The sequence below is a fragment of the Budorcas taxicolor genome, chromosome 4 (assembly GCF_023091745.1).
Source record: "Budorcas taxicolor isolate Tak-1 chromosome 4, Takin1.1, whole genome shotgun sequence".
NCBI classification, from domain to species: Eukaryota; Metazoa; Chordata; class Mammalia; order Artiodactyla; family Bovidae; genus Budorcas; species Budorcas taxicolor.
Window position 1 is genome coordinate 102213300 of NC_068913.1, and position 144179 is coordinate 102357478.

Below are 144179 nucleotides of genomic sequence, written 5' to 3' on the forward strand. Positions count from 1 at the left end.
ATTTGAAGACAGAATTACCAAATTTGGAGAATGCCATTGAACATGAAGACAATGTTTTACAAGCCAAAGAGAGAAGCCTGGAACAGATCCTTTTCTTGAAACTCCCAGAACAAACTAACCCTGCCAACACCTTGACTTCAGATTTCTGTCCACCCGAATTTTGAGACAATATTACTTCATTTCTTAAGACACAGTTTGTATTATTTTGTAATGGTGGTCCTAGCAAACTCACTAGCAGTCTAAAAGCAGAAAGTACTAATATACTATTAGCTAATGCATTGATTAGAACATGCATATGTATTTATAGCTCACATCAAAATAGATTTATTTTCAAAATGACTTATTTATTTCTTATTTTGAAAAGATTTATTTTAAAAATGACTAAAATTTACTCCATTCTTTTCAAAATGACACGTCAAAATAGATTTATTCTCAAAATGACTAAAGCTTACTCCAAGTGTCATTATTTGTTTTTCTTTATAGAGATTAATCTTCAATGTGTACAAATTTTTCTGTCCTTCTAAGGAATAGAGTTAACATAATTCAAGATCACCAGGATGACTTAAAAGTATTTAGCCAATTTATAATACAGCAAAGGTTGTACAGGCAATTGTGGTAAGAAAGGTTGTGTGTTCTTACTATAGCCCCAAAGAGCTCTATTTCTTGAGATCTCGGAAAGATCTTCTCTTGATTTTCCTTTTTTTTTTTTTTTTTCCCACTTTTGCCTCGTTTCTAGTCATTCATTCTTTTTAGTGTCTATATGCCCATTCTTTAATTTTTATAATTGGATGCAATTAACCTTCTATGGGTTAAGAAATCAGATAGCAGAGTCTATTAAAGCTCTGTGACTGAGAAATTCCCCTACAAACATATATTGTGGTCTTTTTTTAAACATCTATCTTTAAAGCAAAGGAGATAACTGTTTGTTTGCTTGGAACATGTAGATACATTCTAAGTACTGCATCTGATGGAAGTCTGTCTTCTAAGTGAGTTATTGCTTTATTTCAGTCCTAAAACATAAGGCTACATGGTCTTCTGTTCCCATAGGTATGTTAATCACCTGCATGTCCCTAAGTGCACTGTAAGACAGTGGTTATGTTCTTAGAATTAGTTCAGTTCAGTTCAGTTCAGTTCAGTCGCTCAGTCGTGTCCAACTCTTTGCGACCCCATGAATCACAGCACACCAGGCCTCCCTGTCCATCACCAACTCCCGGAGTTTAACCAAACCCATGTCATCGAGTTTCCAACCATCTCATCCTCTGTCTTCCCCTTCTCCTCCTGCCCCCAATTCCTCCCAAGGGAGGGACTGACTTTTCCAATGAGTCAACCCTTCACATGAGGTGGCCAAAGTATTGGAGTTTCAGCTTCAGCATCAGTCCTTCCAATGAACACCCAGGACTGATCTCCTTTAGAATGGACTGGTTGGATCTCCTTGCAGTCCAAGGGACTCTCAAGAGTCTTCTCCAACACCCCAGTTCAAAAGCATCAATTCTGCGCTCAGCTTTCTCTATAGTCCCAACTCTCACATCCATACATGGCCACTGGAAAAACCATAGCCTTGACTAGACGGACCTTTGTTGACAAAGTAATGTCTCTGCTTTTCAATATGCTATCTAGGTTGGTCATCAGAGAAGACAGTGGCACCCCACTCCAGTACTCTTGCCTGGAAACACCCATGGATGGAGGAGCCTGGTGGGCTGCAGTCTATGGGGTCACTAAGAGTCGGACATGACTGAGCGACTTCACTTTCACTTTTCACTTTCATGCATTGGAGAAGGAAATGGCAGCCCACTCCGGTGTTCTTGCCTGAAGAATCCCAGGGATGGGGGAGCCTGATGGGCTGCTTCTATGGGGTCACACAGAGTCGGACACGACTGAAGCAACTTAGCAGCAGCAGGTTGGTCATAACTTTCCTTCCAAGGAGTAAGAGTCTTTTAATTTCATGGCTGCAATCACCATCTGCAGTGATTTTGGAGCCCCCCAAAATAAAGTCAGACACTATTTCCACTGTTTCCCCATCTATTTCCTATGAAGTGATGGGACCAGATGCCATGATCTTAGTTTCCTGAATGTTGAGCTTTAAGCCAACTTTTTCACTCTCCTCTTTCACTTTCATCAAGAAGCTTTTTAGTTCCTCTTCATTTTCTGCCATAAGGGTGGTGTCATCTGCATATCTGAGGTTATAGATATTTCTCCCACTGATCTTGATTCCAGCTTGTGCTTCTTCCAGCCCAGCGTTTCTCAAGATGTACTCTGCATATAAGTTAGTCTGTGGTATATAAAAGCTCAGCTTTCAGACAACATGTGGGAAAAAACAATAGCAAACTTTGGAAAAGGGAACTGTCCTTCATTCTTGAATTCAGATCATCTAAATAATGAATTTGTTAAGTAAATTATCTTACTAAGAACTTATGTGCTGCAACACGAACCTTCTAAAACCTTCATCATAGACCATGGTGGATAGAATCCAGATTTCCTGGTACTTGTCCTGATCCAGCTCTAGTTTCAATCCTGCCCCTTCTGCTTCTTCTCTACTTGCTCTGTTAATCTTCCATTAGTGGCCCTTGCTTCCCACCCTTTCTCCTCCTCTTTCTAAGATCTCTCCCTAGGCATCTCAGCTTGCTTTGGCTTCAGTTACCACCTAGGAGCAAATGACTCACAAAGTTATATATATATTTCCATCCACTCTTCAGCTGACTAATTCTTCCTTATCTATGAGATGTAAGCCCAGTCTTCACTTTCTCAGGCAAATCTCTGCCCTTCCTGGCAGATTCAGATCCCCTTATTATGTACTCTCAGAACAATAAGATCTTTATCCATTGCAATTGTCCATTGCATTTATCATTGTTGTTTTCCATGTAATTTGTGTGATTATGTGCTTAATATTTGTCTCCTCACTACACTGAAATTTCTATTTTTTTATACTATTTTATCCCATGTGGTTTGCCCAGAATCTGGCATATTGTAGTTTTTAAATAAATATTTATATATAAATAAACATTAAAAATTAAAAATTATAGCATTGCAGTGACTCAGAGGTTGCATGAGTTCCTAGGCATTGCCCCAAGGTTACAAAGAAAATAATGAGAAGAACTTCGGCTAGGGTATAAAGATAGTGGCAAAAGTAGTCACTGCACCTGATTAACATAATTGTATAGATAAGAAAGATGTTAGATTCTAAGATATATTTCTAGGCTGGATTTCTAAGACTTAAAGATATTGGTTTAAATATCTACCATTTTTTGAAAATAAATACTAGCATATAAAGAAATAAAATTTATTATGCATGAGGAAAAAAAAAGCTGGCACTTGCCAGATTTATGACCCATGTCCAAACTTGGTTCAGAATTGTGCAGCACTTTCTTTAGCCTGGCTTGTGCCTATCTCAAAGCCTTTTTACACTGGATATTTCCTCTGTCTGAATGTCAGATTATATTGTGGAAGGAAAGACAAATATTTGTGGCATAAAAAAACATAAAAAAACAAAGTTTTATTTTACAGCCCACTATATATATCCACAGTAGTTAGTGGAAATCATCCAAGGACCCAGACTATGGAGCTTCTGCCATCGTGAAAATTGCAGTTGCTATACTAGAGAGAAGGAGAGCCCTGGTGGTTCTCACACTGATAATTAAATGCTCAGATTTGAGTTGTATCAGTTCCACTCAGATCTTATAACTAGACAGCCAAGTTCCATCTAGTCAAAGCTATGGTTTTTCCAGTAGTCATGTATGGATGTGAGAGTTGGACTATAAAGAAAGCTGAGTGCTGAAGAATTGATGCTTTTAAACTATGGTGTTGGAGAAAGCTCTTGAGAGTCCCTTGGACTGCAAGGAGATCCAACCAGTCAATCCTAAAGGAAATCAGTCCTGAATATTTATTGGAAGGACTGATGCTGAAGCTGAAACTCCAATCCTTTGGCCACCTGATGCAAAGAACTGACTCACTAGACAAGACCCTGATGCTGGGAAATATTGAAGATGGTAGGAGAAGGGGATGACAGAGGAGGAGATGGTTGGATGGCATCACTGACTTGATGGACGTGAGTTTGAGTAGGCTCCAGGAGTTGGTGATGGACAGGGAAGCCTGGCATGCTGCAGTCCATAGGGTTGCAAAGAGTCGGACATGAACTGAACTGAACTGAATCATGGGACCCTGTTCCCTAACCACTGCAGTCTGGACTTGTTCTTATGTGGAGGAAGAACAATAAGTATTTGACAAATAGCATACTATCTAATCTAGACTAGTCTCTTTACTTGCTTCTGCATTTCATAATGATATTATATCTAGTTATCTGTTTATTGCTTATTCTTATGAAAAGTTACCCATGAAAGCAAAATTTTGTCTTAGTCATCCTCATTTATCTTCAGCACATAGAACCATTCATGGCTTATGATAGACAATATATAAATGGTGTTTATTAAATAAGTGAATGAGTGAATGAATGACACACACTGGATTTTTTTTAACCCATATCATCTTCTATCCAAGCCACCTAGCAGTGAGCTCAGTTTACCTTTATTCTAAAGCAAGGGGATTTCTGGACTGTGAAGATGGATTATAAACAAGGACTATGATGTTCAAGTCAGATATTGACATTAGTCCATGGGAAGATGTAGGAAGGAAATTCAGACTGAGAAAGTTCCCAAAAGCTTCATGTGGTATAGGGCTTCCCTGGTGGCCTAGAGGTTAAAGCGTCTGCCTGCACGCAGGAGACCTGGGTTTGATCCCTCGGTTGGGAAGATCTGCTGGAGAAGGAAGTGGCAACCCATTCCAGTATTCTTGCCTGGAGAATCCCATGGACGGAGGAGCCTGGTGTGCTATGCTGCGTTAGATCAGAGAAAATCTGACATTTTGGCTCCAATTGGCTTTGCTAAAACTCAGGTGTGGGCATTTGATGATGAGAGGCTGGCCCCACAGAATGATCATTTGGGTCTCAATAATCTATTATGAAAGAATGCATCCTGTTCTCTCTCCAAGGTACTGATTCAAAACTGGTAAATATGGCTGAACTGTCCTAAGTGCTGAACATTAAGCAGCAATAAAATGCTTCTTCAAAACTTTTGCAGCCCCCACTTCACTTCTACTATGGGAAAGTTACTGTAGCCAGTATATTTGGCTGAGACTTTGGGGCACAATAGTCTGCACAGATAAATTACCACCCACATAAGAACTCACCTGAAATTTTGGACACCTTAAATTCATGTTAAGCATGCAATACCTTTATCACTTTCCACACAAGTGGCAACTTGGTACATAGTTTCTCTATGGATGCTGTATCAAAATATCATAAACTTTGTGGCTTAAAACAAACAATGTAAGTTTACTATCTCATAATTCAGTGGTTCATAAGTTCAATACAGCTCTCACTGGACTAAAATAAACATGTCAGCAGGGCTGCATTCCTGTTGAAGACTCTAGGAGACAATCTTTTTTCTTTTTTTTTGGCGGTACTTGTTGTCTGTTTGTTTTAATTTTCCAGCTTCTACAGACTGTCTGCATCCCTTGGCTCATGGTTCTTTCCATCTTCGAAGTTAGTAATGGCCAGTGAAACTCTTTTCATATCACATTATTCAGATACTGCATCTTCTGTCTTGGTTCCCTACTTTTAAGAAGGCTTGTACGGTGCTGAACCAAACAGAACAATTCAGGATACTCTCCCCTTAAGGTCAACTTTATGAGCAGCTTTAATCCTTTCACCATCTGAATTCTCTCTTTTTTGCCATTTATGGTAATATAATCAGATGTTTCAGAGATGTGGACATCTTTGGAAGGAGAGGCATTATTCTGCCTAATAAACTTAGTACATATTAAAACACAGAAGATTATAAAAATCATCTTAAAATCAGCCAAAGGAGTATTATAAATAACTGGTTTCTCAAAATATAATAAATCTTGAGGTACTAAACTATTTTAAAAATAATCTGGAATTACTTAGGATGAACATGCTGCCATTTTGCAGATGAAGACAGTAAAAAATGAATGAGATAAATTACTTATCCAAGGCCATATAATTTGAAAGAGTTGAGATTAGGATTCAGGGCACTTTCTACTAAGCCATCACTTTTGCTTTACTGTTGGAAGCCAGGTTATATTGAAATACTTTCCAGAACAAATCTATCACATAGCTAACATTTGTTTTTAAATTTATGAAGCCTAAAATTAAAAATTTACAATTCAGCAATGTAGAATGTGTTAATCCTTTGATGTTGGCCACATGATCCTTCCCTTATGTGCATGATACATGAGGCTTTCCAGTGCTCGAAGGACCTAGTTATGAGAAGCTGATTGGTGCTCCCAGATGTGGCCATGTGCATTTTCGCCAAATTCATCCCATTGTAATAGGGCAATACTGTGTACAAGGAACATTCTTTATATGAGAATCTGAAGCTTGCCGTTTGTTGATCTTATGACACAACAGTGTGCACATAAATAAGTGCTTAACAAGTTATTTTTAAGCTAATCAAGATGGTCACTATTAAAGAAAAATGTAGGCATTTGCAATGATGGGAGCAGACTTAGGAGAGGGTGAATGGAGACCCTAGACTTATTCCAAAGTAACCACCCATACATCTACAAATTCATGTTCTTTGGAATTGTGTTATGAAGTATTATCTGTACTAGACAGTCACTTTTATTCTTCAGGGCTAAATGAATGCCAAATAAATGCTCTGCGTGTTTATACACACATGGAAATGCTTAAAATGCTGTCTCCCTAGTGCTGCTGTGCTTTGTAAAACTGGCAGCGAAGATGCTATTTATATCTTTAAGAAAACATTTAGATTAATTTTTCTGGTTCACAACGGATCTATTTTGAGAAACAGAATGGCAAGCCAGTTTGGGGTACTATATTCTGACCCTTATCCTTAGCAATTTGATTGCTATATATTCCAAATTTCTCCTCGACCCTGTCAACATACCTCCAGGCTCTTTTGAGTAAGTTCTCTTTGTGCCACCAAGTTTTTAAAGCAGTTTACAGGGAAAAATGTCACCACAGAAGGGAGAAAGCAAGCAAAAAGAAATAGAAGCTTTTGCAAGACTATTTTTATTTCTGCTACTTGTTTACCATTAGAGTTCAATGGAATGGATTTTAAGACACATTGGAGGTCCATCTGGTCAGAGCTATGGTTTTTCCAGTAGTCATGTATGGATGTGAAAGTTGGAATATAAAGAACGCTGAGCACCAAAGAATTGATGCTTCTGAACTGTGGTGTTGGAGAAGACTCCTGAGAGTCCCTTGGACTGCCAGGAAATCCCACCAGTCCATCCTAAAGGAAATCAGTTCTGAATATTAATTGGAAGGACTGATGCTGAAGCTGAAACTTGAATACTTTGGCCACCTAATGCAAAGAACTGACTCACTGGAAAAGACCCTGATGCTGGGAAAATTGAAGGCAGAAGGAGAAGGGGACAACAGAGGATGAGATGGTTGGATGGCATCCCCGACTCTATGGAAATGAGTCTGGGAGTTCTGGGAGTTGGTGATGGATAGGGAATCCTGGAGTGCTGCAGTCTATGGGGTGGCAAAGAGTTGGACACGACTGAGCGACTGTACTGAACTGGAGGAGCTGAGAACTTTCAGCTTATATAGGAGCCATGCTGTAGTTTCTAGCAGTTTAACAAAGGAGCACAAAACAGACAATGGTGCATTGCCTTTTCAGGGCTAATTTTAGTTTTACATCTTCCCACGGATGCATTTGGTGTTAGACAAATCCCAATACATTAGACATTATGTGGTATATTATCAGCCTACTAATGTTCTGGCTAAAGGTAATAAGCCAGTGCCAAAGATAAGTCATATTTTAATACAAGTTTTAAAATTTTTTCCATGAGAATTATCATCCTGCTCATATAAAATCATAGAATAGTATACTGAGAAATGTTCCCTTTAGGTGTTCAAGTTCTAAACAATTAACCACTTCAAAATAAATTTGAGATTGAATATACTTAAAGAAAACTGACTTGGTGATTGGGGGAAGATTTACCATGCTTACAGCACCGTTGCAGGGAGTACATCCTGACTTGTAAGAGATGTTGTTGGAGTTCCTTCTAGTTGTCTTTTTTAGATCATGAATAATGACTCCAGTAGGACATCTAATTTTGTTACCAAACTGAATTTGGTTCTGCTCACTTGCCAACAGCAAAGCCAATGGACTGACACTGGGTTGTGGTAAAGGAAATTACAGTGTTAATTTCAGGTTGCCAAGCAAGGAGAATGGGCTGCTCATGCTCAAAAGACCTTTCAGGGAAGGATTGTCAAAGACAACATTCAGGGTGAGGGTTGCAGATCATAAACTTTCTTCTGATTGGCTGATGGGGAGGTGACAGGGTGATGGTTTAGGAATCTTAATCATCACCCTTCTGGTTCCAACCAGTCTGGGATCTACTGTGCGGGTCAGCATGTAGACATCTCCACTTGGGTGACGGTCTCATTTTCTGCAGAACAACTTAAAGATATGTGTGTTAGATATACTTGTGATTATGTATGTCCCTTGAGGAGGGATGAGGACTGCTTTTTATGGAGCTGTTGTTTAAACTATCATTACTTTTCTTGCCTGACTGTTTTTCCTTTGCTTCTGTGCTCTCTCACTTCCCTAATTGGTGACAGCTTGAGTCTGCTCTTTGGGGTGTAGTGAAGGCCTGGGAGACTAAAGCCTTTTTTTCTACAAACAGAAATGAGGGACAGGAAAGGGTTTGTACTTGTGATGGCCATGCAGGGTCCTGCTTAGTTTCAATTCCCCCTTTTCTTTGATTGCCTCAATCCCATGGGTAATAGGAGCGGGACAAGAAACGGAGTAATGTTTCAGGTAAAGACTTAACCATTAAGCGTTCAGCAAGGAACTCAGATTTATACAGGCTGGGTTTCAATTTCACTTGGTAAGTGCCTTTTTCACAATGTCTTCCCACATTCCCTCTCCCACCCTAATCTCTTCCCATCTACTGCCATCATTTTTTAATTTATTCCTAATTTTATGTCTTAATTACTTTGTTAATTCAATGATTTTCTCTTAGTTTACAACTTAACTTGACCAGTAATGTCTCCAGATTCAGTTCAGTTCAGTCGCTCAGTCGTGTCCGACTCTTTGCGACCCCATGAATCGCAGCACGCCAGGCCTCCCTGTCCATCACCAACTCCCGGAGTTCACTCAGACTCACGTCCATCGAGTCAGTGACGCCATCCAGCCATCTCATCCTCGGTCGTCCCTTTCTCCTCCTGCCCCCAATCCCCCCCAGCATCAGAGTCTTTTCCAATGAGTCAACTCTTTGCATGAGGTGGCCAAAGTACTGGAGTTTCAGCTTTAGCATCATTCCTTCCAAAGAAATCCCAGGGCTGATCTCCTTCAGAATGGACTGGTTGGATCTCCTTGCAGTCCAGGGACTCTTCAAGAGTCTGCTCCAACACCACAGTTCAAAAGCATCAATTCTTCGGCACTCAGCCTTCTTCACAGTCCAACTCTCACATCCATACATGACTACTGGAAAAACCATAGCCTTGACTAGACGGACCTTAATCGGCAAAGTAATGTCTCTGCTTTTGAATATGCTATCTAGGTTAGTCATAACTTTTCTTCCAAGGAGTAAACGTCTTTTAATTTCATGATTGCAATCACCATCTGCAGTGATTTTGGAGCCCCCCAAAATAAAGTCTGACACTGTTTCCACCGTTTCCCCATCTATTTCCCATGAAGTGATGGGACCGGATGCCATGATCTTCGTTTTCTGAATGTTGAGCTTTAAGCCAACTTTTTCACTCTCCTCTTTCACTTTCATCAAGAGGCTTTTGAGTTCCTCTTCACTTTCTGCCATAAGAGTGGTGTCATCTGCATATCTGAGGAACAGTTAAAACAATTAGAAGTTCTAGAAAGGAGAGAAAATAAAATAAGAAACTGCCAATTCTAACGTTGCAGAATAAGTCGTTGTCACTAAGCAGTCATAGTAAAAAATGTCTAATGTTTTGGGATTGTTTTTAACGATATAGAAATAATGTGTTTATGTTGTCAGCCTATTAATGTTCTGGCTAAAGGTAATAAGCCAGTGCCAAAGATAACTCATATTTTAATACAAGTTTTAACATTTTTCCATGAGAATTATCATCCTGCTCATATAAAATCATAGAATAGTATACTGAGAAATGTTAGGTGTTTAAGTTCTAAACAATTAACCACTTCAAAATAAATTTGAGATTGAATATACTTAAAGAAAACTGACTTGGTGATTGGGGGAAGATTTACCATGCTTAACAGCCCAGTTGCAGGGAGTACATCCTGACTTGTAAGAGATGTTGTTAAGTTTAGAAGAGACAGCAGAAACATGGTTCACACTAGTTTTTTTTTTTTTTTTTTTAAAGAACAAAGAGTTCAAATCTAAACTTACACAGAATCTCTAGGAAGTAGAAAATTGGGGTTAAAATTATCTAGTGAATCCCAAGCCAATCAGTAGGATGCATAAGAACAGGGTAGCGACTGAGAAAATATTCAAGGGCAAAAAGATATATGAGATATAAGAGAAGATCTGTGAATTTAGGTGGTCAGAAAAAAAGCCCTTGAATGAAACCTTAGATTTAAAGGGAGTCGTTATTTAGTCGCTAGATTGTGGCTGACTGTTTTGCGACCCTATGGACTGGAGCCCACCAGACTCCTCTACCCATGGGATTTCCCAGGCAAGATTGCTGGAGCGAGTTTCCTTTTCCTTCTCCAGGGAATCTTCCCAACCCAGGAATCAAACACACATCTCCTGCAGATTCTCTACTGCTGAGCCACCAGGGAAGCCCCATAAAGAGTTAGTTTACAATCTTTTGGCTGTCAGAAGATACTTATGGCCCAAAGAATTAGAAACTAGTTCCTATAGCCAACAAATATGACTACTCATGGTTTTAGAAGCTAGAGCAAAGCAACTGTGGGAAGTTCTGTGTTTGAAACAGGGTGGACAAGCAGCTTTGTTTTGGAGCATAAATTTCATTTCTTCATTAGGATATATATAAGGACAGGGGTTTCTTGATTTGACATTCCATACTAGGAGTTGATTAGTAATATCATTAATATAAATAAGTAAAGGAAAGGAGAAACCAGTGATTGTTTCACCTTTCTAGTAAGATTACACATGGATTCTTTCCTCGTATAACATGAGTGAGTAACACCCTGCCCCAAACCTTCCCTGTCCGCCAGCCACATAATAAGTAATATTCTCCTAAGTAGACATTATTTTTCATTAAGAAGGAAACACCTGCCTGGGAGAACTTAGAATGGGCAGGGATAAAAGAGCAGTCATTCACATCGCAGTTTAATTACATGTGCGTGCTCAGTCACTTCAGTCGTTTCCCTCTCTTTGTGACCCTATAGACTTTAGCCCACCAGGCTCCTCTGTCCATGGGAGTCTCATCCCAACCTAGGAATTGAACCCACACCTCTTACATCTCCTGCACTGACAGGCAGATTCTTTACCACTAGCACCACCATAGTCAGTAATAGTTTACATTTTACAAAATACTTTTCACATATACAATTTCATATAATCAGCATGATGACTCTGGGGCAGATTCTACACATTACTTACATGTGAGAGAACTGAGGTATGTCGAATAATAATCAGTATTGAGATTACAAGGGACAAAGAGCTTTATTTGAGAGTCTTAAAAACTGCAATTCAGGAAACACAGATTTGGGTAAAACCAGAGAAGAAATGTGTCAGGGGGCTTATTAAGACAAAAGCCATTAGGTTCATAAGTTATCTGGTGGAAGCTGGGATTGCCTATGATGTAGGATAGCAAATACTTGTCTTTGAAGAATAGGCTATCATGAGTTATATTAGGGTAAGGGTTTGATAAGTAGATAGACTATCATGAGTTATTTTAGGGTAAGGGTCTGATAAGTATCTTGAGTTTCTGGCAGACATTCTAGATGCCTGCTAAGACAATAAGCAGTCTAAAGGTCAGGTTCTATCCGGGTTGAGATATGCACTAGTCACACTTCCGCAGTGGCCTTCTGGCTCCTTTTTAGAGAGTTCTCTTCATGTTATCAGCTCCACTGTGACTTTCTTTCATAAGTGTAAAGGATTTAAGCATTTTGTCCCAGGTCACATCTAATAAGTAGTGAAGATCCCCGCTTTGTTCTGTGGAGAGTTTTGGATCCCATCTTTCCCATGTTTTGGCCTTAAAAGCAAGTCTTCTGTTTATAATTTAGTGATTTTTCATCTTCATTTTCCTAGTATTGTTCAGGTAATCCCAACTTTTGAGATGATGAAAAAAAAATTTCTACATACCATTGCTTTTCTTAGATTGTTATTGTTTAGTCACTAGGTTGTGTCAAACTCTTTTGTGACCACATGGACTGTAGACTGCCAGGCTCCTCAGTCTATGGGATTTCCAGGCAAGAATACTGGAGCGGGTTGCCATTTTCATCTCTAGGGGATCTTCCCCACCCAGAGATCAAACCTGTGTCTCCTGCATTGTCAGGTGGATGCTTTACCACTGAGCCACCAGGGAAGCCCCACTCTTCTTAGATACTGGGTGGCATATTCCCACTTTCACCTTGAAAATTTATCTTTGTGCCTCATTTTAATTCTCTCCCTCATTACTCTGCGCCAGCACTAGGGCAAGACATACAGAAACTGAAGAGAACATTCCCGGGGATAAGCCTAGTATTATTCTGCAAACTGAAAGTATAAACTATGACTCAAAAATATTTCCATTGCTTTAGGTTTATTCCATAAACAAGGACTGCATCCAGCTCTTAGTAACATTACCCTCATCCCCAATGCCATTATATAATTAGAATAAGCTTAAGAGCCGTGCCCAAGAGTTTTCTTCTCAAGAAATTATACAAATGTCCATGTGCCAGAGACACTCACTGCTAAGTAACTTCACACTCACGTTATGACTTCCAAAACACAGAACAAGACAGAATTAGCATAATGAAAGATACAATGAACCTCTACCCTAGAGCATAGTGCCCTGGACCAAAAGTATGTAGGGGTGCCCCTGTCTTTCTCTGGTCTTCTCCATTAACTTACTGTGCAAATTAGATATTAGTTACATTTGTCTACCCTGGATACTACAAAAGCAAAGCCCAAGTTTTGGTAAGTGATGTTGGGGAGGAAAAATAATTTCCCCTCTGTCCTTCTAGGTTCTGAGCTGAGATCCCTTTAAAATAAAAGATTAATATGAGAATAACAAAATTTTAATAACATGTATGTGTTGTGTGTGTGTTCAGTCACTCATTCGTGTCTGATTCTTTGTGACCCTGTCGACTGTGGCCCACCAAGCTACTCTGTCCGTGGAATTTTTCAGGCAAGAATACTGGAGTGGGCTGCCATTTACTTCTCCAGGACACCTTTCTGATCCAGGGATTGAACCCAGGTCTCCTGTGTCTGCTTGCATTGCAGGCAAATTCTTTACCGCTGAGCCACTGATACATTCAGTACACAGAAGAGAGACCCAGGAAAACTGGGTAAGTCTCTGAACTGGCCTAAGCCACCATCTTAAATAACATCTCCAGGTAAAGGCAAAAGAAGGTGTTGTGTGTGGTGAGGGAAGAGGCCAGTTGTGGGAGGTTACCAGAAAAAAAAGCACAGTAAATAATGATAAGGTTGTTATTCCAATTTAAGCTTTCATTTCACCTTTGATGGGCTTCCCTGGTGGATCAATTGGTAAAGAATCTGCTTGCAGGGCAGGAGACTGCCTGCAATACAGGAGACCTGGGTTTGATTCCTGGGTCAGGAAGATCCCCTTTAGAAGAAACCCACTCCAGTATTCTTGCCTAGGAAACCCCATGGACTAAGGAGCCTAGTAGGCTGCAGTGCATGGCTTGCAAAGAACTGGATATGACTGAGTACAACGTCCTTCTTCTGTCTTTCACCTTAGGTGAGACTTATTTCTGGAGCTTTAAGTCATCCTTCTCTTGGAGAGGGAGATACCCTTACAAATGGAGATTCCCCTCACAAATGTAAAAAGGTCTCTTACAAAAGAGTAACTTCTACTCAGTTTTCAGAACTTCTCCCATGTCTGCCTTTTCTCAAAAATAACCAGCTCAAAATAGTCAAAGAGGCATATTTTGGGGTGGAATATAAATGGCAACCCACTCCAGTATTCTTGCCTGGAAAATCCCATGGACAGAGGAGCCTGGTGGGCTACAGTCCACAGGGTCACAAAGAATCAGACACCGCTGAGTGACTGAACAAAAATTCTGTTTATTAATAATGCTCATTAATATACATCTTCAGTTTTAACAGTATCTTCCAGGTAATGGCTTTAAGTATATTACGTATTGTTCTATCATCCATCATCTCTTCCGAGATCTATCTTGTCATAGCTTCCCAATCCCAGGTAGAGTATACCTTATGTAAAGTCCACCTCTGGAATCACTCTCTGATAGGAAAATGTCAGGCCCTTTCCCAAATCCCCCATGGATTATGGCATCAAAAGGTTTATCACAAGTGTCTAAGAGCAGTATCTCTGCTTCTGTTGTTCTTTCCAAATGAGTTAACTTTCAGAAGGGCAGGAATCTTTTCTTAATTATTTTTGTTGCCCTAATATTTAAGAGAATATTGCATGATATACTAATTTTTTGAGCCAATTTCAATACTTCATGTGTAGTTTATGATGGGCTTCTGAGAAACACTTGACTCTGGAAGTGTCTTGTGTGATTCATAATGCTGTAGAAGGAAGGAAAGCAGTGGCAGCTTGTTTACAGGGGACTTGCTCAGAAACATTGCCATGGGATTACAGTCATGCAAGGAAATCTGTCTGCTCCATATCCTGGCATCAATAACAGGAGAGCACATTGTGTCAGCTGTGGAGCTTTACGGGTAGGTTTTGAGTGGTTGTTATTGAAAATGTTCAGGGATTACCAGCGCATGTTTATTGGGCATCCTTTTAAAGTGAGCTTGCTTTCTAAGAAAATGTTTGTCAATAAAAGACATTGACTTCGTCTGAAGCCTTGCCTCATTCCTTTTTGCGGGGATGTATAAAATACAGTTCATGAGATTTTCTAAATGAGGCCCTTAAACTGGAAACCAGTCACCTTGCTGAGTAAATGAAGAAGAAAGGATGAAGTGTTCAGGGTCTGTCTTATTAGGCACAGTAAATCAGGGAATGCTTTAGGAAACTCTTCTTTGGGAACACTAGTAGGAGAAGGCTTGTTTTTAAAGTGAAAAGTCTATATCGGGGGATATTATCAGATACATTCAGCTGAGTCTTGCTTGCTACAAGGCAACCTTATGCATCACAACTATCTCAGTCACTCTCAAGAAACAGAGAGTAAGTCAGATTTAGTGAAGATGCTGTCCTCTGTGATGCTGCCTCCGAGGATATCTTTGAAAGGTTTTCAATTCAACCTGTCCCTTGAAGGTGAAGGTGAAGGTGAAGTCACTCAGTCGTGTCTGACTCTTTGCGACCCGTGGACTGTAGCCCACCAAGCTCCTCTGTCCATGGGATTCTCCAGGCAAGAATACTGGAGTGGGTTGCCATTTCCTTCTCCAGGGGATCTTCCTGACCCAGGGATCAAACCCAGGTCTCCCACATTGCAGGCAGACGCTTTAACCTCTGTACCACCAGGGAAGCCCAAGGACCATTTTATTTAGCTTAAGAACCAATTGACTATGTAACCTGAGAAATTATGTGAATTCCCATGAGTATGTGATTTTTGCTGTTGTTCAGTCACTGAGTTGTGTCTGACTCTTTGTGACCCTATGGACCTCAGCACACCAGGCTTCCCGTCCTTCACCATCTCCCAGAGTTTGCTCAGACTCATGTCCATTGAGTCCATGATGCCATCCAACCATCTCATCCTCTGTCACCCCCTTCTCCTCTGTCACCCCCTTCTCTTCTTGTCCTGAATCTTTCCCAGCATCAGGGTCTTTTCCAGTGAGTTGGCTCTTCAAATTAGGTGGCCAAAGTATTGGAGCTTCAGCATCAGTCCTTCCAATGAATATTCAGGGATGATTTCCTTTAGGATTGAATGGTTTGATCAGTGGGGCCGGAGAAGACTCTGGAGAATACCTTGGAGAGCCCCACAATTCTAAAGTATTAGTTCTTTGGCGCTCAGACTTCTTTATGGTCCAACTCTTACATTGGTACATTACTACTGGAAAAATCATAGCTTTGACAATACGGACCTTTGTCTCTGCTATTTAATATACTGTCTAGGTTTGCCATAGCTTTTCTTCCAAGTAGCAAGCATCTTTTAATTTTGTGGCTGCAGTCACTGTCCACAGTGATGTGATTGGTTGATTCTAAATTTTAAGAAATTAAGTTTCCCTACAGACTAGAAAGATTTTGAGAATTCCTAGCCTACTCTTTGGACTTCCTTTGTGGCTCAGCTGGTCAAGAATCCGCCTGCAATGTGGGAGACCTGGATTCAATCCCTGGATTGAGAAGATCCCCTGGAGAAAAGGGAAAGGCTACCCACTCCAGTATTCTGCCCTAGAGAATTCCATGGACTGTATGGACCACGGGGTTGCAAAGAGCTGGACACGACTGAGCGACTTTCACACACACACAGCCTACTCTCTACCATGCAGTCATTGATTCGAGTAACTCAGGACTCCCCACAGAGAGAAGAGTCTGATAAGACTTTCACTTTGAACTTACTATCTTATCTCCATCTGAGATTCTGGCATCTCACTCAGGCTGTGGAAAGGGGAAATTTAAGCTATTTGTCACAGTCTCCCATGAGCTTGATGTGGTTGGAATGTTTCCGTTCTCCATCTTAGAGGTTTACCTCCAAAGTGGGAGTGGGCACTGCATCTTGGAAGGAGGAATGCCCAGATACTAATAGCTCCTCTAGGAAACACATGTCCCATGTGGCCTTTTCCTCTTGCATTCCTAATACTGATTTATTGCCATTGCAACTGCTTAACATCTTGCAAGGTAGTGTTTCATTTTGTCCCCCTTGTTCATGTTCCCTGTTTGAAATGAGCTCTGTGTTTCAAATATTTTAGACTCAGCAGCAGTAAATGTTTTCAGGCTTTGGATAGCACCAACACTGCTAGGAAAGGAAGAGTTTAAAACAGCTGTAACACCAAACTTCAAGAAAAAGAAGAAGGAGAAAATAGCAAAGCATTGTTTGTTAAACCGTCACCAAGCATCGTCACTCAGAATCAGTCTCGTTTGTATATGGAAACTCCTATTGCAGGGACTGAAAAAGAAAAGCTTAGGATTTTCTAGGAGAGAAAGAGATAATCTTTTCTAGCTAAAGAATAGGAGCATTTAAAATTACTCTCTAAGATTTGTAGGGACAATAACTACAAATAACAAATAACTCTAAGAAGAATAGTGTGTCTATTATCGGACTGTTATTAAGATTTCAAAACAGTGAGGGCAATTGTAGCACCCGTTTTAAGCGATTGTCGTCTAGTGGAGGTTCACTTTTAACCCAGGATTGTTATATTTCAAACTGAGGTCAAGGAGAAGATAGGTTTCTTTGGCAAACATCAGAAAAATCAGCTTGCCTTTCCCAAACCTCCTGCTGATAAATGCTGTACTTTCCTAGTTCAAATCCTGAACAGTTTGTGTGAGTGGGAGATGAAGACTTGGCAAGCTCTCCTTGCTCTTCCCCGTATAGTCAAAGCTCTCACCTTCCTTTTCTTGGTTCTTTGAAAGCAGAGAATCAAGAAAATGTTATGGCCACTATACCTGGTGGGAAACCACTTGAGCTGAACTCGTCACCCTCTTAATGTACTTATGATGACAAAGTGCTGATTTGTGCATCTAATTACTGAAGCCTAATTATTGCCACACTGAAATCAGCACAGCACAATAAAATATGCACCACATTCCCAGGCATGAGATTCTTCATCCCCCTTTTCCTCATGTTGGTGGTAATCTTATTTACAGTCATATTCAGAAAGGAGCTTTGTCAAATATTCTAAGTCATCTCTTTTGAGCACATGCCTGAAAGTAAGTTTTTGAGGTCACAGGTAATAAGGTTGGCCTCACAAGTGGAAATTACTAATTTATTAGTGTTCTTTGAGGTGGAAAATAGGTATGTAGATAAGGGAAACCCATAGATATGTCTTCTATAAAGTCTGTAGAAAGCACTTTTGAAAGTGTCCCACACTGTGGGTTACTAATAAATGTAAAAGCTGTATTCCTGGGAGGGGGGAGTACTCTTTTATCTCAGAAAGTGAACTGGCTTATGAAATAAAAATAAAATGCTCTGAGTACACTTAATCTTTTCATGTATAGAAAGAGAAACTAGAAAGGGGAAAATGGTATTTCTTCTGGTCCATGTTTTGATGGATTATGTTTAACATGCTTGTTGCATGAAATTGAGGAACAGTATTGTTTCTAATGACAAGACTCACTCCTAAATATTCTGATTTAGTAGGTCAGAGGAATAACCCAAGAATCTGTTTTTAAATCCCTACTGACAGTCTTATAGCTAATTTGCTGTATGTGAGACCTTCTTCTGAAAACTTTACCTGAAGGCACTCATTATTCTATATAAAACTCATTATTCCTTATAAAAATGGGAATGTTACTATTACTATATCCCTTTTACAGATTAAGAAAATGAAGCACATAAGGGTTAAATAATTCTTCAGAAACGCACAATTACTGGCACAGGTACAAGTATATGTTTTTTAAAAAGTGTTTTCAGTTATGACCTAAAAGAAAAAAAATGGACATTTTTGATGATTGTTTGATAAAAATGCTGTTTCCATTTGCAGCTCTTCTCCAAAAGGCCATGACTATCAGGACTTCTATTAAACATGACTGTTCAGTGATTCATGGACTCTGTTTTATTCAAGTCTAAGAAAATATTCATTAGATTTCATTGGCTTTTTGCTTTATTGCTCTGTTTGGAATGTGTAGCCCTAATTGTGGGCTTCCCTGGTGGCTCAACAGTAAAGAATCTGCCTGCTATTGGAGAAGACGCGGGTTCAATCCTTTGTTGGGAAGATCCCCTGGAGAAGAAAATAGCAACCTATTCCAGTACTCTTGCCTGTGAAATCCCATGGACAGAGGAGCCTGGTGGGCTACAGTTCATAGGGTTACAAGAGTCTTGACTTAGTGATTAAATAACAACAAAACCCCATTTGTAAGAAGGCATTAATGATTTGAAAGAACAGAATAACAGATCACTGGGTTTTCTTCTTCTCTTTTGCTGGCTAGGGATTCTTTCCCCTTTACTTTTCTGCTTTGGTATGTGTATGTGTATGTGGTTTTGTTTTGTTTTAAACATCCAAGCCAACTCCCTGTGCTTATGGAAGCTTAATAGTCAGAAATAATGAAGAGAAAAAGGAAAATGTGAATTCATTTTCAAAAGATACCCTAAAAGAGGAAAAAACGACAAAATCAGATGTTTAATGTAATGGGTCAAATGCTGGGGGAGGCTGAGGTCAAGACTGGACAGAACTGTCTTGATTTTCTAACAAGTATCTTGTTCTCTTCCAGTGATGATGGGCTGTGAGGGTATGGAGGCCGAAGGTAGAGCATTATTTCAGGATGACTTATATCAAACCACAATAGTTTGTGCCATATCCTATTTGGTGATGGCTATGAGTTAACAGAAAGGGCAGACCTTCTCATATACACAATTTTTATTTATCGATGAATTTATGTTGCTGCATTTTTATTCATCTTGATTGTCATCTGAATGTCTTTCCCTACCAATAAGATGCATGCATGCATGCTAAGTTGCTTTAGTCCTGTCCAACTCTTTGTGACACCATGGACTGTAATCCATCAGGCTCTTCTGTCCATGGGATTCTCCAGGCAAGAATACTGGAGGGGGTTACCATTTCCTGCTCAGGGGATCTTCCCAACACAGGAATCGAACCCACATCTCCTGTGGCTCCTGCATTGCAAGCAAATTCTTTACCACTGAGCCACCAGGGAAGCCAATAAAATGGGGAGCTTATAGAAGACAGGGGCAGCGACTATTGCTATTCTGTATTCCCTTTGACAACTAGCAGAGGCCTAGGCATCAAGATTTGAACTGAACTTAATTGGATACATCAATTAAGGTTTCAAGCTGTTTTCATTTGATTGCCAAAGGTAGATAAAAGAAAATGCAGCCTTATAGCATATAATACACTGATGCTATGTTTATATACATATACTTTCACAAAAGCAAGTCTTGTCCTCAACTATACTTTAGAATCATATTGTTTTATATCATTTTATCTTTATCAATTGGGACTACAGCCTAAAAATAATGAATATTCTTCTTGGAATGGATTTCTCATTAAAGTGAAAAAATAAAAAGCTAAGTTTTTTAACAGAAAAAAATTATATACTGATTTTTTTTTTCATGGAGATCCCAAATTTCATAAAGGACCATAAATACTTTGTAATCTGATGCCTATTAGTCAAAGAAAACATAGGCATTGACCCTAGTGTAAAAGAAGAAACAAAACAGTTACCTCTTCCTCTTATACATTTGCCAGTGTCCCAAAGAAATAAACAATCTGTGAATAGTTCAGCACGATTATATGTTTACAAAGCATAGAGGATTATTCTAATATTTTCCCACCTGGAAAAACTGGTCTTAAGCGTCTTCGGCAATCAGAAAGCAACACCGAGTTCTTCCCAATATGTCATGTCACTTTGATAGCAATCATACTTGCAGGAATGGGACTGGGCAATGGTGGTAACTGTAAACGTTCTGATGTAGAAATTGCAGATGGAGAGCTTGGCTCTGGGGATGGACGTGGAAAGGAGCAGAAAGGAGCCTGGAGAAAAGGCTGTCATATTTGCTCAGAAGAACCACCAAATCAGAGAGCAGAGAAGATTTCATTGGAGGAGCGCCTTCAACAGCAACTAATCCCGTCATATTGAAAGAAAATTGTAAATGTTTTCTCCAGAAATTGTCTGCCCATCGCAGCTAATCGAACACACACTGACGAATACATACACACTCTCTTTTTATACCAAAGGTGCCCAGACGCAGAGACCCGCTCCAGCGAGTGCGCGTGACACACACGGACAGGCATACACACACGAACGCACACACGCCAGCCTGCGGCTTGGCCAGAGCCTTGAAACTGCAGATTCCACTCGGAGATCGCCAGAAGCACCGAACTAATTAGTAATTAGTTGCCCCTACACTAATAACTACTTCCCCAATCACTTTGGTGAAGAAATGAATCCCGCCCAGCTCGTCAGTCCAGCCAGGTCTCGGTTCTATCTTGCTCTCCAGACACCTCTTCTTCGTAAAAGCCAGGTTTGAAAGTCCTTTTTGCTTCTTCGCCTTTGGTGTTTTGGTGTGGCGGGCGGGGGGCAGTGTCACTTTAACTCCAGTCTACACCGCCAAGGGCCTCCAGACTCGTAAAGTGCCTGGGACGCGTGTGGGGTGCGCGACTCTGCTAGCGCGCGCCCGAGCCCCGCGGCTCTTGCCGGAGCTTTTAGGTCCGCTCTCTCCCCGCCTTCCCCCGCCCCACCCCTCCGAGTGTCGCGGCACCAACTAATCTTTTCCTTTTCGTTTGCAAGATCAAGGGAGAGCGCAAGCCGGCGCCCGGCCTCGGACTCTGAGCCGCGCGCGGCTAGCTCCGCGGCGGGTCAGCCCCGAACCCGTGAAGGGCTCCACGCTCCTGCCAGCCAGCCCACGCCAGGGATACTGCAGCCCGGGGAGGCAACTGGAGCTAATCCGGCGGCAGGTAAGGACAGCCAGCTGCTCAGCCCTCCGCTGGCCAGCGCCAGGGACCCTGGCACCTCCCGATTCTCCGGAACGGGCGCCGAGGGGTCTGGGGTGAGGGAATTGGAGAATTCTTCCACAAGTCCAGATCCTCAAACGGAAACTTTGATTTCTGGGGCTTGGAGAACTGAGGGCAGCGATGGCGGGTATGGAAAGCAGGGGCAGAAGAGGCAGAGCGCGGGAAGGGATGCCATTCCGCGGGTCACGGAGTCTGGAGGAATGTGGCAAAGGCAGCCTGGGGGCCCGAGCCCGCCCGGGCGTCGCTCCCTCTTCCAGCCCGCGCCCCCCCCCCCCCCTCCCGGCCCTGCACTGTCACCAGCTCCCCCCTCCTTGCGGTGTCCGCAAGACCGGGGAGCTTCGCCCGCTCCTGCCCCTCACGTTTCTTCCAGCCTGGGGTCTGGCCACGTCTCCCAGGCGTTTGGGGTGCAGGCCCGGCTCCTCGGCCCCACACGATCCGCGGGTTCCGCTCTGTGAGCGCCCGCGCCAGGTGGCCGGAGGGAGGCTTCGCGCGGTACTCCGAGGAGCGTGGCCAAGGGCGGGGGGGATACGGATGGGGAGAGGGTCCCAGGACAGAGCAGGCGGATACCTGCTGCTACCTCGTCCCGTTTCGGCCCTAACACGCGGTCGGCGGTCCGCCTCGGCTAGAGGACAGGGGCTCAGCCCCAAGCCCGCGGGGTCCCGGACCGTGCCAGGGCTGCGCCGACAGCCACCTCACAATGAGATCTGAGCCACCCCTGCGGGCTTCGGGGTTGTAGATTGGGAATGACCGGACCCACAATATCCCTTTGCCGTTCGCACCTGCGGACTCGGGCGATCGCAGATAACTTGTAGCTCTCGGAACCTGCGAGGTACGGACGGTCCAGTCCCGCTCTGGGAGGTCGCGCAGCAATTCCACCTGTGCGCTCTGCCCGGCGCCCCCGGGGCGCCCCCGGCGGGACAGGACGCTGCTTGCCTGGGAGAGCTCTGAAGAGGTCAAGACTTCAGATTCCTCGGAATCACTGACTCAGAAAGCAGCGCACACCCACTGCCTCAGCCTCCCGCCAGCGTCCCCATCCCTCTGTAGCCTCCTGCTCGTCGCGGTCCTCCAGGCTGCTCTAAGCCACAACATCGTAAAAAGGAGGGTCCGCTGGGCTCGCCAGACCCACGCCTTGAGACTAGGGTTGCCTGTAAGGAAATATCTCTGGGGAGTCCCTCGGGATGGAGGGGAGGGAGGAAAGAGGAGAAACGGAGGTAAACGCCTAAGGCAAGCAGAGCTGTCGACCGACATCTCACCCGAGCCGCCCTCCCGTGTCCTTAGTCGGTTCACGGCCACGGCCCGCCTGTGACGGAGGCCACCAAAGGCTCCAAGTCGGCCCGCCCAATCGCGGGGAGCCCAGCAAGAGCACGGAGCCTTCAAGTCCTCAAGCTCCGGAATCCCCCGGACTGACTTTCTATTTCCCTTTCATCTTGCCGTTTTCTGGTTTGTGTTGCTTTTCTTGCTCTTTTTTCTTAGCGCTGGGTGGCAGTGGGTTCGTGTAGTTTGCCCATCCCCTAGTACACGCAGCAAGCGACACAACACGCATCTCCCTGCTGGACCGCACACCCGCCGCGCTCCCGCACGCAGCCTCCGCCCCCCAATTCCACAACCCCAGCGCCTGCGGCAAGGACCACCTCCTTGACCAGGATCACAGTCAGGGCGGCGGTGGCCTTGTCTCCGCGGAGGGCTGAGCCGGCCCAGATTCCAGAGAGAAACAGTGGGGCAATGGGAAAGGCCTGGGAAAAACTTGAATTGGGGTTGAGGGTGGAGTAGGGGGAGACTCTTGAGGGCAGAGCCCCTCAGCACTGTAGCTCGGGTGCAGCTGCTCTGAGGGGACCCCGAGGCTCTGGCCCCCTCAGCGCCTGCGTGGAGAAGAGCCCACCCTTAGGGGAGCAACCTTTCTCTGGGGAAGTTCAGATAGCTAGGTCCTGGAGTGGACCAGCAGCTCTCTTTGCTCCAGGCCTTTCTGGTTTACCTGCCTTGAGAGGGCTCTGACATGTGGCACCTTGCACACTACAGCTATTCACCCAACCTTGGGCCACAAGGTCCTCCTGCTGTATTTTGTTGGCAATCAAATATAATATATGCATTATATTGAAAATATATAGAAGGATATATAGAGAGAGTACACTTTCATTGATAACCAAATAATAAGGATGATGACACAGTTAAGAAACTGCAATTAGGTATGTGTATATGGGGTCTTTGGGGTGGTAACCACAAGGGGATAATCATAGAATTAAATCAGTAGATCACACTAAGAACTATATTAGGCTACAATTCAGAAAGTGGACTTTTTGAGACTCTTGGCAAATGGATGGAAGAATTTTGTGCCAACAATGTAGCAGCTTTGCAGGATTTGACAGCTAAGGATTCAAGAAGTAATAAGTTATTATCAGATGAATTTTTATTATTACTATTATTAGTAAATGTGTCTAGCTGTGGCAGTACTATAAACAACTTCTATTGACTCTACATGCTTTATTAGGCTAAACAATTATGCCAATTAAAGCTGAAAAGTAAAACTTGACCCTAAAAAGACATGGAAATACCAACCAACTCAGCTTACTGTTTTAAAACTCTGTGAATGAGATGGGGCAGGAGTAGGGTAAAGTCCTTGGATCCAAAAATTCAGGGTGGCCTTCCTGAAAGATGCTTGGTCTTCCTATAAAAGAAAAGTGTATTTGTTTATGTAAGTGTGTTTGAGGTTGTCGGGGGGTGGGGGTGGGGGATTGCAGGGAGAAAATAGGTTGGTTTGAATATCCCTATCCTAGTTTAAGTTCAAGAGAACCCGCGGAATGTGTTTGTAACTCAGCTGACTTCAGAGATAAGTGTAGGAGAGTGTGCTTGTGTGCTCATTCACTCAGTCGTGTCCGACTCTTTGCGGCCACGCATACTGTCGCCTGCCAGGCTCCTCTGTTCATGGGATTTCCTGGCAAGAATACTAGATGGATTGCCATTTCCTACTCCAGGGAATTTTTCCAACCCAGGGATCGAACCCATGTCTCCTGAGTCTCCTGCATTGGCAGGTGGATTCTTCACCACTGAGCCACCTGGGAAGCCAAATGTAGGAAAGCCAGCAGTCAAATGTAGATAAAAGTCTCTTTGGAATGAGCCCCCACAGTCTGTCAATATGGGGGGACATCTTCACATTAAAAAACCCACATTGCTCCAAACACTATCCTATCCCCTTCTTTGCCCAGATAACCCCTAACATATGGGGTTATCTGAACTTGTATGTACGTTCAGTGGCAGTTTTACAATTTTAATTTCAGAGTAGCCAACCCTCTGAGCACAGGAGGAGGGAAGGGAAGTCTCAGAGTTTTGGGGGAAACAGCAGATGGCTCACAGAGACGGGAGGGCAGGCAGGGGACCCGCTTTACTGGAGAAGGACCCACAGGAGACACGCCACTCTAACCCACAACAGTGAACAAAGGTGAAGCCAGCGTAAGAGAGGAAGAAGAAGAGGCCATTTATTCCAATAAAGGAATTGAAGAGAGAATGGGAGGGAAAAAATGAGGACAAGAATCTGTGAGCATGCTATTATGAGCCCCATCTCCATCACTGATGGCAGTCCTTGGGGCATGCCTGTGAGAGAATGCCCATGAGTAACTGCCTAAATATGACCACTCAAACCCCACGCTTACTCTTATCTTAATCTTTCTTTGGTTTACTCAGTAGGATCAAGAGACTGACAGAAACACTTTGTCTCAGTCTCCTTGAGGGACCTGGTTTTCTTCTTTTAGCTTTGTATTGGAGTTGAGTTGGCATTTTACAATGTGAGCCTATGTTCTGTTCCTCAGTGGACTTTTCTATATCAAAACCGTCAATATTCTCCTGGTGACCAGCTGGTTTATTCCCTGTCTCCTGTTCCCATTTTGTCTACCTTTGGTTCACTCAGCAGGTGTGGGGACTGCTTTCCTTAAAAGATATCAGAGCAGGGATACTGACTGCACACCCCAAAGCTCAGCAGGGCCACATGGTGACCACAGGGATGGTAGAGTGTGTTTTGTGTGGAACAAAACACATTTCCATTTTCCCTTGGAAATGCATTTTCATATAGTTTTCTAAGTCTCTGAAGCTGTCCTAAGCACTTCACGTGTATTATATCATCTTTCTGTCAGGGCTTTATCCCCAGTGTTTAAAATAGTGTCTGTCACCTTCTAGGAGTTTATTAACTATTTGTTGAATGAGTGAATTGGTGAATCAGTTTCTTATTGTATCACGGACACAATCCTGTGAAGTAGATGTTATTGTCCTCATTTTACCAATGAGGAAACTGGCTTTCAGAGGGGTCAGGTAATGGCCCAAGGTCACACAGCTAGTAAGTTGCAGTCCCTGGATTCAAACAAGGGCTGTTGGACTCTAGTCTTTGGACTCCTGTTGGACTTCAGGCTTTGTCTTACACCGTGGAGATACAGTGTACATTTTCCCCTATGTCTGAGGAAATCACAACTCTGGTGTTTTGAGGCCAACAGTGTTCTCTCCACTCCTTTAGTTAAACTGTGTATTCTGGTTATATTCCCTAAAGCCTAAGCAAGAAAGATTCATTGCCAACTAGATTCTTCTGTTGGCATAACCTGCTTGACCCAGTGATTGCCTCTGGCAGAGGAAAGTAAGGGCACAGAAATTACCTGGTATTTTGGCAGATGCTATTTTCACCTGTAGCAACACCAAGATTTTCTGTTGTCTGGTGCAGGAGGATGAAAGAGAGTTTTGATAGTACCGAATTTAACTCACCTTAAGTGTTGAAGTGGGTAAAGAGGTTTTCCATTGTGATGCAGGTAACCAAGAACTGCCTCAGAGTATACACATTCCAACTTCCCTCTAGTTGTCTCTCCACAGGAGTTCCTCTTTCTTTATATTAAGATTGTTTGTGCTTAAAGTTCTGAGTTTGAATGGCAGCTTTTGATTTTAGTTAAAACATCATCCACCTTTGCTTTGAAAAGCATGGTGTGACTTTGTGAACATACGATCAGCAAAGTGTGTGAGGCTTGTTCTGACTGGTTTGCCTCCTTCTACCCTTGATATATTCTTGTCTTTATTTCATTTCCCTTTTTCTGCACACATGTTCAAGCTCCTTCTTTTATACTGTGACCTAAATATACAGTCATTTTAACTGGTGCTGTTACCATGGTAATGTTTCATGGTAGATAAGGGTACACACTGAAAAATCAGTCTCTTTCATTAGCAATGGAATTCCTTCTTTTGTTTTTCGCCCCCCTCTCCCCAATCCAAGCTTTCACTGAATGGCGCCCTCTGGTGTCCAGTAACAGGAAGCACACTACTGTGGATTGGGCAAGAACATTTTTTAAAATTGAGAGAATTTTCGTTTCAATGATAATTTGAGGTGGACAAAAGCAAGAAAGACTCTTAATTAGTATGTTTTTAAGTAAACAGATTAGTAGAAAACATTCATTGCCTGAACATATTAAGTACTGTTTGCTGTGTAGAATTCTACGAAGTTATGGGAAATGGATATTTATGACCCTTGTGTGTTTAACAATATTGTGAAAATTTTTCTGTGGGATTTACAAAGAGAGTTTTGTTATGGGAGATATTGAGATATATCTGGCTGAGATATGTAAGCTAGTGGATTGTTTCATATGTTTAAGTCTTTAAAATTTCAAAATGGAAGAGTTCTGTCTTTAGAATGAGAACATTGTTCTTGCTGGATAGGATATATAATAGCGTTGATGATGATGATGATAAAATAATTTGCATGTATAATTTGTTGTTTTGTTATGTGAGAAACTTGAAAGTTGCTCTATATTATTGTATGAATATATAATATGCATATTATTATTATTCACAGATTACATGACAAATTAGAAGTAAGGTTGATATGCTAGAAATATCTTCTTTCTTCCTCACTCCAGCCCCACTGTCCCCATCTAACTGAGTCATCAAATCAAACATCTCTTAGGTTTGTCCGGACTTCCTCCTCTCTTCTCCATCCACACATCTTTTTTAGATCTTTAGCGTCTCTTACTTGACCTATCACCAGAGCCTTGTGTTTCTATGGTCAGTCTTTCTCTAGTATAATCTATGCCTCACATTGCTGGAATAACCTTTCTCAAATGCAAATCTGAACATGTCATTCTCTTGTTAAAAATTCTTCACTGTCTCAACTGTCTAGGATAAACTTAAAAATCAAATCCACGAGATCTTCCGTAGATGATCAAAGCCTTTATTCCAAGCTCTGTTAGCCACTTCTCCATTCCCCTTCTACACAAGGAAATAATATATATATAAATAGCTTAGTGTAATGACTGACAAAGAGTCAATGCAAAGTAAATATTGGTCAAATTTGTTTTCTCTTCATTCTTCTCTTTTTCCTCCTTCTCTTCATTTAATTTACTATTAGTATAAAACTAATAAGCAGTAATAAATATAATACTTATACTAGTCATTCCCCAAACTAATAATAATAGGTAAGAAAAGCTATGGTGTGGCAGATATTTTGCCAAATATTTAGCATACTATAATTTCATTGAATTTCTCACAATCAGGTACATTGCTCTATGGGGTTGGCAGAATTGTTTTCTTAGATATTAAAATGAACTGTTCACAAAATGGTTAGCCTGCACGAGTTCTAGGCAAGTTGAATTTTTACCTGGTATTGGTAATGGGGCACTAACCAGAATTTGTTAGGGAGGCTGATAATGTCTGTATTGAGAACAGAGGCCATATTTGCATACATGACAGGGATATACCATTCAAATGTGTTAGAATCAGAGCTTTATTTTTCCCCAATGTTTTGAGTAGATAATAGGTAGCCCTATTAATATGCATAGTCCCCCATTCCATTTTATTGTATCAAGGAAATTATAGGCACCTCCATAGGTCAAATAACTATTTTAAAGTCAAATTTCCAACCCGTGGCTAATGTGCAGCAAAAACAAAACTGAAGATCTATGTTTTTAAGATGAGTGAAAATAAATAGCAAATGGTGTGGTAGCAGAGCATTATGTTGAGGTCATCTAGATTTACAGGATTCAGTAGAGCAGGACTTCTTTCTGAAGTTGAGGCTCCTAGATCCCCTTGAATGTTGATCTCATGGAAGACATGGATCTTTTTCAGCAGTCAACATTCATCATCAACCAGATTCTGAATTATTTGAATTGAATCACCTCTGTCTTCTAAGAAGTCTTTCAAAGAGGTTCATTCACTGGTTGAGTCCTTGAAATACTCTGTTCTTCTTGAAGAGATTCTGGGTCAGCAGATTTGGGGCCAGACCCAAGAATCTGTGTGTTTAGCACCTCGTGTGATACTGAGGTGGGTAAGAGGTGGGTAAACACAGGACTACATTTTAAAATAAGATCAGATTGAAGAATTGGCAGTACGAAGATTGGATAATCAACCCAAATGCTGCTACCAGTATCATCAAGAGTCTTCCTTGTATGAGTCATTGAGACTGAGAGTTTGGTTGTGGTCAGAGACTATCTGATCTTTCAGTTACATGTGATGAGTAACAATTCTGGAGAATATCCAAAGATGAAGATGATTCTCTTCTATGTCATATGACTCTGATACTTATTTGTCTAGATGGAGTGTAATACTTACGTATACCTTATGTCCATACAGTTAAATCAGTCCTAGTTATTGAAGAAATAAGCACTTGATGTCTTTCCATTTTCTCTGTCCAGAATTACTCGTTCTCTGCGATACTTCCTTGGGAAGATGTCTTCCTGGTTCCAGAGCTCCTCTGTGCACGCTCCTATCTGGGGTTCTGTCTAGATTTCCATTACTGATCTAGCAGACCAAGCACCCGGCCCTCTTCCCCTTCCTCTCTCAGAGCTCTAATGGAGGAGTTCTGGTGGAGGAGAGTGGAGAAATTGTCACAAATGTTAATGGGGGATGCATTTCACTATTCCTGTTACAAAATGTTGGTGCACTGTGATGAAGCCCAGTAGCAGACTGATATAAAACCTCCTCCAGGAAAGGAATATTATGGTGGTTTTTCCTGATGTTATTGCTCACCCTCGGTACTGAAGCTGTGTTCCACTTTAATAAAGCAAAGAAGCACCTTCCCCTACCTCACCAACTATGCCAAGTCAGTAAACAAGATGAAATAATACAGGAAGAAAAGCCTATAATTTCTTGATTATTTAATTAACTACTAAGGAACTCTTTAGAAGGAGTGACATGGGAAGCTAAAGAATTACCTAAAGGCTAATTTTTCCTACTCTCTATAAAAGCTAAGAATGGAATAATTTGATTGGCAAGGGAGGAACATAAATTTCATACAATTTCCTATTGTTGAACATGATGAAGATTTTTTAATACTCTGCTCTGCTACCATATAGCCAGCATAAAAATAGGAAATGGTAGGGAAACTCTACTTAATTGTATTCTTTGGAGAGCATCAGGACACTTGGTTTCATTTTAGGAAGAAAATAAAGAGCAGCCGCAAAGGCAAAGTGTTTCCCAAATCTGCCTGCTGTTTTCTTGCTTCATCCTCAAAATTACTTTGCTACCAGATTTTATCAGTGGAGTGGGCCGTTTTGTCTTCACATGTAAGCTTAAATATTATAGACCTTTTCCCCCCTCCGTATTGTGTCCTGGGAGTCCTGAAGGCAGGGAGAACAGTGGCTGATGTAGAGTTAGCTTCTATTGTCTCTGGCTAATGGGTGCCATTCAAGGGGTCACACTTTTGCATTTACTTTAAAGTGAGCATGACTGGGTATTTTTCACGACTGAATGTTTCCATGTTAGGGAAAATTTCAGAATTTTGAATGAGATACTCTTCTGTGACAACAATAAAGACAATAAAAGCAGTGAAATCATAGCCACTCTTTCTTGAGTGTCTACCACGGTTTAGACCCCGTGCCATTTTCTTTATGTATGCTATTCCTATAGTTTACACCAATCTGATGTGATAGAGGGTTGTTTTTTCTTTCTAAGTAAGTGCAGAAATTCTTGCCAGTGGACACAAAACAACTTGTTAAGACCTAAGAGTAAGTTAATTGCTTTGGGCCTCAGTCTCACATCTAAAATCAAAGACAAGTATTAATTTTTTTTGTTGTTTATTTTGTTTTACTACCATAAGGAGTTTCTTTAAAGGAATATCCAATTGTATTATTTGCCATCTGATTCTGATAAAATCAAGGAAAAAGAGGGAAGAAAAGGGGGCACATCACACTGAGTTAAGAATATGGAAGCATGAAAACAGAGTTTATATTTGAGGAACCAGTCTTAGATATATTTAGAATCCACCTTGGCCACTCACCTCCTGGTTTAGTCTGATAGTAGGCTTCATGTTTGAAGATGCTTTATCCTTCTTAGCCCCCTGGGAGCTCTCTCTAGGTACAGAGGGGACAAGAGTCTTAATATAGCTTCTAGGTATGGAATTGCCAAGGCGTAAAATACAACTCCGTGAGTATTTATAAAACATATATATGTATATATAGGAACATTTTTGTTGACTATGAAAACACTATGTGTTGTTAAAATATTATTTGACCTTCTGTTTCCTATTGTGCTACCTATTCCTTTTCTCTGCAAGACAATTGCTATGACTTAACATTAACCTCCTCATTGCATATGTAAAAGGCCAAAGGAGCTAATTATTCTGAGGGATGAAGCATCAGTGGGTTAATTCTATTCCTGTTTACATGCCCACTGTCAACTCTTAACTATTTGTTTGTATGTCCTAAGTCTCCAGGAATCATTAGTGTCTATTGGTAAATGATAATACCAGCTAATTTTTTTACAAGTAATTGAAATTTCACACTCTTACATTTCAATATCAGTCAATATTTTTACATACTGACACTTTTAATCAAAGAGTATCTTTCACAAGGGAGCAACAGCAAGGCCCTCATTAATTAAAGTGATAATTATTCTTCTCCCTTGCAGTTAGTTAGTTACATAACACATTCTTCAAGAAATTCACATCCTTAGCATTCCTCTTTAAACCTCTCCCATTTAAAAGAAGATTCCTTGGCTTCTATCTCTGTAAGAATTTACTAAAAATTCACATTACTTTTATTTTCAAGAAGTGATATAGAAAGGAGGTCATATTTATTTTCCAGCATCTCCATATTCAAACAAAATAAAATGACATCTTTTCTATCATTTAAGTGTTCAGATTGAATCTCAGGAGTCATTTTCAAGGGAGAACGATGTTGTCAAATGTCTCCCCTTTGATGTTCACTGGCTTATTTTAGCTTCTGTATCGCAGTGCAAGTTCCCATGATTCGTTTCTCTTGGATCATTCTTTGGTGTCTCAATCCTCAGCTACTTAATCGCTCCTGCCTCTCTGCAGCTTTTTCAGTACACAAAGTTTGTGACTTTCCCCCCTCTGATTTAGTCCCATGATTTTAGAAGATATTGAATCTAGAGTGTAGGCTCTAATTGGCAGCCCTGCTCTCTTCTCCTTTATTAGGTATTGCTCCAGTTCTTATATTTTGGCACCTTGTGTTGTGAGATGCACTTTTAGAAATGTTCGATGGTGACTGTTAGCTGATTTTCCTAATACTTAGGAACTGCAGATCATTGAAATCACTGTGACATATACTGGTCAGAGTTTCTAAAGGTCATTTTCTGCATTTGCTTCTTTTAATTAAATTACAGTGGGTTATTCATCCCAGTCGCTGCAAATATTTGACTACTTTTAAAAATTATTTTTTCTCCCAAACTCTTATTTTAATTTCCTAATATAATTGAATATGAAATGATATCAATAGATCAGTTATCTAAAATTCAAAATGATTTTTCATTACTCTGTATAATTACTGAAAGATAACTTCCTTGCTGCTCATCTTTGTGTATGTGTGTGTGTGTTAAAGAAGTTTTAGGTTCACAGCAAAACTGACTAGAAAGTACAATGAATTCTCATATGCTTCCTACCCCCATAAAAGGGGACGGATGGAAGAAGACGGACGGCTTCTTCCATAGTCAACATCAGCCACTAGAGAGGTGCACTGGTCACAACGGATGAACTTACAGTTCCTAGTTTACAATAGGGTTCACTCTTGGTGTTGTATTTTCCAAGAGTTTTGACAAATGTAAAGATAATGACATGTATCCACCAATATAGTATCTTAAAGGGTAATTTCATTGCCCTACAAAATCCTCTGTCCTCCCCCTATGTACACCTCTTTCCCTCCTAACCGTGCACAACCACTGATCCTTTTACTGTCTCCAGAGTTTTGCATTTTCCAGAATGTTATACAGTTGGCATCATATAGTATGTAGACTCTTCAGATTGGCTTCTTAAACTTAGTAATATGCATTTACGTTTCCTTCATGTTTTTTTCTTAGCTTGATGGCTCATTCAATACTTGCCATCTTGTGGTTTTTATTTAACTATTTTTATTTCTCATTATTATATTTTGCACTGTATATATTGCAATCTCACTATTTATATAGATAAATAGTTATATATCTATATCTGTCTATCTATATATAATAATTCAGACAACAAAAATATTTTGCCTCTCTGCTGAAAGACTTAGACAGTGTGTTTATCCAGTGTGGGCAACTCTTCAGCTCCTTTGAGTCTGTAATTATGAGAAGAGGAAGAATGGACATCACAAATTTGTTTTGTTTTTTTTTCTGTTTCTCTTTTCTAAGATCTTCCAAGTCTCAGCAGATCACTTATAATGAAGCTAATAATAAAACCTGAGAACTTACCTAAGATACTTTTACTGACCTTTAAATGGAGCATAAACTTAACTTGTTTTATCAGTAGCAGACAGAGTATTCTTATTTGAAAAGTGAGACAAATCCTAAGAGGCTTTTAAAGTTTGACTTCTCGTATCTCTGCTTGGGCTCACTCTTTGGCTTAAACATGTACCTTCTATTCAAGTCCTTTACACACTGAATGAAGTTGTCATTGATATTCTCTGATTTCATAAGAAGAGACACACTGCATAAAGGGAAGATTTGCATTTTTGTGGTTTTTAAAGTTTTTCTCAGCATCTTATGCCTAGCTCTATGCTTGGCACATAGTGGAAGTCAATAACTATTTTTAATGATGATTTTATGCCCTTAGTCTGCTTTCTGTTGTTCAGTCACTAAGTCGTGTGCAACTCTTTGCAACCGCATGGACTGTAGCACACTAGGCTTCCCTGTCCTTCACTGTCTCCTGGAGTTTGCCCCAACATCATTGAGTCAATGATGCTATACAACCATCTTTTCCTCTGTTGATTCTGCTGAACATCCAAAATTTCTTTCTACCCTAATCTTCTATTGCTTTCAAAGCAAGAAGTCACTATTTTCTGAAATAGCTCAAAGAAATTCTCTTTCTGGGTAAAATTTTCCTTTCAAAATAACCCTTTTCTTCTGATAAGTTTTCCCACTTTTGAAACCAACACTTCATCTAAGCTTGAGCAAAATTTTCTGTGGGGTACCTTTGTAGGTATATGGTATTATTATTAGTTTGTTTTAGCTGAATGTAATTAATAACTATCACATGAACTTTTAAAATAACTCACCTTGATTGTTATTATATGTGTGTGGTATGAAGTCGCTCAGTCGTGTCCAACTCTTTGCAACCCCATGGACTGTAGCCTACCAGGCTCCTCCCTCCATGGGATTCTCCAGGCAAGAGTCCTGGAGTGGGTTGCCATTTCCTTTTTCAGGGGATCTTCCTGACCCAGGGATCGAACCTGGGTCTCCCACATTCCAGGCAGATGCTTTAACCTTTGAGCCACCAAGGAAGCCCTCTGAGCCACCAGAGAAGTTATTATATGTAGGGTATGTTGAAACAAATTTAGTTAGCACAGATCACATAGGATTTAAGTGTACCACTTTTTTTTTTTTCATACTAGGATGGATTTTCAATACATCAGAAAGAATGGATTCTCTTTGTTTCATTCCATCTACAAGATAATATGGAGAATTATCTAAAAAGATGGAGAATGATTTACATCATGAGATGGAGTACCATTCTGCATACCTTGCCATACTATGTAGCCTTAGTCTTATGCATAGAATTGGAATAAGAATGTATTTGTTCTTTTATTCATTAATTCAACAAATATTTACTTAGCACTTACTTTACACAAATCACATTGCTTTGCTATCTCTAGCTATCCCTCCTACCTGATCCCTCTCTATCGTCCTGCAGAAATATTGCTGGGAAAGTGGAGATACTATACTCACATGCCCAGTTTCACCCCCTTCTTTACTCAGGCTTGGCATTCTGTCGTAATAGCACTCTGCAGCCTTGGTAGTTATAGTGGAGCTGTGCTCTTCAGCAGCCAGAAACTTCCACTGGCCTTCCGTATTGACTAGAGAGCTTAGAAAGAAAAGGTTTTAACCTTTTCCCCTGACTTGAGGTTCCAGTATCTCACAAAAGGTATACTCCACTCTCAGGCAGTATAAAATAGTGGTTAAGAATTTTCATTTTGGATATCATTGTACTGTTGCCAGTTTGTCTTTAGTTCCTTTGACTTCACAGAGTCAAGTCTTTAGTGAAGTGTTCAAAATTATTTACTCTTATGCATTTATTTTACAGCTAAGGAAACTGAGCAAGAAATGGAAGTGAGTTGCCCTGTAGGTGACAATGATTTAAGGTGACAGAGCCAGGACTTGGGGCCTGAACATCTTGATACCCAATCCATTTTCAATTGCATTACCCCATCATGTCTACCCCTATGAAATGTTCTATACGATTATTTTAATTCTTGAGTTTCTTTCTAAAAAAAAAATCTCGAGCTATACAAACCCCCTTGCTAGTCTTTTTCACTTCTGTGGGACTTCTGATTCTTTTTTCCATCTCCTCTCTTCTGTTTCCCTGATGTTTTCAAAGTGGAGCTTCCCTGGTGGCTCAGATTGTAAAGAGTCTGCCTACAGTGCAGGAGACATGGGTTTAATCCCTGGGTAGGGAAGATCTCCTGGAGAAGGGAAGGGCTACCCACTTCAGTATTCTTGCCTAGAGAATTCCACGGACAGAGGATCCTGGCAGGCTACAGTCCATGGGGTCACAAAGAGCTGGACATGACTTCATGACTAACACTTTCTCATGATTTAGTGGTAACATTTTGTTGGAAATGCTGAGGTTTAAGTAAGAGTGAAAATCAAAACTTTAATGACAGGTATGATACAGGGGTCAACCTATCATAATACAGATTGATCATTATGTCATTCTTCTGAGTTCTTGCTGCAAATCAACCCTGATTCAGTGAGATACTATAATCTTGCAAGAATCAACTATTCTGCTTTCCAGAAGCTTTGGAAATCTCATCTATTCATTTTTGCTACTGATACAGCATATAAATAGAGTTTTCATTAATCCTTTCAGTTATCTATTTGGACCAGTATTTTTTAAAAATAATGTTGATGCTCATCAGAATATATCAACTCAACCTTTTAACCTGACATAATAAAAGATAATTGAAAACAAGTTCTGCAGTGTTTTTGTTCCCTGGAGATATATGACAAATGCTAAAAGCAGAGAGAAATATGATGGATGAAGCCTTTTATAAACGTCACCAATGGTAGTGGTTTAGTCACTAAGTTGTGTCCGACTCTTGTGACCCCGTGGGCTGAAGCCTGCCAGGCTCCTCTGTCCATGGGATTCTCCAGGCAAGAATACTGGAGTGGGTTGCCATTTCCTTGTCCAAAATGACACCAAAATCTACCTCTTTATTCTGTTTCTCCACTTCATGAGGTCATTAGGAAACTCTGTTGTCATATCTACTTCCAAATTGGCAAAAATTGTTCATCTTTACCAGAAAGAAAGAGACAAATTGGAAAGCTGTAGTTTGATGTCATCTTTCCTAATTTTGTCCATGTACTTTTCTTCCAAATAGCAGATTACTTCATCCTGAAGTCTTGATAAGCATAAATGTAATCAACTTGGCCACAAATATTTTCAAAATGAAATGCCCATTTTTTGGTTGTCTTTTTGCTTTGTTTTATATCAGAGTAGAATGGAGAGGAGAAGCAGTTAGCGATAAGTTGAAAATTGGTGTTTTCTGGGACACTGGATATTTCATGGTCCAGAGAAATTCACAACAAGGTGACAGAATGCTCTCTCAGACCACTGTCACTTACACCGGAACATGATGTGCTCCTGGGGAATGTTGGGAAGGCACTTGCAAAGCTATTTTAAGAGGCGTTTGAAACTGTGAAAGGACAGGAAAGTTATAGGAGAACATGTCAGAGCCTTGTTTGTAAATACTGTATTCTCTTCATGGGTTACTGAGTGGCAAAAATCAAAAGAGTGTTTTTGCCAAGAAATAAAGCTGCCTATCTTGCCTCACTAGCAGAGAATTCCACATAAATGATGACCTTAAATTAAATGGAACATCTTAACAAAAACCTCAGGAAGTCATTTTGTGTTTTATCAATATGTTTCTCCAATGTGAACTCCCAAGTAGTTGGTACTAGTGAGATTAATCACATCAGAAGACAGATGAGACTTTGTTTTCAGAGAAATTGTATTTGAGGAGACTGAAAGCTAATTTGCCTCCAGTTTTAGAAAATGTTTCATTTGTCTTCATATAGATTCAAAGAAAAAGATTTAGATAGGAATGGAAACCCTTCCTTGGCAGATTGCACCTCCTTAATGATGGAGGAAAGGGAGAATCAGATTGGACTCCAGTGCTTTCTGCCTTTGTCTGTGGATCCTCTGTGGATTTCAGAGAGGGCTGGAATACAGCTTGCTCAAAAAGTGAACGTGACTAGGAATTCCCTTTGACTCCATCCTTCTCAGAAAAAAAAAAAAGCCCAAATCCAAAGATTTTATATATATATATGCTTAGTCACTCAGTTGTGTCCTACTTTTTGTGACCCCAAGCACTGTAGCCCACCAGGTTCCTCTGTCCATGGGATTCTGCAGGTAAGAATACTGGAGTGGGTTGTCCTACCCTCCACCAGAGGATCTTCCCAAACCAGGGATTGAACCCAGGTCTTCCACATTGCAGGTGGATTCTTTACAGTCTGAGCCACCAGGGAAGCCTGTGTGTGTGTGTGTGTGTGTGTGTGTGTGTATGTGTGTGTGTGTACATATGTATATATTCATATACAGGGAACATTATTCATATTTAAAACGAGGAAAAAAATCCATTACTCATGTCAGTGTCACTTTCATTCTGTATTTAGAGCTTACTTTTCTATCTTCCTTCCATATTATCAGTTATTTTGTGGAAGGTACGTGTAAGTGCTGTGTAAGGGACAGATACTGATAGAGCGGTGAGCACTGTGTACTTAGTCATGTCCAGTGTTTTGCAACCAGTGGACTGTAGCTCACCAGGCTCCTCTCAAGAATACTGGAGTGGGTTGCCATTTCCTCCTGCAGGGGATCTTCCCAGTGCAGTGATCGAACTCATGTCTCTTGCATCCCCTGTATTGGCAGGCAGATTCTTTTACCACTGCGCCACCTGGGAAGCCCCTGATACAGTGGTAATACGTGTTTATTCATTTCTTCTTCAACATTACTGTAAAATTAGGTACAACCAGGTACTCTGTTGGCCATCTAGGATACGAAGATGAATAACCATAATCCTAACCCTGACAAATTTTCCTTGGACATGTGGTGAAGAACACATGATATATGGGTGCTATAATAGAGGTGTTAAGACTCCTGCAACAATAGAGGAGCAGGGTGGGACTAACTCAACTAAAGCTTGGGTTAACAGGGCATTTACAAAGTAAGTGGTTTTTTCTGGATTGATGGGGCATGTCTTTGTCAGCTCGGACTCCTGGAACAAATATATGTCATAGACTAGATGGCTTCAATGGCAATCATTATAATTGAGCATTTATTGCATATAAAGTATTTTGAATACATATATTTATATAAAATGATTCTAAATATGTGTATGTAAGGTATGAAGAGAATAACTATACTTTAGCTTATCAAGCAATGACTATCAGAACAGAATAAAAAAAAGTATCAAAATATGTGAAGTACACATTGGGAGGTCAGAAAAAAAAATAGTGTGGATTTGAGCAAATGATCCCTTTTATTTGTGTGTTGCTTTAGAGTTCCCAAAGCTCGTCACTGCATTGTTTTAGAGCATGGGTTTGGTGCCAAGTACAGCCTCTGTCTGTTTCTGTATGGCCTCTAGCCAAGAATGATTTTTGAATTGTTAAAGAGTTGTTTAAAAAAGCAGAAACATGAGCAACAGAAACCAAATGTGGCTTTCCATGTCTCTAATACTTAGTGTCTGGCACTTTACAAAAAAGTCCCTTCTTTTAGAAGAAGCTTCACAGACACTTATATTGCTTCTCAAAGTGTAACTACTATACTTCCACTTAGTTGGAACTAAGGCAAAATGGCTGAAGCCGAAGAACCTAACATCATGTAGTTTGCGTTAAAGGAACTCGATTTGTTGTAGTGGTTCTGACTGATAAATTCTGTATTCCATTGTCCCGTGTATATACGCCTAGTGGATCAGATCTCTCAGCTTGTCTTTCAGAACTCATTCCATCTCTTCATCTTTGTGCTTGACTCCTACTCTCTTAAAGTCATATTTGTGGGTTATTTAATGATAATCTAAAATAAACAATACTGTTTAAAAAAAAAACACTTTTCAATTTACAATGAACTAAATCCATCACCTCATTCATTTTCCTTAAAACACTAAAAGGGGGATACTTACAAATTGAGAAGCTTCAGAATTAGCCATCTCAGATGGTTTGTCTAGGGCGATACAGCTTGGATGAGAGTTCAGAAAGCCCAGCTGTTTTCGGGTTGTATTTTCCATCCTTCCTCACAGAAAACCCACTGCATCATTGCCTGCAATGCCCTTGAGTGTACAAAAGTCAACTGGGAACTTGGTTGTGGTAAATCCTCTAGACGGATTATGTGATAAATCCTACAGAAATATAAATTAAGAATGATGGGTCCATCCTTTTCTCTTGAATTACCTCACCCTCAAAAAACAGAGAATTTGTTACAGAATTCAGAACCCCCCTAACCCTGCCTCACAGGAAGAATTCTGTCTCCCTCCTGAGGAAACCAAGTGTCCACTCAGGGAAGATGAGGAAGAAGTCTCTGATGCTTGATCTCTGTGAAGCTCCTCTTTGTGAGATACTTTGGAATATAGCTTTTAAATTTTACCCGGAAACATCTCATTATGACTGTCTCTATGATACATTAGAAGAAATAGATGTAGAGAAAAGTTCTGTGTCCTGAGAGGCACCTGGATGGCCTTTCTTCATTCACAGAGACAACCTTAGCTGGAGAGTTTATGGAAAGGCAATCTGAGGTAAAGATACCTATAGGATTTTTGAATTCTCTGGGGGGAACATAAGGTTTCCCCTGGGAGTCCTAAGGAGCACTCCGGATGTACGACAGTTACCTCAGGGACAGATTAAGAAGATGAACAGTTCTAGGTCTCTCTTCCTTGGGCTTCCCAGGTGGGGCTAGTGGTAAGGAACCCCCCGGCCAGTGCAGGAGGTGCAATAGACTTGGGTTCAACCCCTGGGTCAGGAAGACCCCGGGAGTGGGGAATGGCAACCTACTCCAGCATTCTTGCCTGGAAAACCCCATGGACAAAGGAGCCCGGCAGGGCTACAGTCCCTGCCAGGGCAAAAGAATCAGAAGGCTGAGCACTTACTGTTCTTCCTTCCTCTGGCTCTGCTGGTTGTGTTGCTTTGCCTTGCTGCATTTAAACCCCCTTCCCATGATGTCTGATAAATGTACACATTCCTGCACTGGGGAAAGGAGAGATGTGAGAACCTCTGAGAACCTTCCTGGTTTAATCCTTGCTTCAGCCTAAAGCGAACAGTGGACCTCTGGTGTTGGAAGCTATGGGAATTCAGTGAGAAGTATTTTAGCAGGTTTTCAGAAAGAAATTACATAGATGAGTAAGAACAACATTTTTCAAGTCACACCAATCATTGGCCTTCAATCCTCAGGGCAAAAGCTTTCTCTACTAGGGATGCATTTTGAGAAATGAAAGATTAGCATTTCCTGCTCAGAGTGTTTGTTGATGAGCCGCTTGCCTCACAGTTTTCCTTAGTTTAACTTGGGGCTAGGATCTGTTTTATTTCCTCCAATGGGAAAATCATAAGAATAGTTATTCCTGTTAATAAAGTGACTTGGGAGCTTCAAAGAAATTTTAGTGTGATTATTCCAATTTAAAGTGATGACCTGTTCAAAAAAGAACTTTTTTGTCTCATGGCCCAGTTTGTCTGCCCTCATTTCCTTCAGAAGTATTGATCTTGAATAGTGTTACAATATTCAGTGCTGGTGGCTGGATGTGTTCTAAGGAGACTAGCTGAGGGTGTGAGATTGGATGCCCAGCCATCATCGAGAGCTAGCCCTTTGCAGGTGACTTTGAGTGCACAGGGGAACCCCTCCCTTTTATGCAGAGATGATGACTTTGGAGCATGTCCAGCTCTTCTAGCGCTAAGGAAGAGAATAGGCTTTACATGCCTTTTTCACATGCACTGCCTTCACATTTATTTTTGCTTCTGTTGTTACATTTATAATCCTGTGTGTATGCTATGTGCTCAGTCACTCGTTCATGTCCTATCTTTGTGACCCCTTGTATTGTAGCCCACCAGGCTCCCCTGTCCATGGGATTTTCCTAGCAAGAATGCTGGAGTGGGTTGCCGTTTCCTCCTCCAGGGGATCTTTCCAACTCAGGGATCAAACCTGAATCTCCTGGATTGGTAGGCACATTACCACTGAGCCACCTGATCCTGTGAGGTAGTGTTATCATTGATTTCCAGGTGAGGAATATGAGTATTTAAGAGTTTTGTCAATCTCAACTGTAAGTAATGATGGAACCGGGAAATAAAGCAGTTTTTCCAACTCAAGTACAATTTATCTTTTTCTTCCAAAATGTGACTCTCAGGACATCATCCAATTCTGCAGCTTCTTCATTTCTATAATGGATATTGTTAATACCTATAGTTCTGACTTCATAATATTATTCAAGAATCAAAATAAATGCATTTGGAATTCTTTTATGATCACTTAAAATGCTATACAACTGAAGTATACTAAAATTATTATTGTTATCTCCAACTGTATTTAGTTTATCTGTATAGTACTGTTTCCGGGATGTTTTTATTTTTTTAAGTTGAACATATTTTTAAATTATGTGTCTGGTATTTTTAGACTGATTCACTCCTTTTGGAATCAGAGATGTCTCACAAACATAAGGCAGACATGAGACCTTCGATATTTTCTCAATTGACTAGGATTACCCAGTGAAGAATATGGAAAGAATATAAAGAATTCTCTCTGCCCTAGCATACCTTATGCATACTCGGCTGTTCCACATTGTTTTCCACCAAAGTTCAGCGTGGACCTCACAATTAATTGTTCTGTAGGCCTTTTTTTTTTTTTTTAAACTGGAAGTCACAGGTTAAAGTTGCCAAATTTTTAAAGAAATTCCCCGCTAACTAAAATAATATATTTCTAACCTTGAGGAGAGTTATGAAGTGTCTGGTTTGCACTTAAGTAAAATTTCTGGAAGTGCTGACTTGTATCCTGCTAAGATAGGTTGGGAAGGAAGTAAATGAATTTTAATCTAAGGAAAGGTGTGGTCACATGTAATCAGAACCATGATATCAGCTCAGTGGCCTTTTATGTCACTGCCTCTAGTACAAGGCAGTGTACTGCTGTGACTGCATAGCTAAGACTCACCAGTGATATTGATCATATATTCTGAGAAAAAATATAGGTTCTGAACTGAGTATTTTTTATGATCATTGGCTTCCTTTCAAATTCAATAATTTTTTTTTCTTTTGCAGAATCCCAAAAGGATGTCAGTACTCAGTAGAAAATTGCCATGTTCTGCAGTAGTGAGAACTTGTGACTCAGAGGCAGAAAGATCATGAATAGAAACAGTCTGTTTATCAGCGTTGTTCTAGGGAGAAGCCTCAGAGGACTTGCCTTCATTCTGATAGCCAGAAACCATGGGTTCTCCTCTAGTGAGTAATCTTTCCAGCCTGAAGAGAGTACAGGGTTTGCCACTCTGGCTGTGTCCACTTGAAGTAGACTACAACAGATGTCTCTCTTCAAATATGCTGTCTGTGTTAAAGCTGTCGTTTGTTGGTACATCTTAAGATCCAATTGCTCTGTGTGTGTGTGTGTGTGTGTGTGTGTATCATTGCTGTAGTTGTTTAGTTGCTAAGTTGTTTCTGACTCTTTTGAGACCTGCCCTGGACTGTAGTCTCCCAGGTTCCTCTGTCCATGAAATTTCCCAGGCAAGAATACTGGAGAGGGTTGTCATTGCCTCTTCCAGGGGATCTTTCCTGGCCCAGGAATTGAACCCTGTATATATATGTATGCCACCTGACCTGCCTCTTGAGAAATCTGTATGCAGGTCAGGAAGCAACAGTTAGAACTGGACATGGAACAACAGACTGGTTCCAAATAGGAAAAGGAGTACGTCAAGGCTGTCTATTGTCACCCTGCTTATTTAACTTATATGCAGAGCACATCATGAGAAACGCTGGACTGGAAGAAACACAAGCTGGAGTCAAGATTGCTGGGAGAAATATCAATCACCTCAGAAATGCAGATGACACCACTCTTATGGCAGAAAGTGAAGAGGAACTAAAAAGCCTCTTGATGAAAGTGAAAGTGGAGAGTGAAAAAGTTGGCTTAAAGCTCAACATTCAGAAAATGAAGATCATGGCATCTGGTCCCATCACTTCACGGGAAATAGATGGGGAAACAGTGGAAACAGTGTCAGACTTTATTTTTGGGGGCTCCAAAATCACTGCAGATGGTGATTGCAGCCATGAAATTAAAAGGCGCTTACTCCTTGGAAGAAAAGTTATGACCAACCTAGATAGCATATTCAAAAGCAGAGACATTACTTTGCCGACTAAGGTCCGTCTAGTCAAGGCTATGGTTTTTCCTGTGGTCATGTATGGATGTGAGAGTTGGACTGTGAAGAAGGCTGAGCGCCGAAGAATTGATGCTTTTGAACTGTGGTGTTGGAGAAGACTCTTGAGAGTCCCTTGGACTGCAAGGAGATCCAACCAGTCCATTCTGAAGGAGATCAGCCCTGGGATTTCTTTGGAAGGAATGATGCTAAAGCTGAAGCTCCAGTACTTTGGCCACCTCATGCGAAGAGTTGACTCATTGGAAAAAACTCTGATGCTGGGAGGGATTAGGGGCAGGAGGAGAAGGGGACGACAGAGGATGAGATGGCTGGATGGCATCACTGACCCAATGGACGTGAGTCTGAGTGAACTCCGGGAGTTGGTGATGGACAGGGAGGCCTGGCGTGCTGCGATTCGTGGGGTCTCAAAGAGTCGGACATGACTGAGCAACTGAACTGAACTGAACTGATATACACACACTCAGTCTCCACCAAACTTCAGATAAATTTTATCTCCATTTTACAGATAAGGAAATAGAGGTTTAGAAAGGTTGAATAACATAAACAAGGCCATAGTGCCAGTAGGAGCTGGAGCTAGGATTCAAATGCAAACCAGTATCTTTGTCTCTAGGTAACGCTATCATCCTTAGAAGTGGTCCTAAAGGGGCAACAGTGTTTAAAGAAAGGAGGTTCTTGAAAGGACACATGGAAAAAGATGAAGTGACTGAAAGTTATCCCTTCAGAGACACTCTCCTTGACCTTCTACCTAGAATAGATTTTCCTCTCAAAATTCATCCTGAATTAAAGCACTTTTAGTGTGTAGTTCAGAGAAGGCAATGGCACCCACTCCAGTACTCTTGCCTGGAGAATCCCATGGATGGAGGAGTCTGGTGGGCTGCAGTCCATGGGGTCGCGAAGAGTCGGACACGACTGAGCAACTTCACTTTCACTTTTCACTTTCATGCATTGGAGAAGGAAATGGCAACCCACTCCAGTGTTCTTGCCTGGAGAATCCCAGGGATGGGGGAGCCTGGTGGGCTTCCGTCTCTGGGGTCGCACAGATGTGGACATGACTGAAGCGACTTAGCAGCAGCAGTGTGTAGTTTGGTGTTCTTTATTAAATTTGTAATGTAGAAAGGGATAATGAAATAAGTCCTTATATTCCTGCCACCCAGAGTAGTTTTATTTTTTTAATTGTGAGAAAGTATACATTATAAGACTTACCATTTTAATCATTTTAAGGTGTACAGTTCAATGGCATAAAGTATATTCTCATTGTTATACAATCATTACCATTATCCATCTCTAGAGATTTTTTGCCATCCTGGACTGAAACTCTGTACCCATTTTTCTATACCTTCAACAAGCTCCTGGCAACCAATGTTCTGCATTCTCGTTTCTTTTTTAGGTATCATCTATATATCCCTTCTCACCTGCCAGCATCTCTCTTTGGATGTTTCACTAACATCTCCAAATAAAATGTTGCTACCTCCTAAATAGGAGGTATTTTAGCAACCTTCTTCCTGCATTTATCCACTTGTCTCCTTGTCTTTTTTACTTCAGGAAATGGCACTACCATCAGCTAACTAGATAAATCTAGAAACTCAGTACTCATTGTTTTTAAAATAAACTTCTAAAAATTTAGTATCGTTTCAGAGCTAATAGAAAAGTTACAAAAATTGGACGCAGAGTTCTCATATTCCCCCTCCACCCAGTCTTCCCTGTTGTTAAGATTTTACATTGTTGTTCAGTCACTAAGTCATGTAAAAGTGGATTCATTACCACTAAACCATCTGGGAAGCCCTGAGATGCTCCCAGGTAATGCCAAGGCTGGTGGCCTATGCACCAAGCTCTGAGTAACAAGATCACGAAAGGCCAAGGGTCTCTGCTGTCAATGTGACTTCTTATTGATAATATGAAGACTTACCATCCGCACGAGGGAATGTCTGTGATGCCTCATTTTCCCTCCCTCCCTCCCCTCTTTATACTCCCTATTACGATCTTCAATGGATGATCTAGAGCTGATCCGATATTGGCCACACTGGTTTGTCTTTCAGTTTCTTGAACATGACGTGCCCATTTCAGCTTGAAAGGTTCTGTCTCGAGTACACACCATTTACTGCTTCCTTCATGTAGGGCTTTCTCATAAGCTTGGGAAGCATCTTCTCATGTTCAGTCTGATTGTCTGCTGCTCCTTAGAAAGCCTTTCCCTGTGAGTCAGGCTAAAGTAATGGCTTGATTTCTAAGCCGTCTTAGTACTCAGTCTATTTTCTTCCTAGAATTTGATGCGGTTGTTTATGTAACTTTTATGTCTTTAATATCTTACTAGACGGCAGGAGCAAGAACTCTCTAGTTTGCCACTGAATCATCAGGGCCTAAAACGTTATCTGCTATATAGTTGATATTAATGTTTGTTAGATAAATGCCAAGCTTGACTTTGAAAGATGAGGGGAAAGGCACATACATTGGATAATTCTCTTTTATTGCTTATTCCTGTGGGAGGATTTATTGTAATTTCTGTTGGTTTTTTTTTTTATGATTGCTAGTTATGTCATCTTTTCATTCCTGTATCTTTGGACATCCCAGAGTCGTATAGGTTCAGGGGGAAACTTGTTCATCCAGGTTTTTCTGAGGAAGGAATTCTTCATGGAGAAAAGCTTGCTGGGCTCAACAACACAGAGTTGTTGAGAGTTGTTGGAAAGGTCCTTAGCACCTCAGCCTGAGGCTTAGGTGGGAGCCTACAGCTAGGTGAGTAACAGCAGTTCTTACTCTGATGTGTATTTCTTTAAGACACATGATGTAAGTTAAAAAAGAGACAGACTTCAGGAAGGAACTTATGGTCGCCAGGGAGAAGGGATAGTAAGGAGTTTGGGATGAGCATGTACACACTGCTGTGTTTAAAATGGATAACCAGCAAGGACCTACAGTATAGCGCATGGAACTCTACTCAGTGTTAACCTAGATGGGAGGGGAGTTTGGGGGAGAATGGATACATGTATATGTATGGCTGAGTCTCTTCTCTATGCACCTGAATCTATCACGATATTGTTAATCGGTTATACCCCGATATCAAAAATAAAGGTTCAGATTCAGACTCACCAAACTCAGATTGGGCCGTGACACATATCATTAATGGAAGATGCCAATTAATACAATGTAATAATATTCTAATGGCAAAACACTGCCTTTAGTGTGCCACATGGTTTTTTACAATTTATTTATTTATTTTAATTGGAGGATAATTACTTTACAATATTGTGATGGTTTTTGCCAGACATCAATTGCATTGGGTAATTCTGATGATAATTTATATTTAAAGAATTTTAAATTACTGTTTTCTTAAATTTCTGATAGTTGGTACATTGTGCTTCATTAAATTTATCCAGTGTCAGTTATCTTTCTTGCCTTGATACATAAATTGAGAATATACTTTAAGAAGATTGGAAGAACAAGATTTACTTTCTGTGCCAAATAAAGGAAAATTATTGTCTAGCTCTTCAGTGATAATGATATTGGTGTTGTAAGACCCTAGAAGCATTCTCATGCTTAATGGTCCCTGAATATTAAGAATGTACAAACCAGTAGGGGAAGATCAAGGGCAGGGGGAATATTCATGGCATGAGCAGAATGGAGAATTAAGGCCTACGCTTAAAAACAAATAAGAAAACAGACAAATCAGTATCAATGAGTTCATTTGTGTGTAAGTTGGATAAGGTTTAAGCACTAAGATGGAGAAAAGTTGTATGTATTTGAAGGTATCTAAGAGTGATTCCAAGGAAGGAGAAATAATAAGGAATTTTTACTAAAGTTTTTTTTTTTTAATATTGAAATTAGTTTAAGGATTTCTATCTCTTCTATCTCCCATCCTATGAAACAAATAAAAGTCCATCGTTTGCTCTTCTCTCTTCTTAAAGATGCCATTCCATTAACCTCCTTGAAAATTATCATCAGACTTCTGGGAAAGGTCTGCTCACCACCATCTTATAATCTGCCCTCTATCCTCCTCCACTTTACTGACAGTTGCACCCACATTTTCCTTAACCCTGTCATCTTTCTAGCGCTGATCCTTTTAGACTGGGGAGAGGTGTTGAAAATAATTGCCCCAAAGACCTTTCTGAGAAGGGAGGAAGCAAAATTCCATTATGTCCTAGGGCTTCTGAAACAAACAATTATCTTAATTAAAACAATACTGTTGGTTGTTATAATGGCATTGAGTCAAAATAATGGTGTAGTTCTCTCTTTCCTTCTACCAGTGGGGCACCATTTAGGGCTATGGACTTATCAGGTAGGACAAGGTTATCAGGGCTAACTTCCTCCTTCCTGGGTTGCTCCCTGATATGGTTTTAGCTTCTTTGAGAGGTTGAGCCTCACAGTCAAGCTCCTTGAAACCACTGAAAGTCATAGTTTCTACATCCAACCTTGAAGCCAGGTGGGTGGATCTCTCCTGTCTGCAGTTTTTCATAGAATGAAGTATGGGCATTTCAAAGAAGCCTTTTACTTGCCAATAAGACCACCTCAGCTTAATTTCCAAACTGTACTCATGCAGATAGACTATATTTTTCCCTAAGGGAAATAGGGAATGGGCTAAGGAGTTGTGTTGCCCTGGAAGCTTCATCCTTCCTAAAATGAAGGAAGATGGTAGATAGGGAGGTAAGGAACTCTTGGTAGTACAATGAAGTGATTGTAATTAATGACTGGTCTGGAGCACTCTTCTCCATACTGCTGCTGCCAAGTCGCTTCAGTCGTGTCCGACTCTGTGCGACCTCATAGATGGCAGCCTACCAGGCTCCCCCGTCCCTGGGATTCTCCAGGCAAGAACACTGGAGTGGGTTGCCATTTCCTTCTCCAATGCATGAAAGTGAAAAGTGAAAGTGAAGTCGCTCAGTTGTGTCCAACCCTCAGCGACCCCATGGACTGCAGCCTTCCAGGCTCCTCCATCCATTGGATTTTCCAGGCAAGAGTACTGGAGTGGGGTGCCATTGCCTTCTCTCTAGATACTCCTATTTTATTCTTCACTTCTATTGCATTTCTAGTCTTTGTTTCTGGCTGTATGCTCCCTGTTCTTGAGTCTTGATTAATTTATTCTCTATTTTCTCTTAGCCTAAAGCTATAGTCTTCCCCATGAAAAAGCGCTCTTGGCCCTTCTTGGTTCTAGGATCATTGAACTATGCTCAGTTTGGGGGTGCCATTCCTTCTTGAGAATCTTTATACAAAATCATTCAGTTCAGTTCAGTTCAGTAGCTCAGTGGTGTCTGACTCTTTGCAACCCCATGAATCACAGCCTGCCAGGTCTCCTTCTCCATCACCAACTCCCGGAGTTCACCAAACTCATGTTCATCAAGTTGGTGATGCCATACTGCCATCTCATCCTCTGTCGTCCCCTTCTCCTCCTGCCCCCAATTGCTCCCAGCATCATGGTCTTTTCCAATGAGTCAGCTCTTCACATGAGGTGGCCAAAACATTGGAGTTTCAGCTTCAGCATCAGTCCTTCCAAAGAACACCCAGGACTGATCTCCTTTAGGATGGACTGGTTGGATCTCCTTGCAGTCCAAGGGACTCTCAAGAGTCTTCTCCAACACCACAGTTCAAAAGCATCAATTCTTCAGTGCTAAGCTTTCTTCATAGTCCAACTCTCATATCCATACATGACCACTGGAAAAACCATAGCCTTGACTAGATGGACCTTTGTTGGCAAAGTAACATCTCTGCTTTTTAATATGCATCTAGGTTGGTCATAACTTTCCTTCCAAGGAGTAAGCGTCTTTTAATTTCATGGCTGCAATTACCATTTGCAGTGATTTTGGAGCCCAAAAAAATAAAGTCTGACACTGTTTCCCCATCTATTTCCCATGAAGTGATGGGACCGGATGCCATGATCTTCATTTTCTGAATGTTGAGCTTTAAGCCAACTTTTTCACTCTCCACTTTCGCTTTCATCAAGAGGCTTTTTAGTTCCTCTTCACTTTCTGCCATAAGAGTGGTGTCATCTGTATATCTGAGGTTATTGATATTTCTCCCGGCAATCTTGATTCCAGCTTGTGCTTCCTCCAGCCCAGCGTTTCTCATGATGTATTCTGCATATAAGTTAAATAAGCAGAGTGACAATATACAGCCTTGACGTACTTCTTTTCCTATTTGGAACCAGTCTGTTGTTCCATGTCCAGTTCTAACTGTTACTTCCTGACCTGCATATAGGTGTCTCAAGAGGCAGGTCAGGTGGTCTGGTATTCCCATCTCTTTCAGAACTTTCCACAGTTTATTGTGACCCACACAGTCAAAGGCTTTGGTATAGTCAATAAAGCAGAAATAGATGTTTTTCTGAAACTCTCTTGTTTTTTTGATGATCCAGCGGATGTTGGCGATTTGATCTCTGGTTCGTCTGCCTTTTCTAAAACCAGCTTGAACATCAGGAAGTTCACCGTTCACATATTGCTGATGCCTGGCTTGGAGAATTTTGAGCATTACTTTACTAGTGTGTGAGATGAGTGCAATTGTGTGGTAGTTTGAGCATTCTTTGGCATTGCCTTTCTTTGGGACTGGAATGAAAACTGGAAAACAAAAAATTGGAATACAAAACCATAGGAGATTACAAATTATTTTTTAATGATAAAAACAAAAGTATCTGATCTCAAAATACCCTCTCTGTTTACTCTTTATACAGGATACTAATGATAACATCATGATCATCATAATATATAATAATCCCAAAGGGTATACAGAAAATATAATGTTGGTTATCTCTCAGGAAAAAAACATAGTGGACTTTCACCTTATATAGTTTTGGAATTCTATTTTATCTTGTACAGTGTGTATGCATTTATTTTCAATTGGAAAAATGTTCTTAATGTTTTTAGATTATAAACAATGTATAAGCTATTATATATTCCATAGTCGTGCAACACTTAGCTGTGACCTTCAACCAACCCCCAAGAATTCTTCAGAAAGGACAAGTATTTCTTCACTAGGGCCCGATGGTCATTGTTATAGGGACAGAACGAAGCTAACAAATGAAGGCTGTTGAATGGGCTTTACATTTACACTTCAGCTTATTTTAAATGTTTTTTTCTCCTGAGTTAGTATTCCATAACTCACAGTGTTTTGGAATATCTAGGTATCTCTTCTTATCCTAGATTGGTAAATTTTTTCTAGGCTAAGCCAAGAAAATTAGGGCAGAATATTTTACTATTATGGATTCAAATATTCCTGGGAACAATATTTTCACAATGTTGTAAAATTATACCAAATGTTTTCACAATGTTGTTCTCATTTGATCTTCACAATGTGCCTGTGAGTAGAAATATAAAGCTGAGTGCTTAGGATAGATCTCATTTTTCCAGTTTGATATAGTTTGTATGTGTCCTGTGGAGAAGGCAATGGCACCTCACTCCAGTACCCCTGCCTGGAAAATCCCATGGATGGAGGAGCCTGGTGGGCTGCAGTCCATGGGGTCGCTAAGAGTCGGCACGATTGAGCAGCTTCACTTTCACTTTTCACTTTCATGCATTGGAGAAGGACATGGCAACCCACTCCAGCGTTCTTGCCTGGAGAATCCCAGGGACGGGGGAGCCTGGTGGGCTGCCATCTATGGAGTTGCACAGATTCGGACACGACTGAAGTGACTTAGCAGCAGCAGCAGCAGTATGTGTCCTGTAATACGTACTTACAAATATGTAAACAAGAATCTAAGCCCTAACAACTTTTCAGAACCCTCTTAAAATAAAATACAGTCTCACAGCTTTCATTTTTTAGCAATTCAGTCCCCCAGTTTTTCTTCCTGGTATACACTTGGAACTACAGCCTTTTGCCTCTCATTCCATTCCCATCTCTCCATTCGTCAAGAGTTATATATAAAATGCAGCATTGATAGGAAAGTTCCATGAACATTTTCTGATGTTTCTGCTCTTCTAGCTATACAGTTTCTATCTATGATTCAGTTTGCATTTCTTAGTATGTATTCTCTGAAATTAAAATTAATAACTCTCTTAGTAATCAATTGGAGTTTTTGTCTTAATTTGCTGATTCCCCTCTATCTCTCTGCGTTGCAATAGCAAGAGTCACCCAGTTTAAACTTCACTACTACAATATCCTCCTCATTCTGCCCCAGTCCCCAAAATGGCATTCCTTTGATAAATCATTTTTTCCTTTTTTATGACAAAGGACTCAAATGCCAAGTTGTGTTTGATGGATTAATATTCCCTTTCATTAATGCATATTATTACTGCAGTGATTCTGTCTTGTCACATCTTTGCTGTGTTTAATGCAACACACTTGAAAACCTCATTCACACCTTTAAAAAGGAAAGAATCCAGTGAGATATTCAAGCACATGTAAACAATTTATTCAGTATATTTGATGTTCAAATAAAGATTTTAATGGGAAGAAGAACATAGCTTCTCTCATATAAACCATGGATTGGGTTCTAGTTGTCTTAGGAATATAAAACTCTGCTTCTGACCATGCAAATCATGAGGCTGTAGACCATCAGTGAGATCAGTTAATTTGATACACCTGTCAGGGAATTGCGGGGGAATGTGTGATTTGTGACTAGTTGAAGGGACTTCTCGGGTAGACTGTCCTGAATACAAAATTTCTGTTACTTGTTTCATTTTTCATATAGTCTAGGGCTTCAACAGTATAATAAAGACTCATCTTTCTGTTTCTTCACAGAGAATGCAGGAGGGAAATGAAAATGTATGAGCAGTGGGAAAATTACCTCTAAGTCTTTCTAAAAGAAAAAAAATCATCAGTAATAGTGTAACTGTTGAGAGAGAGGGTCACATTCATCTGGGCTTCAGTCTTTTCATTTGAAAGCAAGAGGGCTGAACTAGGTGACCTTGGAAGATCTGAGATAATATTCTTCAGAAAATCAGTTTCAGTTTTCTGTTATAAAGAAAAGCCCTGCCCCACAATTCTCTGAAACATGGGACATGATTTCTCAGTGGTTGTGAGAGGCTAAAGCAAGTGTTGCTGTTCTCAAGTCTCATGACTTCTCTGAATTCCCTAATCTTGTCTAGCATCATAATGAAATCTTCCAGTGTATCTAAAGCAACATTAATTTTCTCACTAGGAGGAATTATTTTTCCAGTTGATAGAGTGGTAGAGTGGTACTCTCCAGGCTGAAATATTATTCACTCAGTGGTAAGCGCACATAACCCAGAGAGATAAGGCTCCAGTGCTTTTAGAGTTTGTAATTCTGCCTTGTGTGTGTGCGTTCATGTGTACACTCATATTTATGTATCCATAGTGGTTCTAGCTAAAAATGAAAAGTACACAAGAACATCTGTAGGGTTGTGAAACCTCAAATGAAGTTGAAGAATCATCAGAGGATAGAAGATGATGTATTTAGTAAAGTAGTCCAGAACAACTAGACTAAAGAGTGATGGAGGGTGAGTGGCGGAAATGGGGCTATACAGATTGGCAATGACACTGCCAAGAGCCTTTACTATTCCCTTACCAAGGCTGAGTTCAGGGAAGTGAGGCATTATTAAATGGTTAATCAAGGAAGAGAAATGCTTGATAGTTAAGAAAAATGACTGTGATTGAAGTATGCAAAGTAATTTAAACAGAAGAAAGATTGAAAATTTGGAGGACAGATAAGTAACCAAGGTTAAAATTAAATCAATACAAAGAGGTGATGGATTGGAAAAATGCTAAAGAGAAAGGGTAGGTTGGCCTGGGTGATTGGGTAAGTGGGGTGGTGGTGGTGGTAGATTGGACAAAAAAAATAATAAAGCCTGAAGAGCAGTTATGTAAGGTAGGCAATGAGACTGATAGAACTGGGGCCAGTTTTAGTAAGAAGAATGATTTTTTAGTTTGTGGAAAGCAATACATACAGGAGTGTTAGGATAAGCTATTGGATATACAAGCCATAGTAGAGAGATCTGAAAACCAAAGGTACATGTTTAGGAATTACTGGCATATTCATGGCAGATGGCTATTATGTATATGTACCCATATATACAGGGTTTTTTTAGCTTATGTTTGTTCCCAATCAAAAATTCTCACCCTATATCTCTTTAGGAAGTAAACTTGCCAAGTAGTGATGAACAGAAGCAGATTTATAATAAATGAGCTCCTGAACTGGAAAGCTGTTTTAGGTCATTTTTCTTAATTGAAAGCAGTTTATCTTTTATTCGTTTCTGTCGTTTCGTTTTCTTTGTTTGCCTTTGATATCTAGGTGTTACTCAGAGTATAATTAAAGGATCATGGCCACACGACTGTTAGAGCAATTTAGAGCGAACATTAATAGCTGTCATCAAAAGTAAAACCAGACATGGCTTTTGTGGCATTTCACAGGAAAGAGCTCGTATTTGTATATCTGCCTGTCTTCATTTTTATTTTTGTGTAAATGTAATCACTATCTCCCCACTTTTATCTTTCATTTTTATCTCCCCTCAATGTGTTTTTTCTGTTTTCTTTTCTAATAAGAATGCTGACTAAAAGAAAATAAAATTCTAAATGTCATCTCTAAAATCAACATCCTAATTTTTGTGCCCATTTCTGTAGTAGAATCACAAAATGTGGCTTATGCTAGGATATACATTCCTCTCTTAAATACTTCTTTCTGGATGCTACTGATGTCAGCAATGGCCACATTGCAAAGGCTATTTGAAAATTCTATATGATCTTATTTCTGGTCAATAGATACTTCACCTGAAAACTTGAAAATGAATTTAATAGAAGAACAGAATGAATTAACATTGAATTAATATAGAAGATTATGAAATTTTTTTTCAAAGATTATATATTTCGCATAGTCCAAACAAATGCTTTTTGGAATACTTGTCTGATAAGCTCATGTTAGCATCATATGTTTATAGACAAAAATTTATCAGTTAAATGTTTTCAGTTCAGTGTTTAATCTAGAAAATAATCTTAACTTGATGACAAGCTATCTCCAATGACAAACATTAAACACAAATAGTAGAAGAGATTGTTAGGTCGTAAGTGAAGTGAAAGTTGCTCAGTTGTATCCAACTCTGTGCGACCCCATGGACCATACTGTTCATGGAATTCTCCAGGCCAGACTACTGGAGTAGGTAGCCGTTCCCTTCTCCAGCAGATCTTCCCGACCCATGAATCAAACTGGGGTCTCCTGCATTGCAGGCCAATTCTTTACCAGCTGAGCTATTAGGGAAGCCCTGTTAGATCACATCAATAACCAAGTCTCTGGTACATTGATTTTATCATTCATGCAGCTAATTCTTTCACATTGTTAAATCTATAAGACTATTATTGAGTATTCAGTTGTGTGTTAATTATTAGAGATTAATAGATTATGTAGAGGCTTACCTGTGACCCAGTTAGAGAAAGGATGAGACTGTTCCAGTGACTAATTCACTCTTAAGGTTAGAGAAAGAAGTAGTTGATCAGAAAGGATGAAACATATTTTGACATATATAAATCAAAAGAAGGTTAAGGATTTACTCAATATTTATTGAGTGAAGTAGACCCAAAGGTAGAGAAATTGATGCTGTGACATGTCTATACAGAGTGGTAAATTAAAAGGCTAAAATGAGCACTGTTTTTATTTGTTAAAGAAAGCTAATACTATTAATTATAAGGGCTTCTCTGGTAGCTCAGCTGGTAAAGAATCTGCCTGCAATGCCAGAGACCTAGGTTCGATCCCTGGGTTGGGAAGATCCCCTGGAGAAGGGAACAGCTACCCACTCCAGTATTCTGGCCTAGAGAATTCCACAGACTGTATAGTCCATGGGATTGCAAAGAGTCAGACACGACTGACTGTCCATAATTATAAAGATGGACAAAGCAGTGAAGTATTTCAAAGAACTTCAAATATATTTGCTAATATGAGAACAGAAATAAAATATTTACAGAAGAATAGAAAATTCTAAGAAACTAATAATGAAGTGATAATTTATATGTTGAGCATATCTTATGCGCTAAAGTGGAGTTGGCTGATTTATGGTTCACGGTGAGTTTTTTGCGCTATTTCAAAATATCACAGTTTTTATTCTCAGGAAGCTTACCACCAGGGAATAGTATGCAATTCTGAATTTCAATATCTTGAATATATTTCTAGTAATTTCTCAAATTTTATAATCTGTGTAATTTTAACATTAGGCTAGTAAGCATAGACTATTGCTCTCAAAAATGAACAATTTTATTTTAGGGAGTTCTTATGCACATGTTGCTCTTATTCATTATTTAAAAAGAAAAGCTGCTTCTGTATTGAAATTTCATCATTTGGCAAACTGAAATGACCCCACAATTGGGCATCTGAGAGAACATTTTGTTATAGCATAGACCACAAATGACTACTCATTAACGTTTTTATGCCAACAATTGGCTTCACCCCAAGAAGAACCTAAGCTACTGATTTTAAACACAGTGGGGGGGGTTCATGTTTGGGAACACATGTAAGAATTAAAGATTTTAAAATTAAAAAAAAAAATAAATAAATAAAAATAAAATAAAAAGTAAAAAAAAAAAAAAAAAAAATAAACACAGTGGGTTTTTGTAGTGAGTTAATCAGTCATTAACCTGCCTGACCTCCATCTACTACTCAATAAAATAAACAATATGAGCACGTTTTCTAAAATATGTCACCTCTTGTGTATCTGTTGGCTAAGAAATGTGACATTTAAGCATCTAATTCCATGTCCCTCAATCAAATCAAGGAATTAAGGCAGCATTTATATAAGAAGCTTGTGAAATATTCCACTACTCCCGTTAGAAACAAAGCAGTAAATGTATATCAGTTCAGTTCAGTTCAGTCGCTCATTCGTGTCCAGCTCTTTGCAACCCCATGGACCGCAGCACGCCAGGCCTCCCTGTCCATCACCAACTCCCAGAGCTTACTCAGACTCATGTCCATTGAGTCGATGATGCCATCCAACAATCTCATCCTCTGTCATACCCTTCTCCTCCCACCTTCGATCTTTTCCTAGAATCAGGGTCTTTTCCAATAAGTCAGTGCTTCACATCAGGTGGCCAAAGTATTGGAATGTCAGCTTCAGCATCAGTCCTTCCAATGAATTTTCAGGACTGATTTCCTTTGGGATTGACTGGTTGGATCTCCTTGCAGTCCAAGGGACTCTCAAGAGTCTTCTCCAACACCACAGTATTTGCAGAATATTAAATTCTGCAAATTCCTCTCTAATGTGCTTATGTGCATTGTAAAATAGAAAATGTAGTAATCCACTCTTGTTTTACAGTTCCTTGACCTCAAAGAGCTGTTTTCGAGAACTTCAAAATCTCCAGAGTTAAAATTTGGAAGGAAAGATGCAAAGAGAGTATTATGGATTAGGTGAGAAACAGTAGATATGGGTACAATTCATAGCTTACTAAAGAATATTTTCATGCAAATAACTAGCAAACTCCTGAGGGAAGATAAGTACTGAAAAATATTTGATCAAGAAAAATAACCTTTAAACAGGAGTGGTTAGTTTTCATTGTTGTCATTATTTTTCCTTTTGTTTTCCAGGAGGTATTAAAAGCTGTTTAAATAAATAAAAACAAATACAGAAACCTAATGATCCATGATTTCATTTGAGTTTTCCCAGAAACAAGACCCTACTTTCGGTTGTGAAGTAAGTGCAAGGAGCTATGGAGGGAAGAGGGAACATGAAACAGGGAAGGAGAGGCAACCAACAAAAAGTCTTCCATTATATTGGGCACCCCAGAGGGTGACTTGAGCTTGAACACATGGAAAATTATACGAAATGGTGCCTAATCACTAGCCTTATCTTGCCTGAGGATTGAGGGAACTGATATATTTATATACCAATGGCTGAAATAACCATTAGTTCAAGTCTATACCTAGAAGGGATGAATTTCTGAGGCATTTTCAGCTCAGCACAAGGGTTGAGTAATACAGACATCCTAGGCTCCTGAAAGAGCTGTGGGACAAAGAGAAGCAGATACAGGTATATGGAAGTCAGCAGGAGGAAACTGAAAGACGTGATGACTGTTTATTTATGAATTATAGATAAAGATGGGCTATCATTTGCTTATGTATGTCTGCATGTGTGTGTTAGTCACTCAGTCATGTCCAACTCTTTGTGACTCCATGGACTGTAGCCTGCCAGGCTCCTCTGTCCATGGAATTCTCCAGGCAAGTATACTGGAGTGGGTTGTCATTCCCTTCTCCAGGGTATCTTCCCAGCCAAGGGATTAAACCTGGGTCTCCTGCACTGCAGGCAGATTCTTTACTATCTGAGCCACCAGGGAAGCCTCTGAGTATTATTGTATACATGCACAGGTTTTTAAAAGGCTGAGATAAAAATGATCTTTACTGGCTTCTTCCTGCAAGCCAGTGGATTATCTTGTACAACTCCTGAAATGTAGGTACCCCTATATGGAGACCACTGCACTGGGAGAGAAAAACATCCTTTCAGGATCCAAACACCTGTGAATCACACAAAATTAAGGACACAGAGTGGTAACCCCGGTTCTTGGAAAAATAGAAAGGTACAGTGGGTTTGCATCTGTAGTTAAGATGGGAATAGATTTAGGCAATTCAAACACACGGGCTCTTGAGAGGCAAGTTTCGTGTCACTGTGGTTTTGCCACCTAGATAGATTTGAAACAGACATACTAAATGTGATCAAAAGGGGGAAAAAAACACATGTATTTCTTCATCCAACAGATATTTATGTAGTATTTGTTAGGCACTACGCTAAATAGTGGAGAAGGCAATGGCACCCCACTCCAGTACTCTTGCCTGGAGAGTCCCATGGATGGAGGAGCCTGGCAGGCTGCAGTCCATGGGGTCGCTGAGGGTCGGACATGACTGAGCCACTTCACTTTCATTTTTCACTTTCATGCATTGGAGAAGGAAATGGCAATCCACTCCAGTGTTCCTGCCTGGAGAATCCCAGGGACAGCGGAACCTGGTGGGCTGCCGTCTATGGGGCGCACAGAGTCGGACACGACTGAAGCGACTTAGCAGCAGCAGCAGGCTAAATGGTGGTAGAGTGAATGAAACAGACCAGCAACTGTTCATAGGAGCCTGTAATGTTTACCTTCTTGATCAGTTGCAGTTAGTAAAATACCAATATTAAATATTTCTTAAATGTGCAAGCTTTACAACTTACAAAGAACTTGCACACATATTATCTTATTCACATCTCACAAAAACTCATGTTCAAATTTACAAATTCCACAGAGAGCATGGAATCAAGATTAAGTGGCTTGCTAAGATGTTGCTGGTTACAAATTGTTAGAGTCCTGAGATGAGACACAAATTCAGGTTTGTTTGGTTTTTTCCACAATATTATCCTGCTGCCTGTATTTATTTATTTTATTTTATTTTTTATTTATTTTTATTTTTTAAATTTTTATTTTTACTTTATTTTACTTTACAATACTGTGTTGGTTTTGCCATACATTGACATGAATCCACCACAGGTGTACATGCGATATGTTTATTTATTTTAACTGGAGGCTTTATGACAGAAGAGTGTGTATATATGTCTGATTTTATTAATCCATTACATACCTAGATAGGAGGAATTGTCAGTAGGTTAGATCATTCTCTCATCCTGTAATGAAATGATATTCTTGTTAAACATTATTAGATAAATGAAGAAGTGTCTATAATACATCAGCTTCCCCTTGCCAGATGATGGCTCTTTTCATGGCTTTCAACAAGCTCTATATCATCAAACCCTACTCTTAGATCAAAATATGAAAACCATTTATTACTGACATTCACACTGTCATCTTTCTTTACAATTCAGTTCAGTCGCTCAGTCATGTCTGACTCTTTGTGACCCCATGGACTGCAGCACGCCAGGTACCCCGTCCATCACCAACACCTGGGGCTTACTCAAACTTATGTCAATCGAGTCAGTGATGCCATCCAACTATCTCATCCTCTTTCGTCCCCGTCTCCTGCCTCAGTCTTTCCCAGCATCGGGGTCTTTTCTAATGAGTCAGTTCTTCAACTCAGGTGGCCAAAATATTGGAGCTTCAGCTTCAGCATCAGTCCTTCCAATGAATTTTCAGGATTGATTTCTTTTAGAATTGACTGGTTTGATCTCTTTGCAGTCCAAGGGACTCTCAAGAGTCTCCAACACCACAGTTCAAAAGCATCAATTTTTCTGTGCTCAGCTTTCTTTATGGTCCAACTCTCACGTCCATATGTGACTACTGGAAAACACATAGCTTTGACTATGCAGACCTTTGTCAGTAAAGTAATGTCTCTGCTTTTTACTATGCTGTCTAGGTTGGTCATAGCTTTTCTTCCAAGGAGCAAGCATCTTTTAATTTCATAGCAGCAGTGACCATCTGCAATCATTTTGGAGCCCAAGAAAATAAAGTCTGTCACTGTTTTCATTGTTTCCCCATCTAATTGCCATGAAGTGATGGGACTGGATGCCATGATCTTCGTTTATTGAATGTTAAGTTTTAAGCCAGCTTTTTCCACTCTCCTCTTTTTCACTTTCATGAAGAGGCTCTTTAGTTCCTCTTTGCTTTCTGCCATAACAGTGGTGCCATCTGCACATCTGAGGTTATTGATATTTCTCCCGGCAATCTTGATTCCAGCTTGTGCTTCATTCAGCCCAGCATTTTGCATGATGTACTCTGCATATAAGTTAAATAAGCAGGGTGACAATATACAGCCTTGATGTACTCCTTGCCTAATTTGGAACCAGTCCGTTGTTCCATGTCCAGTTCTAATTGTTGCTTCTTGACCTGCATACAGATTTCTCAGGAGGCAGGTCAGGTGGTCTGGTGTTCTCATCTCCTGAAGAATTTTCCACAGTTTGTTGTGATCCACACAGTGTCTTTTAACCTCAGCTATCTATCTATCCACCTATCTTTCAATCCATCTATTTTGCAATCAGTTGCCAGTAGTTAGAATCATTTTCAGAATTAATGATGCTGATAAATTTCAGAAGACTTTGGATTTATGTACAACTTCATAAGAAGTTAGAGTTAACTTATAGTGTCTTCAAAGGATATGAGTGTTTTGATTTTTAACTTCATAATTGAAATATAAAGGACATAACCTCAGTTAAATACTTCTAATTATTGGAAGCAGATGGCATACATTATTTAAACACAATCCTTCCCTGGTCTAATGAACTCTCGTCACATATGCAGGCACTTTCTTTCCCTACACCTTACTCCAGCCTAGTGAAAACTAAAAGTGAAAGTATTAGTTGCTCAGTCATGTCCGACTCTTTGGGACCCCATGGACTATAGCCCACCAGGCTCCTCTGTCCATGGAATTTTCCAGGTAAGAATACAGAGTGGGTAGCTATTCCCTTCTCCAGGGTATCTTCCCAACCCAGGGATTCCCAGTCCAGCCTGGGGAGAGTGGCTGTGTTTGCAGAAGATGCTTGTGGCTACGTTTGGAGAGGGCCTCTGGAGCATCTGGTATGCCCATCTTTGAGGAGCACAGAAGTAAGCAAGGCAGAAAAGGAAAACGTCAAGGCTCCCGTGAAATGCAGCTCCGGGTGCACTAGAAGCAAATTACAGGGATAATGGAGCATCTTAGACTGAGGGGAATGCAGGACAACACTGAGTGTGAAATGGCACATCATAAACAATCAGGTTCTTAAAAGCCAGTTGCAGGTCCAACCGTGTGTCAGGCTTTAGGCATGACTATTCACTGGACATCCCTCCTCCACTATATTATATGCTGAACATAGCTGACAACTACAGTCAGAAACTCAGCATTGAACTTTGAAATTCCATGGCAAGATGCATGTATATATTTTGCCACCAAATACACTGTAATATATTTGTTACATGGAAACTACTATTTTGTATTCTCCAGACCTTTTGATAAGGTAGATACATTTTCTTATTTATTTTTATTGATTAAAGGCAAATGTCCAAGCCCAGGAGTAATTTGGAGTCTGGAAGGTATACATCATGGCCAGGAGCTTTAAAATGGGGCCAGAAATGGAAAATGGATGGAGCAAATTCTGATACATATAAGACAAAGACGGAAACTAAACTGGGCTAGTGTAGGTGTAGTTCTGTGCTCTGCAACCAACGGTGGTGAAGAGGAGCTCCCCTCACTCTTTGGAGACCTTGCTGGTTTGGAAAGTTCATTGTTCGACACCATGGATCTCCAGGTGGGTCACGTTTAGAGATACACCAACCTGGAGGACTCCATGCTGTTGAGCTGTTCACAAGCAGCGGACACTTCTAAACCCATCTTCTCAGGAATTAAATTGATGTCTTCCATAAGGTACATGCATACCTTCTTTGCTTACTCTTCCCCTTTTCACAAATGGGAACAAGTCTCCCATCTCTGCATAAAAAAAAATGTTACTTTTGTGGATATTATAAAGCTATGGTGTCAGAATGTACTCTATTAAGATGGAAATAATCATAAAGATACAATTCTTATAAAACCTAGTTAAACTGGTATATAATGCATTTTTTCTAAAGTTTGCATTTATTGAGCTTAATTGATATTTAAATATGTCATTCATAAATAATGAAAAGTGTTCCTTTTTTGCAAGTTTATATCTTCTTTTTATTTTTAATTGGGGAGATATTTTATATTAATGTTATAAAACTGCCAGTATATCTATGCTATTGTTACAACACAAAATCCATATTGAAATATTCATTCTTGTCTTATTTTAATAAGAATTCTATTAGTCTTTTACCAGTGACAGGATATTGGGGTTTGATTTAAACAATATATTAAAGATAAAGGAATTAGCTTTATCAAATGTTTTGTTTATATGCATTGGTATTATTGTTATACATATATAAATATATTCTTATTGGGACTACTATATGATGTATCAAATTTTAGTTTTCCAAATATTAATGCATTTCTAAATTCAGTGGCTTTGTCATGATATATTGCTCTTTTAATGTACTGTCGAATTATACTTGCTACTATTTTACTAAAGATTTATGCATTTACTGTTAAAAATGAGATTGACAAAGTTTTAAAAACCCTATTTTAGTTATATTTGGCTCATATTTATATTAAAGTCACACTGATTATTGAAATTAATTAGTGGAGCATGAAGATTATAAACTCTTCATATGTTCAAATGGCCCACTTGTAAACTTTTAGTAAAAAGTTCAGATTATTTTTTACAAAAAATTAAAGTTTAATTATAACATTTTCAAAGATATTTGCCTATTTAAATTTCATATATCTTATTAATTTTGATAAATTATGGATTCACTATTGAATACATATTTAATGAAAATACATATAATTTTTATCAAATAATTGTACATATGAATCTGTTAAACTTTGCCACTCTAAAATCTGTTAGGAGTTTTCATTTTCTTTTCATAATTTTAGTTATATTTTTCTCAGCTTTTTTGTTATGGTTTTCTAGAGATTTGTGAACTTTAGTTTTCTTAATTCTATTGGTTTTGATTTTATGATTTATTTATTTAGTTCTAATTCCATGAGGATTTCTATTTCCTTTCTTTTTATAACTTTTTGACTTTGAACACTTAGGTTCTTTCCTTTAAAATATCCTTCTAATTTAGTATAGAGATCAATTATAATTTATGGATTTGTCTCTAATAATTGCTTTGGTCTCATCTAAAAGTTTAAAATATAGTCTAGTTAATAAGAACATAATCCTGGAATGAGACAGACTTAGGTTTTATTTATGCACATATTGTGAAAGGAATAGTGAAAATGCATTATAGGGCTTAGATTAAATAAGATTAAATAAGATAAAATAAGATAATACATTTGTAAGTGTATAGTACAATGACAGCAAAATCAAATGTTCAACACAGATAGTAGTATGTGTTGAAACTGTACTTTGTTTTTTCTTTTAACGCAATAATTACTTTAATTTTTAATATCTAAAGTGTTGAGTATTTTTACTTTTGTTGTTCTTAATTAAAACTTTCTTATACATTTCTAATTTTAATGAATTTTGGTCAGACATGTGGCCTTATAATATCTATTTTCTGAAATTATTCTTGGTTTTTCAGTTTTCAGTTATTTGAATAATTGAAAAGAAGATTGTATTCTTTATAGACAAGGGCCAGTTACACATACACACATACATGTTTTATATTCTTCCCCACATTCATCATATTTTCATTTTCTTTCGTTTTTGCTTAGAAATTCTTACCTGATCTATATTTGTATTTGCATTTCTAATACCTACTGTATTTAGACTATATTCCAATAGATTTTATTTTATTTTTACATATTTGGAACTTTATTCATAATTATTATTATTTTCTCTTTTGTTTAAAACATTTTTGCTTATAATTCTAATTTATATGAAACTAATATTGCCACCCATTTTTTCTACTTTGTCTGAGACACACTTGTCATAATTTATCTTTGAATTCTCTGTACCATTTTGTTCAGGTCAGTTTTTTAAGTGGCATATAATTAGACGTTATTTATTTTTTGATCCTTTAGTATTTGCTTTTAAATTGGTAGTTTAATTCTTTCATTTTTTCTCCTCTCTCATTTTTTTCTGCTTTCATTTTATACTACCTGTATGTTTCATTTCTTCTCTGTCTTTGGTTTTCTGAACTCTCTCTTTCTCTCACTCACCATAGTGATTTGGAGAATACATACCTGTTTTCAAATTTTAATTTGTTCTTAGTTTAACTTTGAAAAACTATATTTTATTATTATATTTATGGTAATTATAAAAGCTAAAGGTTAAATGTAATACATGTTGAATTAACAGATTTATCCCACTCTTATTTTCATATATTTTGTGATATAATATGAAGATTTAGAACAGAGTTATTGCTATTAAAATTTGGCATCTTTATTATTTATGCATATGCATTTATTCATGTTTTCTCTTACTCTAGCATTTTCCGTCATTTGCCCTGTACTGTATAACCACTACTTTGCCACCCCTTGTTTCGCTGGTTTTTCTGATTATTAGTCCTTGTATAGCAGGATCTCTCTATATCTGAATTCTTTATTCAATCTCTTGAAACATGCTAAATAGTTTGTATTAATGAACTTACTATTTCTTGAGGCTGTGCATCTCTGTGTATATATTTTCTGTTGCTTTCACACATGGATATCTTAGATGAGTATAGAAATCTGAAATCCAAAACTATCTATTTTTCAAGATTGAAAGTGCTTCTTAACCAGTCCATAATGTGAAGCCAGGACCAAAAGCTGATTCACTTCTCTGGGAAAGAACTAGAATGCTGTGTCTTCATAGATCCGGGGAACCTATCGCTATCACTTGACTAGAGGGTGTTTGTGCGAAATCTTCTAAGGTCTTCATTTGTTTGATATTCAAATTATTAAGAAACACAAAATCAGTGATGTTCTAGCATATTCTAGTTATATTTATATTCCTACTTTTCACCATAGATCTCTTATTTCTTTTGTATCCAGAAAAGGGTACATTTTTTGGACTGCTTTCCATTATGATTTATTACAGAATGTTGAATATCGATCTGTGAGATACAATAGGACCTTGTTGTTTATCTATTTTATATATAGTAGTGTATTTCTGCTAATCCCAAACTCCTAATTTATCCCTCCCCACCTACTTTTTCTTCTAGTAACTGTAAGTGTGCTTTGTATGTCCGTGAGTCTGTTTCTGTTTTGTAAATAAGTTAATTTAAATCATTTTTTAAAATTTCACATATAAATGATATCATATATTTGTCTTTCACTGTTTGACTTAATATGCTAATCTCTGTTTTCACCCGTGTTGCTGCAAATGGCATTATTTCATTCTGTTTTGTGGCTGAGTAGCATTTCCTTGTGTAGGTACTACATCTTCATCTTTTCAACTGTTGATGGGCATTTAGGTTCCTTCCATGTCTTGGCTGTTGTAAGTAGTGCTGCTACAAACATTGGGGAGCATGTATCTTTTGGAATTCGAGTTTTCTCTGGATATAAGCCAAGCAGTGAATTGCTGGATTATATGACAAAGGAGTATATTTTTAAAATGAAATGCAGAGTGCCCTGTTTGACCTCTTTCTTGAGTCTCCAATCCAATCTTGTCACATGCTTGTGTTCTGTACTCTGTTTCATCCAAAAGTACCTATGAAATAGGCATTACCAGGAAAAGAATGAGAGGAGACAATCCAAAATGTCCAACAGAAATATTTCAATCCTACATTTTTAAAAAAAAAGTTTTGTAAACCTCTAGCTTTCCATTTCAAAAGTTTCATCTCCTCAGACTATGAAGGTGCTATCAGGGATTCAGCAAAGACCAAAAAAAGAGTTCACTAGGCAAGACCGAGCCCCTCCCTTACCCAGTTTTTTCTTGTGTCTTCTACTGATAACATTCTGCCTTTCCTTAGTGATGCGTCTGTATTTCTCCACAAGGAAAAATCTGCTTGACTTCCTTGGAGATGTCACAAAGGATTTACAAAGGAATAACTTGTGTTTGGAGCCCCCAAAATAAAGTCTGACACTGTTTCCACTGTTTCCCCATCTATTTCCCATGAAGTGATGGGACCAGATGCCATGATCTTCGTTTCCTGAATGTTGAGCTTTAAGCCAACTTTTTCACTCTCCTCTTTCACTTTCATCAAGAGGCTTTTGAGTTCCTCTTCACTTTCTGCCATAAGGGTGGTGTCATCTGCATATCTGAGGTGATTGATATTTCTCCTGGCAATCTTGATTCCAGCTTGTGCTTCTTTCAGCCCAGTGTTTCTCATGATGTACTCTGCATATAAGTTAAATAAGCAAAGTGACAATATATAGCCTCGATGTACTCCTTTTCCTATTTGGAACCAGTCTGTTGTTCCATGTCCAGTTCTAACTGTTGCTTCCTGACCTGCATACAAGTTTCTCAAGAGGCAGGTCAGGTGGTCTGGTATTCCCATCTCTTTCAGAATTTTCCACAGTTTATTGTGATCCACACAGTCAAAGGCTTTGGCAGAGTCAATAAAGCAGAAATAGATGTTTTTCCTGGAACTCTCTTGCTTTTTCCATGATCCAGCAGATGTTGGCGATTTGATCTCTGGTTCCTCTGCCTTTTCTAAAACCAGCTTGAACATCAGGGAGTTCACAGTTCACATATTGCTGAAGCCTGGCTTGGAGAATTTTGAGCATTACTTTACTAGTGTGTGAGATGAGTGCAGTTGTGTGGTAGTTTGAGCATTCTTTGGTATTGCCTTTCTTTGGGGTTGGAATGAAAACTGACCTTTTCCAGTCCTGTGGCCACTGCTGAGTTTTCCAAATTTGCTGGCATATTGAGTGCAACACTTTCACAGCATCATCTTTCAAGATTTGAAATAGCTCCACTGGAATTCCATCACCTCCACTAGCTTTGTTTGTAGTGATGCTTTCTAAGGCCCACTTGACTTCACATTCCAGGATGTCTGGCTCCAGGTGAGTGATCACACCATCGTGACTATCTTGGTCATGAAGATCTTTATTTTGGGGGCTCCAAAATCACTGCAGATGGTGATTGCAGCCATGAAATTAAAAGACGGTTACTCCTTGGAAGAAAAGTTATGACCAACCTAGATAGCATGTTGAAAAGTAGAGATATTACTTTACCAACAAAGGTCCGTCTAGTCAAGGCTATGGTTTTTCCAGTGGTCATGTATGGATGTGAGAGTTGGACTGTGAAGAAAGCTGAGTGCCGAAGAATTGATGCTTTTGAACTGTGGTGTTGGAGAAGACTCTTGAGAGTCCCTTGGACTGCAAGGAGATCCAACCAATCCATTCTGAAGGAGATCAGCTCTGGGATTTCTTTGGAAGGAATGATGCTAAAGCGGAAGCTCCAGTACTTTGGCCACCTCATGCGAAGAGTTGACTCATTGGAAAAGACTCTGATGCTGGGAGGGATTAGGGGCAGGAGGAGAAGGGGACAACAGAGGATGAGATGGCTGGATGGCATCACGGACTCGACCGACGTGGGTCTGAGTGAGCTCTGGGAGTTGGTGATGGACAGGGAGGCCTGGCGTGCTGCGATTCATGGGGTCGCAAAGAGTAGGATACGACTGAGTGACTGAACTGAACTGAACTTGTGTTTACCTTTGAACATGAACATCAATTTCTACTTGGGAAATAGGAAAAAAGCATCTTAGACATAGAAAATAGGAAAATAACAGCTACTAAATGCTTGACGACTTAATGTATGCCTGAAACTCTAAGCTCATTATCTCATTTAATTCTCAGAACAACTGTTTGAGATTACAGTTTTAATCATCATCCTTCTTTTAGGGGACAAGATAATTGAGCCGTTAGTAATCTGCTCATGATCAAACATCTAGGAGACAAAAGTGTACAGTTATATGGTGCCTATTCTTAAATATGGTACAATACTTCAATGCTTTAGCAGTTTTGGATTAAAGGCAAAGGAGCATAGGGCATAAGAAGTTGTATTTATTTATAAATAATTTTCAGATTGCATTATGATAGCCTTTATAAATTTTTTTTTAACAACTGGTGGTAAAGATTTTATAGACCTGTAAATTGGAAAACTGAAGCAGTTGCATAACAGAGGTGATACCCTTTACCCTGCCTCGTTAGGTAGAATCGATCATTCTGACTAATTAATAGTTATTGAAGAATTTTTATCTCATCACTTTGATCATAGCAATATGCTTATATGTAGTGACTAAATTTTGAATGATCATTATTTTTCCAAAAGGACAAAACTGATCCTGATATTCAAAGTGGAATTTTTAACAGGATCAATGTTTATCTGCAAATCTAAATTGCTTGGTTGATGTATATCCTGCAAAGCACAAGCAGGAAATCTATTTTTACTATCTAAAAATCTGCATATGTCAGTGAAAGGAAGAGGCAAAATAGATATGAGAGAAGACTTGGAGGATAAAAGATAAGCCTGTACCTCTAATATGTAGGTGAGAGTTCCTTAATATGCACAGAATTTAAAATGCTAGAACAACTTATACTGGCATTGAACAGCAAGGAAATTTTAAAAGTATTTTGAATTGTGGGTTTTTAGGTTTGTTTTGTTAAAGAGTTGACAAGTCTTTGCCTAGATTTTCCACTTTATTTTTGTAAGCTGATTGTGCTAATACATTTACTGTGCTTATCAGGTGGAATCTGGCTGTGGTGCTAGTAAAGAACCCACCTGCCAATGCAAGAGACGTAAGAAACATGGGTACATGGGTTTGATTCCTGGTTCAGGAAGGTTGCCTGGAGAAGGGCATGGAAACCCACTCCAATATTCTTGCCTGGAGAATCCCATGGACAGAGAGCCTGGCAAGCTACAGTCCATAGGGTTGCAGAGTGTGGAACATGACTGAAGCAACTTAGCACACAGCACATGCTTATCATGGGCATATGTGATCCTCACTGAACTTTCATTTCATTGACTCAGTGATTACTCTGAGCTCGAGAATTGCTTCCAGGCATTATTACTACTATTTATTCTAATGATGAGGAAGGTGTTAACATTTTATGAGGATGAGGAAAAGGAGGAAATAATATATGCACACAAGGCATAGACGGTGTTGTTCTCTGAGACATACATGGGGAGCACATTTATATTTATCAGAGCATGTGTCCTTTTTGGGAGAAGAGAGAATAAAAGACAATATTTACTGATTACTATGTGTCAGGGCTTAGACTTTTTTCACATTTGATTATTTTTATTTTAAATTAAAAATTTTTTTTTACTTTACAATATTGTATTGGTTCTGCCACACATCAACATGAATCCGCCACGGGCGTACACGTGTTCCCTATCCTGAACCCCCCCTCCCTCTTCCCTCCCTGTACCATCCCTTCGAGTCATCCCAGTGCACCAGCCCCAAGCATCCTGTATCAAACCTGGACTGGCGATTCATTTCTTGTATGATATTATACATGTTTCAGTGCCATTCCCTCAGATCGTCCCACCTTCTCCCTCTCCCATAGAGTCCAAAGATACTTTATTTAATCCTCATTACAACTCCAGGAGGTAGGTAAAATTTTATGCCCACTTTGTAGATGAGAAAATAAGGCAAAGAGAATTCAAATAAATTACTCAGGGTTACACAGCCTATAAGTATTGGTCCTGAGATTGGAATGGAAAAGATTTGGGTACAGAGTTCAGGTTGATAAGTATGCTAAGTTGCATCTCAAGATCTTCTCCATGTATATATATGCCTGCCCAGCACGTATATAAACATATATATAAGCATGCAGAATAAACCCATTCTTGAAGCATGTCTACCAAAAGTTTTATACACAAACCTACTTGAGTGTGCACCTTTAGATACGCTTTCTTCTTTAATTCACATGCACATTTATACCCATTTCTTATGTAAATGACACAAATCTATACAAATATGCATGGATAAACAACCATTTTTGTTAGGGAAAGGCTAAATTTAAGACACTGAAATCATCTAGATCATTTGCAGAGTATAACTAACAACAGGTTAAAGAAGTGTTACTGGATGAGTAAATTTTACCTTCAAAATAAAAATCACACATACTCCAAGAGTAGTTGGGTGAGTAATGACATATGCCAAGTTGAGGAGCTGAGTTGGGACTAGGGCTAGGGGAACAAGTAAGTAGGAAAAAACCAATGGAACCTTGCATTCCAGATATCTAGGCAATTCAAGCAAAGAGCTCCCTTCTATTCATTTGCTTTTCGTATTTAAAGTATTGCCCAGTTCTGCATGTAGTGTCATACATAGTTCAATAAACGCTCAGTAAATATTAACTAGCTATGATTTTGACTAGCATAGTAAACATATACGTATTCTTTCGGTAACATTCTAGGTCCACGTGACCTATTGCTTCCTTATTTCTTGAAAGTTTGAATTGAAGCCAAGTAATTATATCAAAACAAGACAGGGTTTTAATCATTTTTCAGAACTTTAAGGTCCTTATATAAAAGCACCAAATGCTTTATTGGTTGAGTTTACTACACCTGTCAACTCTGTAAGACGTGAAGATGGCAAATTCCTTTTCATCACAGATTCCCAGAATAAAGTCTGTGTGTTTACTGAAGGAAGACATAGAAAGAAACATGATTGGAGGTGTGTGGGTACTTACTCACAGCTAAACCTGCCTGCCTTCAGTCTTTCCTCTCACCATTTAACAGCATGTTGCCATCTTGGAAAACTTGAACCTGGCTCTCTATTATTGTTTCTGTTTTTCTGTGCCACTGTTGTTTTGTAGTAATGAGTCGTTTCTAACTTCTGACTGACTTAGGTTTTGGTGTGGTTAATGAAAGTTAAGTGGGGTACGTGTGTGTGTGTGTGAATCAGACAGAGAATGCCAAATGAAATCATCCAAATTATAGTCACTCAGTTGTCAATTAGATTGATGTGTTTTTAACTTAGATTTTCTTAATAATTTAGTTGTTGCAGTATACAAATTCTATTCCTGAGTAGTGGAGCTGACATTTCAAGATTTCTGTCACTTTCAGAGAAAACATCAGCTATTTTGATCACTCCCATCTAAATAACCTTAGTTTAAGAGTAACAGAATCAACCACCTTACTGCACAATGATGCTAAATTATTCATTTGGGAAGTGAATTTTTTTACTCAACAAATGAAATGTTGGATTTTCACAGTGGTATGAATTAAAAATTAATGTTTTGTCACTTCACATAGCTAACATAATACTTGAACATATAAAACCTAATAATATATCTTATATAATATCTTAGATTGATAGTTTATTAAATGTAACAGCAGCAAAATCAACAACAAAAATGCATAGGTAATAGTTACTACATAAAAATATGTAGTCTTATGATGCAGGTGAATTTAACTTGTTTTTTCTTTTTCTCCTCTATACAAATTATGATATCCTAGTCAATATAGATTAGAAAAAAATCTTAAGGCAGCTTTTTAGATATTCTGTGGACAAAGGCACCTACTTTTTCAATAGCTCCCCCTGAATTTTGAATGGTTACCCATAAAATTCTTCCATTTCATTCTAATAGTATATATCTAACTCTATAGACAGTGCTTTCAAAAAATAAAATAATTATAATGGGCTCATGGTGATTTCCCTTTTTATTTAGAATACTTTCTTTCTCTTTGCAATAAAAATGTGATTAAAGCATAGACTTTAATTTTTATTCCTTTGTGTGAAAGGTTCTTTATAGGAAAACACTTTTTTAATATCAGAAAAGATAATTAAATATTTCTGACCCCATTCTCCCTTAATAACATAGTGGTGTTTTTTTATGTTTTAAATATTTTCTTCTTTAATATTGGATGCTATCAAAGAATAAACTAGTTATTGTTTGACTTATTCCCTCCTTCTAAATATATTCAGCTCAACAAATACTTATTGAGCACATACCGCAAGTAGCTTAGACTCCCTGTTGTGCTTCTATCAATTTTTCAGGGGTCCCCAACCCCTAGGATGTAGACCAGTACTGCCTGTCAGATCAGCGGCAGCCTTAGACCAGCAATCAAGTGCACAATAAATGTGATGTGCTTGAATCATCCTGAAACCATCCCCCCCTCACGGCAGCCCATGGAAAATTGTCTTCCATGGAATAGGCCCCTTGTGCCAAAAAGGTTGGGGACCACTGAATTTTTGATATGTTTTACAAATATTTTATGAACAATAATTAAAGGATAAAAATCTGTGAATGGTTTCCTCCTTTAATAAATGAGAGTAGATCTGTTTTTAATCTTAGTCACTTGCAATGTAGAGTACTCAGTTGAGTGCAAAGATAAGTGAAATTATATTTATAGTTTTCACTTGTTATTTTCTAAATGTGCTCAAGGAAATGACCCTTCACTGACCCATGTATACCACAGTAAGGAAAAATATTGCTTTGAGAGATATAAAGAAAATAAATCCTGCTCCCTATCCTGAAGGAACTCAGACCCACACCCTCTTCCTGTCCGTTCAGTGCAGTCTCTTCATCACACTTAATAGTACTGTCACTCTGCATTGGTGGGAACAACTGCCGAGTACATGCAGCTCTCCTCTTTCTCACCAACAGGGAGCAAAGCTTCTGTTTAGCTCATTACTATTAGGCAGAAATAAAAAAGAAAAAAACATAGAATGCAAGTGGAATACTGATTTTATATATTAATTTATAATAAATAAATTTGTAATTTATGTATTTTAATACATTTAACTCCTTATAAAATATCTAACTGAATGAGCATTCAATAGCTATCCCAGTACTTTCATAATATTAAAAATACTATTCTATTAATTTACATGATACATGTTTTTGAGAACCTCCTTTGTGGCTGGTATATTTCTGATTGAAAGATTCAGAATAAAAATAAATTATGGATTAGCCCATTTATTATTCAAGGTGGCAAATATGAGTTTTCTATTTATGCTAAAAGGAGTTGTTTAAAGGAATCCTTTTCCAAAGCAAAAAAATAAGTAAATAAATCTGGAAATCTTGCTGAAGTCATCTCTCAGTTTCTGGAGGAGGTCTCTGGAACACATCTATCTATTTTTGAAGAGATATTCCTTCTCAGCTTATGCCCACAGCAAATAAAGCTGAGCTGTCTCTACCCTCCGAGACTGGAGACCTATACTATAACTTTGTTGAAGACTTGATAACCAACTATTATTTCCATGTGTGTATTTAAGTGCTTTCACTTTAGTGACATTTAATTTTCAAAACAGTGCTGTGAAGTAGGTGTTACTTTTTAAAGATAATGAAGCTGAAGAGAAATGACAAAACATGTGGATAGCAGATCTGGGAATTGGACTGCAAATGCCTTTCTTTTTCCAATACAGTATACTACCCATTTTAGGCTTATTTCCCAAAACTCATGTCAAAATACAGAAACTATTTCTATCTGGATTGGTAGTGCTGTGAGCCAAGAACAAGGCCCTACTGATCATTCATTACCTGGTCTTTCCTTCAGTGCCATTTTGATGTATTGAATGAAAAATGGTGACTTTGTGGCAGATCACACAAACAAGTGAAACATGACTTGACCTTCTTTCCTTTTATGCCTAACTCAATCTCTTACCTTGCATCAGGATTCCAAAAATACAGTTGCAATTGCTTATCTCTGCTTCCTTTTATTTCATTTCATTATTGTACCAATTGTTAGTCTCATTCCTGGTTCATGCAATTTTTCTCAACTGATTATGCAATCACTGAAGTGGCAACCTCAGACTCATCTACCTTCCAACTGATTGCAAAGGATTCATAAAACAGCATCTAAGAAAAGGTTATATTTGGGGGAAAAACAATTACAGCTTTCATTTGTTACTGCATATTATAGTGGTTAGTAAAAGAATAAACACTGTCAGCCTGCTTGTTTCAGAAAGGCAGAGCAGGGTTCTTTGAAGGGTGCTGGAAGGCTTTTACATTGTGTCCCCACCTGGAAATGACTTCACTTCTTCCACGTCTGAAAGTAGAATCATGTAGGAGCATCATGACCTGCACCTGGAGCAGCCCATGAAAGGAGTCAGATAAACCCCAGTAACATACAGGAAGAAGAGGCAGAATTATACAGGAGCAGGAACACAGTGTTTGCTGATTCAAGCATTCCCTTGATAATGTGTTAGATGGCTTTAATAAGCAGTGGGCTTTTGAGCCTCAGTTTCCTTATTTGTAAAATAGGAATATTAAAACTTACCTTATCTCCTGTAAAGAAAGGTAACAGAAGAGATAGTGCAAATAACAGCTTTTGGGTAAACTGTAAGTTACAGTTAAATGTTTATTATTGTAATGAAGTAGACTCTGCTGAGTGAGTGGAAAATTAAGTCCACGGGTACTTTTAGTTCTTTTTAGAGAACCATCGATTTCTTTTCAGAACAGAAAGAATTAAGCTCCTATGTGATATCTTAGTGGACTAGAGGGAGGGATTGGTTGATACATCCACCAAAACATCCATGCAAAATCCATAGCATGACTTACAGATCTTTTGTGTTAGCAAGATCATTAATTAACCTACAGACTTCTACTACAATGCTCACATCATTCCTCTAAGAAATACACTTGGAGAGAAAAGAGTCATATTTAGAAAAAGAGATGTGTAGCTATTGCAAGGCTCCTTTTTATAGTTTAGGGAAAGCAGAATATAAGGAGAAATGGCTTCGTAAAGTTACATTACTTGCTTAAAGTCACAAAGTACATCCATGCATTATGAATCTTAGGTTCAATGGGATTAATTAATTATGGCTATGCATGCACACCATAAGATTAATTTACTGAATAATTCACTGAGGAAAGTCTGTTCAATTTTCAAGTGCTGAGACTATAATGAATCTTTGACATGACTAATTTACCTTCCCTGAATTGAATGATAGGTTTTAAATTGAAGTGATCAGTAATTTGGGCAGATTGATTGCATTTGGTGTCACATATGTATATTTTTAAGAAACTCAAAGATTTTTGAAGGACTGGAATATGTTTGTTTGTTTGTTTTTAATAGGGAGATTGGGGACCTCATAACTTTTAACTGGAGTTTCTTCTTTAGATCCACAAATGTCAACAAGTTCCCAATCCTGGTTGCAATTGATAAATTGAGAGAGAAAATTATGCAAAATTCTCAGGAGCTCAGGGAAGTAGGCCGACAGAGAAATGCCTGCTATTATTCTTTGTGACAGAATTCTTGTCCACACTGCCAATGACTAGCCTCAGTGAATTCGGTACAGCATGACACCAAACAATAGAAAATGTGGCAAGCACAATTATGATTTCCAAATCAGGAGATATTTTGGAAAGAAGAAATACCCTTTCTTTTTCAGTCCCATGAGATAATCTGAAACACGTATTGGAAAATCACATTTGTTTACTTAGAAGCTAGGGAGAATTAGCTATAGTCTAATGACTAGGTCATATTCATCTCTGTATGAATTCTGTCCATCCTCCAAACCTGGCCTGTTGTAGGTTCTTTTCATAGTTGTTGAATTAATTGAGTAATGATTTACCCTTAAAAAAAAATAGGGTAGTGGATGATGTAATCAATGAGGTATAGGCTTTATTTAAGGAAACATTGCTCTATTATTTTCACTATTTCATCTGCAATAGGTGCCTCTAATTAGCAGGAATGTTGTTCTGATTTTCCTCTTAGACCATCTCTATAATTGCCATCTTAGTTTTCATATCAGAATTATTATTATTGGGAGTGGCATAAACACATAAATTAAATCTGATTTGCCTTCTTTAGCACTGCAATTGGAGAAACAGCTGCATCACTTTGAAATGAAATTTTAGCTTACAATAATAAACAAAAATAAGAACACATTTTGTTAGACTTTTGCTAATGTTTCTTCATCTGTTTTCTAATCCTCATTTTAGACATTCTACAATTCTTTATAGAGAAGCATTCATTCACTCTATAATGGATCTCTCCTGGACTTCATTGAAGAAAAAGCTTCTTTTCAAATATTTAAAGAGTATTATCTAAAGATTTGATTTATCATTATTTCCTTTCTGTCCTTTTCTTTAAGTATTGTAACATTTTGAGTTCTCATAATATTTTCTTTTATTTTTCTATTTATCCTCTCTCCATACATTCCACTTTACTGTTTACCTTTTCCTCACTTTCCCCCCAATTATTTATCTGCTTTTTCCTTAGATGTTCACTTTTTAAACACTTCCCTCACTTTTAACATTACAGCATATAATGTATCTGTGTTTTTGTAAACAACCACTGATGATACCATTTACTGTATTATATTTATTACATTATGTAAGGATCTTTATATAAAGACATAAAATCTGGATTCCTATTGCAGTTGAGGATTAAGGAAAATTGGCATTTCATTGTATTGTCCCCCTCCACTGCAGTAAATGTGTGCATACATGTGCGTAGTTTCTTTCGCTCTCGTATGTGCATAGTTTCTTTCACTCTCGTAAAGCTCAATTTGAGAGATTTCCATTTTAGAAATTTTCTCTATCACAGATTTCCTGGGTATCACTTCTACCTCTGTTTTTTGACCCTTGTATCGATGGTTCTATAATATGCCTTTAATTTATTGTAAAACATCACCAAGGCCTTTTCAGAAAGAAGTATATTATGAATTTTAAAAGAATACTTGATAACTTCTACATACAACTCTATCACACTTACTATTGTTAACTTTTCTTGTTTTCTGTGCTTTCTTGTGTACATTTTATGTGTTTGTCCACTTACCATCTGCTTGTCTCCCTCTTGCATCCCTTTTCTCCTCTTTTCCTGCCTTGAGTGTTCAAATCCTTTCTCTATTCAGTATCAGTCACCATGTTACTAATTTCCTTATCTTATCCTGTGACCTGGTAAGGAAAATAATATGTGAATAATCAACTTGATGCATTTCTTTGCCTCTTATAGGTTGATAACAATGTGAGAACATATTAAGTTGGTGCAAACATAAGTGCAGTTTCAGACTGTGAATTTTAAATAATTATAACTAGGCTCACACACATCTTTACTAATCAAATAGGAACCATTACAATCAACACATTTGTGCCAATGAGAAATAAGTTTGTTTATTCCTGTAGTATAAAATTCCATGCTTTGGGATTTGACAAACTCTTGGAAAGCATTTTCTGCCTCCTGATGGTTGTGGAAGCATTTTCCCTGCAATAAGTTGTCAAGATGCTTGAAGAAGTGATAGTCAGTTGGCAAGAGGTCGGGTGAATACAGCAGGTGAGTCAAATCTTCATAGCCCAATTCATTCAACTTTTGAAGTTTTGGTTGTGTGGTCAGGTGTTGTTGTGGAGAAGAATTGGGCCCTTTCTGTTGACCAATCTCAGCTGTAGGCATTGCAGTTTTTGGTGCATCTCATCAATTTGCTGAGCATACTTCTCAGATACAATGTTTTCACCAGGATTCAGAAAGCTGTAGTGGACCAGACCGGCAGCAGACCAGCAACAGTGACCATGACATTTTTTGGTGCAAGTTTAGCTTTGGGAAATACTTTGGAGCTTCTTCTCAGTCCAACCACTAACTTTTCGTTGCATGTCACAATCTGATTGAGAAATGGTTCGTTGTTGTTGCATAGAATAAGAGATGGCACCTCAAAATGATGATTTTTTAAAAAATTTAGTCAGCCCATGAGGCACCCATTTACTGAGCTCTTTCACTTTTCCAGTTAGCTTTAAATGCCAAATGACCATAGAATGGTCAACGTTGAGTTCTTGGGCAACTTCTCATGTAGTTGTAAGAGGATCAGCTTTGATGATCCTCTCAGTTGGTCACTGTCAAATTTCAGTGGCCAGCCACTGCACTCCTCTTCTTCAAGGCTCTCATTTCCTTTGCCAAACTTCCTGAACCATCACTGCACTGCACCTTCATTAGCAGTTCCTGGGCCAGTTGTCTCCACTGCTTTATGACCCATTTGGAACTTAAATAAGAAAATTGCTCAGATTTGCATTTTGTCCAACATCATTTCCCTAGTTTAAAATAAATATAAAATAAACAACAAATAATAAGTCATTAGCAAAAAAAAAGAAAACATGAGAAATGTGCATTAAAATGATGTTTAACATAACCACATTTAAGAATGTATTTTAATATCAAACAGCAAAGTTCAGCGGTGCAAAACTGCAATTACTTTTGCACCAACCTAATATTACTGCTTACCCCATTGAAAGGAGAGACTGGCTTCTGGCTGTTCACAGGCTCAGAGCCATAAAGGGTCTTTGGAGGTTAGTTGGTTATGTTCTCTCTGGTTCTACTCTGCATTATCAAATCCTCAGAGCTTTTTTTTTTTTTTTTTTTTTTTGCACAATTTACTACCTTTCACAAGAAACGTACATGCATGCTAAGTTGGTTCAGTCACGTTGGACTCTGTGTGACCCTGTGGACTACACCTGCAAAGCTCCTCTGTCTATGGGATTCTCCAGGCAAGCACATTGGAGTGGATTGCCATGCCCTACTCCAAGGGATCTTCCCAACCCAGAGATCGAACCCATGTCTCTTACATCTTCTGCATTGGCAGGCAGGTTCTTTACCACTAGTGCTACTTGGGAAGCTCTTCACAGGGAGAGTTGGGTAAAGAAGCTTGGGCAGTAAATTGCTGATAGCTTTCACCAGAGCCAATGTAAAATTTTAATCATAAGTGCCAATTGTGAATCAGTGTTACCATCTTCCTAAAAAATACAGGGAGAGCCTAGGAAAAGCTGCAATATGGGATTAAAAATTTTTTTCCATATCATTTTCCCATTTAGAACCTGTCTCCTCTCATAATGAAGCTTCCCTGATAGCTCAGTTGATAAAGAATCTACCTGCAGTGCAGGAAACCCTGGTTCAATTCCTGGGTTGGAAAGATCCACTGGAGAAGGGATAGGCTACCCACTCCAGTATTCTTTTGCTTCTCTTGTGGCTCAGCTGATAAAGAATCAGCCTTCAATGTGGGAGACCTGGGTTTGATCCCTGGGTTAAGAAGATCCCCTGGAGAAGGGAAAGGCTACCCACTCCAGTATCCTGGCCTGGTCGCAAAGAGTCAGACACGACGGAGCGACTTTCACTCACTCACTCCCCTCATAATAACTAAATTAGCCAATAAGGTCAGGGTTATTAGTCTTAGGGAGTAGGTGAGATCCCGCTGAAAAGAGGCAAGTGGAGTCATGTTGGATATGGACATTTTGGTTTCTTCTCCTGGAGTCCTACATATGTACCTAGTGGATAACACAGCACAGAGCAGAGGCAATCAACTTGAAAATTCACTAGAAGTGGACATATAATATATGAAGTCTTTGTTTAAGAATACCTGTGATTTATACTGAGAAAGTATCAGAAAAAGCTTTTCAGAAATGGGGAAAGTGATTGAAGGAAATAGGATATAGAAAGACCCAACATGTACTTGGGGAATAAAACACCTTGTCTTTTCAGTCTAATTATAAACCACTGAAGCTGGGCACTGTTCACCTTAAAGCTTTATGTCCTTTGGTGTCTTGGAAGGCTTTATGAGCAAATGAATTAAATGATAATTACTAACACCTCAGGAGAGACAGAAAGTTGAAATTCACTACTTCAGCTCATGCATTATGCTCTCTGTGTAACATACAGATATTTGATACAATTTTGACCTAAAAGCTGCTGCAGACTATGTTTTGTTTCATTCTTTTTAATAATAAAAAGCAATAAAATGTTAAGTTATTAAATTTAAGATTGTACTGAAATTCCAAAATGTATATACCACATTTTATTTATTTTTTTTGCTTTCATTTTTTTATTCGTTTGTTTCACCATTTTGTGTATGTGTATATATATATACACATATATATATATTTTTTTTTACTTTACAATATTATGTTGGTTTTGCCATACATCAGCATGAATCTGCCATGGGTGTACACATGTTCCCCATCCTGAAACCCCCCCACCTCCCTCCCCATACCATCCCTCCGGATCATCCCAGTGCACCAGCCCCGACCATCCTGTATCATTCTTCGAACCTGGACTGGCGATTCGTTTCACATATGATATTACACGTTTCAATGTCATTCTCCCAGATCATCCCACCCTCACCCTCTCCCACAGAGTCCAAAAGACTACCTCTTAGAATTTATACTCCCACAGTTATCAGTCTCACTGTTGTTGTCTTTAAATTTTCATCCTTATAAAGTTGGGTTTATAATATGCAGAGTACATCATGGGAAACGCTGGGCTGGAAGAAGCACAAGCTGGAATCAAGATTGCCAGGAGAAATATCAATAACCTCAGATATGCAGATGACACCACCCTTATGGAAGAAAGTGAAGAGGAACTCAAAAGCCTAGAGGAGAGTGAGAAAGTTGGCTTAAAGCTCAACATTCAGAAAACGAAGATCACGGCATCTGGTCCCATCACTTCATGGGAAATAGATGGGGAGACAGTGGAAACAGTGTCAGACTTTATTTTGGGGGCTCGAAAATCACTTCAGATGGTGATTGTAGCCATGAAATTAAAAGACGCTTACTCCTTGAAGAAAAGTTATGACCAACCTAGGGAGCATATTGAAAAGCAGAGACATTACTTTGGCAACAAAGATCCATCTTAGTCAAGGCTATGGTTTTTCCAGTGTTCATGTATGGATGTGAGAGTTGGACTGTGAAGAAAGCTGAGCACCCAAGAATTGATGCTTTTGAACTGTGGTGTTGGAGAGGACTCTTGAGAGTCCCTTGGACTGCAAGGAGGTCCAACCAGTCCATTCTGAAGGGGATCAGCCTTGGGTGTTCTTTGGAGGGAATGATGCTAAAGCTGAAACTCCAGTACTTTGGCCACCTCATGAGAAGAGTTGACTCACTGGAAGACTCTGATGCTGGGAGGGATTGGGGGGAGGAGGAGAAGGGGAAGACAGAGGATGAAATGGCTGGATGGCATCACCAACTCGATGGACATGAGTCTGAGAGAACTCCGGAAGTTGGTGATGGACAGGGAGGCCTGGCTTGCTGCGATTCATGGGGTCGCAAAGAGTCGGACATGACTGAGCAACTGAACTGAACTGAACTGATGAATATCTTCCCCTGAAATGAGTTTTTATTAAAGGGGCTTACTTAAATTTATTTTTTGACTGTGCCACACAGCATCCAAGGAAACTAAGATCCCCAAGCAGAGATTGAACCCATGGCCCCTGCAATGGAAGGCAGGAATTCTTAACCACTAGACCTCCAGGGAAGTCCCTGAACTAAGTTTTGGCATTGTCAATGAGAGGGTTGATTCTCAAGGCTGGTGTTACAAATTTCCAGCAGTCCAGTAATTTACCTTTCTGTGGGAACTTCATGACCTTGTGCTTCATTTCTGTCAGGGGGAAACTCACTACTTAAAGCTGATGCCATGGGAAAGGTATCTTAGAAATACTCACAGCCCCCTTCATTGCTGCTGCTGCTTCTGTGATGGATAGTGTTTCACTGGTGGTGGTTCCTCTTAGGGAGAGCCACACACTGAGGTCGCCTGATGTCATTGGATAATTATATATGAATATGAGAAAATCATGCTGAATGACTTCTTACAAACTGGAAATCTGGGTGTATCTGGAGAAATAGCTATTATTAATGGTCCAAATACTTGTCCCATGCAATGAACATTTATAATTTTTGTGCAGCTAGCTATTTCTAAATGTGCAATGTGGCATAAAACAGTTGGCCATTTCCTCTATATTATGCTGAATGGGCAACCTTTGAAGACCCCTAGGAAATGTCATAACACTTTAGTTTGCCTGTCCTCAGTTCAAAGCACCATATGAAAAGTCATTTGTCCAGCATTACTGGGCTAAACAGATGTTTCTGTAACTGAATTTCCATACAATGGGAGTATATGCCTTTAGATTTAAAATTTTGAGACAGGATTATTATAGATTCAAGATGCTTTGTCTCTTCTTACCACTTCAGTTTGTTCTCTCTCTCCTCACCCCTAATTTCTGTAACCCTGTGAAACAATACACAGTTCCCTCAATGAACCATAGAGTTGCCATTGACACTCCACTTTTCCAGAAAGCCCTCTCTATTTCTAGCTGGTGATTACTCAACTTTCATGATCCTGTTTTGTTTCATCTCATGTACTAAACTTATCCTGACCCTTTGTCTTCTTCCACTATTATTACTTTAGCCCTTTCAGCCATATGGTGTCCCATATATACTTCAGTCATGGGAGTCATCAAGCTTTGAGTTACTGATTTGTCTGGATATTAGATTCCTGGTGACTTACTTGTCTTTCTTGTATTCCTCAGTTCCTCAATAGCTGGGTCTCCTAATACTTTATATATGCTTATAGGATCAGTAAAATCAATGCAGTGAAGCTTCCAGGGGATTCAGAGATGGGGGCACTTTGCCCCTAAGTAAATAACCCCAACTATTCTGAGAGTTGCGTATTTTGTGACTGATTTTTTGGATTTTTTTCATCTTTTCCCATTTTATCAAGCCCTTGTCAGTTCTTGGAAGAGGGTGTTTGCTATGACCAGTGCATTTTCTTGGCAAAACTCTATTAGCCTTTGCACTGCTTCATTCTGTACTCTAAGGCCAAATTTACCTGTTACTCCAGGTGTTTCTTGACTTCCTACTTTTGCATTCCAGTCCCCTATAATGAAAAGGACATCTTTTGGGGGTGTTAGTTCTAAAAGGTCTTGTAGGTCTTCATAGAACCATTCAACTTCAGCTTCTTCAGCGTTACTGGTCAGGGCATAGACTTGGATTACTGTGATATTGAATGGTTTACCTTGGAAACAAACAGAGATAGTTCTGTCATTTCTGACATTGTATCCAAGTACTGCATTTCAGACTCTTTCGTTGACCATAATGGCTACTCCATTTCTTCTAAGGGATTCTTGCCCACAGTAGTAGATATAATGGTCCTCTGAGTTAAATTCACCCATTCCAGTCCATTTTAGTTCACTGATTCCTAAATGTTGGCATTCACTTTTGCCTTCTCCTGTTTGACCACTTCAAATTTGCCTTGATTCATGGACCTAACATTCCAGGTTCCTATGCAATATTGCTGTTTACAGCATCGGACTTTACTTTCATTATCAGTCACATCCACAACTGGGTGTTGTTTTTGCTTTGGCTCTGTCTCTTCATTCTTTCTGGAGTTATTTCTCCACTGATCTCCAGTAGCATATTTGGGCACCTAGAAACCTGGGGAGTTCATCTTTCAGTGTCCTATCTTTTTGCCTTTTCATACTGTTCATGGGGTTCTCAGGGCAAGAATACTGAAATGGTTTGCCATACCCTTCTCCAGTGGACCACATTTTGTCAGAACTCTCCACCATGACCTGTTCGTCTTCGATGGCCCTACATGGCATGCTTATTAGTTTCATTGAGTTAGACAAGGCTGCAGTCCATGTGATCAGATTGGTTAGTTTTCTGTGATTGTGGTTTTCAGTCTGTCTGCCCTCTGATGGAGGAGGATAAGAGGCTTAGGGAAGCTTCCTGATGGGAGAGACTGACTGAGGGGGAAACTGGGTCTTGTTCTGATGGGCGGGGCTGTGCTCAGTAAATTTAATCCTGTTTTCTGTTGATGGGTGGAGCTGTGTTCCTTCCCTGTTAGTTCAGTTAGGTTCAGTTGCTCAGTTGTGTCCGACTCTTTGTGACCCCATGAATCGCAGCACGCCAGGCCTCCCTGTCCATCACCAACTCCCGGAGTTCACTCAAACTTATGTCTTTTGAGTCGGTGATGCCATCCAGCCATCTCATCCTCTGTTGTCCCCTTCTCCTCCTGCCCCTAATCCCTCCCAGCATCAGAGTCTTTTCCAATGAGTAAACTCCTCACATGAGGTGGCCAAAGTATTGGAGCTTCAGCTTTAGCATCATTCCTTCCAAAGAACACGCAGGACTGATCTCCTTTAGAATGAACTGGTTGGATCTCCTTGCAGTCCAAGGGGCTCTCAAGAGTCTTCTCTAACACCACAATTCAAAAGCATCAGTTCTTAGGTGTTCAGCTTTCTTCACAGTCCAACTCTCACATCCATACATGACCACTGGAAAAACCATAGCCTTGACTAGACGGACCTTTGTTGGCAAAGTAATATCTCTGCTTTTCAATATGCTATCTAGGTTGGTCATAACTTTCCTTCCAAGGAATAAGCGTCTTTTAATTTCATGGTTGCAATCACCATCTGCAGTGTTTTGGAGTCCCCCAAAATAAAGTCTGACATTGTTTCCACTGTTTCCCCATCTATTTCCCATAAAGTGATGGGACCAGATGCCATGATCTTCGTTTTCTGAATGTTGAGCTTTAAGCCAACTTTTTCACTCTCCTCTTTCACTTTCATCAAGAGGCTTTTGAGTTCCTCTTCACTTTCTGTCATAAGGGTGGTGTCATCTGCATATCTGAGGTGGTTGATATTTCTCCTGGCAATCTTGATTCCAGCTTGTGCTTCTTCCAGTCCAGCGTTTCTCATAGTGTACCCTTCATATAAGTTAAATAAGCAGGGTGACAATATACAGCCTTGACCTGCTCCTTTTCCTATTTGGAGCCAGTCTGTTGTTCCATGTCCAGTTCTAACTGCTGCTTCCTGACCTGCATACAGGTTTCTCAAGAGAAACCTGTTATTCCCTGTTATTTACCTGGGGCCAAACTATGGCGGAGGAAATGAAGATAATAGTGACCTCCTTCAGAAGGTCCTATGCATGTACTGCTACACTCAGTGCCCTCAACCCTGCAGCAGGCCACCACCAACACACGCCTCCACTGAAGACTCCTGGACACTCCCCGGCAAGTCTGGGTCAGTCTCAGACTTTCTCCTGGGTCCTGGTACACACAAGGTTCTGTTTGTGCCCTCCAAGAGTCTACTTCCCAGTCCTGTGTAAGTTCTGGCAGCTCTATAGTGGAGTTAATGGCGACCTCTTCCAAGAGGGCTTATGTCATACTCAAGTCTGCTGCACCCAGAGCCCCTGCCCCTGTGGCAGTCCACTGCTGACCCATATGACCACAGGAGATGCTAAAACACAGTTCTGTTTCAGTCTCTGTGGGGTCTCTGGGTCCTAGTGCACACAAGGTTTGTATTAGCCCTCTGAGCATCTCTGGCTGGAATGAGGTTTGATTCTAAACATGAATTCGCTCCTCCTACTGTCTTTCTGGGGCTTCTCCTTTGCCCTTGGAAATGGGGTATCTCCTCACAGTCGCTGCAGGGACGTGCAGTTGCTGCTCCAGTTTGGTCATAGCAAACACCCTCTTCCAAAAACACAAGAGAAGACTCTACTTATGACATCACCAGATGGTCAATGATGAAATCAAATTGATTATATTCTTTGCAGCCAAAGATGGAGAAGCTCTATACAGTCAGCAAAAACAAGACTGGGAGCTGACTGGCTCAGATCATGAACTCCTTATTGCCAAATTCAGACTTAAAATGAAGAAACTAGGGGAAACCACTAGACCATTCAGGTATGACCTAAATCAAATCCCTTATGATTATACAGTGGAAGTGAGAAATAGAGTCAAGGGATTAGATCTGATAGGGTGCCTGAAGAACTATGGATGAGGTTCCTGACATTGTACAGGAGACAGGGATGAAGACCATTCCTAAGAGAAAGAAATTCAAAAAAGCAAAATGGCTGTCTGAGGAGGCCTTACAAATAGCTGAGAAAAGAAGAGAAGTGAGAGGCAAAGAAGAAAAGGAAAGATATACCCATGTGAATGCAGAGTTCCAAAGAATAGCAGGAGAGATAAGAAAACCTTCCTCAGCAAAATGCAAAGAAATAGAGGGAAACAATAGAATGGGAAAGACTAGAGATCTCTTCAAGAAAATTAGAGATACCAAGGGAACATTTCATGCAAAGATGGGCTTGATAAAGGACAGAAATTGTATGGACCTAACAGAAGCAGAAGATATCAAGAAGAGGTGGCAAGAATACATAGAAGAACTGTACAAAAAAGATCTTCATGACTGAAATAATCACAATGGTGTGATCACTCACCTAGAGCCAGACATCCTGGAATGTGAAGTCAAGTGGGCCTTAGGAAGCATCACTACGAACAAAGCTAGTGGAGGTGAGGGAATTCCAGTTGAGCTATTTCAAATCCTAAAAGATGAGGCAGTGAAAGTGCTGCACTCAATATGCCAACAAATTTGGAAAACTCAGCAGTGGCCACAGGACTGGAAAAGGTCAGTTTTCATTCCACTCCCAAAGGAAGACAATGCCAAAGAATGCTCAAACTACCACACAATTGCACTCATCTCACACGCTAATAAAGTAATGCTTAAAATTCTCCAAGCCAGGCTTCAGCAGTACATGAACTATGGATTTCCAGATCTTCAGGCTGAATTTAGAAAAGGCAGAGGAACCAGAGATCAAATTGCCAACATCTGCTGGAATATTAAAAAAGCAAGAGAGTTCCAGAAGAACATCTGTTTCTGTTTCACTGACTATGCCAAAGCCTTAGACTGTGTAGATCACAACAAACTGTGGAAAATTCTTCAAGAAATGGCAATACCAGAAGACCTGACCTGCCTCTTGAGAAACATGTATGCAGGTCAGGAAGCAACAGTTAGAACTGGACATGGAACAACAGACTGGTTCCAAATCGGGAAACGAATACATTAAGGCTGTATATTGTCACCTTGCTTATTTACGTTATATGCAGAGTACATCATGAGTACATTCATGATGCTTTTGAACTGTGGTGCTAGAGAAGACTCTTGAGAGTCCCTTGAACAGCAAAGAGATCCAACCAGTCCATCCTAAAGGAAATCAGTCCTGAATATTCATTGGAAGGACTGATGCTGCAGGTGAAACTCCAATACTTTGGCCTCCTGATGCGAAGAACTGACTCATTTGAAAAAACCCTGATGGTGGGAAGGATTGAGGATGGGAGGAGAAGGGGACGAAAGGGGGTAAGTTGGTTGGATGGCATCACTGACTCAATGGACATGAGCCTGAGTAGACTCTGGGAGTTGGTGATGGATAGGAAAGCCTGGTGTGCTGCAGTCCATGGGGTCGCAAAGAGTTGAACATTACTGAACTTAACTGAACTGTCAGTTCTTGCTGCCATCAATACATACTTTAAGCTAAGTAATTGTGTACCCTTATGTAAGATATTGAAACCTTCTGTGCCTCAGTTTCTTCCTTTTATGTGAGTGCATGCTAAGTCACTTCAGTCGTGGAGTCCGACTCTGTGCGACACTATAGATTATAGCCCACCAGGCTCCTCTGTCCATGGGATTCTCTAGGCAAGAATACTGGAGTGGGTTGCCATGCCTTCCTTCAGTGTGTCTTCCCAACCCAGGGATTGAAGCTACATCTCTTAACATCTCCTGCACTGACAGACAGTTTCTTTACCACTGGCACCACCTGCAAAGCCCCTTCTTCCTTTTGTAGTGATTAGTAAAATAAATTGGGGGAGAAAACAAGGTGATTAAATGGTTGACCACCAGTGCTTGCAGGTGACAAAGACTTTGGACTTAAATGAGATTTCACATCCATTTTTAGAACTTGAGGATATAGTGCATTCATAATCACTATGGCAAGAGGAGCTCATCCTCTCCATATTGTAAATCCATACTGACCACATCTGTGAAGCTCTCCATAGCATTTCAGAACTTCAGCTTAGAACATTTCTGGGGTACACACTTCTCTCCAGAACCTGCTGCCCTATTGCTGTTTGCCCTCAAATAGACTAGATCACATTCCCATCATACCCTAAACCCTGAGCATGCATAAACTGTATTTGTATATTAATAATTTGGGGAAAAAATTACAGTCCCCTTAAATCCACCACACTGTAGATCACTGTCATTGCTTCTCAAAGCCCAAGCTGGAATAAGCCTTCCCGACCCAGCTTTGCCTGTGCCCTCAAACTCATGGCACTTGGTGCTTCCTTTTCCCACACACAAGCATCTCGTCTGCCCACACCTGCCAAAGCTTTCCACCATCTCCTCCACACTTCTCTTTTTTGTCATGAACAAATTTCCTTCCACACAGCCCCTTCCCTGAAAACCTCCTGATCTTAACTAACATCTTAACTCCAAGCCTGGGGCATCCTGTCTCCTTTAAGGATGCTTTCACACCTGGTTCACAGTCTTTACCTCCACCTCAAGTCTTCCTGACATACTGGGTGACTTTCATGTCCATCCACAACAGTCTATCAGTCCCTTCTCCTCATCGTCTCTAATGAACTTTGCCTTCACCCATACAGTTACCCAGAAGACTGTCATCATCTGAAACTGACCCATGACTTCTTTAAATTCTGAATTCAAGCATTCAACTCACTTTCTACAACTTCTCATCCCTAGAGCTCTTATTCCAGTTACCAGCACTCCTCAATATTGTAAAGACCTTCAACAATGTTGCCCATCTAACTTAACCATATTGTCAGCTCCCTTCTCTCTTCAGGTGGTTTAAATTCCACAACCCATCCCTTCAATACTTTATTATTACTTCAAATAACTTTCCCCACTGCCTCCTCATCACCCATTCAGAAAGTTCCTTTTTCTAGTAAAAGCAAGTCTGTCTTCAATGCTATTCTGCTCTCCAAGTTCTGCTTTGGAAATATCCCTCCATGAAGTCTGGGGCCACTAGAAGCCATGGTTTCCAGCTTCCACCAGGCCGTTGGAGATCCTCAAAAGTCTTGTTTCCAGACCAGGGCTACTTGTTCTATAGTGAAGTCGCTCAGTAGTGTCCGACTTTTTGTGACCCCACAGACTGACTGTAGTCTACCAAGCTCCTCCGTCCATAGGATTTTCCAGACAAGAGTACTAGAGTGGGTTGCCATTACCTTCTCCAGGGGATCTTCCTGACCCAGGAATTGAACCCGGGGCTCCCGCATTGTAGGCAGACTCTTTACCATCTGAGCCAAGAGGGAAGTCCCACTTGTTCTATACTCTTCTAAACCTTTCTGCTCAGGCAACAACTTTGATGTCTGCTTTCTTTCCTGCAGCATGTCTCATCAGAAAGATATTCTGATTTCTACCTCACAAACAATTGTCTCTAGTATGTCTGCATGTGGCAAGGCCACTGCCTTAGTTCAGTGCCACATCGTATTTCCTCTAGACTAGTATATATATATATATATATATATGTATATATATATATATATATATATATATATATATATATTTTAAACTAAGCTACCTCTCTGGTCCTGCTCTTCTTCATATACTAACTAGTGTGACTACTTGACAATGCAAATCTATCCACTGATTTAAAGATATTCTTCTTATACCTCTTAGCAAAAAGTCAAAACTCCTTTGTGTAACACTCAGCATCCTGTGGGATCTTCTCCATGATGATTTGTCCCAGTTTAGGTCTTTCCACCCTCTCTCCACCTGCTGACACTCTCCATCTACAGTTCCTTCACATTCCTCCCCTTGATGAACTCTATGGCCATCATGATCTGGCCTTTCTCCGTATCCTGCCTACTCCCTGTTACTCCCTCTGGCAGGTTTGGATAACAGCAGTTCATCTTTCAATTGTTGGTTTGGGCGTCATTCCTCTGGCATGCAGAGCTTGACTCCCTCCCTCTTCAGCAATTAGAGTTTTACTGCTGCCCCATTCTCATTACCAAAGACAGACCCTGTGTGTTGAATTGCTGTTTCTTCTTTGCTTGTGTTTTATGTTGTGGTATATAGCTTGACAGAAGGCCATTTGGGGATTGTTTGTTTGTTTGACATTTTAGAAAAAATACACTTTACAAAAGGATGAGAAACAGTAACTCTCAAACACTTGCCAAATCCTCTGAGCCTCAACTTATGTATTTGTTGAATGGAGATTATAATATGATATGCATAGAATGAGTAATGTATGATTAAGTGATCAAATGAAATGTCATATATTAAATGCCTGGAAAATATTAACCTTTAAATAAATTATAATCACAATAGCATTTTGTAAATTTAGTAGAGCAGAGGGTTTTAAGGTCATTATTGCAAAGATGATGCCAGATTTTATGTAAGATATTTCCTTTCAGAGATCTACCCACACATCTGGCCACCACAGGGAAAGTAACTAATGCTTCTAACAAAAACAGAGGTGATAAATGATTAAAAGAACACTTAAGAAGGTTTCCATTTTCTTTCCACTACAATCAGTAAAGGTGTGAAATTTCAAAGACATAGTTTGAGTTATTGTGATCACTGTGGTTGTGACATAGACTGTAAGCTCTTCAACCTGTCTCAAGCATGTGTTCCTTGCTGTGTCTGCACAAACTGATTGGATGAGTCAGGGGTGAAAATACCTTGTCAGTCAAGCAACTGATGAGTTGTTTCGATCTAATCTGTTGTTTACCCTCTTTCAGCCAAAGTTAGGCTCTGAGAGATGAGTGACTTTTTAGAAAGTCACTCCTGAATACAGATTCAACACAAAGAGACTTGCATTGCATCAAGGAACCCCTAAAGCTACATGGTGTGACCTATGTGCCAATATCTCAATGAGCATGTACATATACCATGTATCCTAGTGATATTTTCACTAGTGTTCCAAGCAACTCTCTGATTTTTTTAATTAAAAAAGGCTTTCATCATTTGAGAAACAAAATAAAAGGAATTGCATTTTTTCCTTTGTATTCTCATCTCCTACAAATAGGTAGGTTACAAATAATTTTCCATCTGTTAACCTGAATACAAGTTTCCTAAGGGAAAACTGTGTTGGTGTATGGTGTGTACACATATATTTCTAAGATCTTTTGGAATTGTGCCCCAATGATACTCTAGCAAGAGGCTCTAGGTTGGCAATTACTTTTACATGTTGGGATCAGTTATCATAACATCATAGACTGACTGATGGAATTAACCCATCAGTTGTATCAGCAGACTCCCCACATGATGTGGAAATCCCTTTAGCCAGCTCCAACTTGGTCATTCACACTGTGCTTGACACTTCCAATGCAGTTTCATTTCTGCCCACGTCATGCTCCAAACAACTCTAATCGTTATGAAGCTCCATTTTGCAGAAAGCCGATTCTGTTTTCTGTAGATTCTTTTATGATTCTGCTTTCTGGAGTAACAGAGTATTTGAGGGAAAGTATTAAAATTTCAGTTATTCTTCTCTAAAACAAGATTCTGTAATTGTACCTACTCTATCGTGGTTTCATGATCACTTGCTCACTCGTCCTTTTGGCCATCATTGATCAAGCTTTTGTTAAATATAAAGTATTGTGTGTGAAACTATAAAAGATAGAAAGATACTTAAGACATGATCCCTTCCTTCAGGTAACTAATACACAGGTATTTGTTAATGGTCATCTTAAAATGTGACAGGCTGTATGCAACATAACTCTCCAGAAGTGTCCTAAGGAATGAAGACTACAGTAAGACTAGTACTTCTCATGATCTCCATACTTTTATTCATGAAGTCTGTGTTTATGTAGGCCTTTTCATAGCTGCATCATATTGGGTTTCTGATCAAATAAAAATTCAGGTCTGTATCTTAGCTGGACTATGTGCTGTTTATAAATTATGTCTAACTCCTCATTTGTTATTAGCTCCATGTTACTTAGAGGAATTTGTAATAATGCTCAAAGTCACAGAACAATTAAGTGATAAGTAAAAGAAGATTTAACTTCCTAGTGAGTACATTAATTGATGATTCTTACTTTTCCCCCAAAGTGGAATAATCTGAAAGTATAAACAGCTTCAAAAAAGGTTTACTGTTAGCAGATCCATGAGAGGAAATAGGGGTGTTTTGAGATGTAGCCTTTTATGATTCTCTAGCATCTCCTAAGTAGGACAGGATTCCTCCATTGACTGGATGTTAGGAAGCAAGTCAATGGCCTTTCCTGTAGCTGCAAAAATATGCAAGTCTTTTTAGAAAAAGATAAGGCAGCTCTTGCCTCACTCACAGATGTCCTTGTCTTTGGCTCGTTGCATCTTTTTCCTCTCTTGATTACGTGCCCAACATTGAATATTTCCTTATCGTGATTTAAAACCTTTTCTGACTTCCTCCATACTGCTGCTTGCTGCCAGATATGGTTACACTTTCTATTTGCCTTTTGGGAGGAAATTGTCTGTCATTTTGAAATTCTGATTCTGGGCTTTGATCTGGTTGTTCTAACCCTTACTTACAATTCAACTCTAATTTATTCATGTATATTTCCGAGCACTACTAAGTGTCAGGCTTTTGAACTGTGGTGTTGGAGAAGACTCTTGAGAGTCACTTGGACTGCAAGGAGATCCAACCAGTCCATCTTAAAGGATATCAGTCATGGGTATTCATTGGAAGGACTGATGCTGAAGCTGAAACTCCAATACTTTGGCCACCTGTTGCAGAGCTGACTCATTGGAAAAGACCCTGATGCTGGAAGGGATTGGGGGCAGGAGGAGAAGGGGACGACAGAGGATGAGATGGCTGGATGGCATCACCGACTTGATGGACATGAGTTTGGGTAAACTCCAGGAGTTGGTGATGGACAGGAAGGCCTGGCGTGCTATGATTCATGGGGTCACAAAGAGTCAGACATGACTGAGCGACTGAACTGAACTGAACTGAAGTGTCAGGCAGGAATGGACCTCTGTTCATGGACAGGTAAAGTCATATATGCTTTGGTGCCAGGATCCGGCATGGGTTGCTGTGCAATATCTGTCCCAATGTGAGAATTCACGCTTTCTATCCCATCACATAAGTAAGTGTCAGTCACTTAGTCGTGTCAGACTCTTTGTGACCCATGGACTGTAACCCACCAGGCTCCTCCGTTCATGAGATTCTCCAGGCCAGAATACTGGAGTGGGTAGCTGTTCCCCTCTCTAGGGGATCTTCCCTACCCAAGGATCGACCCTGGGTCTCCTGCATTGGAAGCAGATTCTTTACTAACTGAGCCATCAGGGAAGCCCCTATTCTATCACATAAACCTGGCTTTATAACAGTCAAACATTGGACTTTGCACATTTGAATTTTTCTAACTAGCTGTTAAGGTAAATAAGTTAAATAAAGAGCCCCATTATCCCATGTCTCTTAACTGAGACTGTGGGGTTCAAATTGCTTATGAAAGTTTTAGCATAAAACTTTCCAAAGGAGGTGATGGGAATGGATGGTATGAAAAAGCTTAGCTATTTGCGGAGAAGAATTAAGTCCCAGGAGTCTGTTGTATCTGCCTCCATTCCTCTGCAGACTTTTGTCTGTACTCTGCTGAGAGCATCCAGGAACAAGGCGGTTATAGCTTTTGCCAGCCCTCCTGATGGTGTTCCTGCTGCAGCTGTCAGATGTATGGAGACATAATTGATGAAATTCTATTTATACCCAGGGATAAACTTAGAAAACCACGCCATGCCTCCTCCTAAGCTAGCAAATTCAGTGGATCCCCTTGCCGCTGCAGTCTCTACCATCCAAGTGACAACAATACACATTTTCTGTTTGCCTTTAAAGTCACTAATCGGTTCATACCTTTGAATATGCTAGTAGTGTAACGGGAGAGCAGTTTCTGATGTTAGAAAGTGTGTGTTCAAATTTTGGCTCTTTTCAGGAATATAATGTTCAATCTTGAGGAAGTTTATCAACTACTTCATCAGCAAAATGAGAATAATAATTGGGACAGATACTGCACAGCCCATTTTATGGTGTTGGTAGTGAGGATTAAATAACTGCATCGTGTAAAGCTCTTAAATAATGACCACATACACTGTAAGCACATAATTAGTTGCTATTTTTGTTCTTATTGTTTTTATTTTACCTGTAACTCAGACAGAGGAATAAGTGGTGTACCAGAAAGTGCTTTGGACTAGGAGCCAAAACACCTGGGTTACAACCTCAGGTGTGCTATGTGACTGCATAGAACCTTGGACAAGTCGTTGAACTTCTCCAAACCTCAGTTTCTTCATGTGCATGGGTGCATGTTGTGGGCGGGTGGGGGGTGGCTGGGGATGTTACAGTGTTTTAAATGCTAAGGTTTTTTAGCACCGAAAGTTATCATCATCGAACCTGTGTCTCCCACATTGTAGGCAGACGCTTTACCGTCTGAGCTACCAGGAAAGCACCTATTTGTTGATAATACAGCTTAAAAAATGAAGATAAATATTATTGAGGAAATTATACTCTGAAAGATTCCTCAAAGGAGCATTAAGGCCTATAGGAATAGTTATATCAGAATATACAAATTATGGAATAAGTAACCCTGTAATGCCTTGGCTATAGACAGCACTTCCAAAATAATGTTTTCAATGAAATGACAAGCTATTTGAAGTCAGCATGGAAACAGGATCAGTAGAGCTATGTTTCTCAGAGAACTCAGGTACACCCTCATTGTCATTCTCATCACTGGTAGAACATTTAAATACAAGAATTAGAGTGGAAATTCTTAAATTCTGTGCAAAGAAGTTCACAATGTCACAGAAACTTACTTTAAGGTGGTTAATCCTAGAAGTTAGGCTCATGATGTAGACTCCGAAAACAGAGTTATAAATATTGTGATATTTCTCTGATATGCTCCAGTGTCTGTGGTACAAAGAATTTCTATTCGTCTAAGTAGAAATCAGAGTTTGTGTTTTGTGTTGCAGATCTTTTCCGCAAAACAAAACTTTCCTGTTCTATGGTGTTGGTAGGCAGAACCTTATACCACAGAACAGATCAAGAAAGGAAGAAACAAGTGTGTAAGAACATGAAAACCTTAGCCAAGGAAGAAAAAGGAGGAGGAGAAAGAAAAAGTCCTCTCAGTTGCTGTGTGTGTATGTGTGTGTGTGTGTGTGTTAGTTGCTCAGTCCTGTACAACTCTTTGCAACCCTGTGGGCTAAGTAGACTGCAAGGCTCCTCTGTGCATGGAATTCTCTAGGAAAGCCTACTGGAGTGGGTAGCCACTGTCTTCTCCAGGGGATCTTCCCAACCATGGGATTGAACTAGGGTCTCCTGCATTGCAGGCAGCTTCTTTTTTTTTACCATCTGAACCACCAGGGAAGCCCCTCAGTTACTATAATTGTTAATAAACCTGGGGTCAAATCCCCGTTTGCTGGCTGTGTGATCTTGGGCACTCTATTTACTCTAAGCTTTAACCTCAAAGAGTAGGTTGAGGACAGTAATATCTTTGCTGGATTTTAAAGTAAAGAAAATATGTAAAATATCTAGCTTAGAGACTGGAAAGCAGTTATTCAATAGCTGGTAGTGATTATTTTCTGAATGTTGAGGGGGAATTGCATATCCTATACTATGTTGATCCTGGAGTGTGGTCACATGCTTCATAATTCTTCAAAACATCAGAGAAAACAATGTTCCTAATATTCACCCACTTTACTTGTATTCATTGCAAATAATGAAACTGATTGACTGAGTTAGCAGTGCAGCTAATTCCAGCTGCTATGTCTTTCTAAATGAGATTATTTAGTAAATGTTATTCAGAGAAAAATTCACTCATGATTTCAAGACTGTATAGCAAAGGAGCTGCAGCTATACCGTTGTTGACAATGTTATATATTGGAAAGAGCCCGTGACTTTGAATCAGATATTTAGTTTGAATGCCAGCTAAACCATTTCAATTCAGTTCAGTCGCTCAGCCGTGTCTGACTCTTTGCAACCCCATGAACCACAGCACGCCAGGCCTCCCTGTCCATCACCAACCCCCGGAGTCCACCCAAACCCGTGTCCATCGAGTCGATGACGCCATCCAACCATCTCATCCTCTGTCGTCCCCTTCTCCTCCTGCCTTCAATCTTTCCCAGCATCAGGGTCTTTTCCAATGAGTCAGCTCTTCGCATCAGGTGGCCAGAGTATTGGAGTTTCAGCTTCAACATCAGTCCTTCCAATGAAGACCAAGGACTGATCTCCTTTAGGATGGACTGGTTGGATCTCCTTGCAGTCCAAGGGACTCTCAAGAGTCTTCTCCAGCACCACAGTTCAAAAGCATCAATTCTTCAGCACTCAGCTTTCTTCACAGTCCAACTCTCACATCCATACATGACCGCTGGGAAAACCAAAGCTTTGACTAGATGGACTTTGTTGGCGAAGTAATGTCTCTGCTTTTTAATATGCTGTGTAGGTTGGTCATAACTTTCCTTCCAAGGAGCAAGTGTCTTTTAATTTCATGGCTGCAATCACTATCTGCAGTGATTTTGGAGCCCCCCAAAATAAAGTCAGCCACTGTTTCCACTGTTTCCCCATCTATCTGCCATGGAGTGATGGGACCAGATGCCATGATCTTAGTTTTCTAAATGTTGAGCTTTAAGGTAACTTTTTCACTCTTCTCGTTGACTTCTTTTTCAGGGGTAAAGCATTTAACCTCTGAGAATAAGATATGTAACTTGAGATGGGGACGGAAATAAAAATAGCACCTATCTCAAAGGGCTGCTATGAGGATGAAATACAGATGTATGTGGATGTATTTCTTAAGGGAGTAAAGCACTGTTAACATTTATGTTGGTTCTTCGCTATGTCTGATCCAGGACCACAAGGAAAGTAACTCCTCTTCCTTTTAGATTCTGTTGTTTACCTGCTATTCAGGGTGAGGTGAAGCATATCTTTTTCTTTTTTATGAACTGATTTTACTCCTAACACTGTAACACTAAATGTTAAATTGCCACACCAACCAATTCTCCAACTCTCCAGATACCAATGAGTGTCCTACAAGTCAAGTCAAATCTGATACTAACTACCCAGAGTTAGTGTAGACCCCACAGGTTAAAGGCTTAGTGTCACAAGATTTCCTTTCCCTTAAGAAGCCAGTCTCAAGTCCCTGATCTCCTGTACTTCTGAGCTGGCTATAAATCAGAGGTCCCATGACCCTTTCCACAGGTTCAATAATTTGCTATAGTTACACAGAACTCAGAGAGAGGTTTACCTTCCATTACTGGCTTATTATAAAGAATACAAATAAACAGCCAGATGAACAGGTACGTAGGAGGAGGTACAGAAGAATCCCAAACACAGAAGCTTCTGTTCCCATAGAGTTGAAGTATGCTCCCCTCCTGGCATGCACTCATTGACCTAGAAGCTCCTTTTACTCTGCCTTTTAGAGTTGTTAATGGTGGTTTCATCACATAGGCATGATCAAATTCTAACTCAATTTCTGGTCCCTCTCTTTTCTCTGGAATTTAGGGGTTGGGGCTTCTACTCACTGGTCTTTCTGGGTTCCACCCCAGCCTGAAGATATCTAGGGACCCACCAAGGGTTGCCTCTTTAGGACGAAAGATGCTTCTATCACATATACCACTTAGAAAATTCCAAGGTTTTTAGAATTCTTGTGCTGGGGGCCAGAAAAAGACCAAAACTATATTTACTGTATCATAATGTAGCGTTTTCCAGGATCAACTAGATGTATAGTGCTGTGTGCTCAGTCGCTTCCGACTCTTTGTGACCCCATGGACCATTACCCACCAGGCTCCTCTGTCCATGGAATTCTCCAGGCAAGAATCCTGGAGTGGGTTGCCATTTCCTTCTCCAATAGAGGTATAAAGTCTTTAGTAATTTTACCATTTTTCCACTATCAACTTGTTCTGTGGAAACAGCTTCAAATTTGCTAATTGAATTAAGCCCAACTTGCTAATTTTTTGAGCTTTAATGAGATGAAAACAAATCACACTGAGATATCACCTCATACCTTTTAGAATGGTTACTATCAAAAAGACAAGAGAGTATAACAAGTATTGGTGAGGATGTGGAGGAAAGAAAACACCTGTGCACTCTATTGGTGGAAATGTAAACTGGTGCAGGCACTGTGGAAGAGTACTAAGGCTCAAAACTTCTTAATTTGGAACCAAATTAAGACCATAGGAACTCTCTCTGTGCTTCCAGAGGCACAATAGTCTTTCTGAATAGAGCCTGGGGAAATGTATATTTTGCCTCTTAATTTTTGACACAGCTGTTTACCTGAAAAGGAATTTTTTTGTCCTGCCTTATCCCACCCATGTTTTCACTGCTAGCAGAGCTGGAGGAAATAAAGACATATGAATAGCCACCTCCTCACCTCAGCCAGGCTCGAGGGGTCTCACCTCTATCAGGTTCCAGGTTCCTTCAGGAAATTGAGGCCCTGGGAAAAGGAAGGAATCCCACTTTTGACCACTCTTTTATTTCCTCTCTCCTTTTTGCCATTTTGAGACTTAATATCTCTCACACCAGAGCTTCCAAGTGGATGGGAGATAATTGAACAAGGAATCCCTGAGTCATAAAGGAGAGAAGGTAACCATGGAGAAGGTAAATAATTGTGGGACTGAGGAACAGAGTAAGTTGAAGAGGAGTGGAATATTTAGTATTTGCTTTCAAATAGTAGAAATATATGTGTCTGTTTATTGAGATAAAAAGGTTACTGGGGTTCCCCTGGTGGTCCAGTGGTTAGGAATCCATCTTGCAGTGCAGAGGACACTGGTTCAGTCTCTGGTCTGGGAAGACCCCACACGACACGTAGCAACTAAGCCAGTGTACCACAAGGATGGAGACCACGCTCTAGAGCCCTCGAGCCTCTACAGCTGAAGCTTGCACACCTACAGCCTGTGTATCCACAATAAGGGAAGCCACCACAATGGGAAGACTGTGCCCTGCAATTAGAGAGCAGCCCCCACTAAGAGAAGCTAGAGAAAGCCCATGTGTAGCAACAAAGACCCACCACAGCCAAAAAATAAATAGATGAATACATCTTAAAAAAAGATTACTGATTAGATAACAAAGACAAATATAGAATAATGAAATAGTCATTAACTAAGTAGTAAAGAGAAAGAGGATAAAGAAGAAACCACAAAGAAGAATAAATAGTAATCATATTACATGGGAAAATTCATAGCAAATCTCTTAGTCATTGCATTAAATATAAATGGATTGAATGTTCCATTAAATGACAGAGATTGTCAAACTGTATTTTAGGAGAAAGCTCAGTATATGCTACATATGAGAAACAGAACAAAGAAACAAAGGTTTATGATAGCAAGTGGGCACCTGTGGGAGTGATAATCTAGCCAAATCTTAATTTCTTAAAAGTTATTTCTGTTTGTATACCATAGATTTAAAGGAATATAACTGTAGACTGTCTGGTTTATAGGTTTTCTGAACTATATGTTTCATATTTTGCATTAATTTATTTGGTAGGAGTCACTAATTATTTGTCATTTTATTCAGCAAATAAATAGTGACTCCCAACATTCAGTGACAGAACTGAATGTTGCAGCTAATCAAAGAACTTTATTTGATCAATCTGGAAGATTCTTGGGATTAGTCAGGTTCTCAAATCACTGCACCTTTCCTCCTTGTCTACTACTCTGGCTGATATGTGGAGCTGCAATCTATTTGTTTGAGCTGATTTGAATTTTTATGTAGTATTCCTATTCCTATTCTTTTTTGCACTAGCCATACTTGAAAATTATATATTAAATGTATGTTAAGAGTCTGAAATGCATTTTAAATGAGAAGAGGCATTATTAATTCAGTAATTAAAATTCTAGATTATTTACTAGTTGCTTTCTTTATATCACGTTTAACTTTAGGACTGTAATTTCTGGTAAAATTTCTAAAAGGATCTTACTGTGTTTCACTTTTGGCTAGGATCTAGTTAGAAATTCAGAGGCTTAGGCCCTAGAACTTCTGAATCATAATCTGCATTTTAATAGGATCTCAACTGGTTTGTTCACATGCTAAATTTCAGAAACACTTTTCTGGAAGGTTTTTTTTTTTGGCTAATATATTAGTTCTTCAACTAAAATTGTTATTGGTTACACAGTTTAAAAACTAGTGTCCAGAAAGGCCTTTATTCAATATTTTGACTTTATTTTATCTGTAGAAGTCTCGAGGTTTAACAGAATGTTCAGTCACAAGAATTGTCTTATCCTAAATTTTCTGGTACAATTATGTCTTTATTTACATTACTTAAGTTATGTTAATTTTTTCTTGGTTTCAATGGCTTAGATATGTGCACAATTAATGTTTATAAACATCTTCAGAACCCTTTTGGAAGTTGATCTAAATAACAAATAGGAAATTCAAAAATGTGTCTTTTCTGATAAGAGAATTTTCAAGTATGTTGGGAAGTGACAATACTTTAGCTTTCAATTCAGTTGAACTACTTTGGGCACAAAGACAGAAAGGAATTTTTGTTCCAGCAAATGCACAGCAGGAACAGCTGAAACCCAGGGAGAGAGAATGCACTAAGGATAGCAGTGAAGTGATAAAGATTTTGATTCCTAAAGTGGCAAGCTCTAAGCCTCAAAGCCGTGGGAGCAGCTTAAGGCAGCAAGTAGAAATGGCGTGAATCTCCTGGAGTTATGATGGTGCCTTTGGCTACCATCAGAGAGGAGGCTGAGTCAGGTACATCCTAAAGGGACAGATAATGACGATTGGTGACCATTGATTGTAGATCATTCAAAGCACCATGTTGTACTAAGAGACTAAATCCAAAGCTCTTTTTGAAATTACGTCCTGCTTCCCTGTAATGTTGTACACTCCTGGATAGTCCTGTTTTTCTCTCCTTTTACTCTTACCTCCTTAACCTGATCCTTTGAAGACTGATTTTTTTTTTTTTTTTTTTTTTTTTTGTGGCTTAACTACTTAAATGTCTTGCTTCAATTTTCACTTCCAGAGAAGTGACTGAAAAATACATTTCAAGTCCAGACATGCAAATCCCTAAACAAGAGTACACTGGATACATCTAAAAATTCAGTAAATTGATCAAAAGTGAACAAAAAACATAATGCTTAGCCTCCATACAAAACTTTCAAATTGTTTTCTGTGGTATCATCAGGTTCTTTCAGAGTTGCCTCAGAAGCTCCCACAGAGGACAAGGGGATCAAGCTGCTGAAATTTTAGGGGAGCTCCCTCCTTATCAATTTTATATGTTGGTGTTCTATGTAGGTTTCATTCGGTAAAATAATAGTAACAATAATAACCATAAAAATGATAGGCTACTTTAAAGTTTACATTTTGATATTGCAGAAGTAAAGACGACTATAAAAGAATACACGGAACAATTGTATGTTAACAAGTTATAATAGTTAACATAGGTAAAAAGGACAAAATCCTAGAAATACAAACTAATGAAAATGACTCTAAAAGAAACAGAAATAAAGAGATTGAATTAGTAGATTTAAAACTCCCCACAGAGAAAACCAGGCCCAGATGGTCTCACTGGTGAATTCTACCAATGTTTAAAAGGAAGGACAATTAACACCAATTCTGTGCCAACTTTGAGAAAAAAAAAACAGAAGTAGAGAGAATACTGTCCAACCTTTTCTATGAGATCAGTATTATCCTGATACCAAAACCAGACAGGGACATCACAAGAAAACTATAGGCTAATATCTATTATGAATATAGATGCAAGAATTATCCACAGTATACTAACAACTAACTATACAGTAAACTAACAACATATAAAAATGACCATACATCATGACTGAATGAGATTTGTTTCAGATTAGCAAGACTTGTTTAACATCTAAAAACTCAGCTTGATAATGTGTATTGATAGTACACCTTATAAAACCAATGAAATACACATGATCATCCCAGAAAACACAGAAAAAGCATTTGGCTAAGTCCAACATCCCTTCATGAGAAACACTTAACCCTCAACCTGATAGAAACACATCATGTTTTCATCTATGGAAAGCCACGTGTAGACTTAATAGTGAAAACTGAATGGTTTCTCCCTAAGATCAGCAACAACACAAGGTTTCCCCTTCTACTCAATGTCATATGAGAAGTTCTGACAAGGAAAAAAAAGATATCCAGATGTAAAAGAAGAAGTAGAACTATCTGTTTAGAGATGACATTATCTATATATAGAAAATCCTAAGAAAAAACTATTAAATCTAATAAATGAGTTAAGCAAGGTTGCAGGACACAAAATCAATTCACATCAAATATTGTCTTTCTGTACACTAGCAATGAAAAATCTGAGATAAAATAATCCATTCACAATAAGATCAAAACTATCAAATCTCTCAGAAAGAACTTTAACCAAAGTGCAAAATTTGCATTATGAAAACTATAAAACATAATTGAAATAAATGAAGACCTTAGTAATTGGGAAGATAGCCCATGGTCATGGATCAGAAGACATAATATGGTTAAGATAGCAAAACTCTCTGAATTAACCTACTGCTTCAAAATAATCTCTATCAAAATTCCAGATGTCTTTTTATAAAAACTTATTTTGGCAGAAGTTGATAAGGTAATTTTAAAATTCCTGTGGAATTTCCAGAAGGTTTAGAATAGCCAAAATATTAGAAAATGAAGCATGTTTGAAAAATTCATTCTTTTCAATTTCAAAATGTACTAGAAAACTAAAGTACTCAAGACAATTAAAAAATGAAAATAGAGTACATTTTTGTGACCTTGGGGTAGGCAAGAGTGTCTTAGATATGACACACAAATCCACTCCTATTCTCTCAAGATGCAAGTCTTTATTTCTTCTTTCTATCATCCTGCTGGCACGATGATAAATTGTACAGTCTAGAGTTAAGAGATGTCTTAGGTTTATATGCCAGACTCCTTAATTCATTGGTTCTCATTCTTGCTTGTATGTTGGAATCACAGAGAAGCTAAAAATAATTACTCCTTGGTCTCACACTTTTGAGCTTCTGATTTCATTGGTATGGGATACACACTGGGAATCAACATATCCCAGAAGTTCTTCAAGTGATTTTCATATGCAATCAAGTCTGAGAAACTGGTCCTAAGTGAATAGTAAATTCCTTATGCCTAAGACTTGCTTTATGATTCATCACATCCCCAGCACTTAGTACAATACTTAAAATGAAAAAGATGCTTAGTTAATGCTGAGCAAGCATTCTGAAGGAGATCAGCCCTGGGATTTCTTTGGAAGGAATGATGCTAAAGCTGAAACTCCAGTACTTTGGCCACCTCATGCGAAGAGTTGACTCATTGGAAAAGACTCTGATGCTGGGAGGGATTGGGGGCAGGAGGAGAAGGGGACAACAGAGGATGAGATGGCTGGATGGCATCACTGACTCGATGGACGTGAGTCTGAGTGAACTCCAGGAGTTGGTGATGGACAGGGAGGCCTGGCATGCTGCGATTCATGGGGTCGCAAAGAGTCGGACACGACTGAGCAACTGAACTGAACTGAACTGGAAGCATTCTTTTATTACAATTCTTTATCCTGTTATTCCTACATGTATTTCTCAAAGAAATAAAAATGATTAAACTTTTGAAAAAAATTATGTTGATAAAAAATAAGTTCAGATATTTTGGCCTTCTATTACTTCCCCAAATCTATTAATAGGAAGAATTGAACAGCCACAGTTCTGTCCACACTGGAGGCACCACTGGACATCGGTTACATGATCCAGGTTGGAGACATCATTATTGCTACTAGACATCACTGGCCTAGTGGTCATGCCTGATCCTATAAACTTACCCCACCCCATGCTATGCAGTGTAATAGGAACACACAGAAATAACATTTCTCTTTGAAGAACCTGCAGTCAGTAAAACAGATAGAAGTCAATGGTGCCATCCTATTTCAGAAATGATATTCTTAATAATAGATGTGTTTTTAAATATCAGGAGTGAAAACATATACCCATTAATATCACAGTAGTTTTGACAATGTATTGAGGTTGTGAGCAGCACATTGAACAAGGAAACAAATTAGAAGAATAAAGTTTGGAGAGGAGTAATTAAAATTGTCATTGTTACACAAAATTTGACTTTCTTATGTAGGAAACCAAGACAATATCCGTGTTCAGTTCATTCAGTTCAGTCACTGAGTCGTGTCCGACTCTTTGCATCCCCATGAACTGCAGCACGCCAGGCCTCCCTGTCCATCACCAACTCCCAGAGTCCACCCAAACCCATGTCCATTGAGTTGGTGATGCCATCCAACCATCTCATCCTCTGTCGTCCCCTTCTCCTCCTGCCCTCAATCTTTCCAGCATCAGGGTCTTTTCAAATGAGTCAGCTCTTCACATCAATATCCATGTAAATTATTAGAAATAATAGACTAGTTTATAGTAAGGTGGATGAGCAAAAGATTAACATGCAAAAAGGAGATTACTTTTCCATGCCTTAGTCACAAATAATCAGAAAATATAATTGCACAAAGGACATTATTTTCTATAGTATCAGAAATTATCAGTAATCTTGAAATAAATATAAAAATAATTACTAGGCTTAAACAGGAAAATCACTAAAACTATAAGAAATATTAATGATCTAAATAAATAGAGATAGATTTATATTCACCGTTAGAGACACAATTTTATTAAAGATATCACTTCTCCCTTAATTGTGTTTTAGATTCAGTGAAATTCTAATTAAAATCTCCAATAGGAATTTTTATGGAACTTTATAAGAAAATTCTAAAATTTCCATAAAGAAATAGAGAATCAGGGGAACTGAAGATTTTCTCTTTTGTATCTATTTTCTATCAAATATTAAGACATGGATCTGTATTGATTAAGGCCTTATACTTCTATACAAGGATAAGCAAATTGGCCCAAAGAATAAAATAGAGACCTGAGAATCAGACCTATATATATGTATATATACATACATACACATGGAAAACTATTCTCTTACATATAATGTATAGCATCAATTACAGAATGAGGGGTTAAATGAGGTACTCCATTGAATGACTGCATAGTAGCCCTGATATGAAACAGTAGATTGGATAACTTGAAATCAAATGGGATTTGATTAAAATAGTAGGTAGTATCATGCAACTGAAACCTGAATGTTGAGGTTTAAACAAACATAAAGAAGAAACTCCACCGCAGGGGCTGAGCTTTACACGTTGACTTCGTATTAGACTCTGACTTGTCCTTTCAGAGAGCAGCTGTTCCCATTGAGTCTGCAGTGCTTCGGGTGCTGTTTCAGAGTGCACTGTTTACTTAGGGGATGACACTCTGCAACTCTGTTTTACTTTTTATCAGGTTAAGCCAAATTGAAGGCAGGGAACCATCTTCAAGCTCATAACATCTATTGTTATTTTTATCAAAAAGAAGCACTGTTGTTCTAAGATTGGCTCAGCTATCCATGAAAGTGTGCATATCCTCAGAGAATATGGTGGATTTAGCTGGATTAGGTCAGGGAACAGTTCATTTCCTCTTTACCTAAGCATCAGTCTGAAAGCTTTGTCTTTCTGCAGAAAGAAGAATGGATCTAACTCAGAGCCTCAATCATTAACCCTCAGTGATATTTCATTTAAAAGTATTTACCCTACAATTGTCTCTGCTTTAGCATCCCTCTTCTACTAGGAGGATGGGGTTTAATGCATGTTGCATCTTCATACTGGCTTATTAGTTGTTGTTGTTGTTGTTGTTCAGTTGCCAAGTTGTGTCTGACTCTGTGATCCCATGGACTGCAGTGTGTCAGGCCTCCCCTGTCCCTCACCATCTCCCAGAGTTTGCCCAAGTTCATGTCCATTGAATCAGTGATGCCATCCAACCATCTCCTCCTCTGTCACCCTCTTCTCCTTCTGCCTTCAATCTTTCCCAGCATCAGGGTCTTTTCTAAGGAGTCAGTTCTTCATATAAGGTGGCCCAAGTATTGCAGTTTCAGCTTCAGCATCAGTCCTTCCAATGAATATTCAGAGTTGATTTCCTCTATGATTGACTGGTTTGATCTCCTTGCAGTCCAAGGTACTCTCGAGTCTTCTCCAGCACCGCAATTCAAAAGCATCAATTCTTCGGCACTCTGCCTTCTTTTATGGTCCAACTTACGTCTATACATGAATACTGGAAAGACCATAGCCTTGGCTATACAGATCTTTGTTGGCAAAGTGATGTGTTTTCTTTTTAATACACTGTTTAGGTTTATAATAGCTTTCCTTTCAAGAATCAATCGTCTTCTAACTTCATGGCTGCAGTCACCATCTGCAGTGATTTTAGAACCCAAGAAGAGAAAATCTGTCACTACATCCATCTTTTCCCCTTCTATTTGCCATGAGGTGATGGGGCCAGATGCCATGATCTTAGTGGGTTTTTTTTTTTTAATATTTATTTTAAGCCAGCATTTCCACTCTCCTCTTATTTGTAACTCAACAAAATAGAAAAACAACTTGTTTTCAAGATTTAAATCCATATTTGGATAGGGTTGGATAGGGTGAGGATTTTCCACCATCTGTCTAGCCCATGAAACAAATGACTGCCTAATACATCAGCATATGTAAAACATCCCTTTCCAAGGCCATGTACTCCACTAATATCAAGTAAGTAGTTTATTATTGCTGATGATCTGAATGGTGTATTTGCCTATGGCATATTTTAGATTTAGATACGTATGTACTCAAATGGAGATAACTAGAGAAAAGGGAATATTTTAAATGTCACACAATGGCACCCCACTCCAGTACTCTTGCCTGGCAAATCCCATGGACGGAGGAGCCTGCTGGGCTGCAGTCCATGGGGTCGCTAGGAGTCGGACACGACTGAGCGACTTCACTTTCACTTTTCACTGTCATGCATTGGAGAAGGAAATGGCAACCCACTCCAGTGTTCTTGCCTGGAGAATCCCAGGGATGGGGGAGCCTGGTGGGCTGCCGTCTATGGGATCGCACAGAGTCAGACACGACTGAAGCGACTTAGCAGCAGCAGCAGCAGCAGCAGCAGCTTCTAAATTTCCCATAATTAGGAACAAAGGTGGAAACTACAAATGTCACAATGCATTGTAATTTTATTGATTATAATAAGTGATTAATATGTACTTACTAATCATTTTGTAGAATGTTAATGTACAAATTGCCTTTAAAAGAATAACATAATTCAAAATTCATAAATCAGTCAATACAGATACAAATCAATCATAGCTAAGTGCTTTAAGAACCTCATGTATGTGTATATGTGTGTGTCTGAATTTTGTGTACACATAAAAATGAACAATGACGTAATACAGGCCTTAAGTACAATTATCATTTGGATTTGCTTCTCTGCATTTTCTAATTTTTTGATAATTACTTTGTATTACCTTGCAGTCAGAGACCAAATCAATTATAATTTTCAAATATCTGTAACATTTTTGTAGAGGTTCTAATAGTACATTTGGCATTTTCTTCCATATTACCTCTTTATGTCTCTACTTGCTTTCTAAGTTGAAAAGGCTCTAAATCGAGGTGTCTAGATATAGCTGGAGACTTTGTGTTATGCTCTCCTATAATCTGCTCTATTTCAAACAGATCAAGGTCATACATGCCTTCAAGTTCCAAGATCAAACCATTTCTATCAAGCCAGTCAACATGAATAGAGTTTCTTACAAGCCAGTGATTTAAACTAGTACATTGCACTTCATTATGTTCTGAATACTAATATACTTATGCTTTTCTTATTGTCTCTTGGCCCAAAGACAGAGGTTTTGGCTAGAAATGAAAATAGGTAGACTTTTGTAATTTCTGATTTATTCAGTGATTTATACAGAGAATAGTTATGGTTTTAAATGGCTACATAAATGAAGTTTCCATCCTCATTGACTCAAATATATAAGCTCAAGACAGGATAATAACTTTAGTGTTAGGGAGAATTTTGGCTTTTTCTTTCCTCACTTTAATTCTATTTATGAGCAAGAAGCCAAAGAGAATGTAAGAATTAATTTCAGAATTTAATACAGCCATTTTCTTTTTCATTTTTTCTTTTGATGTTAGTGATTTTGTTATGGTCTATTCCATAAAGTAGATTCACTTTATTACAGTACATTCACCACTTGGTCGCTCTTTTTTAATTTAACAAGATAAAAATAAGAGATGAGGCAATGACTGTGACTGCATTGGATTCCAGCTCCCTGGGTAGAGTCTAAGCAGTTTGAATTGACATTTGTGTCACTGTCAAAAACCAACTGCTTGCCACATCCTTTGGTGTTAAACACAACATCTGGTTCAGTATAATTAGGTTTTCAAGTAAGCTGATGAGAAAATGAGCCATGTGCACTTATCCAAATAGAGAAGCTCGAAAAATTTTCTTTTGATTGACATAAATACATGATATGAGGTTGAAAAGACAGCATTTCAGGTCTTGAAGTCACATTTGACGTCAAACATGACTGTTGTGCATCGCTTTGGAAGGGGGATAGATCCCATTTTCTTTCATTACCAAACACATTGCCCATGATGACATTTCTTATATCTAGTTCAGTGGGAGGAAATCTCCTATGGTTGTTCCCTAGTTGAGAGTTTGTCCCAGAGATAAAGAAGAATCAAGCCCAATGGCTTCATGATGGTGAGTATAGAAGCATCAACATTGTCATGGGCCAGGCTATAGATGTAAGTAGATCACTGGGTTTCACTCTGTGAGAGTGGAAGGCATTTCTGGAATTGGGAGATTTTGGCCAGCTGAGTGGAATGGAATTAGGTGACCTGGCCCTTGCTTCTGGTTCTTGTCAGGATCTGAGTACTTTTAACATCTCTACATACTATACTGGAAAATTCTGTTGCTAGAAAGGTTGCTTGTCCCTCAGGATAACTGTGTTATTGGGCCTTTGGCTAATGGCTTCAGAAGTTTTTAAAGAAGAACACTTGTGAAGAAGCTTAATGTTTAAATAATTCCAATTTTAAGAGCAAGATCACTAGTTGTATTTTGTTCTGTACCTGGATCTTATGCTTTGTAATGCATTTATTTGTAGTTAGATAAAGTCCAGAAAAAAAAATGTGGAGAATAAAAGGTGAACAGAATAGTTTTAAGATTTAGAATCGGAAATCTAAGCATCATTAGTAGGTTTAATGAGCCAGAACTGATTAGATGATATTTAAGAGAATACGTGCACTATTACACACTTGAAAAATTAACCAAATAGAAGGTAAAACAGTTGGGTTTTTTTTTTTATGAAAGAGTCACTTAATTTAATGGCAAAATCGATATATCAATGGTATGATTCAGATGCTATAAAGCTGTGAATACAATCTGAGGTTATGTCTGAATAGGAACAGTTAACAGTACCACTCCCTTTGGCAGACTCCTCCTGGAGAAGGAACCTTACATAGTGGCTAGGGACATAGACTCTGGAACCAGACAGCCTGGCTAAATGCTGGCATTGTGACTGTTTTCTAGTTGTGTGACTTTGGGAAAGTCACTTGTCTTATGTCTTAGTTTCACCAATTATAAGGTGGAGTTAATGGCTTAGAAGACTACATAGCTTACACGGCTTTTATGAGATTTAATAGCCCACGTGCTCAAAGTACAGCCTGGCACAAAGTCAGTTAACCATTATGATTATCCCTGTTAATTCTGAATCATGAGCTAAGAGAGATACGCACAATCTGGAATATTTCCAGAGGAGAAAAGTAGGAGATAGTATTTATTGAACATATATTAAACTTTCAATCTGAGCTAAAACATTCTTATTTAATTTTTTCAAAAACTCTGGGAATTAAGTACTATTATTTTTGTAGTGTATATTCAAAAACTGAGTTGTTAGAAAGATTATGTAACACAGCTGACATGTGATAAATGTTTGCTTGACTGAAATATCTTCACCCATGAAGTAATGTTCATTTGAGGATCAGCTAACACAACTGAGGAAGTTTCGTCCGCTAACATTTGAAGGACTGTCAAGTAGAACAGGGGTTTGACCCTGCCCAGCTAATAATATAGTCCTACTTAAGGATTCCAGGGCTGGGCTCTAGTATGCCTCTCTATCTGCTCAGGCCTGGGTTTACTGCATTAACCTCTTATCTGAACTTCATACCACCAAGCTTTTCTTAGTACAATTCATCCTGCATCGTGTTATGAGATTAATCTTCCAAAAATACTACCGCTGTTATATCAGCCTCCAAATGAAAACCCTTCTGTGCTTCCTGCATGGTAGGCAGGATAAAGTCCAGATACCTTAAGTTAGCATTCAAAAGATTTGATTACCTGGTTGCAACCAATATCTAGAATCATTAGCTTGTAGGACCAAAAGAGGCCTCAGGCATAATTTCATTTTGTCCCTTCATCATCAGTGAGAAAAGTTAAGCTCTAAACAGGTATATATGAATATCCAGGTCTCTGTACTATGATTTCAAAAAAGACATTCAAAGCAAACCACCTTGTCCTGGACAGTATGGTAAGTTTTCAACATGCATTTCTTCCACGCATCTGAGAGAGGTTTTTCCTCATCCTCCATCCCCTCCCCATAGCCAATTTTAAAACTTTATTTCTTTATGGCAGTTTTAGGTTCACAGTATGTTCCCTACCCGCTCACATGTGTAGTTTCTCGTATTGTCAACATCTCTCTCAGGAGTGTTACATTAATTACAGTTGATGTACCCACACTGATTCATCATAATCACTGAAAGTCCATAGTTTGTATTAGCATGCTAGGGTTCACACTTGTATATTTTATAGGCCTGAGCGAGAAAATAATGACATGGATGTATCATTATAGTATCTTACAGAGTATTTTAACTGCTCCAAATATCCTCTGGACCCTTCCTAACTCTCCATCCCTCTACCCCCACCCCTGGAAACCACTGATCTTTTTATTGGCTCCATAGTTTTGCCTTTTCTGGAGTGTCATATGGTTGGGATCACATAGCATATCGTCTTTTCGGATTAGCTCCTTTCACTGAATAATGGGCATGTGAGTTTCCTACTTGTGTTTTTTAGGCTTCCCTGATGGCTCAGTCAGTAAAGAATCTGTGTTTTTTCATGGCTTGAAGATGTCTGTCTTTTTACAACCTGGCAGTAGTGTCTTCCTCTAGTTTTGTTTGACTGATTTGCTGAAAACCTATAATGTGACTCTACGCAAAGTCAAGTGAAATGCCGTGTTAACGTCTGTGAGAGGATGACACGGCACATTGTATAAGGATGGAAGGATGGAAGGATGGAAGGATGAGCCTGGTGTAAGGATGAACAGGGGTCCTAGGAGCAGTGAGTGCTTCTGCATAGTCACCAAAACACATTCCTGCAGGCTCTAGAGTCAAATAATCCAGGCTTAACTACTTGGCTTAGTCCATTTCTAGCTGTGTGACTTTGGGCTAATAAGTACACCTCTCTGAGCCTCCATTTTCTAGGCCTGAGATCAGTTTATCTTACTTTTTGGTACTTGTAGTTTTATTGGGAAAATGACTTGAAAATACTTGTTCAGCCTTCAGAGGCTGAGCAAAGCCTCTGGAGGATGTGGGGGTATAAGGAGTCCAATTATTCTGAGTAGCAGTCTTTCAAACACCTAGTGTACTTCTTCACACATTAACCTAGTAGGACAAAGACATTGGGCTTCCCTGATGGCTCAGTTGGTAAAGAATCCACCTGCAATGTAGGAGACCCTGGTTTGATTCCTGGGTTGGGAAGATCCCCTGGAGAAGGGAGAGGCTACCCACTCCAGTATCTTTGGCTTCCCTTGTGGCTCAGCTGGTAAAGAATCTGCCTGCAATGCAGGAGACCTGGGTTCAATCCCTGAGTTGGGAAGATCCCCTGGAGAAGGGAAAGGCTTCCCACTACAGTATTCTGGCCTGGAGAATTCCATGGACTGTATAGTCCATGGGGTCGCAAAGAGTCAGACATGATTGAGCAACTATTTAAAAAAAAAGACATTAAAAATACAATATATAAGGTCTGCTGTAGTTCACTCATTTGGATCGCGCGTCATTTCACCAGTGGTTCCCAACTTCTGATGGAGCTGGAAATTTTCCCCATCCAAGCAAACCACAGCCAGTAGTTTCTACACTTCTTCGTGCAATAGGAAAAGCAGGCTTTCGTGTCCTGGCAGCTCCCAGAAGCTCATGCTTCTCCATCCCTTAGGAAGTGCTGCTGGCCACTGCCCTGGAGGATTGGCATCAGTCTTATTACTAACACCCGTAAGACAGACAGGGCCCCCTGCAGGACTGTTTTCAAGGTTCCTATTTTGAAAGATAAAACACATTTTTTTTTTTTCTGGGAAGCCCAAAGTGCTGCTCTCTCATTCCCTCAGAACTCGCCTCCTTTCTCTGTGATGTCTGACATTTTTAGTTCTTGTCCCTTTACCCTTTCATTTAACACATCACTCCTTGACAGAGGCTCACCTTCACTGTCGGGGAAGAATAACCCCAGGGCAGGCCTTTGCTTGTCATCCTCTATGGTGAAGAGAAATGCACAGAAATAATTTAGATTTTCCCAAATCGCTTTATCCTCTTTGATTTTTCTCATGCTTTGCTGGTTTGCAGGCATTCACTAGGGCGGCCACAGACAACGCACCAGAGAATTTTTTTCATTTGGCTCTTTTCTTCTCCTTTTTTACTCTTTGTCCTTCACATCTTTGTCTAACCTCTTACTGTCAGAGTCTTCATTCCATACTAGGAGATGCCGAGTATTCACATTTCCATTTTAATCACGGCCTCTGAGGTTTGGAAGGGAACTTGGAGGTCACCAATCTCAGCTCACATAGGAGCTCTGTCCTCAGTTCCTGTAACAGACAGCGTTTAGTCTTTCTGTGGGCACTTGAAGTGGAGGGAGCTGCCCTGTTTTGCAATGCAGCCCATTCCATTACATGAGCACACCTGACATCAGGGATCTTCCTTATTTTGAACTGTCATCTGTCTCCCGGCGACATCCAGCCCTTACTGAGGTTGTCTGTAATGCTGTGCAGAATAAATCTATCGCCTGTTAGACATGCTATCTCTTCTTTTGTGCTCCTTTTATTCTACCTATGCCTTTATTCCTGAAACAGTGTTTTCTTCCTCATTTGTTTCTTTAGTTTTTGGTGGAAACAATTTAGTTTACAACTGCTATTTGCTCCTCAAAACTGGAAGCAAAAAGCACGTTAGGAATATAACTTTCTGTCACTGCGATAGTCCCATATATATATAGTGCCTTTGCATAATTCTCTAATTATGCTAATTTATGCTTCTCTGATGAGTACTGTTCCTATTAGGCTGGTAACAGATGCCAAGCTAATACTGCATTGACCAAAAACCTGTCCCTGAATTGGTGATTCCTTAACTTGATATAATCTGGAAACCATTTGCTGCTGTTGCTGCTAAGTCGCTTCAGTCGTGTCTGACTCTGTGCGACCCCATAGACGGCAGCCCACCAGGCTCCCCCGTCCCTGGGATTCTCCAGGCAAGAACACTGGAGTGGGTTGCCATTTCCTTCTCCAATGCAAGAAAGTGGAAAGTGAAAGTGAAGTCACTCAGTCGTGTCTGACTCTTCATGACCCTATGGACTGCAGCCCACCAGGCTCCTCCATCCATGGGATTTTCCAGGCAAGAGTACTTTAGGGAAAGATAAAAAGAGGTTCTTGCAAACACAGACACACAGACACACAGACATACACACACACACACACACACACACACACACACACAAACAGAAACAAAAGCCAAAAAGCTTTTCAAGGTAGAATCCTGTGTTATATGGTGTGGTGTCAGGTGTTCTCATAGATGCTCAGCAGGAGAATAGAGCAGAGATTAAGATGGTCTATCAGCCCACTTGTGAAAAACACAAAGTATCTCAAACTAAGCATCATAAAAGGAGAATAATGTGCATACCTAGAAGTACAAAGAAACACACGGGCTAATAGACACCACTTTCCTATATATACAAAAGAGGATATCTGCATACATACTCAAACATAAGGACAGAACCAAACTGAAAATCCTGCACAGTTCTGAGGCAGGTAGAAGTTCTCTCATACATGGGAATATACACTTGCCAGCCGCAGCCACAGTAATAGATTGACATGACTTCAAACTGGTTTTGTGCCTGGAAACAAGTACCTCTGACAGCACGGAATGAAAAAAACCAGGAGAGGAGCAACCTCATCTGCCAGGCCCCTGGGAGTTACCTATAGGCCTGGATATACAGGTGCAGAAAAGCACAAAGAGAAAACCTCTAAGATAAAGATGCATAGGGTGGAAAGTGCCAGAAATGGTGTATGAGTGATTATGGAGGGCTTGGTGAGAAAGAGGCCAACTAGAAACAAGAGAAACAAAGGTAGGAAAAGAAAATCAAACCTTGATTTATCATCAGTGTCATGCATAGCTTGGAAAATCTTCCTGAAGACTTTCCATCTCGATCTTATATTTAATGACTATCACATCTCGATCTTATATTTACTGACTATCACATCTCGGCAATCATTTATTGGGCACTTACTATGTGCTGGCTAATTGCTAAGCATTTCATATAGTATCTCAGCTAATTCTTCACGACTTGATAAGGTAGGTATTATTATTCACTTGTTAGTGAAAAAAAAAGGCAAAGATCTAAAGGGTTAAATAATTGTTCAAGATTACATTTCTAGTAATGCCAGACTCAAATTCAGATAGATATAATGTCAAAGAATTCAAGCACCATGGCATGATGGTATGTGGTTATTTTTCCATAACATATTGATCCAAATGACCTCCAAGAGTCATCTCAATGATTTCCATCTTGCATAGATTGTATCGTATGGAATGAAAAAAAGCAGTATTTTAGAATGGAAAGAGAACCAGAATGGGAACTTCGACAGAGAGATTCTTGTCCCAGCTTGGCTCTTAGCTAAACCTACATCAGGCAAGTCATTCAACTCTCAGAATCAGTTACCTCAGTCAGCAACTGGGAATAATAACCTATTTCAAGGGTTATTCTGTAAATCAATTATATACTGCTTGTGAAAACATTCTGAAAATTAGAAGTATTATATGAATGTAGACTATTTGGATAATATAATCAGGTGATCTTCAGGGACTTTGATATTGGAAACAATATCAGAATCCATAATATGAATTAATCACATTATATTAAGTCATTTATGTATAAATTTGCACAGCATTTGTGGATTGCCTACAGAATATTGGGCAGAGTATTAGGAGATATAGGGATATGTAAAAGGGCTCTTCCTGCAAAAGGTTTATAACCTAAAATGTTTTTAATGGTTTTAGTTGCTATATTTCAGAAAAAAATAATAATTTTATTTTCAGCATATGTTTATGTGACAATAAACTATATTACTGTTCTTGGATTTTCTTTTGTGACTAAAAGCATAGTGGAAAAAAATGAGATTTTTATTTTGTTTTGTTTTATATTTATAAATTCACGGTATGAATTGTGCGTTTTAGCTTGGTACCTCTATTTTCCATGCTATAATATGTTCAAACTTACCTCAAGTAGAGTGATGCTACTCATTCGTAAATATAGTTAAAAAGCACTGAATCAGGAGAGATATCACAATTTTAGGGTGCTCACATAATTATCTCTATCCAAATTGATGTCAGAAAAGTATGAGAATATTTCTGGAGGAAGCGTTTTCCTCTAAGAAAGAAGACCTCAAAGACCACTTCTTGACTCTGTAGGACACCTCTGGCTCACTCTGTCAGCTTCTAGATTCTCAGGTATAGACACAGAGAATGGTGACCAGTAAATTATTACAGTTATTTTCCAAGGTGGACCATATGCCTAGGATAGCAAGAAGTTTACTCACTGGATTCATTCTGTTGAAATTTCTGCCCCAATGAAATCCTCCATTTTATGTCGATGAAATTGTTTTAGTTTCTCATCCCAGTGATAAACTGGATCAAACCATTATGGTCTCAGAAATTGAGGAAGGATTTGACCAATCTTATGCATAAGGGCCACCAAGCACTTGAAGCACCATGAAATTATCAACTATAACCACAGTTTAGATTGATTTTTTTTTTCAGATATAAAGGTGGCTAAGGAATAAATAAATAGAGATATATTAAATTTAGGGGGAAATTTATCTCTTTTCCTTAATTTTTTCCATTTTCTTAATATCTAGGGATGAAGAGAGTATTAGAAGGATAGAAATAATATTACAAAGAGAACGTGAAGTTGAGGAATAAACAATAGAGTAATTGAGGTATTTGGCTTTTTTATCTACTTTGATAATCACCAAGGTCCAGTGTCGACATGCAGTAAAGTGATTATTATGAACTTTTATCAACTTAAGTAACAACACAGTCTTCTCCATGGAAAATTTATTACAGCTGTTTAATCATTGCTGGTTTGGCCATCTGCCCAGGAGGCTTCTTCACTTTTGTCTTGTACCTCTGAACCTGATAGGGATTCTTCCTGCCTGGGATTGCTGCTAAGAAACTCTTCTTCTTTCAGGAAAATGATTTCCCCCAATAATATTATCATCATTTATAATTTAAAGATCAAGAAACAGAGAGATTAAGGACCTTAAGGAGGCTGGAGTTGATGGGATCAGGCAGTGGGGTTAAATGCAGCTAAGGGAGATTGCCCTCCAGAGAGTCGGGAGGAAAGATTGGAAACAACTAGAGAGAAGTCAGCATGTGGCAAGGGTGGATGATTAGTGCTTCCTCTCTTGATAGCTGCAGTTCCTGATAATGTAGGAGACAAGAGACAATAGTGAGTTGGGGAAACTTGAGAAGAGGAGTGAAGATGTGAAATAGTTGTTGAGGGAGTTTGGGTGGAGAGATGACTGGAGAGGACACTGGCGAGGTTGAGATCTTGTCCTAATCATGGTTCCAGTCCTCATGGCTGGTTGAGTTTTTGCAGCAGAAGGCAATAGTTAACTCTGCCACTGGAGGAACTGGAATAACACAGTTCACAAGAAGGATTCTATAGAAAAACAAGGAGCAGTTGATGCAGGTACAACAATGGGTAAAACAATGGACTACAAAATGTTGTCTAGGTTGGAAATAAGAAGAGGTTAAGATTAAAACTATTAACTGGAAGAAAAGTATAGGGCCTAATAGGAGGTCTTTCTACAGTTAAGAAGATAGTATATTGGAAGTAAAAAAAGTAGTGGGCAAGAATACTAAGTTGTAGCCGAAGAGTAAAAATATTTGAGATTTCAGAGATGGGAGAATTCTATAACAAAGTCAAACTTTTGCCAATGGGAATGGATCACTAAATGGAGTGCAAGTGAGGACAGAGTTGAAGATTCGAGGAAATGTTAGTCTAAGACATTCCGTGGCTTAATGGTGTAGACATTTAAGTCACCCAAGCTGTTAATGGAATCAGAAATGCAGAATAACATCACGAAAGAGCCAAAGTCTCCTGAAAAAGTGATTGGATGAGCATGGATTTGACTAAGTGGCAGAGAAAGCAGAGAAAGTGTGTGTGTGTGTAAAGTTTTATATATTTATTTCAGACTGTTTTTACAGTCAAGAATGTCTTGTTTTTATTTGGTGAAGAGAAAATGGGTTTGAACAATCAAATGAAGTGAGAAGGTTCTCCTTCCACAAGCCGTATATTATCCAGAGAGTGGGAAAATCCAGAGAGTAGCTTCCAATTGGTAATCTAGGGAGGAGGCATCCTTGGGGACAGGAAGTAAATTCACATCAGTTCACAGTCAATCCGCAGAGGTTCAGAGCAGGAAGGGAAGGCAGGACAGCTATGGAGGCAACCGAGATGGGATGAAAGGAGGCAGTACCTTGAGGGGCTAGGATCTGGGACAGTGATGCAGGTCATCAAGAACAGGTGACAGGATAGCATCAGTCAGCTGAAACAATGATTTAAGGATGTGTCTGTACTCAGTCACACAGAGGCACTGGGTGCAGCAAGATGGCACTTGCTATCTGTGGCTCGTTGCAAAGTAGCCTGTGTTACAGAAGGCAGAGAAGTCAGAAAGGAATATTTACTGCACTATAGATAAATTATCTTATTTAGTCTTCATAAAAACTTCAGAATGTAGGCATAATTAGCACCTTTTTTAAAGAGATGACATAGAAACTCAAAGAGGTAAAATATTTCTTCTATAGTTACTATTGTCAGCAAGGACTTAATCCAAAACCCAGACCCAGGCTTGTCTGAACTTTCATTCTCTTGTACCAATTTAGAGCTGATGTCTGTCTCTGAATACACACTGTCCAGTGAGTCAATTAATTTCTGAGTCTGATTCTTTATCTCAAAATACAGCAATAATGTCAACTTCACTGTCACTGACTTTTTAAAGAAACAGTTTAGATGTTTGTAGAAACAGTCTGAAATAAAACTTTACACACACACACATATCACTCCCTTCATTCATGAGTCTCTTTTTTGTACGTTTAAATCCAGGTAAATATACAAGTAAAAATACAGGTCAGTCAATTACTCATTCAGACTTTACATGTAATCTTGTTTCTAGAACACTATCCTAAGAGAAATGGCTAGATGCAGAAGTAGAAATATTTAAGATAAGACTGAACTGCTTTCTAGAAGAGAAACTTTCTCCAACAATGTAGAAGGGATTGTGTTTATTCATGTTCTTTTCGCCACTTAGTGTGAAAGTCACTCAGTCATATCTGACTCTTTGTGACCCCACGGACTGTAGCCTACCAGGCTCCTCTGTCCATGGGGATTCTTCAGACAAGAATCCTGGAGTGGTTTGCCATGCCCTCTTACAGGGTGTCTTCCCAACCCAGGGATCGAACCCAGGCCCCCCACATTGCAGGCAGATTCTTTACCGTCTGAGCCAGCAGGGAAGCCCTGGTACTTGGTAATGTAATACTTCTTTGTTGTTGCCCATGCCTACTGGGAGTAAGATGGTATCTCATGGTGATTTTCACTTGCATTTCTTTGATTACTGATGAGGCTGAGCATCACTTTGTCTATTGGTCATGAGTGTTTCCTATTCTGTGAAATGTCTGTCAATACTTCTTATTCATTTTTCTATTTTGGTTATTGCCCTTTTCTATTTAGACACTCCCACTCTAGAAATGCCAAGTTTGCATCAAGAAGAAGGATGTAAAAGTATACAAAATCACAGAGCAAACTGGAAGAAGAGCTTAAGCTAGGACTGAACTAATCCAGTACGTTTGTACTATGTCATGGCCTCTTTTCCACTGAGATACCTCCTTGTCAGACAGGGGCCACCTGGGTGAGGCTGTTTGCACAGGATTGTGTGGGATATCCAGCTAGGATGGCTTTTGTTACTTCAGCTTTATTTTTCCAATGGAAATGTAACTAAATGTGCCAGACACATACATCAATTACAAGAGAACCCTGTCAATTTTGATGATACATGGAGTTTGTTGTAAAGCAACCACTAGCACAGAACTCCCAGTCTGGGGAAAGATGGGGGTCATTGTAGATATGATTTGAAAGCTTGTATAAGATATATGATAGGCATTAGAGGAATGACAATTGGAGCAGAAAATAATAAAATGTGACTTGCTAGAGAGTCTGGCTGGCGGATCAGATTTAGGTTTTATCACTGCAGCCTCCTTCTTCTTTGTTTCATGGTATTTATAATGCACGTGATAATTTGTCGTTCGCCCCTCTTTGATTGCATATGAGAAAAAGAGTAGGAGATCGACATGTGAGAAGACGGCGGAAGTGATTCTCTGTCATTTCCTAATAATATCCTCAAATAATAACTTCAGATCTGGAAAGGAATAGCACTGCGCAGGGGCAATATTACAGCGAATTCACTCATTCATTGATTCATTCATTCCCTCCTTCCTTCCCACCCCCATTATTCATCATTTTAAGCACTCAATCATTTTCCTTGAACTAGAGTTCAACTAGAGGAAAATCGTATTTTTCATATTTTTCGCATGCTTTCTCTTCACCTACTGTCAGTTTTCTCGATTCTGTCACCCTGTCTTGCTTTCTTCCTCTTTTCTCTCTCCCTATTCTTCAGTGGCTCTCAGATTGAGGAGAAAATAATGTTTATGAAGCAACTCAGATGGGTCCCCCATCAGATGCACAGAATCTAGCTTTGTAACCCCTTAAATACTGCATTGAAACCACAGATCTTCAGGGTTGGTAGGAGCAGAATGTGGTCCATTAGTCAGTCCCACTGTGTTCTATGAGATGAACGCCATGGTGAGTGGGCTGCTTGTCTTAAGTGCGTAAGTAGATGGATGGGTTTATGGGGATGTGAGAAGAGAAAAGTCATTTGAAGACATCCAGTGTCTCTTTCCAATATTTGGTACAGGACAAATAGTTCTTTTTTCTAATAGGATGGTATAAAATATAATATTGGTAATTACACTATGTTCTATCATTACAGAATGCAAAACATTCTTTTCAAAGCAATATTTTAAATTAATTTCTCTCTTACCTCATTTGTTTTCTTTCCACCTTCTTTCTACTGTTGTTATCATATTCACTTTATTGATTTATAGAATTAAGTAAGCTATTATTGAAGATCATATAATCCAGCCATGCTGTTTAACAGAAGAGGAATTGAAGAGCAGGGGCATTATTCAGCCTGCTCAAGTTATTAAATCCTTAAACTCTCATCTTCTGACTTCTCAACTACTATCTTCTGCTCATTATGAGTAGAATTTATACTCTAGGAGGCTCCCTCTCAGACATCTTCTGACAGCCTTGTGGACTCTCTTCTTTTCTTCTTTTAAATAAATATTCAGTGACTGAATATCTAGGTGTTCCACATTCCCCTAGGCTAGTTGTCAGTATCAACACCACTGACTTCCTGGTACTGACAAATAGACGTTTCAGATGCCTCTTGGGGTCATTATCCTCTATTTCAAGTTACCAAATGCAATCAAGTATAGGAATAGCTTTTCTGGTGCACTTGTTTTCTCTGACTCTCCAAGATCACAAAGATCTTGGTTATAAGAGTGGTTTAATTTATTTTATCTATCCTTAGAAACCCATTTTAAAAATCACATAAAATGGGACACTTAATTATGCCACATGCATGTTAATTCATTTGACAAATGTTTATTGAATACCCAGTATATGCATTCACCTGACAGGTAGTGAAAATATAGAGGATAGATGTGATTCCTGCCTTCAGAGAGCTCATAGGCAGTGGCGGAAACAGACATGGGAACCATAATTTTTAATTCTGTGCTAGAGCAGGTGTTGTGTGCCCTGAAAGAAGTAGTCATTATTTTTTCATGCAGACAATGCAAGCCAAGGAAAAGCATGGGCAGTAGCAGTAAGGTGGTGCCTGTGGGCTCAGGGTTGTACCCTTCCATCCCCCTCAGTGTGGGTCCATCAACATTGCAGCCTGCAGTGGACTTATCTAAGAAGCCAGTTATTGCCTCAAAGAGGCACCTGCATTCTGCTGTTTTCCTATCCACTTTACCTCTATCCTCTGACTATGATGATGCGAGGGGAGCTTGGGCCAAAGCTGAACTAGTCAAATATGTAATGAGGAATGAATCTTGGTGGAGAAATGGATTTTTAAACATGATAGAACCTTCAGAGCTCAGCTATTTACACCAGTCAAAACTTTGTGTTCTTCCTTTGTATTAACAGACTGAGTGACATCTATATAAGCTACCAGAATCGAAGCAGACATGATCCAAGGTCAACCAATTTGTCTCTCGTGTTCTTTACTTTATTGCACACACATATGTATATTTCCCCCCAAAATGTCATTATTCAAAGTTAGTGACTGTTTCAGCAAGTAAACCAGGTACACATGTTCAGCTTTGTGTGGAATCTCAAATTTTCACCACTCTTTCTTTGGCTTGTTGCTCATCTTTTAGAATCAAAAGAATGTAAATCACTCCACAATTCTGCCAGCTTCTTCCTCCATATTACCTGTCATTCTGTAACGTCCCATGGACTTACATCTTATTGTCTATGTTTACTAGACATATGTTTACTTTGTTTATTTAATTTCTTTTGGCTAACCCTCTTGTGTTTTCCTCTTCACATTCAGTGGATTCTCTGTCTGAGTCCCCTTTCTGATTATTTCTCCCCTTGGGACAATGAGTTCATGGAACTACAAGCAACATAGGAAGAGTAGAATATAGGAAAAACATGAAAAATTTTTTGAAAGTTAGCTCTGCTGGGCATATTTCATTCTCCACTCTTCCATCATGTTTCATGTCCCAGGAAGCTGACCCATATAAGACTTCATTGCATGAGTCCTCTTGCTCTTTAGTTGCCAACTGAGTTCAACAAATGGAAGGCACCAGAAAGTCATAAAGTAAGAGGATAGTTAGATTAATGATATTTATTACCTTATCTCTCCTTCTGCTAGGTCAGTGTAGATTGCTATTAATATATCCCTCTACTGAAGACTGAAGTAACTGTCAGGCAGCCCTCACTATGGAGTTTCACCCTAATTTCAGGAATCTCCACTCTCTTCTCTCTTCGGGCCTAAAGATATTAATGAGCCCTCCTGGCATTGCACTTTGCTTTCTTGGTTTCTTTAGGCTCTTTGGTGTAGGCGGTAGGATATATGAGCCTGAGGCTCAAAATAGAAGTTCTAGGATAAAAGTATAGATTGCTAGCTGAAGTTGGGTGTGGTTTGCAGAACAAGAAAGGAAAATGGCCAAGAAAAACTTAGCAAATGCTCATAGATACCCTAAAGGGGTTTTCCCTTGGTGTTCTTATCATATTAATCTCTTCCTTTCTCTATCCATTGAGTATTGCCTCCATTCAAAAATATATAGCCGTGAAAATGGAGTGATACTTCAATGGGCAAAAACATAAGCAAAAATTTTTAATTCTGATTTATAAACAATAAGTCATGACATATTTGGATCTGAATAACAAGCTTTATTATAAATTCCTTGACATGTTTTATGTGTTACAGAAAGAAATGCTTTAGTTAGATTCCCTTTTTACTATTCTCACTGGCTGCTTCAATTGTTTTCTCCTCTTCACGGCACATTAATTTAAAAGGAGCAGGTCTTCATCTCTATGATAATTTTCGTTTAGCTGGATGTTAATTATTTTCACAGGTAGAGGAACTGCAGGGTAAACTATTTTCCGCAATTTCCCTTATTGCTCCAGTAGTCCCAATTTTTGTTTAGCAATAAAAGAGTTTTAAACATTTGTGTTTTTAATACCAGGTAACTCATTTTTTGAGTGAAGCTTTCACCTTTCCTGTCTATTTCTCATGACCAAATTCTAAAATGTGTCCTGACTGTCCTTTACTAGCTAAGATACTTTATACTCCATTCATATCAATGCATTAATTCAGTTCTTATAAATTATGTTGCTGATCCAAATAATAATAATAATGTGAGTGGAAATGGCAGTTGTAGTAACTCTTCCTTTGATGTTTCAACTTGGTACATGTTTGCTTCTTTGGAATAGTGCCCCCTCAGTCTCCCCTACTTAACTGTTTATTATTTCCACAATGGCAAAGTCTCCATTTCAATATCAGAATAGAATGAGATACATTCTACTATATGCATTATCAGCATATTATTCATCAGATGCCAACTATGAGCTGCATATCCACAGCCATGATGGAGCATAACTTAGTTTACCATTTGATTCCCACGAGAGATGCTTTGGCCTTTTTCTTTTCATATTCTTTTCTTAAAGAGACACATTTAGTCCTGTCAATCTGTTGGAGTCCTAGAAAGTAGTGGTTTGAGCAGTTGGTTTTGCATAATTTTGGGTTAACTACTCTCACACACTAAAGTGTGAGGAGTTCTTTATGCCCTTTGGTGCCTGTTCTTATTTACTTACTTTTGGCAACACTGCATAGTTTGGGGGATCTCAGTTCCACAACCGGGAATTGAACCCACACCCTCAGCAGTGAAAGTACAAAGCCCTAACCATTGGACCTTAAGGGAATTGCCCGTGCTAGTTCTTTTTAAAAAATACTATCATAAAACTAACTTTATAACAATGAGGACTTAATGAGGACTCGTTCTCTTAATGCTTGAATTTCAAGGTGGCACACTCAACATACATTATCTTTGCCAAGTGTTATAAACCACCATATGAACACTAACTATACTTGTTGTCTGCATATATAATGACTTTTAATTTTGATTTCCTTGTTATATATTTTATTTTACTTGAGTAAGTGGGGATAATGCAGCAACTGATACTTACTGAATGCCTTTTCTCATCCTATACCATTCTTGGTGTTAGAAATAACTCAAAAGGAAAAATGTTTAGATTCTCAGTCACCCTGATGTAGATTTTTGGTGGGAAAAGAAGAGATGCTATAATTGTCATCACAGAGAGTAGAACTTTAAGGATTTTGAACAAGGAGGGTGATCTTGTGAAAGGATAAAGTCTATTTCAAGACTCTGGAATGGCATAGAATGTAGCATATGGCCTCTATGAGAGAAAAAAAGAGAAAGGATTGTTAGTCAGTGGCTTTTTGTTTTAATTCTTCCTTGGTTTTTATGTATTCTTTCTTATGTACTATTTCTTTTCAGTGTGAACTCTTTTCAGATGATCCTTAATATAAATGTACTGTTTAAGGGGAAATGCCAACTCTTAGTCATCTAGAAAAGCTGCTTCACTCTGACCTCAGATTAATGGGTATAGATAGTAACAGGAAGTCCAGATTGGAAATATATCTGGCTTCAAAATTCTCCATTACAGAATACCAGTATATATATAAAAGATATAGTGGAGCTTATTAGTTGCAAAATGGCAGGAAGCCTCTACCCACATTCCCACTCCCCCTCTGCCCACAGGGTTTGAAAATTACTAGTATACTTCTTTTCTGTTGTTAGATCATATTATCCTTTGTTATTGAATTAATGAGGACGGCTGACACAGGAGCCTCAACTCCAATCCCTTTGCCTGTGGCTATATATTCAGTTGCTTAGACGGCTGTTTAATGTAAACTAAAGTAGCAAATCGATATAGACAGGAAACAGAGACAAGGAATGGGACCATAGCAAGCTGTTTGTTTTTTGCTTTCACTTTTATTGTTAGTATTCCCCTTGTACCATAGGATATGTGATACAGTAGAATGATGACCCCTCTTCCCACTGACCCCCTCAGCAAACACTGGCCACGTGCTGGTTGAGGCTATATCTGAGGTGATGTGAGGTTAGCCCTGGGACCCGCTGCTCAAGAAAACCGAGGAGACTCTTCCACCGCCACTTCTCCTCCGGAGTGCCTGATGGGAAAAGCAGGTATTTTGGCCTGGGTTGTCAACCACTTTGGCTAGCCCTGTAGACCAAGTGCCAAAACTCCACTTCAATTTGTTCTGGGTAGGCAGCAAAATAATTGAGGAGCTCACCGGGGCAGGAAGCCAGTTCTCTGAATGGCCGTTTCTTTTGTGCCTTGTTGAGCTCATCTTTTGGAGGCAGCCCACTTCTGTCAACACAAAAGCTGTCTAAAATAGCTCAGTTAAGTAAGGAACCAGGTAGTTTCATTACTGACCAAGTATTCAGTGGGTTCTGATTTCAAGGTTGTTGACATACTGCTGGTCTAGTTGAGTTCATTTGCTCCTACAGATGAGCCAGAATTATTAAACAAAATGATCAACACTCAAGTCAGAGAAACATTATATTATAGTATCCTTAATGTTATAAAAACATCAGATTGTCTTTTGGACTAATGTTTAGTGACAACAGAAGAGAGTTATGACCTATGACAAGTGACGAATATATATGGGAAGGTATGTGCATCTGAGAAACCAGGCACATACCAGGGCTGTGTGTCTCTATCTTGCATTAAACTTCTAACATCCAGCCACTTCTCAGTCAATTGAAAAGTTTTCTTTACTGAATATGAGATGTTTTGTAGAATTCTGAAACCAATTTTAACATAGTATGACCTCTCAGTGACTTCAGTTACTGCATAAGGAATTTTCATATCTTTACTGCTTCACAATAAAATACAAGGATTTTATTGAAGCCACATCTTATAACATTGTATCAATTCAGGGAAAAATTATAAATTCACTAAGAAAATCAAATTAATTTTTGATACTTTATGAACCAAACTAGTTTAACAACTAAATCTTTGCAATTGGATGACCTGATTTGGAAAAGTAGCAGTCACTCACTGTGGTTGCTTGATATTATGCAGTCTATACAATTTGGAGACAATTTTTGGACCTGTTTACACTGGTATCATTTTAAATAATTATACTAATTTTCTAACACAGATTTGGTTATCATTAATTAGGGACACATTTGTATGGGGATGGAAGGGCTTCCCTGGTGGCTTAGTGGTAAAGAATCTGTCTGCAGGGCAGGAGATGTGAGTTTGATCTTTGGGTTGGAAAGATCCCCTGGAGTAGGGAATGACACCCACTCCAGTATTCTCACTGGGAAAATCCCCTGGACAGAGGAGCTTGGCAGGCTACAGTCCATGGGGGCATAGAGTCAGACACGGCTGAGCACGAGCACTTGACTTGACTTGAGAATAGCCTGGTGAGAGGGGAGCAGAGAGACAGTGGAGAGACATCTTGGAGTAGATGAGAGAAGATGAAGCCTGTTGAACAAGGCAGATGTCCCTGGCTGGAATGCAGAACCTTCGTGCCTGGTGGCAGCAGACTGGGCAGAGTTGCATGGCCTTGGTGCTAGTAACTGTGTCAAAGGCATAATGGGAACAAGTGAATGTTTTCTTTAATTCACTTCTGATTTTTTCCTGAAAGAAGAAGGAACAAGGTCATCTGCTGAGATTAGAAGTGTAAGGAAGTGCAAGGGTTTGGAAGAGACATAAGTATTGACATGAAGCAGCCCTACAATGGAAAGAAATGGGGCACCAGCTCTGTCCTTGACACCTCTTAATTTTACAGTAAATTATTCTTCCAGAGTTTTAAGAGTTTGACTCTGTGCCTCTAACTGTAGTCTGTCTGAGGCTCACCATTCATTCCCTTGCCTTTGAAAATGTCTGGAAAAAGAGGCTGAGAGACTGTTTTTTGGAGACCCTGACCCACCTCTGACGTCAGGTGAACAACAGTGACCTGAGTCACCCTTCTCACCTGTTTACCTTTATCTCTCCTCTCCTTTCCTTTTTTCTCCATGTATGCTGATTTGTTCTTCCTCTCCTCTGAGCTTCTTTCCTTTTCCTTCTTTTCATATTCTCTTCCTTCTACCTTCCTCTTACCATCCTTTCCCACACTCCTTTCCTTGCTTCTTAACTCTAATGCCATTCTCTATAGGCATCTTTAGGGAATCCCTGGTGGCTCAGCATTAAAGAATCCTCCTGCCAGTTCAAGAGACCTGAGTTTAATTCCCCTGGAGAAGGAAATGGTGCCCCACTCCAGTATTCTTGCCTGGAAAATCCCATGGACAGAGGAGCCTGGCAGACTATAGTCCATGGGGTTGCACAAGTTGGTTTATGACTTAGTGACTAAATCACCTTAGGCATCTTTTCACTTCAATAAAGAGCTGAGAATTTATCCATCAGTAAACTTGTATAACTTAAATAAATAAAGTGTATCTAAAACTGAACTAATTTTTACATTAAAATATATCACAGTATATACCTTTTAAAGGGAGCTGTGCTCTTTTGCCCAAGATAAGTGACTCGGGTAAGAGAGTAACAAGAAATTTGTCTGTTAAGATAAGGATGCCTGAGACATATGGATACTGATGTCCAGTTCTGAGATTGCCAACCCAACAGGCCCATACTGAGCTCCATCAGAGTGGAGAGTGGATGCTGGTGAGAGGGCTGTTAGAGAAGCTTCACAGTGTCCCCAGCATGTGGAAGATGTGCTTAGACAGAAAGCAGCTCTCCCACATCTTTCTGTTCTAGAGATTTTTGAAGTGCATGATAAAGGGCTAGAGCATACACGGAAGATAAAATAACGGTGGCGGACTATCCCACCCCAATTTCTGGGAGCCTCGAATGGTACAGATGCTACCTCCATTGGCTCCTGAGGCTCCCAGTGAAGGAGAACAGGTAGCAGAAGAAGGCAGAAACTCAGTGGCTGCCCCAGAACCAGGTGACCAAGAAACTGTGGCCCAACCTGAGAGGGAGGGGACTGAGGGAGTGAGCTATTGGCAGTGGCTGAAGATGGACAAAACTGCTTCCCTGTGACTGGGTGTTAAGAGATAGAAAGGGCTGGAATAGGGTGCTCACTGACCTAGAAAACTGCCCCCGTCATCCTTGTGGAGACTGCCACATTGACAGAAGTTTTCAGAAGCCCAGAATGAGCCAGGCCCTAGGGCTACCTCTACGTAGCGCAGCTGTAAAAAACTGTGCAGGAGGAGCTCCTCCTTCTCTTTTCCCTCTTCATGATTCAAACACCACCGGAGGAGCTATGTCCTGGACACAGAGGAAACAAGGTCCTAGGGCCGAAACGCCGCCCTCACTCTTTCTGAAGTGCTCAAGTAGGGGGCGGAGTCAAATAGATCAGGAGCCAACCCGACTCACTGGGAACCAGAGAATCAGTCCCTGCTGACAGAGGATATCTTAACGTGGAATGGACTAAATTGTAATTACCAAAAACAGCTGGGTTATCCTTCAAATAACCTTAAAGAGTGATTTTCACCAAGCATGGCTGAGCCGATGCTTAATAAAATATTTACAATTTAATGTTTATAGCTCACTGTGTTAGACTCAATAAACCAGACTTATAAGTATAGAAATAAACAAAGCTTTAAACCTGTAAATTACTGTATTCTAAAATTTACCCCAAGATAATTTACGATGATACGTCTTCGACCAAATTGCTCACACTGAAAATAGTTCTAATTCTACCTTTTTAATGAAAGTTCCCATTCAAATAACAAATTAAAAAGTAAAATTTTAAAATATCACTTCTTTTAGTTTTTCCTTATTCTTTAAAATTTATACTTTGGAGTATATTTTAACGTAAATATTGAGACAGGAGTAAACTTACCTTTACTCATTTATTTATAAAGTATGTGAATTTATTGATGAATAAATTCTCAAAATTTTCTTTTTAACTGAAAGAGGTGTCTAGATAAATTTTATTAGAGGAAAGAAGTAGGGGAAAGGGTCCAGAAATGGAAAGCTGAGAGGAAGGAAGAAGGGGAGGAATATGAAGAGAAGGAAGGGGAAAGGAGCTCACAGGAGAAGAGCTGGCCATTTGTATGTGGAGAAAAGAGGAAGGGGGTGAGTGGAAGACAGGCACGAAGACTTGGTCACCACTGAGCACCAGGCATCAGTGCCAGTCCCAGAAAGGGTTCAGGGTCCAGCTACTAAGCCACCTTTCCCAAGTATCTGTAAAAGGTAATGAAACAGCTGGAGGTTCTCGGATGGACTACACTGAGGAGCATATTGACAAATGTTTAAAACTCTAGAGTGATAGTATTATTGTTAACTGAATGTGTGGTAGCAGGGAGAGTGGTGGTAGAGAGGGGAGGGGAAGGAAAATTAGGTAAACTAAATAAGGACAGAAAGCCTTGCCCTGGTCGCTGTTAACAAACCATCTGTTATACGTCTCATATTCAAATGTGAAAACATCCTTTCAATTCAAACTTAATGCACAAATAAAATTTTTGAAAAGAGTAGGAATATTATTTACTTGGAATCAGTTGGGGGGGGGGGAAGTACACAGTTAAAAGATATGCTTCACATACTAGAGAATGGAATTGTGTTAGGAATAAACAACAGCATGTCTAGTTCAAGAGCCAGTAGAGGGCTAATGAAAATATACATTTATGCAGAGTACCTTGTGAAGTGAAACTGGCTCAGTCATTTCCAACTCTTTGCGAGCCCATGGACTATACAGTCCATGGGATTCTCCAGGCCAGAATACTGGAGTGGGTAGCTGTCCCCTTCTCCAGGGGATCTTCCTTAGCTCTTCCACATTGCAGGCAGATTCTTTACCAGCTGAGCTGCCAGGGAAGCCCATGCAGAGTTCCTTATATAGTTATGATTAAATTATGATTAACTTAGATGTTTAACTTATATGTGTGTGTGCTTAGTCATTCAGTTGTGTCCAACTCTTTGTGACCCCATGAACTGTAGCCTGTCACGCTCCTCTGTCCATGGGGATTCTCCAGACAAGAATACTGGAGTGGGTTGCTGTGCCCTCCTTCAGGGGATCTTCTCAGCCCAGGGATCGAACCCAGGTCTCCCGCATTACAGGTGGATTCTTTACTGTCTGCACCACCAGAGTTAACTTGTAACTTATATTCAGTTCAGTTCAGTTGCTCAGTCACATCTGACTTTGTGACCTTGTGGACTGCAGCACACCAGGCTTCCCTGTCCATCACCAACTCCCGGAGTTTACTCAAACTCATGTCCATCAAGTCGATGATGCCATCCAATCATCACATCGTCTGTTGTCCCCTTCTCCTCCCACCTTCAATCTTTCCCAGCATCAGGGTCTTTTCAAATAAGTCAGTTCTTCACATCAGGTGGCCAAGGTATTGGAGTTTCAGCTTCAGCATCAGTCTTTCCAATGAATATTCAGGACTGATTTCCTTTAGGATGGACTGGTTGGATCTCCTTGCAGTCCAAGGGACTCTCAAGAGTCTTTTCCAACACCACAGCATCAATTCTTCGGCACTCAGCTTTCTTTATTGCCCAACTGTCACATCCATATATGACTACTATCCATAGCTTTGACTAGACGGACCTTTGTTAGTATTTGTTACTAACTTAGTATTTACAAAGAATGAATGCTAGCCAAACTTAGTAAACTGGATTTGTGATATTACCTGGGAGAGTGGGAGTAAGGAGCAAAAGTGTGTATCAGAGGGATGAGAATTACTTTTGAGTAAAAATATTGTCCAAGAGTTCAAGAAGAGTAAAACAAAAAGAAACAGAAATGAAGAGTTCAGAAGGTTTAGAACCGAAGAAAGGAAATCAAAGATGAAATGAGGATAGCCAAAGTAACAGTGACGCCAGTACCAGAATGCTTGCCCTTCTCTTTATATATTCCATTAACTAATACATTTATTAAACAATCATTCATTTCATAAACACCATGCATGGTGATGAGCAATGAAGAAATAGATTTAAAGAACACATAGGCCCTATCCTGGAAAAACTTGTGATTCTAGGAAAACATTAGTGACATTTCAGTGGGGGTGATAGATGCTTCTCCAGAAAAAGCTGTTCATGGAAGCTCAAGAGGAAGTTAATTTACTGCATGTCCCAGAATCTAAGAAATCTTGTTTTTAAGGATGAAAATAGAAGGAAAAATATGCTGAAATTAATGTATGATGTTGATTTTTCTTTGTCTAAGACATACTTCCCCAATAATCTCGTTCAGATGTGTCAGCTGTGGTTCATCTCATCTGTTCCCACCTAGAAGCATGGTTTTGCTTACCAGGGGTCTTAGCCTGGATTTCACACTAGGAATACCTAATACGAATGCCTGGGATCCCATGCTGGAATGATTAAATCAAAACCACTTGGGTGGAAACTGGGCATGAGCATTAATTTTAAAACTTCTCCAAATCATTCTAATGTGCTTCTGGAATTGAGAACAGCCTATCTACCTATCTATCTCTCTAGACTTGGATAAACTCTTGCTATAGAAGTTTATCGAAGATTTCTGATTGGTTCCAAACGTTGTAAACATAAACAGCCTCTTCTTGCGGTGGTACTTATGTCCTTTCATTGTACTTCCCATTTGAATCCTGTACTGTTTGGTTGAGTCGTATGACATTTGGTCATTGAAGTAGATTTCATTTGTGAGATATTCTTATTTTGAATTCTTATTCTAATTTTGAAACTTCGGCTGTCTGCTGCTGGGCCACACGTTTTGACCAAAACATAGCTAACCAAGTAATTCTTCCCCAGTTATATCTAGTGAACAAAAGTAAACTCTGACAGGATCATATTTTCATGAGACTATAAGTATCAGTTAATTGCAATATCTAAGAAATGGATAAATATATCTATACATAATTTATGTTTTAAAGCAAATTAGAAACAAATTATTGCTGTTCTTTCAGTCACTAAGTCATGTTTGAATCCTCTGTCCATGGGATTCCCCAGACAAGAGTACTGAAGTGGGTCGCCATTTCCTTCTCCAGGGGATCTTCCCAATTCAGGAGATCAAACCTACATCTCCTACATTGGCAGGCAGATTCATTACCACTGAGCTACCAGGGAAGCCCACGTTAAAGGATAGAAATATATAAATTAATACAGAGAAACATTGTAATGGTTTTAAATAGAGAAACAGAAGCAGTGGTGTTAAGGGTGATTTATACAGACTGCCTTGTCAAAATGCATTCTTAATTTAGGTATCCAAATACAGAAACAACGTATATTAAGGGTGAGGAAATTCAAATATCTATATATTAGTTAGGAGTCAATTTTTTGTAAATAGAAACAATCTAAAAGGGAATGTTATGTTTCATTGTCAATTCCATAACTCAAAATTGAAGTAATAAATGAAATTGCTACTATGGATTTACTTCTCATTGACAGAAGCAAATTGATGGATGAAATAAAACAAAAAGAAATTGTCAGAGAGAATGGCCGTGCCATTTTATTATAATTAGTTAGTTAGTTAGTCATTCCCATCATGTCTGACTATTTGCGACCCATGGACTGTCGCCCACCAGGTTCCTCTGTCTGTGGATATCTCCAGGCAAGAATACTGGAGTGGATAGCCATTCTCTTCTCCAGGTGACTCAGCCATTTTATTATACATAATAGGAATTATATTTTGCAAAGGAAACTTCAAAAGAGAAGGGGAGGCATTAGTAAAATTTTTATGTCCAGATACCATATAGTATGACGGAGAAGGCAATGGCACCCCACTCCAGTACTCTTGCCTGGAAACTCCCATGGACGGAGGAACCTGATGGGCTGCAGTCCATGGGGTCGCTGAGAGTTGGACATGACTCACTGACTTCTCTTTCGCTTTTCACTTTCATGCATTGGAGAAGGAAATGGCAACCCACTCCAGTGTTCTTGCCTGGAGAATCCCAGGGACGGGGGAGCCTGGTAGGCTGCCGTCTATGGGGTTGCACAGAGTTGGACACGACTGAAGTGACTTAGCAGCAGAAACCATATAGTCTGAAAGAAAAAAATAGCTCAAAAATAAATAGAAGGGCCCAGGAAATAAAATGAGAAGAATACATATAATTGAAACATCATGATAAAGAAAAAAAGAAGCTCCTATAAACACAAAATTAATTTAAACTGAGATTTTGTCTGAGTCTCTATCACAGTTCCATAAACCAGGCTCACAGTGGTCAGCTACAGAAGCCATTATTATGATCAGTTCATATATTAAAGGAGTACATATACAAATTGGGATGTGAAGCATATAGACAAAAAATAAATACAAAGAAATGACACGTTGGAATGTGGGAATAGTATTTAGAGGTAAAATGCATAAAAATCTAAGATGTTATTAAAAATAAAAGAGAGAAAGATTAAAGTACATGGCAAAAATAACCACAAAATTTTATTTAGAGAAAGAGCTATAGGAAAAACCTGGGTCCCCTGCTTTGTGGAATACACTATAATTTTAACAGACTGCTAAAGGGAAATGGAACACAAAATATTGCTCTGCTTCTACATTTTTCTATGAAGGAGAATATACTGTAAACTTGAAAGGGAAGAATAATAATCGATGCCAGAAAAGGAAAATTTAGCATAAAAGAGTCTTGGTGGTTTGAATCACTGACTCCTAAGTGTTTGTCTTCTGCAAAGTAAAACATAATAATAATAATAATAAAAACAATTTAGATGAATTTTTAATAAAGCTCGAATTTAAAAGACACTCTTTATTCTGATATTTTCCTCATTTGTTTTTTGCAGATTTCACATATTTTTGTTTTTATTTTGATGAAATGATGGTTGTGGTAGATGTGAGTTGTAGTGTCTTTATATAATGAAATAAAAGGCAATGTATATGTAGTTATTGTGTCAGATAATGTTGTGGTTCCCTGGTAGTTCAGGTGGTAAAGAAACTGCCTGCAATGCAGGAGACCTAGGTTCTATCCCTGAAGAAAGGAATAGCAACCCACTCTAGTATCTTGCCAGGAGAAGTCCATGAACAGATGAGCCTGGTGGGCTACCGTCCACTGGGTTGCAGAGTTGGACACGACTGAGCATGCAAGTATGCATGCACGTACGCATGTCGTATAAAGTTAGTTATAACGTTTCTATCCCATGAAGTTAAACATTAGCAATGTTATGATAGTTCCTATTTGTAAGTCGTATTGGTTCTTAGAATCCAACCCGGGAGTTGCTAGATGTTTTTTTACAGTTTTTAAAATTTTGTTGACTGAAAAATAGATGCACATGATAGAAATCGACATGATACATATCGTCACGTACTATTTTTCCTGCTCTTGGCCTCCAGATTCTAGTCCTGTCAGTCTCTCCCAGAAGGCCAATGAATGGAATGAATTCTGTGCGTAATTCTTCACAGGTTCTTGAATTTGTGTAAAAATTACCCTTTTTACACAAATGACAGTATACACAACTGATCTGTGCTTTGCTTTTTTTGCATAGACCATAAACATTCCAGGACATGGTAACCACTTTTAATTGTATTTTGAGTAGAAACTAAATTTAGATATTAAAATAATATATTGATGTACTTGTGAAATCAGTGTCAAAAGTTCTTAAAATTTCTGTAGGATGCAAGAAGTGTCACAACACAGGAAGGATGAAATGTTGACTTGATATTTCACAAAGCAGAAAAAGAATGATTAAAGAACCTACATACTGGTGAACTTGACCTCAGTTATGAGCAAACTGTGTGTTTAGGTTGATGGCTTAGGCACAGATTGAAAATTGTCATCTGGTGGTGACAGGGAACAATCTTGAATTCATAACACTGTGTAAATAAAAACTCAAGTTTTTGAACTGATAAAACTGAAGAATGTCATATATCTTGTACATTTTGATTATAAATAGCCAGTTGATAATATTTTTCAGCATCTGTGTCTGGGCTAGAATATAGCAAGAGGATAAAGTACAGCTCAAAAGCGATTCAAATGTTTTATCCAGAGAAGACTAATTATTTATTGAAAGGACCATAAAGCCTAACTTACTCAATGAGAGTGTTGCAAGGTTTTCCCTATTAGAATTTTGTCAATGCACTGATGATGGTTCAGTTCATTTGCACAGTTGTGTCCAACTCTTTGCGACCCCAGGGACTACAGCACACCAGGCTTCCCTGTCCATCACCAACTCCTGGAGCTTTCTCAAACTCATGTCCAGTGAGTCGGTGATGCCATCCAACCATCTCATCCTCTGTCATCCTCTTCTCCTGCTGCCTTCAATCTTTCCCAGCATCAGGGTCTTTTCAAATGAGTCAGTTCTTCGCATCAGGTGGCCAAAGTATTGGAGTTTCAGCTTCAGCATCTGATATTCAGCATTGATTTCCTTTAGAATGGATTGGTTGGATCTCCTTGCAGTCCAATGGACTCTCAAGAGTGTTTTCCAACAACACAGTTCAAAAGCATCAAATTTTTAGCACTCAGCTTTCTTTATAGTCCAACACTCACATCCATAAATGACAACTGGAAAAATCGTAGCTTTGACTAGACAGACCTTTGTTGGCAAAGTAAAGTCTCTGCTTTTAATATGCTCTCTAGGTGGGTCAAAGGTTCTTTTATTCCAAAGAACAAGCATGTTTTAATTTCATGGCTGCAGTCACCATCTGCAGTGATTTTGAAGCACCAAATAATAAAGTCTCTGACTGTGTCCATCGTTTCCCCATCTATTTTCCATGAAGTGATGAGACTGGATGCCATGATCTTCGTTTTCTGAATATTAAGCTTTAAGCAAACTTTTTCACTCTCCTCTTTCACTTTCATCAAGAGGCTCTTTAGTTCTTCTTCGCTTTCTGCCATAAGGGTGCTGTCATCTGTAATCTTGATTCCAGCTTGTGCTTCATCCAGCCCAGCATTTTGCATGAGGTACTCTGCATATAAGTTAAATAAGCAGGGTGACAACGTACAGCTTTAATGTACTCCTTTCCCGATTTGGAACCAGTCTGTTGTTCCATGTCCAGTTCTAACTGTTGCTTTCTGACCTGCATACAGACTTCTCAGGAGGCAGGTCAGGTGGTCTGGTATTCCCATCTCTTGAAGAATTTTCCACAGTTTGTTGTGATCCACACAGTCAAAGGCTTTGGCATAGTCAATAAAGCAGAAGTAGATGTTTTGCTGGAACTTTCTTGTTTTTCTGATGATCCAGCAGATGTTGGCAATTTGATCTCTGGTTCCTCTGCCTTTTCTAAATTCAGCTTGAACATGGTTCAGGTTCATGGTTCATGTACTGTGATGCCTGGCTTGGCGAAGTTTGATCATTACTTTGCAGGCGTGTGAGATGAGTACAATTGTGTGGTAGCTTGAACATTCTTTGGCATTGCCTTTCTTTGGGATTGGAATGAAAACTGACCTTTTCCTGTGGCCACTGCTGAGTTTTCCAAATTTGCTGGCATATTGAGTGCAGCACTTCACAGCATCATCTTTAAGGGTTTGAAATAGCTCAACTGAAATTCCAACAAAGCTTCATTCCAACAAGATTTGTTCATAGTGATGCTTCCTAAGGCCCACTTGACTTCGCATTCCAGATGTCTGGTTTTAGGTGAGTGATTATACCATTGTGATTATCTGGGTCATAAAGATCTTTTTGTATAGTTCTTCTGTGTATTCTTGCCACCTCCTCTTAATATCTTCTGCTTCTGTTAGGTCCATATCATTTCTGTCCTTTATTGTGCCCATTTTTGCATGAAATGTTCCCTTGGTATCTCTGATTTTCTTGAAGAGATCTCTAGTCTTTTCCATTCTATTGTTTTTCCTCTATTTCTTTGCATTGATCACCAAGGAAGACTTTCTTATCTCCCCTGCTATTCTTTAGAACTCTGCATTCAAATGGTATATCTTTCCTTTTCTCCTTTGGTTTTTGCCTCTCTTCTTTTCACAGCTATTTGTAAGGCCTCCTCAGACAACCATTGACTGGGTAGCTTAAACAATGTAAGTTTTTTCTCAGAATTCTGGAGGCTGGGAAGTCCATGATCAAGGTGTTGGCCCATTCGGGTTGAAGATTTCTCACTGTGTCCTCACATGGTAGAGAGGTGGAGGAGTGTCTGCCATCTCTTCTCCTAAGAGCACTAATCCCATCATGCAGGTCTCTCCCTAAAGACCTCATCTAAACCTTATTACTCCCAAAGGTCCCATCACAAATACCACCTCTCTGGGGCCAGGACTTCAATGTATAAATCATGGGAGGCACACAGACCTTCAGTCCATAACAGTGTATTTATGGCTTGGTTCCAAACTGTATTTCTATCTTTATTTCCTTATAATTCTTTACATACTTCATCTTCTTCAATTAAATCTGTTTATTCATGCTTTCTTCATGACGCTTCCTGCTTTCATGACTCCCTTACAAATTATATCCCTCCACTCGTCTTCAAACCTACCCATCTTTAGCTTAGTATATTTCTTCTATTATTCTTATAAACTGTTTCAATTCTGTATTTTGCTTAACTTGCACATGACTACACAGGGCAGGGAGCACATAATTCTTCCAAACTACGTTGTAGTTCTACCTTAATGCAGAGACTGTGTCATAGACTTCCTTGCCCTGAATACCTAGGTTCCAGGAAGTAATTTTCAGCTTGATTTGCCTTCAAGTTCCTCATTCATCCAGCAGCATTTAATGACAAACCTACATTTTGCTAGCAGGCTAAATATAATTCTCCACCATGGGATCCAGTTCTCAAAACATTTTACCCCTCCAAAAATGCCCATGTCAATATACTGGAGGAAAATCAAAAGTATTTCTCTTTTCACTTTTGACACAGACTGTTTCACTCACTGCCTCACTGTTGACTTTTGGAGATTTTGCTCGTGACATAAGCTTAAGATCACCATTTTTTTCCTCATTGTGAACAGAGAAGGTGAACAAATGTTCTTTTTTATTTCCTCAAATTTCAAAACATCTGAGGAAAAAAATGCAAAAATTAGGCAAAATAAATTAATTATTCCTCTCCATCTTCCTGATTAATATTAAATTTAGATCAGTGTCTGGCAATTCAGTTCAGTCACTCAGTCGTGTCTGACTCTTTGTGACCCCATGAATTTCAGCACGCCAGGCCTCCCTGTCCATCACCAACTCCAAAGTTCACTCAAACTCATGTCCATCGAGTCGGTGATGCTATCTAGCCATCTCATCCTTTGTCGTCCCCTTCTCCTCCTGCCTCCAATCCCTCCCAGCATCAGGGGCTTTTCCAAGGAGTCAACTCTTTGCATGAGGTGGCCAAAGTACTGGAGTTTCAGCTTTAGCATCATTCCTTCCAAAGAAATTCCAGGGCTGATCTCCTGTAGAATGTACTGGTTGGATCTCCTTGCAGTCCAAGGGACTCTCAAGAGTCTTCTTCAACACCATTTCTGGCAATTATAAGCACTGAAAAAATAGATTGAATGTTGATTGAAATAATTCTCAAGACAATTGCTGAAATTTACCAGCCTAAAAACCAGAAACATTAGAATTAAGACCAAATCTCAGAGATCATTTAGATCAAATTGTTCATTTTCTTGATGATGGACCAGAAGTCCACAGAAGCTAAAATGTTTAACTGTAGACTTCCATGGTGGCTCAGTGGTAAAGACTCTGCCTGCAACGCAGGAGACCCGGGTTCAATCCTTTGTTCAGGAATATCCCCTGGAGGTGGGCATGGCAACACACTGCAGTATTCTTGTCCAGAGAATTCCATGGACAAAGGAGCCTGGCACACTACAGTCCATGAGGTCACCAAGAGTCAGACACAACTGAGCAACTAACTTTCACTTTCACATAGAGAGAAGCCGACATAAGATTGGGACTCAGATTCACTCTACCCTTCCCTCACTCTGTTAACTACATCCCGTTGTTTAGACCACACTAATTCCATAAGTATAGATTGATAGTTTACAGATATACTGAAGAAGTTTGGGGAAAACATGACCGAAAACTATAGTTATAAAATGAACTGGGAAGAAAACCTATGAAAAGAAAGAGGATAGATTTACTTTGAAAAAAAGAAAAAGGAATTGGTGATTGCTTTCTTCATAAAGAAACTCATAAGTTTGCTGAAGTTCTGCATTAGAAACAAACTAAATGAATCTTGTGTTTCTTACAAGCTACAAGGTCTTTTATATTTTTTGATTTTGAATCCTCTACTATCTGTATCTCTGGTGTTAACCTCTAAAGGGAAGAAAGAGTAATTAAAAACTCTGAACCGCATTTTTAACTATTTGAAAACTGCTGCTTTGTTTACATGATTCTAAAAAGGGCAAAACGCTTCGACTGTCTTGTGCCTGGTTGATCTGATATTTGGACACTACGCATAGTAAGCCTTAGAGGAATAGGAATGCAGTTGTTTGGGGGATGTCTGCATGACTCTTTTTTACCCTGGCCTTTCTCCTAAAGTTCAATAAAGGCCATCTTTCAAAAGCACATAAATCCACTTACAGTTAAAAGAAAAGCAAATGATTTATTTTTTTATGTGAGAGTAAAATCCTTATTTATTTCTTAAATGCCTCTTCTACCTTCTGCCTTGGGGGATGTTTCTGGTATCTGTGTTCATTTTAAGCCTGTCTCATCTGTCCTCCTTCTTTGAATCTCTGCCTTGTTTAGTCCAACCTGGAGGATAACAGCATCTAATACTTTATATATCTTGTTTCCAGAAACAATAGCCTGTGGCGCTTCCATTATTTATTCTTTCTCCTTCTGTCAGTGACATGATGGCCTGCTGCTTGCCAAGAACTCTGCTTTTCCAGGCCAGTGATTCCATTCCCCCTAGCATTTTCTCATATTTAATTTCTTGAGAAAGAAAAGAGAAAAAAAAAAAAGTTATGGCTGATAGCTTTGCCAAATGGAACTCGGCTTTGAATGAACTAGGTTGGAATTTAATATAGTGACCAGTATATGTTATTGCTGATGAAGGTATAGCAGCGGTTGTAATGGTAGTAGGTAAGGATGGTGGTGGTTATGATGGTGAAAGTGGTGGTGATAACACTGGTGGCGATGGTGGTGTTAATGATGGTGGTAACAGTGATGATTTAAGTAAGATGGTGGTGTTGCCAGTATTAATAATGGCTGTGATGATGATGCTCATGATGATCTATTTGTTGGTCTGTCTTGCTTTCTAAAGTGAAAGTCACTCAGTTGTGTCCCACTCTTTGCGACCCCATGGACTATACAGTCCATGAAATTCTCCAGGCCAGAATACAGCCTATCCCTTCTCCAGGGGATTTTCCCTACCCAGGGATTGAACCCAGGTCTCCCACATTGCAGGTGGATTCTTTACCAGCTGAGCTACCAGGGAAGCCCAGGAACACTGGAGTGGGTAGCCTATCCCTTTTCCAATGGATCTTCCCAACCCAGGAATTGAACCAGAGTCTCCTGCATTGCAGGCAGATTCTTTGCCAATTGAGCTATCATGGAAGCCCTTTGTTTCTAAAGAGCCAGTTAATTATTTGGTTGATTTAATCCCATTATGGAATAAGAGAGGAAAAAATATATAACAGTAGTCTAATAGTCTAACACATCAGCAAATAATTTATAATCAATATGCTATTTGTTTCTCAGAAAGTAAAATAGTTAAATTACCTTCCTTGAAAACATTTTTTATGTCATCTGCTGCAATCTCATGTTTTTATTAATTTTTATGGGTGTTCCATGATAAACGTGAGAAAGAAAATTGGAGAGTGGCTTGTGTTTATGTTATTTGAGTAAATCAATCTAAGCTTCTCCTAAACACACAGTGCTGACTTTGTCACTGAGAAGATTATCTTGATCCTTATTTTAAGTCAATATATTTTAAGTCTAGAGATATGATATTCGTTTATTCTATAAACATACATTGAATGGGCTTCCCTGGTGGCTCAGTGGGAAAGAGTCCGCCTGCAGTGCAGGAGCTGCAGGAAATATGGGTTCAGTCCCTGGGTTGGGAAGATCCCTTGGAAGAAGGCATGCAACCCACTCCAGTATTTTTGCCTGGAGAAGCCAGTGTACAGAGGAGCCTGGTGGATGACGGTCCATAGGGTTGCAAAGAGTCAGACACGACTAAAGTAACTTAGCAGCACGCATGCATATATTGAATACCTTCTAGTTCCTAGACACTGTGCTAAGAAGAGAAGATTCAGTGCTTAACCCCAAGCCCTGAGTACATAGAATTGTAAACATCATTGCATAACAAGAAATTTGTTAGAATGAAAATACATAAATTGTACTGGAAATCATAAGGAAAAAAAATCTAAGTTTTACTGGAGTGGTGAAAAAAGGCTTTATTTGAGGGGAGAACGCTTTAGCTAAGACTTGGAAGGAAAATTTAAGCATTGAGGCATTCAACTAGAAGAAACAGAATGCATGAAAACACACTGGCTTGAGTACATCTGCCTTATAGCAATCACTGTAGTTAACTTAATGTTGCCATTGCACATTACTCAGGTAAGAGAGTGGTGTGGGAGAAAATAGTGCGGGCTTGAGACAAGGCTCGGCAGTCAGGCAGAGGCCATTGCATGGTTGCCTGAGTAGCCTTGTAGGCCATTCTGTGTTGGGATTTCATTCTCTGTCGAGTAATTTTCAACAGCACATTGGCACAGTTAGGTTTGTAAGTTAGAAAGATCTTTGAGAGCTGAGTCGAGGATACATTTGAATGAGTAAGCCTGAAAGCAAGAGATTAGCTGGGTGGCCTTTGAGGGTGAGATCTGGTGAGACTCTGAATACAATGATGGTAACCATACAAAAGTGGTGACTAATGTACAGAATATAAAGCAGGTAGAATGTTAAGGAGTTGAAAAACTTAAATGTGGGAAAATTTAAGGATGATTTCCAGATTTCTGGCTTGTTCACAGACTGAACAATGCAAGACAGTGTATAATTAGTTGCTAAACTATGCGGTTTCAAAAATAAGTACTTTAAAGCTTTTAGGAGTGAGTAATAATTGAAGAAGACTCCTTGCAGAATGTGTCAGGATGTAAGATGATATGAGAGAAGTGGTACACATAACACTCTGTTGGAAAAGTAATTTTACTAAGTGACTTAGGACACACTTTCTTTTTTCCTACTTATGTTTTGGAGAGTCACTTGACTCCCAGAGAGGAAATTCTCCCCACTCTCCTTACCCTGAAAACAGGGTAAATGGATATAGACATGGTGCACAGCCCTTTCCCAAATAAAATTATATTTCTAATTAGATAAATGTATACCTTCTCTGTCACAGATCCCAGTAGACTAGGACAGGAGGAAAGGAAAGAGAAAGGAGCTGTGTTTAGTTGCTCAGCAGTGTCCGACTCTTTGCTGTCCTTTAGACTGTAACCTGCCAGCTTCCTCTGTCCATGGGATTTTTCAGGCAAGCATACTGGAGTAGGTTGCCATTTCCGCCTTCAAGGGATCTTCCTGACCCAGGGATCGAATTCGTGTCTCCTGCATTGCAGGAAGATTCTTGACCACTGTGCCATCTGGGAAGCCCCAATTTGGGGATTAGGTTGAAAAAAAAACTATCTATAACGTCTCCAATAAAAGAAAGTAAAATTCAACAATAAAATAATCACATTGGCATTCTCAAATATTGAAATGTTCTCTTTTACTACCTTCAAAATCTATAATATCAATGAACAAATATTTGCTGTTTTATTATAAATGCTATAATATTTTTCTTTATTTATTCTCTTCCTATTGGCTTCATCTTTGCAAGTTGTTTCAGTGTTTGGAAAAAAATATGATTAGTGCTCTTAATACAAGAGCCAACTGACAGAAACAAAATAAAAAAATAGAATTTAATACCTTCTCCACTCACACTGTAGGTAGATCAGGAAATTTCAATACTCTCTAAGATAACAGTGTTCTTGTTTATATTGATATTTTCAAGGTGAGTGTATTGAGATATGTCTATGTGAAAAATACATTAGTACCTGTGTGTGACACAATGTTGTTTTATTTGGTTTGGAAGATAAAGTATCATGATTATAGAGATGAGAAAATAATCTTTCCAGTGAAGTTCCATTGGAACTAAATCCTAAAGAATGGTTAGATATTAACCAGTCAGAGAGAAAAAAGGATTATATTATGAAAAAAAGAGCCATATGTACAAAACCTGAAGGTTGGGCTCAGCCTAAGCATGTTTGAAGTATACTTAGGAAACTTCCAGGCCGAGCTTTAGACTGAATGGCAAGGAATAATGGGATTTATAAAGTACTATATAAGATAGAATATTTTCAAAGTTAGGAGTTTAGATTTGGAAATATCTTAGATTTTGAATAAGAAAGAGGGTGAGTGACATGAACACTTTACGAATGATAAACATTAGCATTATAAGTACAAATGAAAATTTATAATAGATAACACTTAGTGGGGGCTTACTATTATAAATGCCAGACACCTAATAACTAATTTAATCTTGCTCATGCTTAATAATGTAGGTGATACTGCTATCATCCCTACTTTCCAGATTTGTAGACTGAGAAAGTGACCAGAGGATTTGCACAAGTAACACAGACAACGTATGGGAGAGCAGGTGTGTGAACTGGGCACAAGCTGGCCTCTTAACCTCTGCATAAAGTTTATTCTTTGTAAAATAAAATAAAAGGAAAAGCTGACAAGTATATTGTCTGAGATTTTGAGGTACCTAACATTAGTGACTCTAGAGGAGGTCCCTCCATGAGTCATTGGCTTTACTTTTGTTCAGAGCGTGATATTCAAATTTAAGTTTATTGAAAGAAAGAGACTTATTTCCTGTTGCAGAGATTGCTCTCACCCAGGCCAGAATCAACTTGGTCCCTAGAATATGCCTCTAATTCTCTGTGTCCACCAGCAATAGTTTATTTCCCTCAAGAACAGTCATTTTCTGAATTCCATTCATAGAGTTTTGTTTCTGGAACTGATTCAGTCTATTGACTATGTAAATAGTGTAGTTGCTTTTCCATGAAAATGCATAAAATTCCTATTGTACTATGTGCGCTACTATTGGCTCTTAAGGAAAGAAACATAAGTAGCTTGGCATCATTGTAGGAGACAGAACATCTGTTTGCTTTGGAATCCAAAAGAAGCTCTCCACATGGCTTCCTTCTAAAGCAGATTGGTAAGCAACTTCGGAATAAATCTTCCCAAGGGCTTTCTTGTCCACATGACTAAGAGTTTAACATCTCCTAGAACTGATTCCATCATTTTAATGGTTGTGTGGTATCCATTCCTCTGGGACAAGTTTCTAATGTCAAAGGGAAGCTGTGGTTTCCTCTGATTCCCTGAACCTCTCTCCTTAAAATCTTATTACATCTCTTCCTGATCAGCAAAACCTGTCTGAAGAAATGCCTTCCTGATTTTCCCCCCACTCATCTATTTATCAAATGTTTGTTCATCATTTCCCACATACAGGGTCTTATGAGAGCCACCAAGCTTATGGTAAGGAACAAGCTATAGCCAATTCCTTCAAATAAAAGAAGTAAAAACCATTGTAAATACTAATCCAGAGCTAGTTCACAGTATTAGGAAAGATATGAGAAGGGGCACCCCATGTAGCCTTGAGGTATTAGGAAAAGCTTTCCACAGGAAATAATTTTTAAGCTGGAACTTGAAAGGTCTCATCAAACATATGGACAGGGCAGGGGAGTGGGTGGGTTACTGTGGATAGACAGTCATTGTAAGGAGAAGGAACAGTATATAGAAATGCAAAGAGATAAAATATTTATTGGAATATCAAGGAAATTTCAACTATTTCAATTCAGAGGTCCCATCAGTCAGTTTATTGATTCATTTGGCATAGTGCTTCCAAACTGTGTTCTATGGAATATGGGTTCAATTCCTGGGTTGGGAAGATCCTTTGGAGAAGGAAATGGCAACCCACTCCAGCATTCTTGCCTGGAGAATCCCATGGACAGAGGAGCCTGATAGGCTACAGTCCATGGGATCACAAGAATCGGACACGACTTAGTGATTAAATCACCATCACCATGGAATATGTATGCGTATATATAGTGTGTGTGTAGGTATAGTGTGTATACATATATGTGCATGCTTGCCCTGTTGCTTCACTCATGTCCAGCTCTTTGCAATGCTATGGACTGTAGCCCACCAGGCTTCTCTGTCCAAGGGGTTCTCCAGGCAAGAATACTGAAGTGGGTTGCCATGCCCTCCTCCAGGGGATCTTCCCAATCGAGGGATTCAATCAGCTGTCTCTTTATGTCTCTTTCATGGCAGGGAGGTTCTTTACCACTAGTGTTAACTGGGAAAGCCCATAAACATATATACATCTGTCTGTGTGTATATGTATATATATTTATATAAATTATATATATCTTATAAGTATGTTTGTTCTCTGGTTAAATAATTTTGAGAAATATTGAAATAAGCTAAGTTAATGTTTTCTTTACTGCAACATTTTTAATAAAACAG